This window comes from Canis lupus, chromosome X, assembly GCF_011100685.1.
Source record: "Canis lupus familiaris isolate Mischka breed German Shepherd chromosome X, alternate assembly UU_Cfam_GSD_1.0, whole genome shotgun sequence".
NCBI lineage: Eukaryota > Metazoa > Chordata > Mammalia > Carnivora > Canidae > Canis > Canis lupus.
This window is the reverse complement of record NC_049260.1, coordinates 75943153-76075077: the sequence shown is the minus strand read 5'-3', so window position 1 is coordinate 76075077 and position 131925 is coordinate 75943153. Positions and strand designations below refer to the sequence as shown.

The following is a 131925-nucleotide window of genomic DNA, read 5'->3' as shown; positions in this document are numbered from 1 at the left end:
TTTGAGTTGATCTTTGTGTATGGTGAAAGAGAGTGGTCTAGTTTCATTCTTCTGCATGTGGATGTCCAATTTTCCCAGCACCATTTATTGAACAGACTGTCTTTCTTCCAGTGGATAGTCTTTCCTCCTTTATCGAATATTAGTTGACCATAAAGTTCAGGGTCCACTTCTGGGTTCTTTATTCTGTTCCATTGATCTATGTGTCTGTTTTTGTGCCAGTACCACACTGTCTTGATGACCACAGCTTTGTAGTACAACCTGAAATCTGGCATTGTGATGCCCCCAGATATGGTTTTCTTTTTTAAAAATTCCCCTGGCTATTCGGGGTCTTTTCTGGTTCCACACAAATCTTAAAATAATTTGTTCTAACTCTCTGAAGAAAGTCCATGGTATTTTGATAGGGATTGCATTAAACGTGTAAATTGCCCTGGGTAACATTGACATTTTCACAATATTAATTCTGATAATTGTGAAATATTAATCAAATCTGTCTTTTGATTTTAACTTATCTAGTTTAAATGTCTTATATTCCTTCAATTCATATTAGTTTACAACAGAGGACAAAAATTAATGACCTGAAGGCCACAATTTTTTCCACATAACGTTTAATTATTTAAATAATTGTCAACACTTAAAAAATGGGAGATTTCATATATAAATACAGCTTTCTGGCTTATCTTGAGAAATTGGGTTTGGCCACATGGGGCCTACATTTTTACATTCTCTCAGGAAAACAGCTGGCTGGAGCTGATAGCAGTTCCTTCATCAGACATCCACCATAGTATTTATCACTCTCTAATGTGTGACTCCTCACACTGACACAGAACATTAGTTTCTATTTTGCTCTTATGCTATTGATTTTCTTGCAGTATAGAGAAAACTGAAATATTTCTTGCCTCCATTTAACCAAAAGTAGGGTACCAAAAGACAGTGTTGTTCATTTCAAGAAAACTGGAGGGAGAGTATTCACATGTAGAAGCAAATGTTCTTTCCTTGATTTTTACATATACCAACTTTCATTATTTACATTACCAATGTGGCCACCTTAGGTTTTGAGTTTAGCCTTCCTGGAGTTATAAGTTTTCCATGTCACATCACTAATGTGCTACACAACCTTTCTAAGTAGAATATTATATATATATATGTATATATACACACACATATATATAATATATACACACACATTCTAGAACATTTAAGCACTTAAAGGAGAGGCATATTTGAAGTGACTTTTTAATGACAGACTACAAGAATGTTTGATAGGATATTTTGAACTTTCATTTGCTATATTTAGTAATGTCATCTTTTCTTATCAGAAAAAGGATTGTATTCTTCCTCTTGGCAGGTCACGATGGGGTAATTGAATACAATAAGTATTAAATAAATTCAATTCTGTGTCAAGTTGCCTCTGGCTATGATATTTTCCTCTGACCCAATGAGTGAAGTTATATAAGAATAGCATTCCAACTGTGCCAGCTCACTTTAAGAGATATACAGTAGTCTGAATTAGGAAACTCAAAGACAGGTTTTGCCTGTTTTCAGAGTGGTTTGCTTTATGTCTTTACAAGAATTGTGTTGCAAATATTTAATACAACTTTAAGTGCCTAAAATCAGGGAATGGACTTAGTGAATTTGTATTTTCAGTAACAAAAGTAACTCGGGCTGCTTTCTGTAATTGTAACTTTTATTTGTGAAGTATGGGACAACATTAACTTAACTGCTAACTGCCCTCTCTCAAAATTTCAGATATCCTATTTGTCCATATTCCATGCTGGCTCTTGTTCATATCAGCTATTTGGTAATGCCATGAAAACAGTTCTGTTTATTTACTTGTGCATTCCTTTTGGTCAATTATGCACAAATAATATCTGTTTTGGTTTAAAAATGAAGATGTGGCCTGCAATTCCACTTCTAGTTATATACACAGAAGAATTAAAATAAGCATTCAGGGACACCTGTGTGGCTCAGTGGATGAGCGTCTGTCTTTGGCTCAGGTCGTGATCCCAGGGTCCTGGGATGGAGTCCCACATCAGGCTCCCCGCAGGGAACCTGCTTCTCCTTCTGCCTATGTCTCTGCCTCTCTCTCTGTGTCTCTCATGAATAAATAAAATCTTTAAAAAATAAAATAAGCATTCATACAAAAACTTACACACTAAACTTAATAGCAACAATATTTACAATAGCCAAAATGTGGAAATAACCCAATGCCCATCACTGAATAAATGGATAAATGAAATGTGGTATATCCATATAATAGAATATTATTTGTACATTGATACACACTACATAATACTATTTGTACATGATACACACTATAACATGGATGAACCTTGAAAAAATTATGCTAAGTGAAAGAAGCCAGATGCAAAAGGTCATAAATTGTTGACTATCAATATGGTATGATTCAATTTATATCATGTGTCCAGAATAAGCATGGCCATATAAACAGAAAGTACATTAGTGGTCGCTTAGGACTATGGGAAGAATGAGAGGATAAGAGAATGATAGCTAAAGAGTACAGAATTTCTAGTTATGGTGCTGAAAATGTTCTAAAATTGTGGTTGCATATATCTGTAAATATACTATAAACCATTGAGTTGAATACTATAAATGATAAATTATATGATATGTGAATACTATCTCAATAAACCATCACAAAAAAATATAATTTTTGGGGATCCCTGGGTGGCGCAGCGGTTTGGCTCCTGCCTTTGGTCCAGGGCGCGATCCTGGAGACCCGGGATCGAATCCCACGTCGGGCTCCCGGTGCATGGAGCCTGCTTCTCCCTCTGCCTGTGTCTCTGCCTCTCTCTCTCTCTGTGTGACTATCATAAATAAATAAAAATAAAAAAATTTAAAAAATATATAATTTTTTTAAATAAACATGTGAGCCCACTGGTTTTGGTCAATGAACTTTTAATTCAAAGATGCTTAGGTCCACCATGTTCAAATTATCAGACTGACACCCAAATGGAACTGCAGCAGGAAAGAAATTTTTGTTTTGTTTACCGCTATATCGCTTGCATCTAGAACAGTGCCAATAAATTTCTTTTTGAACACCATAAGTAATTTTCCAATATTTAAAATCAATAACTACCAGAATATAAGCTTCAGGGTGGCAGGAATTTGTAACTGTTTTCTTTACTGCTGATTCTCCTGACCTTGAACAATGCCTGATACAAAGTGGGCACTCCACAAATATTTGTAAAATGAATGTACTACTTCTTCTGTTCCCAGCTCAGTGGAACACTGTCCCTAACATCCAACCAAACAATAAAATGATGGGAGAGGAACATAAAGAAAATGAATTGGCAATGAATAAAAACAAGCCATTCAAGTCAGAAATGGCAATCAAGTATGTGAAAAGTTTTTCAAACCTCCCAAAAATTGAGGGAATTAAAGGAAGGCAAAGTGCAGTCTGATTCTGCTCTTTGCACTTGCTAACACTAAGGCTTCTGTCACCACTGCGCTAAGATATTTTGTATACCTCCTATACAGACACACAAACACAACTGGAGAGACAGACTAGAGAGACAAAAGACTTCAGGCTTGATGAAACTGGAAGTGCATTCAGGGTGGTCCAAACAGCTGACTGTCCTGATGGTGGGACCTGGCTGTCACTCATCTCACACATCTAGGTCCCCTCCTTTCCTTATATTTGACACCCCATTGGTGTGTGTGTGTGTGTGTGTGTGTGTGTGTGTGTGTGTGTCTGCCATGGAACAAAGCAGATCCAGGTCTTGGAAATCCACTTCAATCAGAACCTCTTATCTCACATCTGTTCATCAGCTAAGATTGAGTTTAGAAAAGGTCTGCATCTGATGTTCTTGAGTGAGTGCCTGTACATTGATACCTTAATTGCTAAAATGAGGAAACAGTGAAACATTAAACTGATTTAAAAAATAAGTTAAATAGGACTAGAAGATCCTCCCTAAATCCAGGGCTTTTACATGTAATTCAACTGGGAAATGAGAACTCCAAGGAACTGTCCAAGATGATGCAGTTAACTCATCAGAGAGAAAAGACTGGGACCTGATTATCAAAAATAAAGAATATCCACTACCTTACACAGTAAGTCAGTATATCTGTATCACCTGACTTATAACTATTGGATTTCTAATTGAGGCTCCATGGTATCCTGAAAGGAATATAGGATTGGCAGTTAGGACTTTGGCTCTCATCTCTGATTGATTATTCATTTAGTGGCTGTGTGACCCCAGACAAGATAATTCACTGAATTTTGTCCTAGTCTCTTTACCTAGAAAATGGATGTGATAACTCCCTACACCACAGTAATATAGAGGATAAATCTGACAAGCCAGACAAGGTAGCAGCCACAGTGCCTGGCATACAATAGGCACTGGAGTATCCCTCAGCTCCCAAGCAAGCCGATGTCATGTATTATGTCTTAACACTTCTGCTTCTTCTCTACACCTCAGGCTTCTGTGATCCTAACTGCCTTCCCAAGCACAATGATTAAATGCAGAAAGGGTGATGATGTCCTCCAGGAGGGAAACTCCCAGGGAAAAACTAATGTAAGTATGAATTTCATTCCTCAGTTCTATTGCCAATGCTCTTGCTGACCTTAACATTAACCTCCAGATTTGCCACATCCCTCTGTTCAACCCCCATAGTCTCAGTATCAGCCCTCTGTCTGTGCTAGGCAGTCAAAGCCACAAAAAGCCATTGCTTTAACAATTCTTCTGACAGTTTCCTCAGTTCTCTCACTCCATTCTTTTATCCCAACTACTGCTTTAAAAAACACACACTTATGAAGTATATAGTGGCATTATTTATCAAGCAAAATCCATAATGGCATTATTTATCAAGTGGCATTATCAAGCAAAGTTTATCCAAGATAAATTCCCACAAATATTATAAAGTCAGGGGTCCTGTACATTTTATTTTTTTAAGTCTTTACTTAAGTTCCAGTTAGTTAACATACAGTAGAAAATATTTTAAGGTGTATAATACAGTAATTCATCACTTCCATACAACACCTGGTGCTCATCACAAGTGCATTCTTAAATCCCCATAACCTATTTAACCCATGCCCCCACCGACCTCTCTCATAACCATCAGTTTGTTCTCTATACTTAAGAATCTGTTTCCTGGTTGACATATTTCACTTAGCAGAATACTCTCTAGCTCAATCCATGCCATTGCAAATAGCAAGATTTCATTCTTTTTATGGCTGAGTAATATTCCATTGTAAATATTTACTGTTTCTTGTCCATTCATCAGTCAATGGAAACTTGGGATATTTCCATAATTTGGCTATTATAGATAATGCTGCTATAAATATCCAGGTGCATGTATCCCTTTAGATGATTATTTTTGTATTCCTTGGGTAAATACCTAGCAGAGTAATTGCTGAATCTTAGGGTAGTTCTATTTTTAACTTTTTGAGGAACCCCCATACTGTTTTCCAGAGTGGCTGCACCAGTTAGCATTCCCACCAACAGTGCAAGAGGGTTTCCCTTTCTCCACATCCTTGCCAACATCTGTTGTTTCTTGTCTTGTTGATTTTAGCCATTCTGGCAGGTGTGAAGTGATCATGATCTCGGGGTCATTGTAGTTTTAATTTGTATTTCCCTGATGATGAGTAATATTGAGCATCTCTTCATTATGTCTGCTGGACATCTTGATGTCTTCTTTGGAAAAATGTTCATGTCTACCACACATTTTTTAATTGGATTACGCATTTTGGGAGTGTTGAGTTTTGTAAGTTCTTTATATTTTTGGATATTAATGCTTTTTCATATATGTCATTTGAAAATATCTTCTCCCATTCAGTAGGCTGCCTTTTAGCTGTGTTGTTGATTGTTTCCTTCACTTTGCAGAAGCTTTTTATTTTGATGAAGTCCCAAAAGTTTATTTTTGCTTCTGTTTCCTTGCCTCATGAGACATATCTAGAAAGAAGAAACTATGGTTGATGTCAAATATCCCTGATGAATATGGATGCGATAATTATCAATAAAATACTAGCAAACTGAATCCAACAATACATTAAAAAATAATTACAAAAATAATAATAATTCATCATGATAAAGTGGGATTTACTCCTGGGTTGCCAGAGTGGTTCAATATTCACAAATCAATCAATGTGATACATCAAATTAAAAATAGAAAGGATAAGAAGCATAGGATCATTTCAATAGATGCAGAAAAAGCCTTTGACAAAGTACAATATCCATTCCTGATAAAACCCTCAACAAAGTAGGTGTAGCAGGAATATACCTCCACATCATAAAGGCCATATATGAAAAATCTACAGCTAATATCAGGAAAAACTGAGAGCTTTTTGTCCATAGTCAGGAACAAAACAGGGACATCCACTCTCATCATTGTTATTTGTCATAATACTGGAAGTCCTAACTTCAGCAATCAGGCAACAATAAATAAATAAATAAATAAATAAATAAATAAATAAATAACATACAAATCAGCAAGGAAGAAGTCAAACTTTCATTATTTGCACTATTTGACATAATACTCTATATGGAAAACCCAAAAGACTCCACCAAAAAAATTGCTAGAATTGATATACAAATCCAGTAAAGTCACAGGATACTAAATCAACATACAGAAATCTGTTGCATTTCTATACACCAATAATTAAGCAGCAGAAAGAGAAATGGAGGACTCAATCACACTTAAAATTGCACCAAAACCATAAGATACCTAGGAATAAACCTAACAAAAGAGGGGAAAGAACTGTACTGTGAAAACTATAAAGCACTGATGAAAGAGAACACAAAAAGATGGAAAGACATTCCACGCTCATAGGTTGGAAGAACAAATATTGTTAAAATGCCTATACTAGCGGTGCCTGGGTGGCTCAGTTAGTTAAACATTTGCCTTCGGCTCAGGTCATGATCTCGGGGTCCTGGGATCAAGCCCCATGTTGGCCTCCCTGCACAACAGGGAGTCTACTTCTCCCTTCCCCTCTGCCCCTCCCCCAGCTCATTCTCTCTCTCTCTCTCTCTCTCTCTCTCTCTCCCCCCTCCCTCCCTCCCTCCATCCCTCTCTCAAATAAATAAATAAAATCTTTTTAGGCATGCTTGGGTGGCTCAGCGGTTGAGCATTTGACTTTGGCTCAGGGCGTCATCCCAGAGTCCCGGGATAGAGTCCCACATCGGGGTCCCTGCATGGATCCTGATTCTGCCTCTGCCTGTCTCTGATTCTGTGTGTGTGTGTGTCTCTCATGAATAAATAAAATCTTTAAAAAATAAAATAAAATATTTTAAATGTCTATATTACACAAAGCAATCTATAAATTTGATACAACCCTTATCAAAATATCAATAGCATTTTTTTACAGAACTAGAACAAACAATCTTAAAATTTATATGGAACCACAAAAAAAAAATAGCCAAAGCAATTTTGGGGGGAAAAAAGCTGGGCACATCACAATTATTAACTTCAAGTTATATTACAAAGCCACTGTGATCAAAATAGCATGATACAGGCACACATAAGTCACTGGAACAGAATACAAAACTCAGAAATGAACCCACAATCATGTGGTCAATTAATCTTCAACAAATTAATAAAGAATATCCAATGGGAAAAAAGACAGTCTTTTCAACAAATGGTGTTGGGAAAACTGGACAGCAACATGCAGAAGAATGAAACTGGACCATTTTCTTACACCATACCCAAAGTAAACTCAGAATGGATGGAATACCCAAATATGGATGGAAGATTTTTAAGACAAAAACTATAAAAATCCTAGAGGTTCCGCACTTTTTTAGTTTTAAACAATAGGACATTCTTCACATGTATTTATATTATGTTTGGAAAATATATCCAAATTTTAAAATGTGTAAAATAGAGACAATTATCAGAAAGAAAAAAATCATGATCAATGTCCCTACTCAGCAATAACCACTGTTTTCTTTTTCTTATTATTGTGAGGATTTCTACACATGTGTGTACCTGTATAAATGTATAGGCATTTCTGTATGTATATATACAAATGTCAGTGGCATGCATTGGTTACCTTCTCTGACCCTGTACTAAGAGGTTTGGCAGATGTAAGCATTCTGGCATCAGAATTGAGAAGCCAGAATAGTGTGCAGAAACTGTGGGACCCCACATTAAAGATCAGAGCCACATACTCCAATGTGGAAGATGGCAGAAATAGATAGAGATGGCTTCTCATTTTCTCAAAACCCTTGGATAAGCCACCTTACCATTTAGAAATCACTCTGATTCTCATTTGCAACATATATATATATATATATATATATATATATATATATATATATTCCTTGCCATGGTTATATTTCCAGACATACTCTAGAAGAATTATGGTATCAGGCATCTCTTTTATGGGAGGATGGAAGAGGTGGCTAAGGTCCAGACTAGCATTTTTTGCTATACACCAAACACTTTCTATGGGTTTTCCCAGTTTCTCCTCACCACAATCCTATAAGTAAGATGCTATTAGTCTTACTTTACATATAACCCAACTGAGGCACACAAGGACATCTATCCTGAAAGAGACAGAAGAGGGGCTCTGGATCTTGACTTCCCAGCATCCAGAAACCTCCCAACTGGAAACCTTGTGGTCTTTCAGTCTCAAGAATTGGTCGTCTTAACTTGCTGGATTGACTTCATAGGTTCTATCATGCAGATAAGAGTTAAATGGCCTTAGCATATGGCCTCATGAGTCAGCCAGTTCTTGAGTTACTGAGGTAGTTTTATAAAAGCAGTCTTTTTAATGGGGAAAGAATACCTATGGTAATGGTGATAAACTATTTTAGATTTTCACCTCATGCCAGCATCTTTTAGATCCTTTAATTCTAACTACAATGAATGGAGGCCAGATTGACAATTCCCACTATACAAATGAGGAAAGTAAAGCAGGGACAAAGAGGGTAAGGTCCTTGAAAGCCGAATCAAGCCTAAAACATAAGCTCCTTTCACTTCATCTTAATGCTTTTCCAATCTGAAAAAAATTCTGAATTTTGTAAGCATGTAATTTACAGCTGAGGGATTATGTTATAGCTGAACTGGGTGGTATCCTAGAGGGAATATGGGGTTGGCAGTTTGAAAGGCATTGGTTATCATCTCTGTCTTTTCCTCAAGGAGTTATGTGACCCTAGACAATATCCTTCCTGTTTTCAAACTTCAGTTTCCTTTTCTAGAGAATGGAGATGATAATTACCTTTCTCACAGGAATAAATAATATAACACATGTGGGACAAATGTTCAGAATTCCCTGAGTTCCCTACAAGGCAAGAACCAAGGAACCATCTGCAATGGAACCATGTATCAGTGGACATTTAAATGGCAATTGTAATAGCAGTAAATTGCTGGAGAGTACAATCAAGTATAGAGGTGGTAATAATCAGCAATCCAAATACCTACTGATAAACAAAGTTAATATTTGGATACAGTTTCCTTACGTATATAGATAGGTAGATAGATGTATAATTTATATAACCAAATTAATACATAGCATAGATGGAGGGAAAGGAAAATACAAGATAATAACTTGTTTTGAGCAAACATGAATTTTGTAATTAATGAAAGGAAACAAAATAAAAAATTCTAAATATAGGCTAAATGTGTGAATTAAACCTTAAAAATTATTTTAGAAATTTACTCAATTACTTGGAAAATATGTTGTTATCTGAAAGAGACATGTTGTAAACATATGGTATGATAAGATTGCATTTTCCTTTGAAAATATATTTATCTTGGGGAGGGGGCAAGGTGGTGGAAGAGTAGGATCCCCAAGTCACCTGTCCCCACCAACTTACCTAGATAGCTTTCAAATCATCCTGAAAACCTACAAATTCGGCCCTGAAATTTAAAGAGAGAACAGCTGGAATGCTACAGTGAGAAGAGTTCACGCTTCTATCAAGGTAGGAAGACGGAAAAAAAAATAAATAAATAAGCATTCAGTAGGGGAGGGGGCCACAAGAGGATCTGGGCTAAAGCCAGGGGCGAGAGCCTCCAAGACAGGAAAACCCAGTCCCGGAGAAGCAGGAACTTTACCAATCTTCCCGGAAGAAAGGCACTCACAGGGAACTCAGGGAACTCAGGCAGGATCCCAGGAGGGACAGTGGAGCCCCCAGGATCCCGGTGTCACTAACAGAGAAAGTGCGCCCCGGGGGAGAGTGCACCACACACCACAGGCCGAGCTCCCTAAAGGGCTGGAGCTCGTGCCCAGCGGGGCCCCGGGAGCAGCTCAGGCAGTGGCTCAGGCAGCGGCTCTGCGCAGAGGGAGCTTCGGCCCCAGGAGCGCGATTCCAGCGGTACAGGCCCCGGAGCCCAAGGCTCCAGGGGACACAGCCCAGGATCCGGCGCTCCCCCCAGGACAGGCAGAGGCCAGGAGGGCCCAGGACAGCAAGGACACTCCTGCTGCCAGTAGCCCCGAGCTATGCAGATCAGCACCCCCCGCCCCTGGAGCATCCAGGCCACTGCAGACTAGGAGACTGTTGCAGTTACTGTGGGAGCTGACTCCAGGGCTGGAGAGCTGGCCGCCACCACTGTTGTTCCTCCTGGTGTCACCTTGTGCCTGAGACTGAGCAGGGCCGCCAGGGAGAAGGGGCCTCACAGGATAAACACCTCCCCTCTGAACCATGCACCTGGCAAGGGCGGGGCAGCTCCCCCAGGTGCACACACCTGAGATCAGCACAGCAGGCTGCTCCCCCCAGAAGACCAGCTGGAAGAACAGGGGAAGAGCAAGTTCTTAACCAAGCAGCGCTGGAAAGCTCCAGGGGGAGTCGAGGGACTTACAATATATAGAATCAGAGAATACCCCTCCTCGATTTTTTTGTTTTTTCTTTCTTTTCCCCCTTTATCCCCCCTTTTTCCTTCCTTTTCCCAGTACAATTTTCTTTTAGCCACCCTTCACTAAGCAAAATAACTAGAAGGAAGAACTTACCATAAAAGAAAGAATCAAAAACTCCCACAGAGTTACAGAATTTGGGTTACAATTCAATGTCAGAAAGCCAATTCAGAAGCACAATTATAAAGCTACTGGTGGCTCTGGAAAAAAGCATAAAGGATTCAAAAGACTTCATAACTGCAGAATTTAGATGTAATCAGGTCGAAATTAAAAATCAATTAAATGAGATGCAATCCAAACTGGAGGTCCTAACGATGAGGGTTAATGAGGTAGCAGAACGAGTGAGTGACATAGAAGACAAGTTGATGGCAAGGACGGAAGCTGAGGAAAAAAGAGAAAAACAATTAAAAGATCATGAGGAAAGGTTAAGAAAAATAAATGACAGCCTCAGAAAGAAAAATCTACGTTTAATTGGGGTTCCAGAGGGACAGAGGACCAGAAAGTGTATTTGAAAAAATCACTGAGAACTTTCCTAATGTGGAAAGGGAAACAGGCATTCATATCCAGGAGACAGAGAGATCCCCCCTAAAATCAATAAAAACTATTCAACACCCCGACATTTAATAGTGAAACTTGCAAATTCCAAAGATAAAGAGAAGATCCTTAAAGCAGCAAGAGACAAGAAATCCCTAACCTTTATGGGGAGAAGTATTACGTTAACAGTAGACCACTCCACAGAGACCTGGTAGGCCAGAAACGGCTGGAAGGATATATTCAGGGTCCTAAATGAGAAGAACAAGCAGACAAGAAGACTCTATCCAGCAAGGCTCTCATTCAGAACAGAAGGAGAGATAAAGAGCTTCCAAGATAGGCAGAAACTAAAAGAATATGTGACCACCAAACCAGCTCTGCAAGAAAGGGGACTCTATAAAAGAAAGAGGAAGTCCAAGAAACAATCCATAAAAACAGTTACTGTGTAGGTTTTAAGATGACACTAAATTCATATCTTTGAATAGTAACTCTGAACGTGAATGGGCTTAATGATCCCATCAAAAGGCACAGGGTTTCAGACTGGATAAAAAAGCAAGACCCATCTATATGCTGTCTACGAGAGACTCATTTTAGACATAAAGACACCTACAGCCTGAAAATAAAAAGTTGGAGAACCATTTACCATTCAAATGGTCCTCAAAAGAAAGCAGGGGTAGCCATCCTTATATCAGATAAAGTTTATCCCAAAGACTGTAGTAAGAGATGAAGAGGGACACTATATCCTACTTAAAGGATCTATACAACAAGAGGACCTAACAATCATGAAGATTTATGCCCCGAATGTGGGAGCTGCCAAGTATAGCAATCAATTAATAACCAAAGTTAAGACATACTTAGATAATAATACACTTATACTTGGTGACTTCAATCTAGCTCTTTCTATACTCGATAGGTATTCTAAACACAACATCTCCAAAGAAACGAGAGCTTTACATGATACACTGGACCAGATGGATTTCACAGATATCTACAGAACTTTACATTCAAAAGCAACTGAATACACATCCTTCTCAAGAGCACATGGAACGTTCTACAGAATAGACCACATACTGGGTCACAAATCAGGTCTTAACGGATACCATAAGATTGGGATTGTCCCCTGCATATTTTCAGACCATAATTCTTTGAAACTAGAGCTAAATCAAAAGAAGAAGTTTGGACAAAATTCAAACACGTGCAGGTTAAGGACCATCCTGCTAAAAGATTAAAGGGTCAACCAGGAAATTAGAGAAAAATTAAAAAGATTCATGGAAACTAATGAGAATGAAGATACAACCATTGAAAATCTTTGGGATACAGGAAAAGCAGTTCTGAGGGGGAAATACATTGCAATACAAGCATCCATCCAAAAACTGGAAAGAACCCAAATACAAGAGCTAACCTCGCACCTAAAGGAGCTGGAGAAAAAAGAGTAAATAGATCCTACACCCAGCAGAAGAAGAGAGTTAATAAATATTCGAGCAGAACTCGATGAAATAGAGACCAGAAGAACTGTAGAACAGATCAACAAAACCAGGAGTTGGTTCTTTGAAAGAATTAATAAGATAGAGAAACCATGAGCCAGCCTTATTAAAAAACAAAAGAGAAAAGACTCAATAAAATCAGGAATGAAAAATGAGATATCACCAACAATACCATGGAAATACAAACGATTTTAAAAACGTATTATGAGCAGCTATATGCCAATACATTAGGCAATCTAGAAGAAATGGATGCACTTCTGGAAAACCACAAACACCCAAAACTGAAACAAGAAGAAATAGAAAACCTGAACAGGCCAATAACCAGGGAGGAAATTGAAGCAGTCATCCAAAACCTCCCCAGACACAAATTCCAGGGCCAGATGGCTTTCCAGGGAAATTCTATCAAATGTTTAAAGAGGAAGCAATACCTATTCTACTAAAGCTGTTTGGAAAGATAGAATGACATGGAATACTTCCAAACTCATTCTATGAGGCCAGCATCACTTTAATTCCAAAACCAGACAAAAACCCCACCAAAAAGAATTATAGACCAATATCCCTCATGAACTCAGATGCAAAAATTCTCAACAAGATACTAGCCAATAGGATCCAACAATCCATTAAGAAGATTATTCACCATGACGAAGTGGGATTTATCCCCGGGATGCAAGGCTGGTTCAACACTCGTAAAGCGATCAATGTGATTGATTATATCAACAAGAGAAAAAACAAGAACCATATGATCCTCTCAATAGATGCAGAGAAAGCATTTGAAAAAAGACAGCAACCATTCCTGATCAAAACTCTTGAAGTGTAGGCATAGAGGGAACATTCCTCAGCATCTTAAAAGCCATCTACGAAAAGCCCACAGCAAATATCATTCTCAATGGGGAAAAACTGGGAGCCTTTTCCCTCAGATCAGGAACAAGACAGGGATGTCCCCTCTCACCACTGCTATTCAACATAGTACTAGAAGTCCTAGCCTCAGCAATCAGGCAACAAAAAGAAATAAAAGGCATTCAAATTGGCAAAGAAGAAGTCAAACTCTCCCTCTTCGCAGATGACATGATACTGTACCTAGACAACCCAAAATACTCCATCCCAAGATTGTTAGAACTCATACAGCAATTCAGCAGTGTGGCAGGATAGAAAATCAATGCCTGGAAATCAATGGCATTTCTATACACTAACAATGAGACTGAAGAAAGAGAAATTAAGGAGTCAATTCCATTTACAATTGCACCCAAAAGCAGAAGATACCTAGGAATAAACCTAACCAAAGAGGTAAAGGACGTATACCCTAAAAACTACAGAACACTTCTGAAAGAAATTGAGGAAGACACAAAGAGATGGAAAAACAGTCCATGCTCATGGATTGGAAGAATTAATATTGTGAAAATGTCAATGTTACCCAGGGAAATCTACACATTTAATGCAATCCCTATTAAAATACCATGGACTTTCTTCAGAGAGTTGGAACAAATCATCTTAAGATTTGTGTGGAATCAGAAAAGAACCCAAATATCCAGGGGAATATTGAAAAAGAAAACCAGAGCTGGGGGCATCACCATGCTGGATTTCAAGTTGTACTACAGAGCTGTGATCATCAAGACAGTGTCGTACTGGCACAAAAACAGACACATAGATCAATGGAACAGAATAGAGAATCCAGAAGTGGACCCTCAACTCTATGGTCAACTAATATTCGACAAATCAGGAAATAATACCCACTTGAAAAAAGACAATATCTAATAAATGGTGCTGGGAAAATTGGACAGCCATGTGCAGAAGAATGAAACTAGACCATTCTCTTACACCATACACAAAGATAAACTCAAAATGGATGAAAGATCTAAATATGAGACAAGAATCAATCAGAATCCTAGAGGAAAACACAGGCAACACCCTTTTTGAACTCGGCCACAGTAACTTCTTGCAAGATACATCCATAAAGGCAAGGGAAACAAAAGCAAAAATGAACTATTTTTCATTCATCAAGATAAAATGCTTCTGCAGAGCAAAAGAAAGAGTCAACAAAACTCAAAGACAACCTACAGAATGGGAGAAGATATTTGCAAATGACCTATCAGATAAAGGGCTAGTATCCAAGACCTATAAAGAACTTATTAAACTCAACACCAAAGAAACAAACAATCCAATCATGAAATGGGCAAAAGACATGAACAGAAATCTCACAGAGGAAGACATAGACATGGCCAAGAAGCACATGAGAAAATGCTCCACATCACCGGCCATCAGGGGAATACAAATCAAAACCACAATGAGATACCACCTCACACCAGTGAGAATGGGGAAAATTCACAAGACAGGAAACAACAAATGTTGGAGAGGATGTGGAGAAAGGGGAACCCTCTTGCATTGTTGGTGGGAATGTGAACTGGTGCAGCCACTCTGGAAAACTGTGTGGAGGTTCCTCAAAGAGTTAAAAATAGAACGGCCCTATGACCCAGCAATTGCACTGTTGGGGATTTACCCCAAAGATACAGAGGAAGTGAAACACTGGAACACCTGCACCCCGATGTTTATAGCAGCAATGTCCACAATAGCCAAACTGTGGAAAGAGCCTTGGTGTCCATCGATAGATGAATGTATAAAGAAGATGTGGTATATGTATACAATGGAATATTACTCAGCCATTAGAAACGACAAATACCCACCATTTGCTTTGACGTGGATGGAACTGGAGGGTATTATGCTGAGTGAAATAAGTCAATCTGAGAAGGACAAACATTATATGGTCTCATTCATTTGGGGAATATAAAAATTAGCGAAAGGAATAAAGGGAAAAGGAGAGGAAATGAGTGAAAAGATCAGTGAGGATGACAAAATATGAGAGACACCTAACATTGGGAAATGAACAAGGGGTAGTGGAAAGGGAGGTGGGGTGGGGGTTGGGGTGACTGGGTGATGGGCACTGAGGGGTGCACTTGGCGCGATGAGCACTGGATGTTATGCTATATGTTGGCATATTGAACTCCAATAAAGAAATTAATTAATAAGTTTAAAAAAGAAAATATATCTATCTTTATACTTCTACTATATATAAATATATAAATATCTCACACATGCATGTGTATGTATGTTCACACATATGCAGAGTTCTTTTTTGGTAAGAGTATAGATGAGGGGAGCTTCCTGTCACTTCCTATGGTTTAAGACAGTGTGCATTGTAGAAGAAAGACAGATCCAATAATTGATTATAAAAGCTCACACATTTCCTTGCAAGGCATTCCAGTAAAAATGATTCATTTTATGTTTCACTTTCCTAAATATAGAGATATATATGTGAAATCCATATACTTTTTTCTCACTAACTAAAGAATTCATCTGTATTTCTGTCCTCTATCTCCACTGAAGTAGACAGTCCTTGCTTACACAATTAAATAGCTCCCAAATTCTTTGGGCAAGACATCCAATGGCTCATTTTTTTTCATAATTAAAGGCACAGTATATGTTTCAAATCCAGTAATGGCAGAGTAACTCATATTGGACCAATCCTCCCATAGCTCCCAATTATGAACTCTGGAAAAAAATAGTACTGCCTGTTTTTATGACTTTTTGCCTTGTTACACATGAAGTGTCAGATGGACATCTATATAGTCTTACTAGTTTACGATTCAATGGACAGATTTGGGGACAACCACAGCAGCTGGAAAATGAGGAAGGAATTCACTGAAAAGTGAAAGTCACAAAGAAGGTACCACAAAATCTGCATAAAGTCTTCTGCCCAAACCTCTGGTTGACCCTTGAACTACATACACATGATGAGGAAAATGCTAAGCTTCTGTTCTTTTAGCCTGAGCTGAAATATTTCAGTTAGTGCTATTTGCAAGAGAGATAAAGATTGGATTCAAAATTGAGCCAAGTTAACTGCTTGCTGAAACAAATATAATCCTTAGAGAAACAAAACTCAGAATCTACAAGGTATCATTCATAATATCCATGATACAACCCAAAATTATTTGACATTTGAGAAAAGCAGAAAAGAGTAACCCATACTAAATTGGAAAGGTAATCAATAGAACTGACCCCAAAATGAGCTAGATGTTGGAAACAGCAGAAAATCTATTATAGCAGTGTTCAAAAATATAAAGAAAAATATTCTCATAATGCATGAAAATATAAGAAATTTCAACTGAGAAATGGAAAATATTCATAAATGGAAATGTGAGACCTCAAAAATATATCTAAAAGGAAACAAATTTCTGGATGAGCTTCACAAAAGACTGAAGGTAATGGAGGAAAGAGTCTGTAAACCTAAAGTGAGATCAATAGAAATTATATAGTTTGAATAACAGGAGAAAAATATTAGAAAAAATTGAGTCACAATAACCTAAGGACAATACCAAAGGTCTAACATACGTGTACCCTGAATGCCAGAAGACAAGAAGACAAGGGAGGCAAGGGGGAATAAAAAGTGTTTGAAGAAATAATGAGGGAAATTTCCTCAATTTGGTGAAAGACATACATTTACAGATACAAGAAGCCGAGAAAATCCCAAGCAAGACAATGACAAAGAATACCATACCTAAGCGCATCACAGACAAACTGGTGAATGCCAAAGACAAAGAGAAAAATGGTAAAAGCAGTTGAGGTCAAGATATCCCATTATATACAGAGTAGCAACAATATAGATGATAATAACTGATTTCTCTTCAGAAACAGTGGAGGCCAGAAGATAGTTGGAAAATATCTTTAAAGAACTAAAAGAAGAAAAAAACAACCTGTCAATCTATAAATTTTTATTCAGCAAAAATATTTGTCACTAGTCAAAGCAAAACAAAGTGTCATATAAAGAAAAATTAAAAGGGGCACCTGGGTGGCACAGGCCGTTAAGTGTCTGCCTTCAGCTCAGGTCATGATCCCAGGGTCCTGGGATCCAGCCCGGCATTGGGCTCCCTGATCCACCAGAAGCCTGCTTCCCCTTTGCCCTCTGCTGCTCCCCTGTTTGTGCTCTCTCACTCTCACTCTCTCAAATGGAATTTAGAATGGAATTCTAAAATATATCCATTTAATCTAAAAGAAGATGAAGAAAGAACAGAAAAAAATTAAAGGAGATACATTAAAAATAACAAAGTATTACAATTAAATCTAATTTTATTGATGTTTGGGATCCCTGGGTGGCGCAGTGGTTTAGCGCCTGCCTTTGGCCCAGGGCGCGATCCTGGAGACCTGGGATCGAATCCCATGTCGGGCTCCCGGTGCATGGAGCCTGCTTCTCCCTCTGCCTGTGTCTCTGCCTCTCTCTCTCTCTCTCTCTCTGTGACTATCATAAATAAATAAAAATTAAAAAAATAAAATATTAATTTTATTGATATTTATTTTAAGTGTAAATAGACTAAATACTGCAGTTAAAATATAGGAATGGATTTAAAATGCAATCTAAATATGTGATGTCTATAGGATATGCAGTTTAAATATAAAGGTCAAATAGGCTGAAAATAAAAAGAGAGGAAAAGATATACCACACAAATAGTAAGCATAAGAAAACTGTGGTGGCTATATTAATATCAGATTTTTACATGGTGGCTACAGGACTCTGTGTCTATGCTTTGGTATACAACCATGAACAAAATGAACAAAGTCTTTGCCTTTATGGAGCTCATGATATAGTAGAATTGATAATAGACAGTAAACAAGAAGTAAAATGTAGAATACATGAGATGGCATAGGTGCTTTGGAGATGAGCAAGAAGGTAATAATAGCAGAGACTTTGGAGGTAATATGGTGAGTTTCAGTCACAGCTCTGCACACATAACAATTGTGTGGCCTTAGGGAAGATACTTAAACCTCTCAGTGCCTATCTTTCCTCATCTCATAGATGGATATAATAATAACAATATGTACTGATTAAAATCTAGAGATTTAGGTGAACACAATATATGTGTTCATGTAAACCTACCTATACAGTACTATACACATAGACAAATATCTGGAGAATATAAACTAAATTACCAAGGATGGACATCTTGCTATGTATTAGAATCAAAGAAATATAACAAAAACCTTTTTAACATAAATACACATTTTTCCACTGCATTTAATTTTGAAACAAATGCATATAACTTTGAAATCAGGAAAAAGTGAGATAAGGTTTCATAACATTGTAGTTTATTCTTTATTGGAAATTTGATCATAAAAATAATATTGTCAAAATATATCTTTATATTATATGTACACACATTTAATATACATACACATGTAATTTTTAAAGGGAAATTACAGAAAGTTTTACAAAATATATATCTGTATGCAACCATTTATACATGTGCCTCACTATATATCTATACATTTTTAACATTATCTCTGTCTCTTTCTCTCTCTCTCTCACACACACACACACACACACATACATGCACACACATAAACACAGCTTTTCATATGCTGGAGGAAGATGGAGAAAATTTCTTGTCACATGATTTAATTTGATTTAATGTCTGGGAGCTCCGTCTAGATTATTTCATTTTCCAAGTAAACTTCTAGAAAATTCTTTCTGACAGGGCCCCTCCTTTCCTGGTAAATGATGTCCATGTCACCATTCTGGATTTTATCATTAGATGATATTAGTCTCCAATTTTTAATTTTCTCCAATGAAAACTATTATTTGGAAAAAGTTTCTATTAAAACTATTTTGCATTGTGAGTTGTAAAAGAGTATGTAAAACAAAATCATGACTAAATCTCTTCATTCAGCAGTTTTCTTCTTTTCTATGGTTCCACTGATGAAAATCATAATACAGGCCTGGGATCAGAGCAAAGAAAGAATGGGTTCAGGTACCTCTATAATTGTTCTGTGAAGGTACACAGTTTTCCAGAGATGCCCAACTGCTGGGTAGTGGATTTCCACACAGGATTTCCTCAGGGACAAACCAAGTCATAGAGTATTTCCTGATCATGATACCTGGCTAAGGGCTCAGATTAGCTCTACGCTCCCCTCTTTCACTGATTAGTGCCTCCCTCAGGTTTCAGTTTAAACTTCACTTCCTGTGGGAAGTTTCCTCAGACACAAATAATGGTTTGATTATCTCTAATCATCTAGTAATTCCACCAGCTCACCCTTTCCAGATACATGTTTACATTTGTAAGGAACCTGATGAGAGTGAATTCTCATGGGCTGTGTGGCTTCATACAGTGCACTGAAGACTCTAGAGCTTTCAACTGTCCTATCTGAAGCTTTGTCCTAGGATTCACCTCTTCCACTTTTGAGAGGGATGACCAGGACACGGGCCAGTTGGGCAACGGAACCTCAGAGTTGTTCAATAGGGCGCGTACTCTAAAGAAGCTGTGGAGGCTGTGGATTGAGGTTCCCTCTTCTAAAAGATCCCATGACAGCTCTTAAATGAGTCTCTTCTTTTTACAGACACAGTGTTCTATGGCAAAGAGCATATGAACCTTCTAGAGGTAGAATTTCAGGTCTGAAAGTTTTAAATAATTTACTTTGTGGAATACTGTCGAAAATACATTTCTAAAATATATAAATGAACTTGGAAAAGAGGAAAAATTAAAGAAACAATCAAAATTCTCTATTAAACATTTACGTTCCCTTGACATCCCACTGTCCTGTAATTCCTGTGCTGGGAAAAAACAGTGGTTAGATGTGGACACTTCACCCCCATCAGTGGCCATATCTAAAAGCAGAAACCTCAGACCTGGAGCAGACAAGGTTAGACACTGTCCCCACCCCTCCAAAATAAAATAAAATGGAAAGAAGTGGTGCCTGGCTGTTCTTAGTATCCAAGCCTGCATCAGAAAAAGTGGTGGTGAGATAATGGTAGGAGGACATGCCTCCAACCAAGTATCTCCTAGGTCAGGCAAGGCTTTTATTTCACTCAGACTTCCTAGATCATGTAATTCACAAAGAGGAAAATACATAATAATCCTGCAATTGCTCCTAAACCAAGATGGTCTCACCCCCTGGAGTGTCCAATTAGTTACCTCGGAGCCATGTCTGCTCAACTGGGTGCCCCCACTTTTTAGGAGTCAGGCTGGACTCCCCATCATCTCCTTCCCATTCAGTTCCCATTAGTCCTGCCCACTGAGTCAGGCCCAGCTCATGTTTGGGAAGTCTCTGACGATTCCCTTCCTCCTCTGTATACATTAAGGAGGTACTACAGAGGTTAACATAACTTCCATAAAGTTAACATAACTTCCATAAGGACCTGGACCATGTGAAACTTACCTTAACTTTTGCAGCCCCTGGGCCACCGGGGGTGTGAAGAATGACAGATGCTCAGTGAACACCCATGTGACAGTGTAGGACATGCAGGGGAAGGAACTTACCCTGGGATGAATCAGGTACTGAGACCCAGGAAGAGCTTCTGACCTGCATTCCAGCATCCCTCCCCAGCTCCCCAGTCACCTCTTCCTGGACATAAAGATTTTTCCAGACATCTAGGTCGTGTGCAGTCCTGATGTGAACACAGAGGATACTAACTGAGGACAGGAAAAACAGAATCGTTCCATGGAAAGGGTAAGGACTTTGCCCCAGCATAGCTCCACTACACTGCACATCACAGAGATGGCACTGAAGTAGTTATGTTAAATAAGTGAGTATATGTGGTTCTCTTCTTCCTACATTCACAAATGCTCACTAAAACACGGTAATGCTATTGAGGTTGAGAAATAACATCCTTGTTAAATATCAGAGCAGTTGGGACGGGAAGGAAGCAAACATTGGCATTGTGAATGATGCACCAAATATCATGTTGGGATCTTTACAAAGATTTCTTCTTGAACTATTCACAGTGCTCCCTTGAGGCAGGAGTTAGAATTTCTTATTTTTATTTTATTTTTTTATAAATTTATTTTTTATTGGTGTTCAATTTGCCAACATATAGAATAACACCCAGTGCTCATCCCATCAAGTGCCCCCCTCAGTGCCCGTCACCCAGTCACCCCCACCCCCCGCCCACCTCCCTTTCCACCACCCATAGTTCGTTTCCCAGAGTTAGGTGTGTCTCATGTTCTGTCTCCCTTTCTGATATTTCCCACTCATTTTCTCTCCTTTCCCCTTTATTCCTTTTCACTATTTTTTATTTTCCCCAAATGAATGAGACCATATAATGTTTGTCCTTCTCCAATTGACTTATTTCACTCAGCATAATACCCTCCAGTTCCATCCACATCGAAGCAAATGGTGGGTATTTGTCGTTTCTAATGGCTGAGTAATATTCCATTGAATACATATACCACCTCTTCTTTACCCATTCATCTTTCAATTGACCCCAAGGCTCCTTCCACAGTTTGGCTATTGTGGACATTGCTGCTAGAAACATCGGGGTGCAGGTGTCCCGGCATTTCACTGCATGTGTATCCTTGGGGTAAATCTCCAGCAGTGCAATTGCTGGGTCGTAGGGCAGATCTACTTTTAACTCTTGGAGGAACCTCCACACAGTTTTCCAGAGTGGCTGCACCAGTTCACATTCCCACCAACGGTGCAAGAGGGTTCCCCTTTCTCCACATCCTCTCCAACACTTGTTGTTTCCTACCTTGTTGATTTTCTCCATTCTCACTGGTGTGAGGTGGTATCTCATTGTGGTTTTGATTTGTATTTCCCTGATGGCCAGTGATACGGAGCATTTTCTCATGTGCTTTTTGGCCATGTCTAGTCTTCCTCTGTGAGATCTCTGTTCATGTCTTTTGCCCATTTCATGATTGGATTGTTTGTTCCTTTGGTGTTGAGTTTAATAAATTCTTTATAGATCTTGGAAACTAGCCCTTTATCTGATATGTCATTTGCAAATATCTTCTCCCATTCTGTAGGTTGTCTTTGAGTTTTGTAGACTGTTTCTTTTGCTGTGCAAAAGCTTCTTATCTTGATGAGTCCCAAAAGTTCATTTTTGCTTTTGTTTCTCTTGCCTTCATTGATGTATCTTGCAAGAAATTACTGTGGCCAAGTTCAAAAAGGGTGTTGCCTGTGTACTCCACTAGGATTTTGATGGAATCTTGTCTCACATTTAGATCTTTCATTCATTTTGAGTTTATCTTTGTGTATGGTGAAAGAGAGTGGTCTAGTTTCATTCTTCTGCATGTGGATGTCCAATTTTCCCAGCACCATTTATTGAAGAGACTGTCTTTTTTCCAGTGGATAGTCTTTCCTGCTTTGTCGAATATTAGTTGCCCATAAAGTTGAGGGTCCACTTCTGTGTTCTCTATTCTGTTCCATTGATCTATGTGTCTGTTTTTGTGCCAGTACCACACTGTCTTGATGACCACAGCTTTGTAGTACAACCTGAAATCTGCATTGTGATGCCTCCAGCTATGGTTTTCTATTTTAAAATTCCCCTGGCTATTCGGGGGTCTTTTCTGATTCCACACAAATCTTAAAATAATTAGTTCTAACTCTCTGAAGAAAGTGCATGGTATTTTGATAGGGATTGCATTAAATGTGTACATTGCCCTGGGTAACATTGATGTTTTCAGTATATTAATTCTTCCAATCCATGAGCATGGACTGGGTTTTTGTCGTTTCTAATGGCTGAGAATTTCTTTTTAAACCTCAAGAAGGTGAGGCTGAGAGAAGTTACATAGATTGCTTAGTCTCACTCGGTCACTGAGAGACAAAAGCATTATTATCTCCCCTGTTTACCTAACTGCTGAGCCCATGTTTGGAACCAGAAAGGCAACCTCCCCTTTAGACGCATGATTTGGGCAAATGGAAATGATAGGTTCTACTGGTGAGTGTACAGCTACTCTGGAGAGCAATATGGCAATTCTTACTAAGTATGTAGTAAAGCTGAGTGTGATCCTACATAATAATCCAGCAATTGCACAATCTTGGTACACAATGTGAAAAAGTATTTGACATGTAAGCACAAGGAAAAAAATAACAAGAATATTCTTTGGTACATTGTGATAATAAATCCTTAGGAAAGAAATGCCTATTAGTAGAGCACCAAAAATACACTGTGGTATAATAATTGGAATCATGCATAGTGGTGAAACATCAATGAAATATAACTACAGGAATCAGCATCTCAGAAACTTAAGATGGTGTAATAATAGTAAGGAATACAAGAACACCTACATTGTGAGATCCATTCTGATTAGAAATGCAGTCATTAATAACGAAAGTATAAAGAAAACCAGGAGAATAAAAAAAAATTTCAATATACTGTTCATCTCTGTAGAATGGGAAAGTACAACCAAAGGAGTAGACAGTGGGATTCCAATATAAATGGAGCTACAAATTTCCTTCTTAAGGTATTTTACCTACACTGAATACATCCTCTTGTGCTGTGTTTTTAGTTCTTCATTCCATCTTGCATGGAACATTCTCCAAGATAGACTATATGTTAGGTCATAGTATGAGCCTCAGAAACTTTAACAAGATCAAAAACATACAAAGTATCTTTTCTGACCACAATGGAATGACACTAGAAATGAATAATACAATGAAAACTAGAAAATTCACAAATAGGTAAAAATTAAACAATGCCCTCCTAAACTACCAATGGGTAAAAAAAATTACAAAATAAATTTTAAAATACTTCGAAATAAATGAAAATGAAAGCACAACATCCTACAACAACTTATGGGATGAAGTGAAAACAGTGCTCAGAGGGAAAATTATAGCTATAAATGTTTACAATAAAAAAAGATTTAAAACAGTAATGTACTTTTACACCTTAAGAAAACAAGAAAAAAAGAGCAAACTAAACCCAAACATAGTAGAGGAAAGAAATAGTATATATTAAAAGAGAGATAAGTGAATAGAGGATAGAAAAACAATAAAATTGACAAAATCAAAAATTGGTTCTTTGAAAAGATTGATAAATTGACAAATCTTTAGCTATAATGACCAAAGAGAGAAGCTTTGAACAACTGAAATCAATAATGAAAGTGAGGGCATTACTACTGACCTTCCAGAAATGAAAAAAGTATTATAGGAGAATACTATGAACAATGATATGCCAACAAGTTATGTAACCTAGGTGAAATAGACAAATTCCTAGAAAAAGACAAATGACCACAACTGACTCAAAAAGAAAAGAAAATCTCAATAGCTCTGTAACAAAGAAATAAATTGAATCAGTAATCAAAAACTTCCCAACAAAGAAAAGCCTAGAACAAGATAACTTCATTAGTGATTATTACATTTTTAAAAAAAATCAACACCAATCCTTCTCAAATTCTTCCAAAAAAAAGAAGAAACGGGAATACTTATTCTATAATACCAGTATTCCTCTGATGCCACAAGAAAAATATAGACCAATATCCCTTATTAATAAAGATTCGAAAATCCTTAATGAAACACTAGCAAACTAAACCCAACAGCATGGTAAAAGGATTTTACACCATGACCAAGTGAGATCTATCCCATGAATGAAGGATAGTTCAATATAAGAAGATCTATAAATGTACTATTCCACATTAATAGAAAAAAAGGGGGGAAACCACAATCATCTCAATTGAGGCAGAAAAAGTATTTGACAAAATGGAATACCCATTCAAGACAAAAGCACTCAGAAAACTCGGAATAGAAGGACACTTCCCCCAAAATGATAAAGATCCTTTATAGAAAACTCAAAACTAACATCATACCATACCCAGTGGAGAGCAACTGAAAATTTTCTAAGATCAATGACATGACAAGGATGCCCACTTTCACCACTGCTATTCAACATGGTACTGAAAGTTCTAGTTAGAGCAGTTAGGCAAATAGAGAAATAAAAGATCTAAATTGGAAAGGAACACTTAAAACTATTTCTACTTAGGTGACATGGTCCTATATACAGAGAATCCTTAAGAATCCATAAAAACCTACCATAGCTAATAAACTAATTCAACAAAGTTTCAGAGTATAAGATCAACATGCCAAAATCAGCTATATTTCTATACTTGAGCAATGAGCAATTTGAAGAGGAATTAAGAAAACAATTTCATTTACAATAGTATTCAAAGGAATAGAGTACCTAAAATAAATTTGACCAAAGAGGTGAAAGATATGTCCAATGAAGACTACAAAACATTGCTGAAAAAAATTAAAGAAGATCCAAATAAATGGAAAGACATTCCTTCCTTGTTTGTGGTTAGAATACATAATATTGTTAAGATAGCAATATTGGTCAAAGCAGTCTTCAGATTTGACACAATCCCAAAAGATATAAAAACATTAAGTCCACACAAAAACTTGTACACAAATGTTCATAGCAGCATTATTTATAATACAAGAAAGTGGGGAAAAGGGAAATGAATAAACAAAATGTAGTATATTCATGCAATAGGGTATTATTTGGCAATCAAAAAATGAAGTACTAAAAAAAAAAAAAATGAAGTACTGTTTTAAGCTACAACATGGTGAATTTCAAAATAATTATGCTTAGTAAAAAAGCCAGACCCCTGCCCAAAAAATAATATTTACTATTTGATCCTTTTGTATGACATTCTGGAAAATATTAAACTATGGGCACAAAAATCAGATCAGAGATTGTCAGACACTGGTGGAAGGGGAGAGGATATTGAACTTTACCAGATGATAGAAAATGTTTATAATCTCTCTCCATTGTGGTGGAGAACGCCAACCAACTGCATGCTTTGTCAAGCTTATAGAACTGAACATCTAAAAAGAGTCAGAGTGACTATATGTAAAGTAAACCTCAGTAACTTGAATTGAAAAAAATAGACCATATTTAGGACCAGTTCTGAGTTGAAGAGGCTGGTAGAACACTTAGAGAAGAATACTTGTCAGAAACCACAGGAAACATTTAAAAACAATTAAGACAGCAATTGTTAATATTGAGTTATTTTCTTTCCCATCTATGAAAATTTTCTGATTTTAACGTGAGCAAATTACTTAAAAAATTTAATGATAATGGCTAAAGTAATAGTTAATATATAATTTCCAGAGGAGTAAAATTAAACCAAGGATTTTAAAGGGCAAAAAGCCTAAAAGAATCCATAAGACTCCAAGAAAGTAGAAAAAAGAGGATCATAGAAAAAGCAGGAAAATAGGACAAATTAAATGGCATATATAACTGCAAATACATAACAAATCATACTAAATATAAATAACCAAGCCACTTGTTAAAAGACAATATTTGATTGATTTGCAAGAGATAACTAAAATATAATGGCACAGAAAGTAAAAAATAATTCCAGATATATGGAGTTAATAAGATTTACTATTGAAAAATAACAGCATCAAAATGTGGAAAGTAAAAGGACAGAAAAAGATATGTCAGGCAAATGCTGAACAAAGTAATTTGATGTAGCTATATTATTGCTAGAAAAAATATAGCCTTTAAGGCAAAAAGCATTATTAAGGATAATGAGGATCACTACAGAAAGATGAAAGGTATAATTGTCTCAGAAGGTATCAAAGTTATATGATTTTATGCTTCCTAACAACACAGCCTCAAAACCAACAAAGCAAAAATCGGCAAATTACAAAGAGAAATGGACAAATCTACCATTATAGTAAGAGTTCTTAACATTCCTCTCCCAGTAATTGATAGTAAGAGTTCTTAACATTCCTCTACCTAATTGATAGATCAAGCAGGTAAAAAAAAATCAGTAAGAGTTCTTAGCATTCCTCTCCCAGTAACTGATAGATCAAGCAGGTAAAAAAAATCAGTAAAGATATAGAAGACTTGAAAAATGACATTAACATTTTGATCTAACATAGGATTCTGTGCCAATATTTAGAGAAATCAAATTCTTCTCCAGCATTTTCTAAATGAAACATTTATAAAAATCAATATTATACTAGCCCATAAAATAAATCTCAAAAAATTTAGTGGCACCTGGGTGGCTCAGTCAGTTGGGCTTCTGCCTTCAACTCGAGTCATGGTCCTGGGGTCCTGGGATCAAGCCCCCGCATCTGACTCACTGCTCAGCCTCCCTGGAGTCGGCTTCTCCTTCTGCCCCTCCCCCTTCTTGTACCCTCTCTCTCTCATTCTCTCTCTTGAATAAATAAAATCTTTTAAAAAAATTTACAAGTTGATTCTAAAGTGTATTGAAAAGAGCAAAAGTGCCAGGAATAGCCAAGATAATTCTGAAGCCAGAAACAATGTAGGGAAACTTGCCCTACTAGACACCATGATCCATTAGAAATCTGTAGTAATTAAGACAGCGTGATATAGGTACAGGGACAAACAAATAGGTTTGCCAGATAAAATACAGGAAGCCCAGTTAAATTGGAATTTCAGATAAACAATGGATATGTATTTTATATGCTAAATCTGGCAAAACTTTATAAGCCATAGGAACCCCAGAGAGAGTTTAGAAGCAGAACCATACACATATGGGAACTCAACCTATTACAGAGGTAGCAGATCAGGTCAGCGGGAAGAGAGAAGTTATTCAATATGTGGTATTGGGACAATTGTTTATTTATATGTAAAAAATACAATAAAATTGCTTCTATATCTCACACCAATAAAAATTCAGTCCCAGGTGGATTAAAGACCAAATGTAAAAAAAAATCTTGAAACACATAAAAGTAAAAATATAAGAGTTAACTTTCTGAAACTTTCTAAAACAAGACACAAAAAGAACAAACCATAAATCAAATGACTGATAATTAAATTACAATGGAATATAAAACTTGTGTATCAAAACATGCATTTTATTTTTTTCAAAACATGCATTTTAAAATGCATGAAAAGGCAAGCCTCAAACTAGAAAAATATATTTGCAACAAATATGATGAACAAATGATTAGTATCCAGAATTCATGAAGAATATGTAATCTATTATAGGAATCAATAAGAAAAAGACACCACACAGTCTATGAAAGGTTCTAGAAGATTCAAATATCTTGACAATTTTCAGTTTTAAGTGGTCTCTGCTCTCCATCCTGTAGGTCTGGTCAGGAATGGACTTCTAGAAGCCCCTTAGACTGAAAAGGGATGGAATGTGAAGTAGTGAGAAGCTTCTTTTTCTGAGTAGCTGCAATGAGTAATAGAAATGCCTTCATATGGGTCAGAGGCAACATGATGCCCCACTTTTCTTTTGTAATCAAGAAACGGTTTTTCAGAGTCCTTGTGAAAACAGAATCAGCCAAATGCTTTTGATCTAAAGGCCCACAGAAGCAGATACATAACATTACACAACAAGGTCTTGGTATTTTCAGATTTTACTTTATATGCTCATTTATCTTTTGAATTGTTTAAGGTACATGTGGTGAACAATACACTTTTATAATGCACACAATGTAAACATTAAAATGGTCTTATTTTATATTTTGAAGCTCTCCTACTTGTCTTTGTCCTGGAATATTCTGCTCCCTACTCCTTTCTGAAAGTGTTTTGTGACGTGTCTGACTTTAGCACATTTATCCGTTTGGTCCCTACATTTTTAAAAGGAGGAAAATGGTGTTCCATGTCCATGCACATTGGGAAATTTAACTTTTTATTTACAAACACACAATAACAAATAATCTTATATAAGGGTCATTTCTGTATGGTAGTACTTCGCAATCTAGAGAGATCAGGAAATAAAGACAGGGAAACAATAATCTGTAATTTTACTTTACACATGTCTGTATTGTCAACATTAACAATATAATATTTTATTATTAAAATAATGGCGTTAAAAGGAAATGAAAGTAAAAATTCTTAACTTTTCAATGGCTTTGCTTGCATCCTCCCTCAGCTTTCTCTTTTTTCAACTAGAATTTTAAAGCTCAACCAAAACCACTTATTTTCTACCTTTTAGCAATCTTTCCATGTCTTTTATAGGCAAGCCCTTACCAGGTTTTGCTTGACTTACTTCCAACACCCTGGCACTTTCCACTTGTTTCTGTATGTACGTGTTCTGCATTAAGAAAGCTCCATATATGGTAATGTGGATTCCATTAAGTAGAAGAATGAAGGAGTAAATCCCATTACTTAGCCATGTGACTGCAGGCATTTTTCAAAGAGAACACCCTCCACCCTCCACCTCAAGCAATCCCGGCCCCTAATCAGAAGGTATTAAGTGATTCTTTTTAAATTGTTCTGTAAGGAACAGATTGGAGGGAGGCAGAGTAACGTAAGGCTGAGTGTCAGGAAAGTCAGAATTTTAGATAATAAAATGTGAATGGGTTAAAGTGATCCTGATGACAGAATCCATCTTTTTAATACCTATGGCTGAGGAAAATATGGCACACAGATATACAGTGACTTGTCCAAGATCATAGAACCACTCTGCAGGAGGGAAAGGGCTAGCATCTAGCTATCAGATAGGAATACAAATATTTCTACTGTACCACACAATAAGGCAATAAGAGGAGAAAATAATATTTAATTTGCCTTATTCTTATTATGTCAAGAACACAGAATCTGACTGACATCAGAAACAGATAGCCTCTAATGACAATTTTTCCACAGAATGGATGAACAACCCTACACAGGCTGTTGCATTTCATCATTCTAAAATACACATTTGTTTCACTTTTTAATCACTGGTGACTTAGCATTACTACCGCAAGCATTTTCTCTTTTTTGGTAATATCTAAACTAGCATGTGTCTTAAAAGTGATGGCATCTTATATTCAATGAAATACAGTTCTTCACCTGTTGGAGCCTCAGTTTCTTCATCTGGAACATAGAGCTGAAAAAAGCAAACTGTCATGAGGATTAAGGGAGGTAAAACTGCATAGAGCAACAATCCTAGCTCCAAGCACAGAGCAGGTACCCAGAGTTCCTTGGGTTCCCCAGGGTGCGGGGAGGGGGGTGGTAGGGGTATGGACCATGGAACCCATCATCTCATCCTTCTACTTTCTCCCAGTGATTTAGCTCCTTAAATCTGCACCTTCCTTCCCAATCCAGCTGAGAATGCATGGCCCATCACTTCAACTGTTTCACTTCAGTGTTCTTCCACTCTTTTGTCCCTTGGTCCTTGCACCTCAACCATGGGGTAAACCCCTGCAATATATAACTCTGAAGACTGTCCTACAGGAAAATTTCCTGCAGAATGAATTGCTGGGTCAACATGCATAAACCCCTTCTTAACTTACTGGATGACTGCGGAGAAAGAGAAGCCCTCACCCATTGTTGGTGGGAGTGGAAATAAGTACTGAACATTTTAAATCTGCATTTGACAATGCCATATGCTTTGGTTGAAAATTTTTACTCTGGAATTTATCCTATGGAAAAATCTTACACAAGTTCTAAAAATATACACACAATCACCATGATTGTACCATTGTTTCAAATAGGAAATTCTTGAAACAAGTTTTGCTGTAAGATAAATTCCTCAGGTCAGAATGGCTGGATCAAGGCTTCTCAGATACAAAGTATTTAATTTGGAGCACCTGGGTGGCTCAGTCAATCAAACATCAGACTCTTGATTTCAGCTCAGGTCATGATCTCAGGGTTATGAGATGGAACTCCCAGTTGAGATCCGCTTTCAGTGGAGAGTCCCCTCAGGATTCTCTCTCTCTCTCTCTCTGCCCCTCTCTCCCACATGCACTCTCTCTCATTCTCTCTCAAATAAATAAATCTTTAAAAAATATTTAATTAAAAAGAAGAAAGTAAGAATTACTTGAAAAAATAATAATTACCATTAATTCTTCTGTCACTAGTCAGAAATAACCATCTCTTTATTTTCTATTACTAGTATGTATAATATTCATGGAAATAGTTACTGAGGGAGAGTGCCTACTATGACACTGTTTGACAGCTAACATATAATTTTCAAGATCAATATCATCACTACATTTAAAGATATGCAAACTGAGATTCAGAGGCATGAAAAAACTTGCAGATGTGAGTAACAGAATGGGATGGGATCCCAGGTGTACTTCAGAATAAAACACAGCACATTAACCTATGTTTTGATATTCCATCGAACTACTTCAATAACCCTGTGAAGAAAGGATTACTTTCCTCCTTTTCAGCATGAGGAAACTGAAGCACAGAGGAGTTAAGTATCTTACCTGGGGGTCACTCCTTAGTGAAGTGCAGAACTCAGATAAGAACACAAAGTATGTATAACCACAATGCCTTTTCTCTTTTCAACTCATCACACTGCTTTGTGTTCTTTAAGTATAAAAGCATTCATGAGCTCTTTTTTGACTATGAAAATAATTTATGTTCATTTAGGATATTAATAAAAGCACAGGCAACTATATAAAGATACAAATAACCTCCAATCTCACTCTTATTGAAAAACAGTGTTCATGGTTTGCTGCATCCCCTTGCAGTCAAAAACACCCACATATATGTACATACATGTCAGCTATACATACATTTTATTTGACTGGAGTCACATGGATGAATATATGCCATTGGGTACTAATTTTTTTGCCTTCATATTATATCATATGATGTGAGGATAAGATCTCTATTTCCTCTGTAGGAATTTACCAATGATCCAATACCAATTCTTATTGATTATGAATTCTCAAGCAATTGGCAACACATTTATCAAATACTCAATGTTTCTATGCACTTGGTTCTACTGATTATTTTTCTATTCTGTATCAATATATACGTCAATTCTTGCACCAAGATTTTACTGTTTTAATATTGCATCTTTGTAAAATCTTGTCATCCAAGATAATATTCTACATCCCTTCCTAGGCATAAGCCCTTTATCCTTCCTCAGAAAGGAACATAAAGAAAACATTTATTGAGCACTTAGTACCAGATATTTCACTAAATGTTTTACGTGTGCTTTTTCATTTAATTTTCATCACAATTTAATTGTAGGTTATTGCTGTTATAACAGCCATTTGGAAGATTTTTTTAACAGGGCTCAGACAAGTTACATAATTTGCCAAAGGTCATGCAACCAGCAAATGGTAACACCCAAGACTCAAACCCCTAACCATAGTCATACTGCATGTGACTCCATATTAGTGGTGAGGTCAGCACAGGGGAAATGATTCATCCAAGGTCCTGAGGTTCATTATCTTGCTTGGTTTGCCTGTACTCTCCTCTTTCTAGGGCTTAGGGAAAACTGCTTCTTTGGATGTTCAAATAGAAAGTGAAGTAACAGGGACAGGAAGTCACATGGAATAAAAGGAAATAGTGCAATAGCTGTCTTCCATTTCCCCAAATTCCTCAGCTCATTTCACAGCACAGAAATGGCACTCAACTTCATACATTATGTAAATATCTAAACATTTCATTTATTTTTGCTACATTTCCAAATCATCTCTCTGACAGTTCCGCTCTTTGCTTTATGTCAGTCTCTTCTATGAAACGTCAAGGTGGTCAGGACAAACATTTTTTTTAAGTTGCATACTATATGCCAAGCACTTCTTTAAGTTTTCTCGTTTTCTCCACGCAACTCTATGGGAAAAGTATCAATTTTTTTCCATTTTATAGTAGAGGAATTCAGGTTCACAGACAGTAAAGAAATTTTCCAGAGTCATACATAAATCTTCTAAGAGGCAGGAATGGAGGTTCCAGCTCTTGCCATCTCTCCACAATAGACACAGAGCAGCATCCCTTCTGGAAGATGGGCTTCTAAGGCTGGAGAAAAGGCCGGATCACACTCTCCTGCCATTGTTGCCCCTTTGGGTACCCATTCAACAATCCCTCAGGGTGATTAAGATGACGAAGGAGATGAAATCTCGCCCCTTGTGCCAAGGGACCTGGATATGGGACCGAATCAGGTGGCTGATCCCTGAAACAGTGAGTGGAGCTTGTACAGAAGCTCCAGCTTTTGGGATCCCTGCATGGCTCAGCGGTTTAGTGCCTTCCTTTGGCCCAGGGTGTGATCCTGGGTCCCACGTCAGGCTCCCTGCATGGAATGAAGCCTGCTTCTCCCTCTACTTGTGTCTCTGCCTCTCTATCTCTGTGTCTCTCATGAATAAATAAATAAAAATTTTTAAAAAAAGAAGAAGCAGCTCTGGCTTTTAAACAACTAGGAAAGTGACCTGGGTGATGAAAATAAACATTCATCAAATTCAATATATATCATAGTAATTTCATATCTCATTTCATTTAATCCTGAAAACAAACTTTCAAGAGAGAGATTACTATCCTTTTCATAACCTAGAGCTCAAACTAATAGATTCAGGTTAGTAATATTGTAAATAACAGACCAGGGACTCTAAACCTGGATTTGTTCTAAAACCTGACCTTTAATCTCTGCTTCCTGTGGCCTCATGGGCTTTGAATGCTTTCTGTGTCTAACTTCCCAGTAGATTGGCAATTACTCCACCTCAGTGTATTCTTCAACCATTTATAATTAATCTATTATTTTTAATAATAAAAATCAATAAGATTTTAAAATACTTGCAAGAAAATAAAACAAAATACAAAATGAGAAGGAAAATTATTCACATATATATAGATATTGAGTTAATAATCATGATACATCCGAAGGTGACCATATGGTTTGACATGCTCCCAATTTATGTCTGTTGTTTAACAGTGCAACCTTAATTCTCAAGACTGCCCAATTCAAACCATCAATTATATGGTCATCCTCAACATAAATAATTCTTTTTGACTAGTAAGAAATGGGTAAAGGGTAACTTGTAATTTTCATAAAGTGCATAAAGTGCAACAAATCAGTGAAAAGATAACCCAATCACAATAATGAAAGAAATACAAATAAAAATCCTAAGATTTCATAAGAAAAAAGAAAAGGTGCAGATTAGCATGTTGTTCCTTTTCTTTTTGCTGAATAATAGATATGTATAGCTGCATATTTATTTATGCATCTATAGATTTTGTGCATGTATGTGCACAAAAGTACTTATAAATGCTAGTACCATTATACTAGAATAAAAACATTTGTACAATATATTAACACTATTAAGAACACTTATCTTAGGCGGGCAAACAGCAGTTTCATCTCTATACATTTCTCTATGATTTGATGTCCTTAAGGTACACTTATATCAATTTTGTAATTCAAAAAAGTAACTGAAATACAATTCTCAAAGCATGAGAAACGTTTTGTTATGATCTAGCTCATACAAATGTTATAGAACTACTCACTTAGAACAGCATTCACTATTAAGCATAAAAAGTAGATTATACACTATGTATAATATGATCCTATTTATTCACACTTATGTGTAGGAGTAAGTACATATTATAAAGCAAATGTGTCTAAAATATATGACCCAAAATACGAAATATGCACAAACATGCACATCACACACAAACACACAGATACTCCCTCAGGGACACTCACACTGGCAGCTTACTCTTCATCTGAGACAGGGGTGGAACTTCCTGTCCAGAGCTCAGAGATCTAAACAGTATCTGATACTGCAGGAGGGCCCGCCTGTGCGATTCAAGCCTCCAGCAAGCTCTGTTTGGTGGGTCAGACCAGAGGCCCCTCCCTCCCCAAATCCTTGTATAGCCTCCTTCCAGATATCGAGAGATGTAGTTCTAACTCTGACCAGCAGGTGGCGATTATATCAATATACTACCTTTGCTGCAATAGAAAAGGCTTGATTTCTATAAGAAACACTAGTAAACGTTGTACCTTTTAATAACATTATGAAACAGGATATACACTATTAAACAAAATGTTTGAAAATTTTTATAAAGATATTAAATATTGAAATAGTATATTCTTTTTATCTCCTGATGACGATTCCCAAATCTGTACCTCTTTTGTTCATTCATTCATTCAGAAACTATTTATTCAGAGAAACATTTTTACCTGAGCTGTGTTACGTTTCTATACAAAATTTCCTCATAGATATAGTGGTCTAGTGGACTATCTTAAATTTCATGTTTAGCTACTCCCTCTGCTTTTTGTCTATCTACTTGTCCCATCTTGCCAAGCTGATTTTTCGATTCATGGGTTTGTAGAACTTTGTGCTTACCTTTATTAAAAGTGTTTCAATTGAATATAGCTGACCAAGACCAACAAAACCTTACTGAAGAGTCAGTTAATTGCAACTAAGTTGGACAAATATTTGTTGAGATCTAATCGTGATCTGAGCATAGTGAATTCTCATAAAAGAAAGAAAGAAAGAAGAAAGAAAGAAGAAAGAAAGAAAGAAAGAAAGAAAGAAAGAAAGAAAGAAAGAAAGAAAGAAAGAAAGAAAGAAAGAAAGAAAGAAAGGGTTTCTATGTAGCCCTTTTTGACATAACACAGTGGTAGATTCTGGGAGAGATTTGGGCTTACCTCACCCCTGGAAGGGTGACCTATGTAATTTAGAATTCCTGTTATTCTTCTTGCCCAATGTCCTCTCCTAGAAGATAACTGTTTTTTTCTGCTTCAAGTTAGAGTTCCCTTCCCAAGGGCACAGGAAATTCTAGAGGGGAGTGGAGGGAGGTAAAAATAAATAGCATTATACATGCATTTCTTATGTTCATGTGCTTTCCTGTCTTCTTATTTTACTTTCTAAATATTAACATCAGAGAATCATTCTTCCTTTGTTCCTTAAAAGGCAAGACACTCATGGGGGGAAAAAAGCCTTCCTTGGAGTGGCTTCTGGAGAGTCCAACTAAGTTGGGAGATCTTTCAGGATCTGTACAAACCAAATTCAGTATCTCTGTGACAAGTTTGGGTAAATTCCTTTACCTCTTTTGATCTTACTTATCTGATTCCACTTGCCCTGCTTACCAATCATCCAGGATTGTGAAGGTTAAAAATGAGCTCTATATTATAATCAAGTGTTCCCAAATGTTCCCAAATATATGATATCTTGAAGCTAATTGCTGCAAAAGGTACAAGTTTTAGACTCATTACTATGAATGCCATTCCAGCTTTGGGAGAAGAATGTGGAAAAACTTTAAATCCCCATGAATTAAAGTTTTTGATTACCATTTTACTGCAAAATAGAACAGTTAAGCATTCAGAGTTCACTCAAGTCCTCGTCAAACTGAAGTAGTCCTTTGCTTTAAGAGATATAATCTAGCTGTCGTCTCATCGTATCTATGGTATCCTCCTCTTCGATACTCGAGGCTCACTTTTTCTGTATTCAAGTGATAATGGAATAATGAGGTACACCTCTGTCTCTTCTCACCAATGCCAGAATTTGAACTGCAGACCAGTTTTGTTCTTCAAAATAGACCTCCATTCACATAAAGCCATATGCCTGTGCAATGAAATTATCACTGATCAAGACGTTGGCAACTGAATTCGAAATCAGTTTATAATCCTCAAAAAAAAATACCAATGTAATTCTTTTATTTTATTTTTTTTTAAATATTTTATTTATTTATTCATGAGAGACAGAGAGAGAGAGAGAGGCAGAGGCACAGGCAGAGGGAGAAGCAGGCTCCATGCAGGGAACCTGATGTGGGACTTGATTCCGGGACTCCAGGATCACCCCCTGGGCCGAAGGCAGGCGCCAAACCGCTGAGCCACCCAGGGATCCCCCCCAATGTTATTATTTTATAGTCACAGCCAATACACTCAGGTTTTGCTTTTTTTCTTAACAACTCAAAGCCAAAAAAATATTTTCTATATCCTGAACATTTCCAAATAAATATACCCTGCATTACTCTATATCCTTATGTGTTATTCTGTATATATAAAACATAAGATTTATAGTCTCATTTTTTATATTTTTCTAATAGGGAGTTCTTGACAATGACATCTAACTTACTTTCTTTTACAAGTGACAATATGGAGCCCAGAGAAGTTCAATGACTTGCCCAAAATAAGATAGTTGGTGAATGAAAGAGAAAGGAGTAGGACCTACATATCAGAAAAAGCATATGCATTTCAATATTGTTACACATTAACACAATAAGAAAACACCCTGGTTTACAAATGTGGGATTTACAGCCGAGGCTCTGTTGTATATTGGAAGAAACATGGAGCTGGCAATGAAAAGGACACTTGTTCTCATCTTTACCCATTTAGTGAATGTATGGCCCAAAACAAGGTACTTCATTTTTCTGTGCCTTAGTCTCCTAATCTGTGAAATGGAGGTGACAGTTATTCACATCAGAGTTATGAGTGATGAATAAATTAGGTAAAATACATATGGGAAAAATCACAGTGCCAAACACCCTGCAGTTGCTCAGAGTTCTCTGGATTCCTTACTAGGCAAAAATAGAGCATCCACCTGAAATCCTGCTATGGACTAGGGTAGGGCCTGTCTAAAAGAAGCCCTCCCACTTAAAGAGAAACTCCATATTCTCCATGTGTGGAATCAGCATTTGTACCATCCTGTGAGGGCTCCTTAAATTGTGTGCTCTAGGTGCCTCACTTACCTCACATCCTGGCCTTGGATGAGAAGAACATTAATAGCAATAATGGCTAAAATTACAGCTCTTATGTGCTAGTTATTATGCTAAGACTGTTCCATGTGATATCTACTTAATTCTTCCCTACCACTATGTAGAATAGGTAATACTATTATGCTCCGTTTAGAGATAAAACAAAGGCTTAGATTAAATAACTTGTGCAAGATCACATGATTATTGGGAAACTTATGGTGATGCATTGTGTGTATTCAAAATCCACGTTAACAATTTACAGACAGCATTATTTTGTTATGAAAATGAAGTTGAAAAAAAAAAAAGAAAATGAAGTTGAAAGGAGATAAGTGACTTGAATATAACTGCAACTCAATGACCTGAATCTCAATGCAAATATCTCTCAAACAGACTGGCTGTTATGCTTTGTTCTCCTGTAGCATCTAGTCTTTCCAGGACTCAATGGGAAACTTCTAAAATTAACGTGGAAAGTGAAACAACAGGAAATGGTTTGATTGTTTTCTTATGTGTCATCTATATCACACGTTATGATAACTAATGCAACAATATTTTGTATTGATGATTGTAGGGCTGAAATGTGCACCTTATGCTAAGCAAGGAGTCACATGAATTAGCTGGTTCCTGAGATGGTGTTGGGTTCAGGCAGAAGTATTGGTGTTGCAATTTGGGAAGGTGAAATAAGAAGAATGAATGTAACATTTATATAATTTCTACTATATGGGATAAACATTATATTTCATCTCCTGTATTCTTAATATCACCATTCAATGTAACTAGAATTATTGCCGTTAAACATATGAAGTCGGGATCCCTGGGTGGCGCAGCGGTTTGGCGCCTGCCTTTGGCCCAGGGCGCGATCCTGGAGACCCGGGATCGAATCCCACGTCAGGCTCCCGGTGCATGGAGCCTGCTTCTCCCTCTGCCTGTGTCTCTGCCTCTCTCTCTCTCTCTCTCTCTCTCTCTCTCTCTCTGTGACTATCATAAATAAAATTAAAAAAATTTTTTAAAAAAATAGTAAACATATGAAGTCTATAAGATTCATAGATTAAGTGATTTGCCCCAAGTCTCTAGGCTTATAAGTAACAGAGGCACTAAAAACCTATTTGTCCCTTAGGGCCAAGATCTTTCCAAATTAACCTGCAGCCTCCTAGGCTTTGAATCTAATTATTCAGGGCACTGGAATTTACCTACAGATGATCAGGACAGTGAAGCATGCCCACCAGTGCATTTTCAAACACTTGTTGTATTGCCTTATAAATCAAAAATGTATAAATAATAATGGAGATAAATGGAGATTTATAAATACTTATTAAGAGGCAGAAATCTCACAGAGGAACACTAGCAATAAAATGTGAAAGAATTCAGGATCCCTGGGTGGCTCAGCAGTTTAGGGCCTACCTTTGGCCCAGGGTGTGATCCTGGAGTTCCAGGATTGAGCCCGGCATGGGGCTCCCTGCATGGAGCCTGCTTCTCCCTCTGCCTCTGTCTCTGCCTCTGTGTGTGTGTCTCTCTCTCATGAATAAATAAATAAAATCTTTTTTTAAAAAGTGAAAGAATTCAACTACAATTAATTATAGAAATGAAAATAAAACAGAATATTTCAGAATATTATGGATATAATTTCAGAACATTATGAATAACCCCTTTTCAGCAAAGGAATATAAAATTACATGTATATATAATCTGTTGATATATTTAAGTTAATAAGTAATTAGCAAGGAAAAACATCTGGAAGGACACATAGCCTACTGACAGTAGTGGCTTTATGGATTAAAGCATTGTGAAATAAATATAGAAGTTAAATTTTGCCTTCAAATAATGTATTGCTATACTATTTCATTTTATTTCAATAAGCACATATTGATCTCATAATGTGAAAAATAATTGTATTGATACTTTCAACACATAGGAAACAGCTAGTTTTAAACTGAATTTAAAAAACTGATCATGAAAAATATATGGGTATTTTTTTAAGATTTTATTTATTTATTCATGAGAGACACAGAGAGAGAGGCAGAGACATAGGCAGAGGGAGAAGCAAGGCTCCCTGCAGGGAGCCTGATGTGGGACTCCATCCCAGGATCCCAGAATCACGTCTGAGCCAAAGGCAGACGCTCAACCACTGAGCCACCCAGGTGCCCCAAAATATATGTATTGGTATCGAAAGGTGCTCACAATATACTTTACAATGGGAAAAATCTAGTTATAAACTATAGAGTAATATCTTTTATTTCAAAATAAACCAATATGTGTAAAAGATGTTAAAATATATAACTCCAAATATTTACACACACACACATCTCCTTTTTTGTTTTAATTACAGTTAGTTAACATACAGTGCTATATTAGTTTCAGGTATACAATATAGTGATTCAACAATTCCATACAACACCTGGTACTCATGTCAAGCACACTCCTTAATCTCCATCACCCATTTCACTCACTTCCCCAACCACATCCCCTCTGGTAAGCCTCAGTTTGTTCTCTGTAATTAAGAGTCAGTTTCTTGATTTGCCTTTCTCTTTTTTTCTTTGCTCAGTTGTTCTGTTTCTTAAATGCCAAATATGAATGAAACCATATGGCATTTGTCTCTGACAGATATATTTCACTTAGTATTATACTGTCTAGCTCCATCCATACCCTTACAAATGGCAAGATTTTATTCTTTTTATGGCTGAGTAATAGTCCATCATATTTATATACCATTTTTCTTTATCCCTTCATCTATTGATGGATACTTGGGTTGCTTCAATAATTTGGCTATTGTAAATAATGCTTCAATAAACATCGATGTGCATATATCCTTTTGAATAGTGTTTTTGTATTGGAGGAGGAGGAATACCCAGTAGTGTTATTACTGTATCTTGGTGTAGTTCTATTTTTAACATTTTGAGGAAACTCCATACCATTTACTACAGTAGCTGCACCAGTTTGCATTCCCAAAAAGAATGCAAAAGGGTTTCTTTTTCTTTTCATCCTTGCCAACATCTGTTGTTTCTTGTGTTTTTGTTTGTAGCCATTCTGACAAGTGTGAGGTGAATCTCATTGTATTTTGATTTGCATCTCCGTAATGTTGAGTATCTTTTCATGTGTGTTAGCCATCTGGATGTCTTCCTTAAAGAAATATTTCTTTGTGTCTTCTGGCCATTTTTAAATTGGATTATTTGCTTTTTGGATGTGGAGTTGTAAATATTCTCTATGTATTTTAGATACTAGCCCTTTATCAAATATGTCATTTGCAAATACCTTCTCCCATTCTGTACATTGTCTTTCAGTTTTGTTGATTGTTTCCTTCACTATGCAGAAGGTTTTTATTTGATGTAGTCCAAACAGTTTATTTTTGCTTTTATTTCTCTTGCCTCAAGAGACATAGTTAGAAAAAATGATGCTACAGCTGATATCAAAGACATTACTGCCTATGCTCTTTTCTAAGATGTATATAGTCTCTGTAGGGGGAAAGCCCAGTGAGTCAACTTTTCCCCATTGACTATGAGGTTGTGGGTTTTTCATATATGGCCTTTATTATGTTGAGGTATGTTCCCTTTAGACCTACTTTGTTAAGAGTTCTTATAATGAATGGATGTTATACTTTGTCAGATGCTTTTTCTGCATCTATTGAAATGATCATATGGTTTGACCCTTTCACTTATTGATGTGATGTATCATGCTGATTGATTTGCAAATATTTAACCACTCTTGCATCCCATGAATAAATCCCACTCGATCATGGTGAATGACTTTTTTCATGTATTGTTAGATTTGGTTTGCTAATATTATATTGAGATTATTTTGCATCCATGCTCATCAGAGATATTGTCCTGTAGTTCTCTCTCTCTGTGTTTGTGTGTGTGTGTGTGTGTGTGTGTGTGTGTGTGTGGTATCCTTATCTGGTTGTGGTATCAGGGTGATACTGGCCTCATAGAATGAATTTGGGGGTTTTCTTCCTCTTCTATTTTTTTGGAATAGTTTGAGAAGATTAGGTATTAATTCTTCTTCAAATGCTTGGTAGAACTCACCTGTGAAGTTGTCTGGTCCTGTACTTTGTTTGTTGGGGTTTTTTTTATTATTAAATTGCTAGTAGGCTACCGTGTCTGAGCTGGGTCACATGTGTATAAGTGAGCACTAACACTGGGCAGATCTAGTGGAGTGTAGACTATTATACTTCTGGAACACAGGAAAAATGAGGTCAGGAAGCCAAGATTTAGGCTGGCAGTGGGAGGCACACAGGAGACATTCAAACACTACATGATGAATGGAAGGATGAATGAATAAATGAGAGACTTTGGAGATAGTAGAAAATGAGACTATGTGTTTATCTCTTCAGGAAGTTTCCATCCATATTTATCTTTTGACATGGATTGGGATTATGTTATATATCTGCTTTCTAATCTAATTTTTCAAGTATTGTTGATTTTTATTACTAGAAACTATTTTTTTCAATAAAATTTACAAAAATAACCATTGTCATTAATGTGGGCTGCAGCTTGAATATCACAGAGCAGGAATCTGGGGAATGAGAAAGCTGTTCGTGCTCCATCAACCAGACAGAGCTTTCTGGAAGTATACTAGAGCAAGATATTGCTAATGAACTTAGGAACTGCCTATGACTTGAGAGAGGATAAATAGGCAACCCCAACCCATCTTAGGAGATGTGTGTGTGTGGAACATTCTCCAGAATAGATCACATATTACCATAAAACAAGCTTCAGCAAATTAAAAAAAAAGATAGAAGTCATACCATGCATCTTTCCTGAGTACAATGCTATGAAACTAGAAGTCAATCATAAGAAAAAATCTGGAAAGACCACAAATACATGGAGGTTAAATAACATACTACTAAACAATGAATGTGTCAACCAAGAAATTAAAGAAGAAATAAAAAACTACAAGGACACAAGTGAAAATGAAAACACAATGGTTCAAAACCTTTGGGATGAAGCAAAAGTGGTTTTAAGAGGGAAGTATAGAGCAGTACAAGCCTACCTCAAGAAGCAAGAAAAAATATCAAGTAAAGAAACTAACCGCACACCTAAAGGAGCTGGAAGAAGAACAAACAAAAGCCAAAACCAGAAGAAGGAAGGAAATAATAAAGATTAAGGCAGAAATAAATGATATAGAAACTTAAAAAAAAAACAATTGTGAGAGAATATTATGAAAAGCTATATGCCAGCAAATTATACCCTTTAAAAGGGATGGATAAACTATTAGAAATGTATAACCTTCCAAAACTGAAGCAGGAAGAAATAAAAAATTTGAACAGGCCAATTTCCAGCAAGGAGATTAAATCAGTAATCAAAAAAAAAAAAAAAACAATAGAACAAAGAAACCAGGATCTGGCTCTTTGAAAAGATCAACTAAATTGATAACATCTAGCAAGATTCATCAAAACAAACAAAAAAAAAAAAAAGAAAGAAAGAAAGGACTCAAACAAAATCGCAATTGCAAAAGAAGTAAAAAAAATATATGCCCAGTGTTAGTGTTCACCTATACACATGTGACCCAGCTCAGACACTGTAGCCTACTAGCATAAACCAGAGTCCAGAAATCCTGGAAGACATTCCTAAAGAGAAGGGGGCAGTAGTAGAATAGAATCATCCTGATGTTTTGAGCATTTCAGCTACCTTCTCACTTATACATTCACTTTTTTTTGAGTATAGCTGACACACAATGTTACATTAGTTTCATGTGTACAACATAATATTCAGCAACTCTATTGTTCTGTTTGTTGTGTTGAGCAACTCTCAACAACAATTGTGGCTACTATCTGTGATTTATGTCCTTCTAACTAGAGCTCACTGCCAAGATGGTGTAGAAAGAGACAGATCTTGGGAAGTCTCATTCATGGTTTCTCTCCTGGGCATGAGCTGCAGAGTTCAGGCACTTTCTACAATTGTACTGTTAAGTTTCACGCACCTTTCCGGACATGCCCAACTCCTGGGAGTGGATTTCCACACAGGATTTCCCTGGGGATAAAGCAGGTCATAGAGTATTTCCTGACTTTTATATTTGGCTAGGGTCTCAGATTAGCCCTGCCCTCTCTTTACTAAGCTAAAGTCTTGCTATCCCTCAGGTCCTAGATTAAACATCACTTCCTGTGGGAAGCCTCCCCAACACACCCAAGCCCAGTCGGGTAATTGTGCTATCTACTCTGCTCCCACAGTAAATTGACATCCCCTATCATAGTAGTTACAATCTTCATAATTACTGCTGGATTCACTATTCACCCTTTAGGTTACAAGCTGAAGGAGAGTGAGGGTGATATCTGTGGGGTTTTGTTTACTGCTGTAATGTGTTCCACCTCTAAGTCTTCATGTCTGTATTTTTATTTATGTTCAAAAGTGATATGGATTCTTAGTGCTGATTTTTGCTATACCAAAGAATATCCTCACCCCTTTATAATTTCACTATAATTTAATTTGATTTAGGGCATACCAAATGAGTTTCCACATGCTATTACAATTATAAAAGTGGGATGCCTAGGTGGCTCAGAGGTTGAGCGTCTGCCTTTGGCTCAGGTTGTGATCCTGGGAGTCCTGGGATCAAGTCCCACATCGGGCTTCCTGCATGGAGCCTGCTTCTTCCTCTGCCTGTGTCTCTGCCATTCTCTCTCTCTCTCTCTCTCTCTCTCTGTGTGTGTGTGTGTGTGTCTCATGAATAAATAAATAAAATCTTTTTTAAAAAATTAAAAATAAAATAAAATTACAGGAACTTGTGTACTTATATTAATGTGAAACTCACAATTTTTGACTGATAGATCTTCATTCTGTAATTTATGTTTATCTCATAACACTTCCCCATAAAGGAAAAATTAATACAAAAGATCAAAAGAATATAAATCTTTCATAATCTTACCACACATCTAATGCATTTTTCTTATAGTAAATAATGGTGAGATGAATGACACTGTCAGTTTCTATTGCTAAAGAAGACATTTCACAACTGGGTTTAGAACAGATCTAGCTCATTTATGAGTTTGTCCTCCTTGTGCCCCTGAAACCCATATGGGTACTTTTTACGTTTTTATGAATAGAACTTGATGACTAATTTCATGTGTATATTCATGAGTGCTCATGTGTATTTGTATGTTTCTAGAACAATTATCTATATTTCCATATACCCCTTCATTGGTAGATATCCTTTTTTCTTTTTATCTTTCCATAAATTTACATATGTAGTAAACACCAAAATTAGGTATTTAGGTTGATGAATTTTATTGTTTCCATGCTCCTGTGCACATTCTTAACTATTTCCTTAGGGTACATTTCAAGACATGGAATTGCTGCCTCAAATGGTATACACATGCTTAATTTAATTCCCTACCTGCTACCCAGAAAAGTTGTACCAATTTAAAGTCCATAAACTGGAATTAAATGAAAAAAAGCCTCAGGGAAGTGAGAAGCATGGCTGTACTGATGTCTTGTTAGAAAGTGCAGGCCTTAGATTCCACTAAGCAGCAGCTTTAAGGTCACAATAATAGTAAATATACCTCAGAGTGGTCAGTAGTGAATGGCAATATTAAACATTAGCACATTGTAAAACAGCATGGGGCACAGGATTTGAAGTCAGTCACCTTGGATTACAGTGACGATTTGATGAAGAATATATAAAACTGTTTTTAAAATCCTTGTATTATAGTTAAGAGACAAATTGTACCAGCAGCCCAGCACCACATTTAGCCAGAGTTAATCCAAGTTCTCATTGAACCAATTTGTGGGTCAAATGCTCTCCTACTTTACCTCCTCAGCACAAGGAGACTGTTCTGTCCATTGATCACAAGGATCTTCTGAAAGAAAGATATGTCTCTATTTTATTATCTGAACACTCATTGCCAAAAATTCCTTGATAAAGAGAAAGTGCTTGGAATTTTCAAGACAGTGCAGATGCCTGCTCTGGATGCTTAGCACCTCTTTTGAAACCTAAAAATTGGTACTTTCATTTTTGGTGTCTAAGAGACAGAAGGTTTCAAACAAATGACTGGAGCAGAGATTGTTGATTTTGGTGCTGGATTGAACTGGATTGGTCCCCACGCGAAACTTCTAAATAGTAAAAGGTTTATATAAGGACCAGATGACTGAGGCAGAAAGCAGTTAAGCAATTCCAGACATTCTGCTTCAGACTCTGGAAACAGAGCCATTACTTTTCCTACTTGAACGTAAGCTCTTCTTTCTTTTTCAGCAAATAGTTTGGCACAGAAAAGTCCCTCTGAAAACAGTACTACTCACCCAGATTCTATACAAAGAGGCATGAAAAGTTAGGTTTGTTTCATTATATTATATGAGAATTTTCAAGAAGTAGACACAGACATTACATAATACTGTTTGGTTATGAGAGCTAGACTTTCACATTTTACTTCAGACACTCCTAGAATAATTGAAATTTTTAAAATTACCATCAACATTTTTTTCATGCTTTACCATATATTATTTTTTGTGATTTGGAATTTAAAATAAAGCTTTTAAGTGGCCAAGATACAAAATAAGAAGGAAAATAAGGGAAAAAAGGGATTGCCATGATAAACTCAGTTTTACACTAGTTCCCTCTGACCATTTTTCAAGTCAAATTTCAGTACCCAACAAAATACTATTTTCTAATGAAGGCAAGGAAAACAAAAGCAAAGATGAACTATTGGAACTTCATCAAGAGAAAAAGCTGCTGCATAGCAAAAAAAAAAAAAAAAAACAGTCAACAAAACTAAGAGACAACCTACAGAATGGGAGAAGATATTTGCAAATAACATATCAGATAAAGAGCTAGTATCCGAGAACTATAAAGAACTTATCAAACTCAACACCCAAAAAACAAACAATACAATCATGAAATGGGCAGAAAACATGAACAGACATTTCTCCAAATACCTACACATGGCCAGCAGGCTTATGAAAAAATGCTCCACTTCACTTGCCATCAGGGAAACACAAATCAAAACCACAATGATATACTGCTTTACACCATTGAGAATGGCTTAAGTATTTTTTAAAGATTTTATTTATTTATTCATGAGAGACACAGAGAGAGAGGCAGAGACACAGGCAGAGGAAGAAGCAAGCTCCCCACAGGGAGCCTGATGCGAGACTCAATCCCACAACCCGGTGATCATGCCCTGAACCAAAGGCAGATGCTCAACCATTGAGCCACCCAGGCATCCCAAGAATAGCTAAAATTAACAAGACAGGAAACAACAAGTGTTGGCAAGGATGTGGAGAAAGGGGAACCCTCTCGCATTGTTGGTAGGAATGCAAAGTGGTACAGCCACTCTGGGAAAGCAGTGTGGAGGTTCCTCAAAAAGTTAAAAATAAAGCTACCCTACAACCCAGAAATTGCACTACTGGATATTTACCCCAAAGATACAGATGTAGTGAAATGAAAGGAACACCTGGACCTCAATTTTCATAGGAGCAATGTCCACAATTGCCAAGCTGTGGAAAGAGCCATGATGTACTTCGACAGATGAATGGATAAAGAAGATATGATTTATATATAAATAAAACGGATATATATATATAAATATATATAAATGGATAAAGAAGATGTGAGATATATATATATATATATATATATATATATATATATATATATATCTCATGGAATATTACTCAGACATCAGAAAAGATGAATACCTACCATTTACATTGACATGGATGGAACTGGAAGGTATTATGCTGAGTTAAATAGGTCAATCAGAGAAAAACAATTATCATATGGTTTCACTCATATGTGAAATATAATAGTGAAAGGGACCATAAGGGAAGGGGGGAAACTGAGTGGTGAAAACTTAGAAAGGAAGACAAACCATGAGAGAATCCTGACTCTGGAAAATAAATAAAGGATTATAGAAGGGAGGGGTTGGTGGGGGGATAGGGTAACTAGGTGATGAGCATTAAGGAGGGCCCATGATCAGATGAACACTGGGTGTTATACTATATGTTGGCAAATTGACAATAAATAAATAAATAAATAAATAAATAAATAAATAAATAAACAAACCATTTTCTACTCTCTCATGTTCTATATTTTTCTGTAGTTATACTTTCTATTAAGCTATCTCCATTTACAGCATTCTGAATAAGTGAATTATGAACTGGTCATTCTTATTACATAAAGATCTTACAGTAAAGATTTCTTTGGGGCAGCCAGGTGGCTCAGCGGTTTAGCGCCGCCTTCAGCCAAGGGTGTGATTCTGGAGACCCGGGATCGAGTCTCACTTCGGGCTCCCTTCAGGAGCCTGCTTCTCCCTCTGCCTGTGTCTCTGCCTCTCTCTCTCATTCTCTCTGTCTCTCATGAATAAATATATAAAATCTTTTTTAAAAAGATTTCTTTGAAAGAGAGGCAAACTCCTAATATTTAAACTGCTATTCAAAGTTATTGTCCAATATTCTAATATTAAAAGGGCAAAGGCATGAAAACATAAAGGTATATAGACTATCCATTGAAATAATACATCAGAGGATGTAAAAAGGATAAGACACCTTGATCAATCCGGTTTCCTTATTTTTGGTTGAGAAAACAAGCTAGAAGGGGTTCAGTGACTTGATGATAGAGCTGATTTATGGATGGCAAAGAGGTAGGTATCAGAAACAGAAATCAGCAATGATTCTAAAAGACAGACATGTATTTCCCACTTTACCTGTGATAGACCTCCAACTTGCCTTCAATTTCCCACCACCACAAATATATCCTTATACATATTCCCTTATTTAGCTATATAAAAAATGATTCAGAGATATACATCCAGGAGCGGAATTACTGAGTCATTGAGCATGTGTATCCTTGCTATGATGAAGCACTTCTATATTGAGCTCCAGAATGAATGCACTAATATATACTTCTCCCAGCAGTGTGACAAGTCCCCATAGCTCCCAGTAACACTTGACATTATCCAGCACTCTAATTTTTGCTTGTCTATGAGATGTGAGATATTTCATTTTTGCTTCATTAGAAACCACTAATGAATTTGAGTGCCAAACACATAAAATACATACTGTATACTTTGATTACACTTCTGCGTTTTTAAAAATTCCTTACCATTAAGCTGTATATTAGTTTTTGTATGAGTACTATGGTGGTGTTTTAACTTCATATTTTATGGTGTGAGAAGAGGATCAAATGTTACATTTTTTAATGAGAAAACATTTTTTAATGAAAAATTTACCAACAAACCCAACAGCACTTTGTGAATAGTACATGTTACCTACTGGTTAGAAATATCAAGTTTAGAGATACCTGGCTGGATCAGTTGGTCAAGTGTCTGCCTTCGGCTCAGGTCATGATCCTAGGGCCTTGTGATCAAGCCCCACATAAGGCTCCCTGCTCAGTGGAGAGCCTGCTTCTCCTTCTCCTCCCCAATTGTGCTCCCTCTCATTATCTTTGTCTCTGCCTCTCTGTCTCTGTCTCTCTCTCTCAAATAAATAAATAAAATCTTTAAAAAAAGAAATACCAAGTTTATCACATTTAAGACCTTTTTGGGACTGAGCTTTTATTCTGTTCTACTAAATGGTATCTCAGATTTTTCCATCAGTCTTATCCTGTTTTAATATTGTTGCTTCATAGAATATTTTAATAGCTCAAAAGTAACATTTCCTCCATTATTACTCTCTGGAAAGTCAAGAATAACAACAACAACTACAACAATAAATGTAGCTAATACTTATTGAGCATTTGCAATGTATCTAACATTTAACTTACATTAACATGCTTAATTCTCAACTACACATAGTGGTGTAGATACTGTTCTTATCCCCCATTTGAAAGGTAAGAAACTTGAGGTACAGAAGATTCAATTGGTTTGATGTGGAACCCAGTGTCAAACCCAGGTCTTTTTTTTTTTTTTTTTTCAGGGATTGTTTTTATTTTTTTTTATTTTTATTTTTTATTGGTGTTCAATTTACTAACATACAGAATAACACCCAGTGCCCGTCACCCATTCACTCCCACCCCCCGCCCTCCTCCCCTTCTACCACCCCTAGTTCGTTTCCCAGAGTTAGCAGTCTTTACGTTCTGTCTCCCTTTCTGATATTTCCCACACATTTCTTCTCCCTTCCCTTATATTCCCTTTCACTATTATTTATATTCCCCAAATGAATGAGAACATATAATGTTTGTCCTTCTCCGACTGACTTACTTCACTCAGCATAATACCCTCCAGTTCCATCCACGTTGAAGCAAATGGTGGGTATTTGTCATTTCTAATAGCTGAGTAATATTCCATTGTATCACAGCAAGCCTATACTCCTACCCACTGTTACATTAAAATGAATTGTTTGAAATTATCAATATTGGAGCATTTCTGACCAAAATAATATCAATATCTTATTGCCAATCTAATATGTAGCATTTTGTATTTTAGAAATGAGGCCATCCCAGAGGAAGAAACATGCCCATGATATAAAACTTGGTAATGGATCTGCTGTTTGGACCCCTGATCTATCTCCAGTCTTCTAAGCAGTGGAGTCATGACTGCCATTTATTTCTTGGACTCAGTAGGAAATTATTTTTCTAGTGATCCACTAGAAGGTAATATAAGAGAAAGGATAGCACATGAAATTAAAGGAAACAGCATAATGGTTATTTTTCCCTTCGCCCATATTTATCAGGTAATCCATTCTACATCTCAGAAATAATGCTGAAACTCACAGATTATTAAAAATGTATTTACATTTTCATGTGTTGCTGTCAACGTCTTCAAATATTCTCTATAATAAATTTGTTATTTAATTTATATTAAAATCATATATTTAATGGGAAAGACAAAGCAGGGAGTCAGGAGTAATATTTGTTCACAGTTTATTATGTTCTAGACAATACTAAAAGTGTTACAATTTTTACCTTGCATTAGCTGAGTGTACAATGTATTATATCTACTAAAAATATCATTTTCACAACATAAACAAAAGAAACAAGTTTTCCTATTTTAAAAGGTTTTATTTATTTTAGAGAGAAGGAGAGAGAGAGAGAGCATGAGTGGCGGGAGGGGCAGAGGGAGAGGGAGAGAGCAGACCTCACGCTGAGCAGGATCCCAACACAGAGCTTGATCCTATAATCCTGAGATCATGACCTAAACTGAGACCAAAAGTCAGACGCTCAACCAACTGAACCACTCAGGCGCTCCCATTTCCTTTTATTTATAAAAAGCATTTAATTATATAGCTTGTACAAAATTATCTCAACTCTGTTTTCAATCACATAATTAAAAAATATTCTTTAAGCTTTATTTTCTAACCAATGACTAACAAATATAAACTTCTTTCTTTCTTTCTCTTTTATTTCCTCAACAAATACTTACTGTACACATAGTAAATGTAAGGCACTGACAAACCAAATCATTTCTCTCACAGGCCTTTTCTTCAGAGTTCCAAGCCCTATTATCCAACTACAGCATAATACGTGTTTACATGTATGATCGAGGCATGAATACTTTATCAAGCTAATTCTAATTATACAATCCTCAAACTCTGAAAGCTTACCATCTAAATACAAATCAACGTGGTATTAGCATGGGGAGAGCATAGGGTTTGGAAATAAGCAAACATGAGTTAAAATTCCTGTTCTGCCACTCATTTAAGGCATGTAAACTTGGAAAGTTTACTTAGTATCTCTAAGATCTAACTTCCTGATCTGTACAAAGGAATTGTTGTCCAGGTTTCAAAGGAAAGCATATGGAATGTAATGCATCCAACCATTCTGTCTGAAAATTTAACACATTAATTTTTCCCACTCCATCTCTTCTCTTTTTTAGCAGAAATAACTCTGCCATGAACTCAATAACACGACATATCATAGGGAACTTTTAGAAATGTGACAACAAAAAGAAAATTAAACAATGTTTATGTCATGAATACGATATAATATAATTTCCATATAATGGAACAAGTTGGCTGATAAAGTTCAATCACTGTGCTTTTCCTAACTCATTTGGACCTTTTAGATTGACATGATGAATACATATGGCTTGGGAGGTTCTAGTATTCCTTGAGTCTCAAAATGCTCATATATTGTAGAAATATCACGCATAATGATGAATCTGCAGGAAGGAGACAAGAGTCAAGAATGCTGTCTGGGCCTCAGTTCCTAAGTGATATCCAATGAAAGGACAAAGCACTTCCAAGCATTCGGAAATAGGGAAATCAATGAGATCCCCATTTTTGGCAAGCACTCTGAGTTCTCAGAAGAGAGGGAAGAAACTATTTTATGTGCAAGGGATTAATTTGACAAGAATTCTATATAAGTAAATTAAGCCTTTAGAGAGTAGTCACCTGATATATGTCTTCTATTAGTTATTTTTCTTCTTTAATTATCTTTTAGGGATGCCTAGGTGGCTCAGCAGTTGAGTGTCTGCCTTCAGCTCAGGGCATGATCCCGGAGTCCCAAGATCAAGTCCCACATTGGGCTCTTTGCAGAAAGCCTGCCTCTCCCTCGGTCTGTGTCTCTGCCTCTCTGTGTGTGTCTCTCATGAATAAATAAATAAAATCTTTTTTAAAAAATAATAATTATCTTTTAAAGGTCTTATTTATTTAAGTGATCTCTACACCCTAAGTGGGGCTCAAACTCAAAACTCCAAGATCAAGAGTCACATGATCTACAGACAGGGCCAGCCAGGTGCCCCTAATTTTATCTTTTAAATGCCCAAGATACCTGATAGAATTCAGAGGCCACCAAAAACACCATGAAGACTGCCCATTAGGGAAGATAACTTCTTTATATGGCCAATTCATTTAATTATGCCAGCAAGCCTCTGATACAGATAATATTTTGAAAGAGGAATTGTTCTGAGACAGCAGTGTTCTGTAAATACACACACACAAACATATATGTGCTGTTTGTATCTCTGCTCCTGCCTACAATTTTCTGCATGCATTTCTGCAGGTTCATTGCTGCCCTCTTGTTGGGAATTCTCTTTTATCTCTAAATGTGGGCCTTCATCAAATAATTTAACTCACTTTTATGTGAATATAATAAAATCATATCTGAACTGGGTTCCCTGACATTTCTGGATATGCTGACATCAACATCTTTGCTAACAGGGAAATGAATATACTGAATGTTAATGAATGTTATTTTGACTGTCTGGAACAACTGTATATCCCATTCTAGAGATGTAATCATGACAATAAGGTACCCAATATCCAATAGTCAGAATCTTTTCTCTCTAATAAAATATAGTATGTTATTTTCTTATTCTAAGATTTCTTTCCTTCTCTTCTCCATTACTTCTGCTGTGTAACAAATTGAATTGTAGCAGTAGTGTATACAGTCTTTTTCATTGGATTTGATAGTAAGGATCTATTGGTGATTATAGAATACTGTAGCACTCCCTGGATGTTGATCAAATTCTTCCTTCCAAAATGAAAGAAGTCAGTCCAGGATATGAAATAATCAGAGGGAAAGAGGCCATTTCATTCCTTTCTTTATGTTTCAAAACCATGGGACCATTCTTACCACTCTTAAAAAAAATAGAGTATCCTATGCAGACATTTGGCTCTAAAACTCATTAACTATGTAGTAGCATCTGTAAGCAACTCCATGTCTTTTAGAATTTTGAAATATAATGTGTGTCTTTTTTCTGAAAGGTCCCCATATAAAAGATATCCTTTCATGAGGTAGGCCAGGGTGTCACAGTTCATCAGCTCTTGAGAGCTTTCACAAATATATACATAGTCTTTTCCATATTCTACCAAACCAAATGTAGGCAGTGTTTGGTTACCTACTGCTCCATAACAAATCACCCCAAACATAAAGGCTCAAAACATCAACAGTTTATTATTATTGTTTGTCATGATTCTATGGTTTGGCTAGGTGTTTTTTGTTTCAAATGGTCTCAGCTGGAGTGCTGGGATGGTCAAAAGTGTAAAAATAGCCTCAGTTGTACATACTAAAGGTTGATGCATGCTACTGACTGGGAGCTCAGTTGGAGCTGGCAGCAAGGAGACTCAATTCTCCATGTGGGCCTTTCCATATCACTGCCTGTGCTGCTCACAGCATGTCAACTGAGCTCCAAAAGAGGAGAATTCCAAGAGGTCAAGGTGAAAACTGAAGACTTCCTAGCACACAGCCTTAGAAACTCTGCAACATTACTTCTGCTGCATTTTATTGGCCAAAAATAAATACAAGGACTCTGGATAGATTCAATGAAAGGGAAAATAGACATCTTTTTGATGGGTTAGAGGCAAGGTCACATTCCTGAGGAGCATGTGGAATGACAGACATTCTTGCCACCATCTTAGGAAACATGGCACAGACACCAGTTTGAAGAACCATCTCTCCCACACCTCTACAATGTCCCTTGCTCCATAATCTACTTCAAGCTGCTGCCAAAGATCCCTCTTCTTCTCACCCTCAGCCAGAGAAAGTCGTACTTTCTTCTTTCCTAGACATCTGTATTCTGTTGAGTCCTCAGGCCTCAGCCATCCCTGCCTGTGAATCAAGTACTGCTTAACACAATGATAGAATGTTCAAATTCAATTGTCCTTCACTCAAGTTTTTACTCCTAATTTAAGTGAGGGGGATGTTGTTTGATCACTATTCTATTTAGTTTATATCACAGTCATCTCTGTAATTGAAGGAAGCCATATGAGGTTAGATAGTAACATTCCAGAAGCCTTAACACATGCCAGACACTTTCTTTAGATTGACTCCTTTTCTCTTTGAAAAAATTTCTTTAAGAAAGGCAGTGATAGGGAATCCCCGGGTGGTTCAGTGGTTTAGCCCCTGCCTTTGGCCCAGGGCGTGATCCGGGAGTCCCAGGATCGAGTCCCATGTCGGGCTCCCTGCGTGGAGCTTGCTTCTTCCTCTGTCTGTGTCTCTGCCTCTCTCTCTCTCTCTCTTTCATGAATAAATAAATAAAATCTTTAAAAAAAAGAAAGGCAGTGATAATTTACACTTTTTAAGATTTTATTTATTTATTCATGAGAGAGGCAGAGACTTAGGCAGAGGGAGAAGCAGGCTCCCTCTGGGGAGCCGGATGTAGGACTTGATCCCAGGACCCCAGGATCACGACCTGAGCCAAAGGCAGACACTCGATCACGGAGCCACCCAGGTGCCCCGATAATTTACATTTTTAAGATGATTAACCTTAGGCTTATAGAAGGTAAATAACTTTTCTAAGGATGAGCACATAATAAATGGCAATTGGATGACTCTCATTCTCTCTATATGCTTTTCTGTTAGATGTGTTTCCAGGGTTCAGGGAAGTGTTGTTTTAAATGTGTTAGCTATGTTTCCCAAGATTAAAGAAGAGGGGGAAAAGGAGAAGGAAACAGAGGGGAAGCGGAAAAAGGAGGAAAAATATGACATCAAAAAAAAATATGACATCAACAGAGGATGTGTAATTATGCCCTTTAGCTTAAAAAGCTAGAATAGAGGAACATCATACTGGTAACTTTTTGTCTTGTTTTGTTTTTAGTTTTTACTTTTTTTCATTTAAATTCAATTTGCCAACATATAGTATAACACCCAGTGCTCATCCCATCAAGTGCCCTCCTCATTACCCGTCACCCAGTTACCCCATCCCCCCACCAACCTCCCCTTCTGCAACCCTTTATTCATTTCCCAAAGCTAGGAGTCTCTCATGGTTTGTCTCCTCTCTTAATTTTTCCCATTCCATTCCCCTCCTTTCCCTTATAAACTCTTTCACTATTTCTTATATTCCACTGTGGTAACTTTTTAAATATCCTTTAATAATAGTGAAAATTCTGGAGGCTCAGAAAAGCTACTTATCCCAGATCACCAAATATGTAAGTATGAAACAAGAGATACAAAACTAAGGCTGACGCTGAAAACCCTGTTCCTAAGACTAAGTCCTACATTTCCTTTTGTAAACTTTCAATTTTGTAGACTTCTAATCTGCTTAGCTGACTTTCAGTCTTATATAATTAAGAGAGTGGTTTATACAATTAGCATTCAAGCACTGTTTTGGGTCCAAATTTATTTATCTTGAACTTTGTACATAAGCAAAATATTGACACATTCTATATGGCAAAAATCATCGTGAATACATTTAAAATATAGACAGATTCACCTCATGTATGTCTGTATTATTTAAATTTTGTTATTTCTGTTACATGTCTGAAAATGACTAGGATTCTAGGAACGTTTCATTTATTGAATAAACTTCCAGACGGTCTTCATATAGGGTTAGAGCAATGATCCTGCCCTCACCCCTTATTACCTTCTTTTGTCTGAGATCATTAAATTTCATTTCTGGCTCTGATTAAGAACTGAAATTTTGCTATGTTTTATAAAATGCCTCCAATAAGTAAATGTAATTTTTACAAAGGGGGGAAAATATGACAGATATGAGTTTTCAAGACATAGTAAAGCACACAGGTACACAAGAAGTGTTATTTTGTGTACTTTTCTACATTGTAACTGAATCTAATACCTATTTGAGTCCCAAGTCTGTTATAAATAGGAAGCATACTGTCTCCAATTCAGCAAAAATTCAGTTCTTGTTTTTCTTTGTTAATGTATGATAAACCCAAATAATTGATGTCTCCATTTCTCATCATATTACATCTAAATTCTCAGAGCTCATGTAGTGTCTTGATCTTTACTGTCCTTGGTAACATCCCCTAAGATATTTGAATTCCCATGTATACCTATATGCTTAATGTTGCCATGCTGCAACCTTTCATCTTGACCATGAGGCCATAAGTACTCTTGCTCAGCTAAGTTCCATGCCCTGCTGGGAACACAGAAACACTGGACTGTGTGATACATCTCTGAGAGATATGGTAAACTCAGTGATCTACTTTGGGCCTTCTCTGACTCGCATATGAAAGGAAGCCATTTCTATTATACAATACCCACATTATGGTGACACCTAGAATTCCTGTGAGGTTATAGTTTCTCAGGTATCCAAACAGGGCAAGGGAAATATCACAAGTTAAAAGATGTATGTGAGGGGGCAGGAAATATATCAGCTAATACTTCATCTTGCCACATTTACTTTTTCCCTTACAAAGAAAATATATTTCTTTAGTTATCATCCCTCAAAAAGGGTAAGAATAAGGTTGCTATACAATATTTGTCTACAATAGTAATTCCCATACGCAAACCAACAAGTGGATGTTATCTTCCTCAGGTGGATAAGGATGGATACTGGATATATTTTCCCCCTCCACCTCCGTTTAAGGGTGTTTATTTGTTCTTCCATGCCTAACTGCTGCCAAACAAATTATTCTTACTTACCAATACTCATTCATGATTCAGGGAAGTAATGGAAGTCCCCCAACTCTGGGACTTAAATTCCAACCTTAATTGATTTATGTCACACTGAATTGATTTAAAAAAAAAAAAAACCCTGAGATGACTGAGCTTACCTTCAACTGACAAGACTAGGTTTTTTGCAATAGGTAGAGTGGGGCTCAAAATGCATACTAAAATTATTTATATAAAAACAGAGATTTCTTGAGGCACCTGGGTGGCTCAGTCTGTTAAGTGTCTGCCTTCAGCTCAGGTCAGGACCAGGTCCTGGGATGAAGCCCCACATCTGGCTTCCTGCTCAGTGAGGAGTCCACTTCCCCTCCCCCTGCTCATGCTCTCTCTTCCTCACTGTCACTTTCTCTGTTTCTCAAATAAATAAATAAAATCTTTTAAAAAACAAAATAAAATAAAAACAGATTTCTTTACCAGCTGAGTTTTATATCCTGGAAATTTGTACTCATTAAAAATCAATAAAAGTTAATTAAGTCAATCAGAGAAGGACAAACATATGGTCTCATTCATTTGGGAAATATAAAAAATAATGAAAGGGAGTAAAGGGGAAAGGAGAAAAAATGAGTGGGAAATATCAGAAAGGGCGACAGAACATGAAAGACTCCTAACTCTGGGAAATGAACTAGGGGCGGTGGAAGGGGAGGTGGGCGGGGGGTGGGGGTGACTGGGTGACGGGCACTGAGATGGGCACTTGACAGGATGAGCACTGGGTGTTATTCTATATGTTGGCAAATTGAACACCAATAAAAAATAAATTTATAAAAAAATAAAATAAAATAAAATTGGCTTACAATAGTAAAAAAATAAAAGTTATACTGAAAAAAATCAATAAAAGTTATTTCTAAAGAGATGATGAAATAGTTTGTATAGTATGACCTCAAATACTTTGAAAAATGGATATGCATAGAAAAAAGTTAGACAAACACACATTCAGTTTTACTTGCTGGTGACTCTCAAAAATCTATACTTCATACAATAATTCATTAACACAAGAAATTTTTATTGGGTATTATTATGTGTCAGGCATAGGAAGTCCAATTCCATCACTTCAGCCCATGACTTATTTCTCCTAAATTCCAAACTCATACAGAAAACTCCCTAACACACATTCCCATTTGAAGAAAATAAACATTGCTAACCAACTTAATGTCTATGATGCCACATGGACTGTACTAAACAAGTTTAGATCAACTTTGGCCCTGTATCCTAAATGCTCACCATAAAGGAAAAGCTATATTGCAGTGTGGAGAGAGTTTAGGCCTTTAGGTCAGACACAAATGTGTTAAAACACCTCCTCTGCTTTTTACTGACTGTGTAAACTTGGAAAATGTAATTAACTTATCTGAGCTTCACAAGCACATACTTAGTGAAAAGGTGGATAAATTAAAGAGATTCTGGTGTCTACTGTACTACCTTTTTGAGCATAGAGCAAAAGTGGCTAAAATGCCTAACAGCATTTCTGGCCCATACTAGGCACTCAGCAGAAGTTTACTTCCTATCCCATCCCCTCCATTCTATGGCAGAGATGACATTGCCATAAGTGCAATTGAATAATTATGTGTTAAAAAGCATTTGGAATGGCTACTATAGAAAGAAAAACCACAAACATTTACATTAGGTAGGAAACATAGCACATTATTTGTTATATTTGACTGAACCACATGAAATTGCTGATGTTCAGTCATTTTTGACCTACAAAAATGATTTAATATCTTTCAATCTAACAGAATGATTTTTGTGTTGAGTTCGAAGAGAGGAACAATATTCGCTCTTTTTCCTTTAACTTTTCCACCTCTTCTCTTTCTGTATTTAAAGGTAGACATTGGGAAAGTCCATAGTATGGGTGTCTCTACTATCCTTTTAGCCCCAAAAAGAGCACATGGGAGCATAAAGCTACAGTGATAAATCTGCTGTGCAGAATGCTAGAGGGTCAAAAGAGCTGTCTGGATTCCAGGACTGGAAGTATCCTGATGATAGGACCTTCAGTGAGTCACTTCTCTTTTAGCCTGGACTGATTACCAAAATGAAATTGGGAAGCCTACCCAAACATCCTGGAGTGCTGTGGAAATCCATAAGACCCAAGCCAGGCAAACACTCTGGGTTTTTAGCTGGGAAGACCTGTTAAGGCCAAGGAATTATTTTAACAGAAATTAATTTGCAAGAATAACAGAACATTACATATTAGGCACTCAAATGGCAATTATTTATGAAATGTCAACAAACATTTATAGAACACAAATGAGACTCAGATGGAAAAGGACCCTGCTCTCTACAGAACTAAGAAAACTCTTGTGAACTGTACCTGCTAGTGTGCTATAAGCTTTCCATTGCCATCTTCTTTAATACTTAAAGTAAGCCTATGAGACAACATTTATTATTTCAATTCTTCGGAATAGCATTCTTAGATTTCATTAATTGAATCTTACAGCATGTAAGTGGCAGAGCCTAGAATTCACATCTGATCTTTCTATTTCCCCAATCTGTGCTCTTTCCTCTCCAAGGTATTGGCATGGAGTTAATTCAAGTTCCTAGAGTGTCCAACCCTAGCCTCTTAGCCCAATGACAAGCGTGGCATGTCTATTATCAACACCACCAAGAAATTAAAAACATTGAGTACTTGTAGGTGTATGACACAGCAGGTGGAGGGAACAATGTAAGCAAAGACATGGAATTCAAGAGAAGATTTGGCCTGTTTGAGACCTGGAACTTGGCTGCTGGGGCTAGATACTGCAGAAAGGTCTTTGGACTAAGAAGTTCCTCTCAGTCAAAAGCACAGTTATATATCTCAGACAACAGTTAAGCACAACTGCAAAGCTAAATAGGTTGTAAAAATTATTGGAGGCTTAATGTTCTTCACTATCTGTTCCACAATCATAAATTAGTTCAAATTTTAAAAGCAAATTTTAACAGAAATAGAGCTAAGTATGGGTCAGATATCTCATTGGGTCTTCATAAATCTGCCTAGAAGAACAGATGGGCAAAATTTGGAGGAAATAGATTTCTCTTCATTGCTATCCTCTAGCTCAAATTGCAGATTGAATGTTCTCATTAGAATTGTGGAGCATTTCCTCCTTGTTCCTCTTCAAGCACCCCTTGATTAATAATGGGCTGAGTGATGAAAGTCCCACCAGTGGTAGGGCATGGGGAGTGGCTATCCAGAACAAGTTTTGCTGTTTATTTCTTTTTTTTTTATTTTTTTATTTATTTATGATAGTCACACAGAGAGAGAGAGAGAGAGAGAGGCAGAGACATAGGCAGAGGGAGAAGCAGGCTCCATGCACCGGGAGCCCGACGTGGGATTCGATCCCAGGTCTCCAGGATCGCGCCCTGGGCCAAAGGCAGGCGCCAAACCGCTGCGCCACCCAGGGATCCCTTGCTGTTTATTTCTATGTGTGTACATGTGTGTGTATACTTTTACATGGAGCAGTGCTGTATTTTCCTCTTTTTTTGTTGTTGCCATTCTTGCTAAGTTTCTCTTTTGTTCTTGAATTGAGATCTTTGTCAAAGCAGTTAATCAAATAATACAGCAAATTGTATTTGGCCTGACTTCCTTGGGAGTTCTGTATAATATGTCCTTGATGTCAATCTTGCTAACTGAGGAGTGGACCCCCAAAATATTGATAGATATTATGATGATAAGCTAGGACATCTGTCATATGGCACATAACATTCTAGAGATATAAATCCAGGAATAAAAGGGAAAACTTTTTTTTTTTTTTTAAAGGGAAAGCTTTAAGGTCAAGATAATGGAGTTTCCAGGCAGCCAATGTTTGAATTCTGACTCTCTATTTAAGAAGAATTGAGTGTTTATTTTTTTTTTTTGTTTTTCCTTATCCAGAGTATCCCCCATCATTCATTCATTTATGTATCCAGTCTTACATTATTCCCAACGCTGGTACTACCTGGCATTCAGTCCTTTTCACTGGAGGGTCTGCCTACATTTTGTTGATGAAAATAAGCTGCTACAACATCCCTTGTATACTGGTATCATTTTTCCTTAACAAATTTGAGGAAAGAGTCCTATATTTAAAATGGTCACTGGGAGAAAGAAGCCTTTTCATTTCCTCGTTTCTTTTCCAAACTCACTCTTACAAACAAACAACTCCTCTGAACTATCCTGGCAATCAGAGACATCATTTGCAAACATTAAGCTCCAGACCCACCACCTGTCCCTGCTGTGACTCATAACATAAACACAGACCCTCTGTGTAGCCGGTTTCCTAGAACTTTAAAATATATCTCACAGCTGGTGTCTCCCCTTCTGAGAGGCCCCCGTGTATGAGAGGCCCTTTCATGGAGTGAGCCAGAAAGCTCAAGGTCCATCAAAGCCTTGCATAAATTTTCAATCTCAAGAGCCTTCACAAGCTTATGTTTTTCTCTAAATGTATTACTATAATCTGAAGCACTATCTCTCCCAGACCCCCTACAAAATACTAAGGGACATCCTCCCCATCATTCACTTCAAGCTTCTGCCACAAAGATCCTGCCCCTTCTCACCCTCATCAAGAGGAGTTTTGCTTCTCTGTCTCCTAGATATTTGTATTCCGTTAGAGTCATCAGGCCTCAGTCATCCATATTTGTGAATTAGATGCTGCTTGCTGCCATGACAGAATGACCACATCCAATGCTTCTCATCCAGATTTTATGAGCTCCAGATTTTATACTATGTATTTTTGTTTGCTTACTTTTAAAATATTCTTTAGAGCTCCTTTGCTCAGGCCTGTGGCTCTGACAGAGTGGGCAAATGTCCCAGTATTCCTACTGCCAGGAAGCTCCATAGCTACTGATGAGATCAGAAGTGGCATGATAAATAATACTAGAAAGCTCATTTGAACACAATCTTGAAGGCCAACCCTTTTGAAGGCGCTGTCCGGGCAAAGGGAATTGTCTTGGAAAAAGTAAGGGTTGAAGCCAAAGAGCCAAATTCTGCCATCAGGAAGTGTTTCAGGGTCCACATGACCAAGAATGGCAAAAAAAAATCACAGCCTTTGTACCCAGCGATGGTTGTTCGAATTTTATTGAGGAAAAGGATGAGGTTCTGGTTGCTAGATTTGGTAACAAAGGTCTTGCTATTGGTGGCATTCCTCGAGTACATTTAAGGTTATCAAAGCATCAGAGAAGGACAATCAGTATATGGTTTCATTCATACGGGGAATATAAAAAATAATGAAAGGGATTATAGGAGAAAGGAAAGAAAATGAGTGGGAAAAATCAGAGAGGATGACAAAACATGAGAGACTCCTAACTGTCGAAACCAACAAGGAGTAGTAGAAGGGGAGGTGGGTAGGGGGATGCGGTGACTGGGTGACAAGCACTGAGGAGGGCACTTGATGGGATGAGCACTGGGTGTTATACTATATGTTGGCAAATCAAACTCCAATAAAAAAGTACATTAAAAACGTAGACAATGTCTATCACTTGGCCTTATACAAAGGCAAGAAGGAAAGACCAAGATCATAAGTTTTGGTGGTGAAAACATGACAAAAAATTAATTTTCATATGCCAAAAAATAATAAATAAATAAATAAATAAATAAATAAATAAATATTCTTTTGAAATAAATAAGGGTTATATGAATCTCTCAAACCTATTGCCCTAGGAAGACTGTAATTCATTGACAATGAAGATACTAGTCTCCAACTTTGTGTAAACAATTCAAGAAAAATAGAGGATGGACAAAAAGAACAGAAGATCTAATATAGAATTTGGCAGGCTGACCAAGGAGTGGACCTGCTGGAAGAATTATATTAGTTGGTCGATATCTACTTTAACCATCCAGCCCAGGGAGTGGCAAACTTTTTTTAAGTAAAAGGCCAGATAGTAAACATTTTGGTCTTTGGGGGCTATGTAATTTCGTCTCAACTATGCTGTTGTAGTGGGTGTGTTCTAATAAAATGTTATTTATAAAAGCAGTGGGTGGACTGAATTGGTCCACAGGCCATACTTTACAAAAACCTGATCTAGCAGATGGTATAGTCCATAAGTACATGTACCTGCATATGCAAGCAATCAATATTCAAATCCTAAATGTTAGTTGAGAGACAGGGCTCTTATTCCTCAATTCAGTGCCTATTATCTCACTGATTCGTGTTACAAATGGATCTTTAGTATTCATTAGTGAGTTTATGCTGAGGCTTATAGGTACTTGTAAATCACTACAATATCTCTTAGAAGCAGAAATCATTATCTTTTCACAAGTGAAGGAAAAGATTCAAGATGCTAAAAGCTAACAGGGAAAAACAGAAATTTTCATTTCCTAATGCTTGGCACCACTCCTATAAATAACTCTTCAGTGTAGTAACAACCCTCAGAAGTAATATTCCAGATCAGCCACCTGTTTCTGTTGCTACTGCAAAATTCAAACATAAATAACCTTTAGATTTATTTTCTAGTTGACAGACACTTTTGTCTACTTTTAAACTATAAATGTAGCTAACATTAATGTTAGAAAGAACCTCAAATTTTCAATGTCAAAAGAAGAATGAAATAAAATTAAGAGATAATAATGATGTAATTTTTTTCCTTCATTATTCCAAGATTTATCTAATCACACTACTATAATTTTTGCTCTTGAGTTACGGAATCCTACCTTTAACTTTTAAACTGACTGGCCACTAGTTACATATATATTGCATAGTTTTTAATGGTTTGCCTTTCAGAAGTTGATTTTAATTCAAAGTTGGGGGGGGTTGCTTTCACAGGCTCCCAAAGAGATGTTACTCCTCCTTTATTTTATTCTTAAGCAGACCTTATTTTCATCTTGAGTATCCATTGTCAGTCTGATCACATTGCCCATGTTGGGCCAGATGGATACACAGTTCTCTTAGATCACTTTGCTCTAATTTCCTGGAGCTGTGCCTAAGTTCTGGAATGTGAAGTCCTATATAGTATGAGAACATTGTTAGAGAGAATCTTTTGGTCTCTGAATCTCCTGCCAAGTAGGTATCTGCTGATACATCTCTATCCCATCTGTTGCTTGGTCATCTGTTTGTTATCAGTGACCCCATGAGTATTGGGATTAATCTACTTGAATGTACAGCCCTTTGCAACAAAGTTCTGTCTACTGTCTCTGTGCCAGGCCTCCTCTGAACACCTAGTAGGCTTTCTCACTACAGTCCTGCACTTATCCACAAGGATATTGTATAGTCTGGTGCCTCACTATGGTCATCTTCCCTGTAGACACCCTCTCCGTAAAGGTCAGAAATCCAGCACATCTTAGATATGTTTGGATCATTTTGCCTCTCCTTTCCCTCTTGAATATTTCCAAAGTTCTGCCACCCCATGAGTCATGCCATCCATTCCTTACTTTTCTTCCAAAAATATCTTCCTACATTTTCTGTAGGACTATTGATGTCTGCTTTTATTACTGCTCCTATTTTGTCTCCTGGACACAGTTTGGATTTGGATTTCTCTCAGTAAATGCAAGTGCATTTCAGACCTGCCACCATAGGATTACTGCTGGTTTCTTTTGGTAGTAAGACTGAAACACAGATCCTTCAGTAATACATGTAGTGATTATCTCCACCTTTAGTCCCAGAGTCAGATAATAATCTACATTACTAGTAGATTCTGAGAGAGAGAGAGAGAGAGAGAGAGAGAGAGAGAGCTCATGCAAGCAAGACAGGGAGGGGCAGAGGGAGAGGAAAAGAGAGAAAAGAGAATCTGCAGCAGTCTCTACACTCAGCGTGTTGCACAACACGGGGCTCAGTTTCATGACCCTGAAATCATGACCTGAGCCAAAATCTAAGAGATACTTAACTGACTGAGCACCACAGGTGCCCCAGTAGATTATTATTCTTTTTTTAATTTTTAAAATTTATTTATGATAGTCACACACAGAGAGAGAGAGAGAGGCAGAGACACAAGCAGAAGGAGAAGCAGGCTCCATGCACCAGGAGCCCAACGTGGGATTCGATCCAGGGTCTCCAGGATCACGCCCTGGGCCAAAGGCAGGCGCTAAACCGCTGCGCCACCCAGGGATCCCTAGATTATTATTCTTAAAGTCTCAGGTTGTATGCTTATTTCCAAATTATTTGGGGGGTTGGGAAAGCATTCTCTGTAGCTCCCATGTATTTATATTATTATTCTTATTTTTCATCTTCTTTTAAAAAATAACAGATGACATGCATGTAACCAAGTTCCATCAAACTCGTTAAGGAAATGGTTGTGCATTCCTAGTCACTAGGGGGAGAATTTGGCCATATATTACTCTGACTACCTGGTAGGTTTTCTTATTACAGATCTCTGTTCAATACCAAGTCTCTCAAAGCATGCTAATTGTCATCCTTAATGAGAATTTCCCATACAAAGGCCCTTTCTCTCAGAGGAAAGCAGGACATTATGACAAGGCTGATTTAATGCAGCTGTTATGCCAAGGCTGCTTCAAAATGTCAATGTTGAATGTCAAAAGAATGCTTTTGATTACCAAGCTATGTATGCAAGAGCCATCCCCGACCCTCACCCTATCCTTGACCCCTTCTTCCAGAGAACAGACCAGCTTTTCTCTTAATATTTTCCACTTTCAATGTCTGTGGTCAGTAAGTCTCTGTGGGATCTGGGGCTATTCTCCAAACCCTCTTTATTCAGTCAGCTTCTCACTGGAAAGTCTTACATGATATTTTCCCATCATTCACATCTTAATGAGACTGCTGGAATTTCTTCTGCATCTTATTTACATAGTCTAAGGGATTTATACTTTCCCCCTTTTTACATATTATTATCTAAAATTCATAATTTATTCAGATTTTACCTAATTTTACCTAATGCTTTTCTGTTTCAGGATCCAAGAATCCACATTACATTCAATTGATATATTTCTTTCTAGGCTTCTCTAGACTGTGACAGTTTCTCAGACTTTCCCTGTTTCTGATTATTTTAAAGGTTTTGAGGTGTACTAGAGAGATATTTTGTAGGACATCTCTGAACTGGGATTTCATTTTTTCTTACAATTAAATTGGAGTTATGGTTTTTGGGGAAAGGAACCATGAAGGTAAGATGATATTCTCATCACATCATAGCGAGAGTTCATACTACCAACATGATATCACTATATAAACTGTGATCACCTGGCGGAGTCAGAGTTTTTCAAATTTGTTCACTAAAAACTTACTGCATTCTATAATGTACTGTTGGAGGGAAGTCACTGTACACAGGTCCCACTTAAGGAGAGGAGAATTATGCCCATTCCCCACACCTTGAGGAAGAGTAGCTATATGAATTATTTGGTATTAGTTCTGCAAAGGAAACTTGGCTTTCTTATTTATTTATTTATTCATTCATTCATTTGTTCATTCATTCATTCAGTCATTCACTTATTCCTATTAATATGGGCTTATGGATATTTATTTTATACTTTGTTATAATCCAATACTATATTACTTATTTGGCCCCTCAAATTGTTCCAGGTTTGGCTATAGAAAGCTCTTTCAGTTAGCTTCTGTGCCTTTTGGCATATTCTAATAGTTGTGTATAGCATTTTGTTTTGTTTTGTTTTCAGTTCCTCCTACTTTCTGGCACTACAATATGCTCCAGGCTTATCTTGTATATACCTACTACAGTCCTAGAATTAGGCTTTTTTTCAAAGAGCCTTAGTACCTTTTATTTGGAGAATAGTAGAAAACAAGAGCTTCTATAAGTTCATCTGTGTCATCCACATAATGAAAGATTTTAACTTTAACGAAGTCTAATTTTTTCATCTTTTTTCTTTCATAGGTTGTCCTTTTGATGTTATATCTAAAAGATCATCACCAAACCCAAGATTACATGGATTTTCTCCTATGTTTTCTTGTAGTATTATAGTTTTATATTTTACATTTAGGTATATAACACCCTTTAAATTTTGTAAGGTATAATATCTGTGATTAAGTTCATATTTTTATATGGACTTCTAATTTTTCTATCACCATTGGTTGAAGAAACAAAAAATTGTATTCAATTTATTTAAAAATGAAAGAAACTAAACACAAACAGTTCACCCATTTCTCCTACCCTCTAACCCCTGCCTCTGGCAACCACTGATCTGTTTACTGTATGTATGAGCTCTTTTTTTTTGTATGAGCTTTTAAAAAATAGATATAGATAGATAGATAGATGATAGATAGATAGATAGATAGATAGATAGATAGATAGATAGATGATAGATATAGATGATTATATAGATTCCACATATAAAAGAGATCATAGGGTATTTTTCTATGTCTGATTTATTCCACTTAACATAATGCCCTGAGTTCAAATTATGTAATCATGAATGGCAAGAATTCTTTCTTGTTTATTGCTGAATAGTATTCCATTATATATATTACACAATTTTTTAAAGATTTTATTTATTTATTCATGAGAGACAGAGGGAGAGAGACAGAGACATAGGCAGAGGGAGAATCAGGCTCTATACAGGGAGCCTGATGTGGGACTTGATCCTGGAGTCTCGATCCCAGGACTCCATGATCACGCCCTGAGCCAAAGGCAGACGCTTAACCACTGGGCCACCCAGGAGTCCCATATTACACAATTTCTTTACCTGTTCATTCATTGATGAACACTTAGGTTGTTTCCATGTTTTGGCTATTGTAAATAATGCTACAGTGAACATGAAGGTTCATGTATCCTTTCAAGTTAGTGTGTTTGTTTTCTTCAGATAAATACCCAGAAGTGGAATTGCTGGATCACATGGTAGTTCCATTTTGAATTTTTTTCAAGAATCTCCATACTGTTTTCTGTAGTGGCTACACCAATTTACATTCTCACCAACAGTATACATTTTGGTTGTGTGCAATTAGTTCCCTTTTGACACATCCTTGCCAACATTTTTTATTTCTAATCTTTCTGGTAATAGCCATTCTAATGGATATAAGGTGATAGCTCATTGTGGTTTTGATTTTCATTTTCCAGATGATGAGTAATGTAAAGCATTTTTTCAAATACTGCTGTTCATTTATATGTCTTCCTTAGAAAAGTGTTTATTCAGAGCTTCTATCCATTTTTTGATCAGATTTTTTTTTGCTATTGAGTTGTAGGAGTTTTTTTATGTATGTATGTTGGATATTAGCCCTTTATCAGATATATATGATTAGCAAATATTATTTCCAATTTAGTAGGTTGCTTTTTTGTTTTGTTGATGGTTTCCTTCGCTATGGAGAAGATTTTTAGTTTTATGTAGTCCCACTTGTTTACTTTTGCTTTTGGTGTCAAATAAAAGAAACCATTGCCAAGACCTATGCCAAGCTGCTTATCACCTATTTTCCTTTAGGAGTTTTATGGTTTCAGATGTTATGTTCAAGTCTTTAATCCAATTTGAGCTAATTTTTGTGTATGGTGTAAGACAGTGGTCCAGTTTTATTCTTTCATATATGACTGTGCAGCTTTCCCAACATAATTTATTGAAGAAATGGTTCTTACCCAATTGTATATCCTTAGCTCTTTGTCATAAATTAATTGACCATGTATAAGTGGATTTATTGCTGGGCTCTCTATTCTGTTCCACTGATCAATGTATCTGTGTTCATGACCATACCATACTCTTTTAATTACTATAGCTTTGTAATGTAGTTTGAAATCAGTAAAAGTGATGCATCCAGCTTTGTTCTTTCTCAAGATTGCTTTGGTTATTTGACATCTTTTATGTACTTACATTTTCCTATCTATTTTTTCTTTTATTATCTGAAGTAATATCAATTCCTGAAAATGGCTTTGGCCACCAATGTGTGGCCTCATCCCTTTAAAGTGTCACATATAAATTCTCTGAAACTATACTCTCATCTATAATGCATGAAGCCAAAAAAGAATTTACAACATACTGAATGTATTGGATATTATATAACCTAGACTTCTAATAATAGACCCTAATAGTTTCTGATGAAAATATATTCTCATTCCTTAACTTTTTACACAAATAGTACATATTAATTATAGAAAATTTAGAAATGCATGAAAGGAAAAAGGGGAAAGTCGCTCTCTTCTACTTCCCAGTTAAAATATTATGAATATTTCACTGGGGCAAGATGGCAGAAGAGTAGGGTCCTCAACTCACCTGGTCCCAACAACTAACCTAAATTACTTTCAAATCATCCTGAACACCTACGAATTCGACCTGAGATTTAAAGAGAGAATAGCCGGAACACTACAGAGAGAAGGGTTTTTGCTTCTAGCAATGTAGGAAGGTGGAAAAATAAAAATAAAAAAGAATCAACTGGGGGAAGGGGCACCGCAAGGAGCCAGGCTATGGCCAGGTGGGGAAAGCCTCTGGGACAGGAGAGCCCCATTCTGGAGAAGCAGGAACTTTAAAAATCTACACCGGATTCTTTCCCAACAAAAAAGTGCTTAGCAGGGAAATTGGGCAGAATCGCAGGAGAGGCAGTGAACTTCCAGATTCCCAGAGTCACTAATAGAGGAAGTGAAGTGCGCCCTGGGGAAAGATCACCACAGACTGTGGACCGATCTGGTAAAGTACTGAAGAGCGCAGCCCATGGAGCATTTGGGAGAAGCCAGTCAGTTAGGCGGGTGGCTCCAGACAGAGGTGTCTGCGCCCTGCTGCCTTTGAAAGCCGCATGCCCAGGGAGCACGATTCCTGCAGCACAGGGCCACAGATCCCAGGGCGCCAAGCAGACAAAGCCCATGATCCTGCACTCGCCCTGGGACAGGCGGAAGCCGGGAGGGCACAGGACAGCGAAGACTCTGCTGCTGCTGGGTGCTCCCAAGCTGTACAGATCAGTGTACCCCTGCCGGCCCTGGGAGCATCTAGGCCAGTGCCGACTGGAGACTGCATTAGTTACTATCGGGGAGCTGACTCCAGAGCTGGAAATCTGGCCGCTGCCATTGTTTTTCCTCCTGTTTCACCTTGTGCCTGGGAGGGGCCGGGCTGCCAGGGAACAAAGGCCTCACAGGATAAACAGCTCCCACTGAGCCCTGCACCAGGCAGTGGGCGGAGCAGCTCCGCCAGGCACACACCTGAGAATCAGCACAGCAGACCACTCCCCCAGAAGACTAGCTAGAAGAACAGGGGAGGAGTGAGTTCTTGACCAAGCAGCGCGGGAAAGCTCCAGGGGAAATTGAGAGATTTATAGTTTATAGAACTAGAGGATACTCCTCCTTTTTAACCCCCTTTTTCCAGTAAAACTCCTTTATATATCAGACTAAAAATTTCCAATATTTTTTCTTTTCCCACCTTAACTACAATATTTTACCAGCTCTTCATTTTTAAGTTTCTTCCTTTTTGACTATCATATTTCTACGATACATGTCTTCGATATATTTTCCATCTCTAGATTCCCTTCAACATACTCAATTTAATTTGGGGAGATATACGAGACATGGGTTTTTCTTTTGTGTTTTTTGTTTTCTCTGACTCATTTTGTTCTGCAAAGGTGGAAGTTAATATCTTCTAAAACATGACCAGCTTGCACCCAGAACCAAGTGGTATACTGTGCAGATTCATCCAATGACATTATATTCTCTCTTCATTCCCATTCTCCCCCACTCTTTTATCTCGTTTAGGTTTTGATGGTCAATGTTGGGGCTTTCTACAAGTATTGCTGGTTTATATAAATTTGGGAATGAGCATCTTCTGAAATACAGAACTTAATACACTCAGAACCAAGAGGAACACCCTCTAGAACCCGTCAGGTAACTACATTCTCCCTCCACTACAACTTTTTCACCACAACCATCTCCCAGTCCCCCCTTTTTTCTTCTCTTTTCTTTTTTTCCCTCTTTTGCTTTTTTCTCTTCTTTTTCTCTTTTTTCTTTTTTTCTTTTTCTTTGGGATGCTTGGCCTTTTACTTTTTACTACTTTGTTTTAAAATTTGTTTTTCACTTCAGTGGTCCTTTTGTTTTATTTTGTTCTGATCTTTGTTTTTTGTTTTTGTTGTTGTTGTTGTTGTTTGTTTGTTTTGTTTTTCTGGTCCCTGGTCTCATAAGAATCATCTAGGCTGAAATTTACTTAGGTCGTGGTTGATAAACTTTTTTTTAAAAAAGATTTTATTTATTTATTCACAAGAGACACAAAGGCAGAGACATATGCAGAGAGAGAGAGAAGCAGGCTCCATGCAGGGAGCCTGAATATCAGACTCGATCCTGGGACTCCAGGATCACTCCCTGGGCCAAAGGCAGGTGCTCAACCACTGAGCCACCCAGGCACCCCGATATTCTGGACTCAGCCCACTCATACAGCCACTCTGCACTGAGCAAAATGACTAGAAAGAACTCACCACAAAAGAAAGAATCAGAAACAGTACTCTCTGCCACAGAGTTACAGATTTGGATTACAATTCAAAGTCAGAAAGCCAATTCAGAAGCACAATTATAAAGCTGCTGGTGGCACTGGAAAAAAAGCATAAAGGATCCAAGAGACTTCACGAGTGCAGAATTTAGATCTAATCTGGCCGAAATTAAAAATCAATTAAATGAGATGCAATCCAAACTGGAGGTCCTAACGATGAGGGTTAATGAGGTGGACAAAAGAGTGGGCGACACAGAAGACAAGTTGATGGCAAAGAAGGAAGCTGAGGAAAAAAGAGAAAAACAAAAGACCATAAGCAAAGGTTAAGGGAAATAGATGAAGGCCTCAGAAAAAAGAATCCATGTATAATTGAGGTTCCAGAAAGTCCTGAGAGAGACAGAGGGCCAGAAAGCATATTTGAACAAATCACAGCTGAGAACTTCCCTAATTTGGGGAGGGAAAAAGGCATTCAGATCCAGGAGATAGATTCCCTCCAAAAAAATCAATAAAAACCGTTCAACACCTCGACGTTTAATAGTGAAACTTGCAAATTCCAAAGATAAAGAGAAAATCCTTAAAGCAGTGAGAGACAAGAGATCTTATATGGAGATAAATGTTAGATTAACTGAGGGGGGCACTTGATAGGATGAGCACTGGGTGTTATTCTATATGTTGGCAAATTGAACACCAATAAAAAATTTAAAAACAACAAGAACAAGAACAACAAAAAACCAGCAGACCTCTCCACAGAGACCTGGGAGGCCAGAAAGGGCTGGAAGGATATATTCAGGGTCCTAAATGAGAAGAACATTCAGCCAAGAATACTTTTTCCAGCAAGGCTCTCATTCAAAACAGAAGGAGAGAGAAAGAGCTTCCACGATAGGCAGAAACTGAAAGAATATGTGACCACCAAACCAACTCTGCACGAAATATTAAGGGGGACCATGTAAAAGAAAGAGGAAGCCCAAAGGAATAATCCAAAAAAACAGGGAGTGAATAGGTATTATGATGAAACTAAATTCATACCTTTCAATAGTTATTCTGAATGTGAATGGGCTAAATGATCCCATCAAAAGACACAGGGTTTCAGACTGGATAAAAAAGCAAGACCCATCTATTTGCTATCTACAAGAGACTGATTTTAGACCTAAGGACACCTCCAGCCTGAAAATGAAAGATTGGAGAACCATTTTCTGTTGAAATGGTCTTCAAAAGAAAGCTGGGGTAGCCATCCTCATATCAGATAAATTAAAGTTTATCCCAAAGACTGTAGTGAGAGACGAAGAAGGACACTATATCATATTTAAAGGGTCTATCCAAAAGGAAGACCTAACAATCATGAATATTTATGCCCCTCATGTGGGAGCTGCCAAGTATAGCAATCAATTAATAAACAAAGTAAAGGGATACTTAGATAATAATACACTAATAGTAGGAGACTTCCATACCGCACTTTCTGCAAATGACATATCTTCTAAGCACAACATCACCAAAGAAACAAGAGCTTTAAATGATACACTGGGCCAGATGGATTTCACAGATATATACAGAACTTTACATCTGAACGCAACTGAATATACATTCTTCTCAAGTGCACATGGAACTTTTTCGAGAATAGGCCACATACTGGGTCACAGATCAGGTCTCAACCGATATCAAAATATTGGGATTGTCCCCTGAATATTTTAAGACAACGGTGCTTTGAAACTAGAACTCAATCACAAGAAGAAACTTGGAAGAAACTCAAACACGTGGAGGTAAAAGAGCATCCGACTAAAAGAAGAATGGGTCAATGAAGAAATTAGAGAAGAATAAAAAGATTGATGGAAACTAATGGAAATGATACAACCGTTCAAAATGTTTGGGATACAGCAAAAGCAGTCCTAAGAGGGAAGTACATCACAATAAGAGCATCCCTCAAAAAATTGGAAAAAACACAAATACACAAGCTAACCTCACACCTAAAGGAACTGGAGAAAAAACAGCAAATAAAACCTACACCAAGCAGAAGAAGAGAGTTAATAAAGATTAGAGCAGAACTCTATGAAATAGAGAACAGAAGAACTGTAAAACAGATAAAACCAGGAGTTGGTTCTTTGAATGAATTAATCAGATAGATAAAACATTAGCCACCCTTATTAAAAAGAAAAGAGAAGACTCAAAATAATAAAAACATGAATGAAAGAGGAGAGATCATAACCAATACCAAGGAAATAAAACGATTTTAAAAACATATTACGAGCAGCTATATGCCAAAAAATTAGGCAATTTAGAAGAAATGGATGCATTCCTGAAAAACCACAAACTACCAAAACTGGAACAGGAAGATGTAGAAAACATTAACAGGCCCATAATCAGGGAAGAAACTGAAGCAGTCACCAAAAACCTCCCAAGAAACAAAAGTCCAGGGCCAGATGGCTTCCCAGGGGAATTCTATCAACCGTTTAAAGAAGAAATAATACCTATTCAACTAAAGCTGTTCCAAGGGATAGAAAGGGAAGGAATACTTCCAAACTCTTTTTATGAGGCCAGCATCACCTTAATTCCAAAACCAAAGACCCCACCAAAAAGGAGATTTATAGACTAATACCCCTGATGAACACAAATGCAAATATTCTCAACAAGATACTAGCCAATAGGATCCAACAGTACTTTAAGAAGATTATTCACCATGACCAAGTGGGATCTATCCCCGGGATGGAAAGCTGGTTCAACACTCATAAAGCAATCAACGTGATAGATCATATCAACAAGAGAAAAAACAAGAACCATAGGATCCTCTCAATAGATGCAGAGAAAACAATTGACAAAAGACAGCATCCATTCCTTTTTTAAAAAAAATAAATTAATTTTTTATTGGTGTTCAATTTACCAAGATACAGAATAACACCCAGTGCTCATCCTGTCAAGTGCCCCCTCAGTGCCCGTCACCCATTCACCCCCACCCCCCGCCCTCCTCCCCTTCCACCACCCCTAGTTCGTTTCCCCGACTTAGGAGTCTTTTTCTTCTCCCTTCCCTTATATTCCCTTTCACTGTTACTTATATTCCCCAAATGAATGAGAACACACACCTTTTGTCCTTCTCCGATTGACTTACTTCACTCAGCAGAATACCCTCCAGTTTCATCCACGTTGAAGCAAATGGTGGGTATTTGTCGTTTCTAATGGCTGAGTAATATTCCATTGTATACATAGACCACATCTTCTTTATCCATTCATCTTTCGATGGACACCGAGGCTCCTTCCACAGTTTGGCTATTGTGGACATTGCTGCTAGAAACATCGGGGTGCAGGTGTCCCGGCGTTTCATTGCATCTGAATCTTTGGGGTAAATCCCCAACAGTGCAATTGCTGGGTCCTAGGGCAGGTCTATTTTTAACTGTTTGAGGAACCTCCACACAGTTTTCCAGAGTGGCTGCACCAGTTCACATTCCCATCAACAGTGTAAGAGGGTTCCCTTTTCTCCGCATCCTCTCCAACATTTGTGGTTTCCTGCCTTGTTAATTTTCCCCATTCTCACTGGTGTGAGGTGGTATCTCATTGTGGTTTTGATTTGTATTCCCCTGATAGCAAGTGATGCAGAGCATGTTCTCATGTGCATGTTGGCCATGTCTATCTCTTCCTCTGTGAGATTTCTCTTCATGTCTTTTGCCCATTTCATGATTGGATTGTCTGTTTCTTTGGTGTTGAGTTTAAGATGTTCTTTATAGATCTTGGAAACTAGCCCTTTATCAGATAAGTCATTTGCAAATATCTTCTCCCATTCTGTAGGTTGTCTTTTAGTTTTGTTGACTGTATCCTTTGCTGTGCAAAAGCTTCTTATCTTGATGAAGTCCCAATAGTTCATTTTTGCTTTTGTTTCTTTTGCCTTCGTGGATGTATCTTGCAAGAAGTTACTGTGGCCAAGTTCAAAAAGAGTGTTGCCTGTGTTCTCCTCTAGGATTTTGATGGAATCTTGTCTCACATTTAGATCTTTCATCCATTTTGAGTTTATCTTTCGGTACGGTGAAAGAGAGTGGCCTAGTTTCATTCTTCTGCATGTGGATGTCCAATTTTCCCAGCACCATTTATTGAAGAGACTGTCTTTCTTCCAATGGATAGTCTTTCGTCCTTTATCGAATATTAGTTGACCATAAAGTTCAGGGGCTACTTCTGGATTCTCTATTCTGTTCCATTGATCTATGTGTCTGTTTTTGTGCCAGTACCACACTGTTTTGATGAACACAGCTTTGTAGTACAACCTGAAATCTGGCATTGTCATGCCCCCAGATATGGTTTTCTTTTTTAAAATTCCCCTGGCTATTCGGCGTCTTCTCTGATTCCACACAAATCTTAAAATAATTTGTTCTAACTCTCTGAAGAAAGTCCATGGTATTTTGATAGGGATTGCATTAAACGTGTAAATTGCCCTAGGTAGCATTGACATTTTCACAATATTAATTCTTCCAATCCATGAGCATGGAATATTTTTCCATCTCTTTGTGTCTTCCTCAATTTCTTTCAGAAGTGTTCTGTAGTTTTTAGGGTATAGATCCTTTACCTCTTTGGTTAGGTTTATTCCTAGGTATCTTCTGCTTTTGGGTGCAATTGTAAATGGGATTGGCTCCTTAATTTCTCTTTCTTCAGTCTCATTGTTAGTGTATAGAAATGCCACTGATTTCTGGGCATTGATTTTGTATCCTGCCATGCTACCAAATTGCTGTATGAGTTCTAGCAATCTTGGGGTGGAGGCTTTTGGGTTTTCTATGTAAAGTATCATGTCATCTGCCAACAGGGAGAGTTTGACTTCTTCTTTGCCAATTTGAATGCCTTTAATGTCTTTTTGTTGTCTGATTGCTGAGGCTGGGACTTCCAGTACTATGTTGAATAGCAGTGGTGAGAGTGGACATCCCTGTCTTGTTCCTTATCTTAAGGGAAAGGCTCCCAGTGCTTCCCCATTGAGAATGATATTTGCTGTGGGCTTTTCGTAGATGGCTTTTAAGATGTCGAGGAATGTTCCCTCTATCCCTACACTCTGAAGAGTTTTGATCAGGAATGGATGCTGTCTTTTGTCAAATGATTTCTCTGCATCTAATGAGAGGATCTTATGGTTCTTGGTTTTTCTCTTTCTGATATGATGAATCACATTGATTGTTTTACGAGTGTTGAACCAGCCTTGTGTCCTGGGATAAATCCCACTTGGTCATGGAGAATAATCTTCTTAATGTGCCTTGGATCCTATTGGCTAGTATCTTGTTGAGAATTTTTGCATCCATGTTCATCAGGGATATTGGTCTGTAATACTCCTTTTTGGTGGGTCTTTGTCTGGTTTTGGAATTAAGGTGATGCTGGCCTCATAGAACGAATTTGGAAGTACTCTATCTCTTTCTCTCTTTCCAAAGAGCTTTAGTAGAATAGGTATTATTTCTTCTTTAAAGGTTTGATAGAATTCCCCTGGGAAGCCATCTGGCCCTGGACTCTTGCGTCTTGGGAGGTTTTTGATGACTGCTTCAATTTCCTCCCTAGTTATCGGCCTGTTCAGTTTTCTATTTCTTCCTGTTCCAGTTTTGGTAGTTTGTGGCTTTCCAGGAATGCGTCCATTTCTTCTAGATTGCCTAATTTATTGGCGTATAGCTGCTCATAATATGTTTTTAGAATCATTTGTATTTCCTTGGAGTTGGTAGTGATCTCTCCTTTCTCATTCATGATTTTATTAATTTGAGTCTTCTCTCTCTTCTTTTTAATTAGGTTAGCTAATGGTTTATCTATCTTATTAATTCTTTCAAAGAACCAACTCCTGGTTCTGTTGATCTGTTCCACAGTTCTTCTGGTCTCGATTTCATTGAGTTCTGCTCAAATTTTAATTAACTCTTTTTTTTCTGCTGGTTGTAGGATCTATCTGCTGATTTTCTCTACCTCCTTTATGTGTTATGGTTAGCTTTTGTATTTGAGTTCTTTCCAGTTTTTGAATGGATGCTTGTATTGCGATGTATTCCCCTTAGGACTGCTTTTGCTGCGTCCCAAAGATTTTGAATGGTTGTATCTTCATTCTCATTAGTTTCCATGAATCTTTTTAATTCTTCCTTAATTTCCTGGTTGATGCTTTCATCTTTTAGCAGGATGGTCCTAAACCTCCACGTGTTTGAGGTCCTTCCAAACTTCTTGTTGTGATTTAGTTCTAATTTCAAGGCATTATGGTCTGAGAATATGCAGGGGACGATCCCAATCTTTTGGTATCGGTTCAGACCCGATTTGTGACCCAGTATGTGCTCTATTCTGGAGAAAGTTCCATGTGCGCTTGAGAAGAATGTGTATTCAGTTGAGTTTGGATGTAAAGTTCTGTAGATATCTGTGAAATCCATCTGGTCCAGTGTATCATTTAAAGCTCTCATTTCTTTGGAGATGTTGTGCTTAGAAGACCTATCGAGGGTAGAAAGAGCTAGCTTGAAGTCACCAAGTATAAGTGTATTATTATCTAAGTATATCTTCTCTTGGGTTATTAATTGGTTTAAATATTTTGCAGCTCCCACATTCGGGGCATATATATTGATGATTGTTAAGTCCTCTTGTTGGATAAATCCTTTAAGTATGAGATAGTATCCCTCGTCATCTCTTACTACAGTCTTCGGGGTAAATTTTAGTTTATGTGATATAAGGATGGCTACCCGTGCTTTCTTTCGAGGACCATTTGAATGTTAGATGGTTCTCCAACCTTTTATTTTCAGGCTGTAGATGTCTTTCTGTCTAAAATGAGTCTCTTGTAGACAGCAAATAGATGGGTCCTGTTTTTTTATCCAGTCTGAAACCCTGCACCTTTTGATGGGGTCATTAAGCCCGTTCAGGTTCAGTTACTATTGACAGATATGAGTTTAGTGTCATCATGATATCTATTCAGTCCTTGTTTTTGTGGATTGTTCCACTGAACTTCTTCTTAAAGGGGAATTTTAAGAGTCCCCCTTAAAATTTCTTGCAGAGCTGGTTTGTAGGTCACATATTCCTTCAGTTCCTGCCTTTCTTGGAAGCTCTTTATCTCTCCTTCCATTTTGAATGAGAGCCTTGCTGGATAAAGTATTCTTGGTTGCATGTTCTTCTCATTTAGGACCCTGAATATATCCTGATAGCCCTTTCTGGCCTGCCAGGTCTCTGTGGAGAGGTCTGCTGTAATCCTAATATTCCTCCCCATAAAAGTCAGGGATTTCTTGTCTCTTGCTGCTTTAAGGATCTTCTCTTTATCTTTGCAATTTGCAAGCTTCACTATTAAATGTCGAGGAGTTGAACGGTTTTTATTGATTTTAGGGGGGGATCTCTCAATATCCTGGATCTGAATGCCTGTTTGCCTTCCCATATTAGGAACGTTTTCAGCTATGATTTGCTCAAATACATATTCTGGCCCTTTCGGCGCCCTCGGAAACCCCAATTAAACGTAGGTTTTTCTTCCTCAGGCTGTCGTTTATTTCCCTTAATCTGTCTTCATGGTCTTTTAATTGTCTGTCTCTTTTTTCCTGTTTCCCTCGTTGCCATCAACTTGTCTTCTATGTCACTCACTCGTTCTTCCACCTCGTTAACCCTCGTCATTAGGACTTCTAGTTTGGATTGCATCTCATTCGATTGATTTTTAATTTCTGCCTGATTGGATCTAAATTCTGCAGTCATGAAGTCTCTTGAGTCCTTTATGCTTTTTTCTAGAGCCACCAGTAGCTTTATAATAATGCTTCTGAATTGGCTTCCTGACATTGAATTGTAATCTAAATTTTGTAACTCTGTGGGAGAGAGGACTGTTTCTGATTCTTTCTTTTGAGGTGAGGTTTTCCTTCTAGTCATTTTGCTCAGTGCAGAGTGGCCAAAAACAAGTTGTATTGGTAAAAGGAGCAAAAGAGAGGAGAGACAGAAGGAAAGAAAAGAGAAAAAGAAAAAAGAAAAAAGGAAGAAAAAAAGGAAAAAAGAGAAGAAAAAGGGAAAGAAAAAGAAAGAAAGGGAAAAAAGGGGGTGGGGGAAGCAATCAGAAATAAAAAAAAAAAAAACAGAAAACACGGGGAAGTATCTTCAGATTCTGTATACTTTAAGTCCCTTGACTTCCCCTGGAACTTGTCCGTCTAGCTGGTCTTCTGGGGGAGGGCCCCGTTGTGCTGATTTTCAGGTGTTAGCACTTGGGGGAGCTGCTCTGCCCCCTGCCTGGTGCAGGGCTCTGTGGGGGCTGTTTACTCCGTGAGGCCGCAGGACGAACAACCCCAGTGGCTGCGGCAGTTCTGGAGCCCTGGATTCAGCCCCCGCAGTAACTCCAGAGCTCTCTGTCTGCAGGGCCTGGAGGCTCCGGGGCGGGGCCGCTGATCTGCTCACCTCGGGGCAGGAGCGTCCTTGCTGTCCTGGGCCCTCCTGGCCTCTGCCTGTCCCGGGGGGAGGCCGGATCCTGGGCTGTGTCCCGGCGCCCTGTGCTCCGGGGCCTGCGCTGTTGGATTCGCACTCCCGGCTGTGCTGCTGCCTCTCTGCGAAGCCTCTTCCTCTGCCGGAGCTGCCGCCGCCGAGCTGTTCCCGGGGCGCGCAGCCCCCTCCGCGGAGCCACCGCCCGAGCCCCTCCAAGGTGCTCCCGGGTCCAGCTGTGCGCGCTGCAGCCCTTAGGGAGCTCGGCGCACTCTCCTGGGCGCGCAGTTGCTCTGTTGCTGTCCCAGGGAGCCTGAGGGCATCCCCGCCCTCCTGGGGTCCTGCTCTAACTCCCTGGGAGCCCCTTTCTGTCCGGGAAGATTGGTGAAGCTCCTGCTTCTCCGGGACGGGGCTCTTCTGTCCTGGGGACACTCGCCCCCGCCTTAGCCTGGCTCCTCGCGGGGCCCCTCCCCCTTGGATGCCTTTTATTTCTTTATTTCTTTTTCCCCGTCTTCCTACCTTGATAGAAGCGTGAACTCTTCTCACTATAGCGTTTCAGCTGTTCTCTCTTTAAACCTCAGGCCGAATTCATAGATTTTCAGGATGATTTGAAGGTTATCTAGGTAATTTGGTGAAGACAGGTGATTTGGGGACCCTACTCTTCCGCCATCTTGCCCCTCTTCTGACAGCATCCATTCCTGATCAAAACTCTCCAGAGTGTAGGGATAGAAGAAACATTCCTGAGCATCTTAAAAGCCATCTATGAGAAGCCCAGAACAAATATAATTCTCTTTTTTTAAAAAGCTTTTATTTATTTATTTATACATGAAAGACGCACACAGAGAGCGGGAGAGAGAGAGAGAGAGGCAGAGATACAGGCAGAGGGAGAAGCAGGCACCATGCAGGGAGCCCGACATGGGACTCCATCCCGGGTCTCCAGGATCATGCTGGGGGCCAAAGGCAGGCGCTAAACCACTGAACCACCCAGGGATCCTGCAAATATCATTCTCAATGGGAAAACACTGAGAGCCTTTCCCCTAAGATCAGGAACAAGACAGGGATGTCCACTCTCACCACTGCTATTCAACATAGTACTAGAGTCCTAGCCTCAGAAATCAGGCAACAAAAAGGAATAAAAGGCATTCAAATTGGCAAAGAACAAGTCAAACTCTCCATCTTCGCAGATGACATGATACTGTCCCTAGAAAACTCAAAAGACTCCACCCCAAGATTGCTAGAACTCACACAGCAATTTGGCAGTGTGGCAGGATACAAAATCAATGCCCAGAAATCAGTGGCATTTCTATACACTAACAATGAGACTGAAGAAAGAGAAATTAAGGAGTCAATCCCATTTACAATTGCACCCAAAAGCAGAAGATACCTAGGAATAAACCTAACCAAAGAGGTAAAGGACGTATACCCTAAAAACTACAGAACACTTCTGAAAGAAATTGAGGAAGACACAAAGAGATGGAAAAATATTCCATGCTCATGGATTGGAAGAATTAATATTGTGAAAATGTCAATGCTACCCAGGGCAATTTACACATTTAATGCAATCCGTATCAAAATATCATGGACTTTCTTCAGAGAGTTAGAACAAATTATTTTAAGATTTGTGTGGAATCAGAAAAGACCCCCAATAGCCAGGGGAATATTGAAAAAAAAACAGAGCTGGGGGCATCACCATGCTGGATTTCAAGTTGTACTACAGAGGTGTTATCATCAAGACAGTGTTGTATTGGCACAAAAAGAGACACCTAGATCATTGGAACAGAATAGAAAACCCAGAAATGGGCCCTGAACTCTATGGTCAACTAATATTCGACAAAGCAGAGAAGACTATCCACTGGATAAAGGACAGTCTCTTCAATAAATGCTGCTGGTAAAATTGGATAGCCACATGCAGAAGAATGAAACTGGACCATTCTCTTACACCATACACAAATATAAATTCAAAATGGATGAAAGATCTAAATATGAGACAAGAATCCCTCAAAATCCTAGTGGAGAATACAAGCAACACCCTTTTTAAACTTTGCCACAGCAACTTCTTGCAAGATACATCCATGAAGGCAAGGAAAACAAAAGCAAAAATGAACTATTGGACTTCATTAAGATAAGAAGCTTCTGCACAGCAAAAGAAACAGTCAACAAAGCTCAAAGACAACCTACAGAATGGGAGAAGATATTTGCAAATGACCTATCAGATAAAGGGCTAGTATCCAAGATCTATAAAGAACTTATTCAACTCAACAGCAAAGAATCAAACAATCCAATCATGAAATGGGCAAAAGACATGAACAGAAATCTCACAGAGGAAGACATAGAAATGGCCCACAAGCACATGAGAAAATGCTCCGCTTCACTGGCCATCAGGGAAATACAAATCAAAACCACAATGAGATACCACCTCGCACCAGTGAGAATGGGGAAAATTAACAAGACGGGAAACAACAAATGTTGGAGAGGATATGGAGAAAGGGGACCCCCCCCCTGCACTGTTAGTGGGAATGTGAACTGGTGTAGCCGCTCTGAAAACTGTGTGGAGGTTCCTCATAGAGTTAAAAATAGAGCTACCCATGACCCAACAATTGCACTACTGGGGATTTACCCCAAAGATACAGATGCAGTGAAAGGCCGGAACACCTGCATGCCAATTTTATAGCAGCAATGTCTACAATAGTCAAACTGTGGAAGGAGCCTCGGTGTCCATCGAAAAATGAATGGATAAAGAAGATGTGGTATATATATATATATACACACAATGGAATATTACTCAGCCATTAGAAAAGACGAACACCCACTATTTGCTTCAACATGGAGAGAACTGGAGGGTATTATCCTAAGTGAAGTAAGTCAATCGGAGAAGGACAAACATCATATGATTTCATTCATTCTGGGAATATAAAAAATAGTGAAAGGGATTATAGAAGAAAGGAGAGGAAATGAGTTTGAAATATCAGAGAGAGTGACAGAACATGAGGGACTCCTAACTCTGCGAAAAGAACAAGGAGTAGTGGAAGGGAAGGTGGACGGGAGGATGGGGTGACTGGGTGATGGGCACTGAGGAGGACACTTGACGGGTTGAGCACTGGGTGTTATAGTGTATGTTGGCAAATCGAACTCCAATTAAAAAAATACAAACAAAGAGAAAGGAAAAAGATAATCGTTATATGGTTTCACTCATACGATGGAATATAAAAAATAGTGAAAGGGATCCTGGAGAAAGGAGAGAAAAAGAGTGGGAATAATCAGAGAGGGTGATAAAACATGAGAGACTCCTAACTCTGGGAAAAGAACAAGGGGTAGTAGAAAGGGAAGTGGGGGGGGGGGATATGGGGTGACTTGGTGATGGGCACTGAAGTGAGCACTTGATGGGATGAGCACTGGGTGTTATACTATATGTTGGCAAATCGAACTCCAATAAAAAAATACCAAAAAATATGAATATTTTATGTATATTTTCATTTATTTGAGGGTGCATATATACACTTATATGTATTTTTTACAAAATAATTACAATTTTGTTGCAAGAGATTTTCTCAATGTGTCTTAGACCTATTATTGTCAGTACAAATAAAGCTTATTTACTTTTCTTTAGATCTGTGAAATATTTTACTGTTTCAAAGTACTCTCTATTCAAATATAGCTTTCTTGGGGATGCCTGGGTGGCTCAGCAGTTGAGCGTCTGCCTCAGCTAAGGGCGTGATCCCAGAGTCCTGGGATTGAGTTCCGCTTCGGGCTCCCTGCGTGAGGCCTGCTTCTCCCTCTGCCTATGTCTCTGCCTCTCTCTCTGTCTCTGTCTCTCATGAATAAATAAAATCTTTTATGTGTGTGTGTGTGTGTGTGTGTGTGTGTGTGTGTGTGTGTGTCTTTTCTTCCATTGGTAGAGATGTGGTCGTTTTCAGATTTCCAATATTTTTGGTGTTTCACATTTGTAATTTTTCAGTGTTACGAATATTGCCACAATTAATTTTTAAGCATACATGTTTGTATATTTAGAAGAAAATTTTTGTAGGATGAATTACTAAAAGTGGATTTTCTGAACCAAATGATATGAATACATTTTATTATAGCAGAAAGTGCTGCATGATCTCAAAAATCCAGCAATTTACATGCCTTCCACACAGAATAAAAATACATGTTTTGTCACATCCTGAATAGTTCTGTTATTTACATTTTTCATCTTTGTTATACTGATAGGGTCAAAAAGTATTTTTATTTTTCTTTGCAATTTTTAAATGTTTAATACTATAGAGAATCTCTTTAAATTGATTTTTTTCTCTAAATCTCTTGTTAATTTCCTTTGATAATCTCTGGTGTAAAATGTATGAGAATTTACATTTTGAAAATATATTAACCCTCTGGCACCTGGGTGGCTCAGTGGTTGAGCATCTGCCTTTGGCTCAGGTCCTGATCCTGGGGTCCTGGGATCAAGTTCCACATTGGGCTCCTGGCAGGGAGCCTGCTTCTCCTTCTGCCTGTGTCTCTGCCTCTCTCTGTGTGTCTCTCATGAATAAATAAAATCTTCTAAAAATATATTTTAAATAAATAAATAAACAAACCCTCTGTCTATAATATATGATGTAAATGTTTTGTTACTGCTTTTTATATGCCTTTCAATGATGGTTAGGCAATATAGAAAACATTTTTCATTTATTTATTTATTTTCTGACTATAAAACACACTTTTGTAAGATATTTAATAATACATTGATATAAATTCAAAACCTGTCCTATCAATCTATACATTTTGTAGTGCTTTAACAAGCTTTGTATATTGAGACTGGTTCCAAAACTGGTAGTGACCAGAATGAGGGCTGCACTAAACTTCTGACAGTCTGTGGTGAATATCAGCCCACTGAGCTTCAGGATCTATTTGATATTAATTCCTTCCTCAATCACTTCCTAGCTGGGAGACCTAAATTAAGAAACTTAACTTTTAAAAACTTAGTGTTCTCAGCTACATAATGGAGATAATAATACCTACTTCAAAAAGTTGTGAGATAAAACTTTAAGTACCTCATGCATATTAGCTTTTTTCTCACATGCCATCTTTTCTCCTTCTGAAAGTCATTTATATTTATGACTATGCTGACTATACAATCAGCATGGCCCACAGATCCAGGTTTCTCAGTCTAAGTGGCAAGATTGCTAATCCACCACTGGTAGCAAGAGATGCTTCTTCATTCAACAGATATTTATTGAGCACCTATTATGTGCCAAGCACCTTCTATGTACTAGAGGTACAGCAGTTCACAAGAGGGAAGAACATCTCCCAGTTTATATTCTAACTGGAGAAAATATACAATAAACAAACATATATTCAAAATATTTTACAGAGTGCAGCACTTGAATGTAGTAAAGGGAGCAAATTATGGTTCAGGGGTTCAAGCTTTATAAGCATAGCTCCCAAAAAACATGATTCAATAAGCAAACAGAGTTATGTGGTGTCTGGACAGCTGTACCTATCAGAGAATATCTGTATTCTCTCTTACTTTTGCTCTTGCTCTTTGAGTATTCAACAATTCAGGCATTTAAAATATTTATTGATTGCATACCATGTAGCAGACACTGCTTCAGGCACAAAAGATATACAGAAGAGATCAAGATGTATATAGTCCTCACCCAGCTGTATGCTATTGTCTAGCTTCTGGGATCAGACATAAAATAAAACAAAAATTTTTAAATAAATAAGTAAAAAGCAACAAGTACTATGAAGAATATAAAACAGGGTAAAAAAAAAAAAAACAGGGTAAGGGCTAGAAAGTAACTTTGTACTTCTTTAGGTTGGATGGTCAGGAAAGACTCTCCAAGAAGATGACATTTAAACATAGCCTTGAATGACAAGAAACCAGCCAAGTGAAGTTCTGGAAGAAGAGGGGAAAGAAAACAAACAAATGTGCAAAGGCCATAAGGCAGGAAAGGCATGGCTTGTGTATATAGAAAATAATGGAAGGAAATATACCAAAATAGTATTTGTTAGTGGGCAGTGAGGTGATTTTTTAATGCACATTTTCTTCCACAAAAACTTGATCATGGTTTCTAAAATTTCATAAATGAGAGTAAATCATAAAAAATCCATCAAAATATTAATAGTAGGAAGCCATGGAAAATGTAGTCTAGAGGAAAACACATAGACTTTGAAGTCAGACCCAAGTTGGATACTCAACTTTGCCAATTACTCATTGTTCACCCAGGGCAAGACACCTAAAGTTTCTCAAAGCCTCAGTTTTCCAATCTAGAGAATGGAGATAATAGTTCTATGTATTGCACATGTAGGGACACTAGCACAGTGCCTTAGCCAGAATGGAAACTCTTAAACTTACTAGTCATGTGATTGTCGGTAAATTTCAGTAAATTTCCTCATCCTTTCATAAACTTAGTTTCTTAAGCTATAAAATTGTATATAATAATGCTGTCCCTTCAGGATTGTCATAGATGTTAAATGAGTCAATGTATTACAAAATGACAGCATTATACTACCACAGACCCACACTAAGTTATAAATAAAATTAGTTATCTATAGATAGAAGATTGGTGGTGATTTTTATTTTCTTTGAACTTGGTGTATTACACAAACTTTTAAAATAACCATATATATCTACTAAAATAAAAATTATCCTCATATCATTTACATGTTTAATTCTAGCTCTACAAATTTTTCCCACAGAAACATTTACACAAGTTGCAAGAATGTTTACTGCAGCATTGTCTGTAATTGTAAATATTTGTAAACAAATATCTATCAGTATAGGAGTGTTTCATAAATTACAATCTATTTTTTCCACGGAAAAATGATGAGTCAATTATAAAAAGAATGAGGAGAACTATAATATGGTCTAAGATGGGAAATGGTCCAAGATATATTAGGTTAAAAATGAGGTTGCAAAATAGTTATGAATAATATAAGCCCCTTTTCACCAAAGATTACTATTAAATACAGTATATTAGTTTGTCATAGGAAAAAAAAGCAGGCAGAACAAACACTGATCTGTTAACAATCCTGATTATAGAGCTTTTCCATTTCTTTCTTTAAGATTTTATTTATTTATTCTTGAGATACACAGAGAGAGAGGCAGAGACATAGGCAGAAGGAGAAACAGGCTCCCGGCAGAGAGCCTGATGTGGGACTCAATCCCAGGACCCCAGGATCACCACCTGAGCCAAAGGCAGATGCTCAACCACTGAGACACCCAGGTGCCTGAGCTTTTCCATTTCTGTACCATATATTTTTTAAATGTTTAGATTGTTTAAGAATATATTATAGAGTTTTCTTGTACACAGAAAAATAAAGTGTATAAAGGACAAGGTGACTAAATGCTAGCAAGAGATCACTTAGGTGTAAAGATGGAGTTAACCATTTGATTCTGCAACAATGAAGCTATTTATGACCTTAGTGAGAGCAATTTCATAAGAACCCTAATGATACAAACAGGCTGAGAAAGGAGAAGGTGAGAAATTGGAAACATAAAATGTATACCATTCTTTTCTGGTAGTTTGGCTAAGAAGGACAAGAGACAGGATAATAGTTGGAGATGGGCATAGAGGCAAGGAAAGGCTTTGTTTGATTTTTTTTTTGTCTTTTTATCTGAGAACAATCCGAATATATTTAAGATCGATGGGGACAGAAGGTGGAAGAGGCTGAAACTAGAGAAGAAATTGAGAATAATTGATGGAGTAAGGTCACAGATGAAGCAGTATGGGAAAAGATCCAAAACAATGATGAAAGGCTTATCACTAAACAGAAAGCAGAATGAGATGGTGGAGAGAGTTCAAAGGTTCAAGAACACTGGAGAAAGTCTGACATGGTTACTCTGAAAATTCACTGAGAGACAACAGCAATGAAACACTGAAGAAACACTGGGCACACCCAGACTTTGAGACAAAATCTTGAGGTTATGTGAATTTTTTTCTCAGCAGTACTCACAAATAATATTAAGAACAAAAAAAAAAGGAAAGTGGATTGATTCTTCCATGGATTAAGTTTGTCCAAGTGGTTTTAAATTAGGATAAAGAGGTAAGAGAATTGACGAAATTGGCTTGTTAAAAAAAAAAAGGCAGCATGTGTATAGGGCTTATGGCAGGACAGAACATGGCGCATTTTAGATCTTTTATTATTTTTGCATTTTAGATCTTACAAATGATTCGTGTAGCTTTTGCACAGAGTTTTTAAAAAGTAGTAAGAGATAAGGTTGGAGAAAAAGAGCACAGAGAGCCAAGAAAAAGAATTTGGATTTTATTCTAAGTACAACTGGAATCCACTGGAATGTTTAACAAGGGTAGTGACATGGTATAACTTAACTTTTTACATTATTTCTATGGATGGACAATGAATCAAAAGCAAGATTAGATAAAGACACTAAGATTAAGAACAAGACAAGGCTCCTCGCCTTTGCCATATTTATTCAACATTGTACTACATCTTACCAGGGACTTAGGAAAGAAAAAGAAATAAAAGCCATCCAAATTGGAAAAGAAGTAAATGACCTCTATTTCCAGATGACACGGTCTTGTGTATTGAAAATCCTAAGGAATCCACAAATAAACTATTAGAATTAATAAACAAGTCCAGCAGTGTTCCAGGCTACAAGATCAACATGGAAAAGCCATTTGTATTTTAATATACCAGCTATGAACACTCCACAAATGAAATTTCAAACAATTCTATTTTTTCTTTTTTTTTTACAATAACATAAAAAAGAATACAATATTTATGGATAAATATAACCAGGAAAGTGCAAGAATTGTATACTGAAAAGTACAAAACATTGATTTAAGAAACATTTAAGAATTTAAGAAAATATTTGCAAGTCACATATCTGCAAAGGGTATAGTATTCAGAATATACAAAGAACTCTTACAACTCAACAACAAGAAAAACTCAACAGGAAACAACTCAATGTAAAATGAGGAAAGATTGGGGCGGGGTTGCATATTCCCTGACCATAATAATGCTCTGTTCACATGGTTTATCTCTCCAATTATAATGCATTTTTAAGGGAGAACCAATGAATGGCTGCTGTGAACTTCTTCTGAAAATGAGCTTTCTTCTAAAAGATTTGTGTTAGTGACTTCTATTAGGCATCTGCTATTGCACTTTGAATAGATGCCATTCCCAATATTAATATGTATGGCAGAGCACTTTATATAAGTACATTCAATTGAACAAAGTATCACTTAGTGCTGAAATTCAATGAGTTAAAGATCAAAGAATTTTTGGAATAGATACATCAACAGATTAAAAGCAAAAAATATGGCCATTGGGACACCTGGGTGGCTCAGCGGTTCAGCATCTCCCTTTGGCTCAGGGCGTGATCCTGGAGTCCCAGGATAGAGTCCCATATCGGGCTTCCTGCATGGAGCCTGCTTCTCCTGCCTATGTCTCTGCCTCTCTCTCTTCTATGTCTCTCATGAATAAATAAATAAAATCTTTTAAAAATATATGGCCATCTCAATAGATGCAAAAAAGAAGAAAGACAAAATTTCACAATAATCTTGACTACTAATATTCAATAAACTAAAATCCCCAAATACTAGTAATATAATATTACCGTTTATTATAATAATAAAATCCAACAGAATTTCAGTTTTTTAAAAATGAGAAAAGGACTTGAATAGATATTTCTCCAAAGAAGATATACAAAAGACCAATAAGCACATGAAAAAGATACTCAAAATGATTAGTCATTAGGAAAATGCATATTAAAACCACAATGAGGGATCCCTGGGTGACGCAGCGGTTTGGCGCCTGCCTTTGGCCCAGGGCGCGATCCTGGAGACCCGGGATCGAATCCCACATCGGGCTCCCGGTGCATGGAGCCTGCTTCTCCCTCTGCCTGTGTCCCTGCCTCTCTCTCTCTCTCTCTCTCTCTCTGACTATCATAAATAAATAAAAAATTAAAAAAAATTAAAAAAAACCCACCATGAATCCCCTCAAGGCTCTATGATATCTTAGAACCAGAAGTAACCTCTGTTTGCTCCATTGTGTGCTATGAATGTTACCATTTGTGTACAAGACTGGGAAGCACTCATTTGACACAATTTAAAGCTGTACTGGGGGGATCCCTGGGTGGCTCAGAGGTTTGGCACCTGCCTTCAGCCCAGGGCGTGATCCTGGAGTCCCGGGACTCCCTGCATGGAGCCTGCTTCTCCCTCAGCCTGTGTCTCTGCCTCTGTCTTTCTCTCTGTCACTCATGAATAAATAAATACAAATCTTAAAAATAAACCACAATGAGATATCACTCAACACCCAGTAGGTTGGTTATAATAAAAAAGATGGGCAGTAATAAGTATTGACAAGGATATGGATAAATTGGATCCCTCTTATTATGGATAAATTGGATCCCTCTTATTTTGTTGATGGGAATGTAAAATGGTACAGCCTCTTTGGAAAACAGTTTGGCTGTTCCTCAAAATTTAATCAGAGAGATACCATATGACTAACCAATTCTATTCCTAGCTGTATATACCCCCAAAATTGAAAATACGTGTCCATACCAAAATTTGTATATGAGTGTTTATAAAACTATTCATGATAGTTCAAAAGCGGAAATAACCCAAATGTCCATCAATCAAAAAAATGGATAAACAAAATATGGTGTATCCATACAATGAAATATTATTCAGCTTTAAAAAGAAATGAAGTACTGATATGTGCTACAATATGGATCAATTTCAAAAACATTATGCTGGGGCACCTGAGTAGCTCAGTGGTTGAGCTTTTGGCTCAGGTCATGATCCTGGGGTCCTGGGATTGAGTCCCGCATCAGGCTCCCCACAGGAAGATTGCTTCTCCTTCTGCCTATGTTTCTGCCTCTTTTTCTGTGCCTTTCATGAATAAATATAGAAGTCTTTAAAAAGAACAAAACAAAAACATTATGCTAAGTGAAAGAAACCATATTCAAAGGGCTTCATATTTTACTATTCCATTTATATGAAATGTTCAGTGTAGACAAATCCAAAGAAACAGAAATAGATTGTTTTCCAGGAGATGAGGAAGGGTCCAATGGGGAGTGACTGCTAATGTGTACCGAATTTTTTTGGGGGGGGAGTGATGAAAATATTCTGATATTAGTGATGATAGTTGCAAAACTTTGTAAGTACACTAAAAACCACTCAATTGTGCAACCATGTTTGCTTTATGGTGTGTGAATTATATCTCAAAAAAAAAAGAAAGAAGGACATAAAGGGAAAGGAAAGAAGAAAGGGCGGGAGGGGAAAAGAAAAGGAATATGATAGAAATTGATTAGAACTAGGGATAAAGAAAAGTGGGCATTTGCTGTCTGCAATTTCTCAGTTAAAATTAAAATTCCATATATGAATATATTTTCCATTCACCTTAGACATATTAGGAGAAATTACTGCCTGTTTGTTTCCAAAACTGAAAAAAAAAAAAACATTAATTTTGCAGTCTGAATTCTAGACCTTCCCTAAGTCTATGGTATTATCAGAATAGCTAAGATTTACATGTGACCACGTCTAATAGTATTTCAAAACCCAAAAAGAATTACAAATTGTTTTATCAGTTATTTTGGAAACACCTAATTTTTTTTCGAGAATGGTGATATGGGGCACCTCAGTGGCTCAGTCAGTTAAATGTCTGACCAGCTAAGGTCATGATCCCAGGGTCCTAAGACCAAGCCCCATGTCAGGCTTGTCAGGAACCCTGCTTAGCTGGGAGCCTGCTTCTCCCTTTCCCTTTCCCCCCTCCCTTGCTGGTGCTATCTCTCCCTCTTTCTCAAATAAATAAATAAAATCTTTTTTTAGAAAAGAATAGTCACATTACAATGTTCAAGTATTTTGTTTGTTCATTCTGACACTTTGCTTATTCATTAGGCATCTGGTATCCAAAAGTGAAAGTTAGTGTCTTTTGCATATTTTAATAAAGCAATGCTAAATATTTTAAAAAGTGTGAAATGAGGGAATGTGGTGTTTCTATGTGGATGATGATATAATTTGCCTGATGTTTTATATCCCTGGAAGTTCTTGTAATAAATGCCATTTACTCTGGGGCACCTGGGTGACTCAGTCGGTTAACCATCTGACTCTTGATTTTGGCTCAGGTCATGATCTCAGGGTCTTGAAATGGAGCCCCAAGGTAGGGTCCCCGCTAGCAAGGAGTCTGCTTGAGATTCTCTCTCCCTCTTTCCCTCCCCCAGCTCGCATGCATCCTCTTTCTCAAATAAATCTTTAAAAAATAAAAATAAATGTCATTTACTCTAAAAAAACTTGATAAAGAAAATCAGTTAGGATGACTTTATAGTAGTTTGGCTAAGAAAAGATGTTAATTTGGACTAGTATAGTAGCAATGAAGTTGGAGAGAAACAGATTTAAATATATTTAGGATATAAAATCATTAGGACTTGGGATAAACTGTAAATGAAAGTGACAGAGAGATAAAAGCCAAAGTTTCTGGTTTCTAAATATGAGTGAAGCTACCTGCCATTCATTGAGATTAGGAAAGATAAAAGAGGACAATGCTGGAGAATGGGAGAGAGCAGAAATGATGAGTTTAATTTTGGACATCTTGACTTTAAGATGTTAAGGTGAAAAATAGGTTGCTTATTAACAGGTCTAGAACTCAGAGGAGAGTCTGGACAAGAGATAAACTTGGGAATTACAAGCATATAAATAAAGCCTTTGGCTTTATAATATATTTATCCTTTCATCCAGCAATCCTATGTTGGAGAGTTCATACTAAAAAAATAGTTCAGGGGTGCCTGGGTGGATCAATCGGTTAAGTCACCAACTCTTGATCTCAGCTCAGGTCTTGATTTCAGGGTAGTGAGTTCAAGCCCTGCGTTGGGCTCCACGCCCATGGAGCCTACTTAAAAATGATTGTTCAGAATATGAGTAAGGATAAAGTTACAATAATGCTCATCTCTGTAAATCTCCGGCTTCAGTATTTGGGCATAGACATGAATTTAGAGAAGTGATTAACACACAGGAAGAGCACCAAAGAAAATACAAAAGAAAAAAGAGTTCTAGGGAGGGGGCAAGATGGCAGAAGAGTAGGGTCCCCAAGTCACCTGTCCCCACCAAATTACCTAGATAACTTTCAAATCATCCTGAAAACCTACAAATTCGGCCTGAGATTTAAAGAGAGAACAGTTGGAATGCTACAGTGAGAAGAGTTTGCGCTTCTATCAAGGTAGAAAGACGGAAAAAAATAATAATAAAGAAATAAAAAAGCATCCAAGGGGGAGAGGCCCAGCGAGGAGCCGGGCTAAGGTGGCGGGGCGAGTGCCCCCAGGACAGGAAAGCCCTTTTCCTGAAAAGCTGGAGCTTCACCAATCTTCCCTGATGGAAAGGCGCTCGCAGGGAGTTGGAGCAGGATCCCAGGAGGGGCGGGGATGCCCTCAGGCTCCCAGGGGCACTAACAGAGGAGCTGCGCCCGGGGGAGAGAGCACCACACCCCGCGGCCGAGCTCCCTAAAGGGCTGCAGTGCGCACCTGGGGGGGCCCAGGAGCAGCGCAGGCGACTCAGGAGCAGCTCTGCACAGAGGGGGCTGCGCGGCCGGGAGTGCAATTCCAGCAGCACAGGCCCTGGAGCACAGGGCGCTGGGGGACACAGCCCAAAATCCGGCACTCCCCCCGGGACAGGCAGAGGCCAGGAAGACACAGGACAGCAAGGACGCTCCTGCTGCCCAACGGCCCCAAGCTGTGCAGATCAGCCCCCCGCCCCGGGTGCATCCAGGCACCTGTGGACTGGGAGCTGCGGTAGTTACTGCGGGAGCTGACTCCAGAGCTGGAGAGCTGTCCGCAGCCACTGTTGTCCCTCCTAGGGCCTCACAGGATAAGCAACCCCAACTGAGCCTCACAGTGGCCTCACAGGATAAACAGGATAAACAACTCCCACTGAGCCGTGCACCAGGCAGGGGGCTGAGTAGATCCCCCAGGTGCTCAAACCTGAGAATCAGCACTGCAGCACCCGCCCCTGCAGAAGACCAGCTAGACGGACAGGGGAAAAGTAAGTTATTGACCAAGCAGCTCTGGAAAGTTCCAGGGGAAGTCGAGGGATTTACAGTATATAGAATCAGAGGATACTCCCCCTTGTGTTTTGTTTGCTGTTTGATTCCCCCACCCCCTTTTTTTCTTCTTTTTTTTTTCTTTTTTCTCTTCTCTCTTTTTCTCCTTTTTCCAGTACAACTTGTTTTTGGCCACTCTACACTGAACAAAATGACTAGAAGGAAAAACTCACATCAAAGAAAGAATCAGAAACAGTCCTCTCTCCCGCAGAGTTACAAAAATTGGATTACAACTCAATGTCAGAAACCCAGTTCAGAAGCACAATTATAAACCTATTGGTGGCTCTAGAAAAAAGCATAAAGGATTCAAGAGACTTCATGACTATAGAATTCAGGTCTAATCAGGCTGAAATTAAAAATCAATTAAATGAGATGCAATCCAAACTAGAGGTCCTAACGATGAGGGTTAATGAGTAGAAGAACGAGTGAGTGACATAGAAGACAAGTTGATGGCAAGGAGGGAAACTGAGGAAAAAAGAGAAAAACAATTAAAAGATCATGAGGATAGGTTAAGGGAAATAAATGACAGCCTCAGAAGGAAAAATCTACGTTTAATTGGGGTTCCCAAAGGTGCTAAAAGGGACAGAGGTCCAGAATATGTATTTGAACAAATCATAGCTGAGAACTTTCCTAACTTGGGAAGGGAAACAGGCATTCAGATCCAGGAAATAGAGATATTCCCCCCCCCAAAAAAAAATCGACAAAAACCACTCAACACCTTGACATTTATTTATTTTTTTTTTTAACACCTTGACATTTAATAGTGAAACTTGCAAATTCCAAAGATAAAGAGAAGATCCTTAAGCAGCAAGAGACAAGAAATCTCTAAATTTTATGGGGAGAAGCATTAGGATAACAGCAGACCTCTCCACAGAGACCTGGCAGGCCAGAAAGGGCTGGCAGGATATATTCAGGGTCCTAAATGAGAAGAACATTCAGCCAAGAATACTCTATCCAGCAAGGCCCTCATTCACAACAGAAGGAGAGAGAAAGAGCTTCCAAGATAGGCAGAAAGTGAAAGAATATGTGACCACCAAACCAGCTCTGCAAGAAATACTAAGGGGGGACTCTGTAATAGACAGAGGAAGTCCAAGGGAACAATCCACAAAAACAGGGACTGAATAGATATCATGATGACACTAAATTCATATCTTTCTATAGTAACTCTGAACATGAACAGGCTTAATGACCCCATCAAAAGGCGCAGGGTTTCAGACTGGATAAAAAAGCAAGACCCATCTATTTGCTGTCTACAAGAGACTCATTTTAGACATAAGGACACCAACAGCCTGAAAATTAAAAGTTGGAGAACCATTTACCATTCAAATGGTCCTCAAAAGAAAGCAGGGGCAGCCATCCTTATATCACATAAATTAAAGTTTATCCCAAAGACTGTAGTAAGAGATGAAGAGGGACACTATATCCTATTTAAAGGATCTATCCAACAAGAGTACATAACAATCATGAAGATTCATGCCCCGAATATGGGAGCTGCCAAGTATATCAATCAATTAATAACCAAAGTTAAGACATACTTAGATAATAATACACTTGTACTTGGTGACTTGAACACAGCACTTTCTAAAATCGACAGATCTTCTAAGCACAACATCAACAAAGAAACAAGGGCTTTAAATGATACACTGGACCACATGGATTTCACAGATATTTACAGAACTTTACATCCAAACTCAACTGAATACACATTCTTCTCAAGTGCACATGGAACATTCTCCAGAAAAGACCACATACTGGGTCACAAATCAGGTCTTAACCGATACCAAAAGATTGGGATCGTCCCCTGCATATTCTCAGACCATAATGCTTTGAAACTAGAACTAAATCACAAGAAGTTTGGAAGGATTTCAAACACGTGGAGGTTAAGGACCATCCTGCTAAAAGATGAAAGGGTCAACCAGGAAATTAGAGAGGAACTAAAAAGATTCATGGAAACTAATGAGAACGAAGATATAACCATTGAAAATCTTTGGGATACAGCAAAAGCAGTCCTGAGGGGGAAATACATTGCAATACAAGCATCCATCCAAAAACTGGAAATGACTGAAATACAAAAGCTTACCTTGCAACTAAAGGAGCTGGAGAAGGAACAGCAAATGAAACCTTCACCCAGCAGAAGAAGAGAGGTAATAAAGATTCAAGCAGAACTCAATGAAATAGAGACCAGAAGAACTATGGAACAGATCAACAAAACTAGGAGTTGGTTCTTTGAAAGAATTAATAAGATAGATAAACCGTTAGCCAGTCTTATTTAAAAGAAGAGAGAAAAGACTCAAATTTAAAAAATCATGAATGAGAAAGGAGAGATCACCACCAATACTAAGGAAATACAAACGATTTTAAAAACTTATTATGAGCAGCTTTAAGCCAGTAAATTAGGCAATCTAGAAGAAATGGATGTATTTCTGGAAAATCACAAACTACCAAAACTGGAACAGGAAGATGTAGAAAACCTGAACAGGCCGATAACCAGGAAGGAAATTGAAGCAGTCATCAAAAACCTCCCAAGACACAAAAGTTCAGGGCCAGAGGACTTCTCAGGGGAATTCTATCAAACGTTTAAAGAAGAAACCATACCTATTCAACTAAAGCTGTTTGGAACGATAGAAAGAAATGGAATACTTCCGAACTCATTCTATGAGGCCAGCATCACCTTAATTCCCAAACCGGACAAAGACCCCATGAAAAAGGAGAATTATAGACCAATATCCCTGATGAACATGGATGCAAAATCCTCAATAAGATACTAGCCAATAGGATCCAACAATACATTAAGATTATTCACCATGACCAAGTGGGATTTATCCCTGGGATGGAAAGCTGGTTCAACACCCGTAAAGTAATCAATGTGATTGATCATATCAACAAGAGAAAAAACAAGAACCATATGATCCTCTCAATAGATGCAGAGAAAGCATTTGACAAAATACTTCAAATTCCTGATCAAAACTCTTCAGAGTCTAGGCATAAAGGGAACATTCCTCAGCATCTTAAAAGTCATCTATGAAAAGCCCACAGCAAATATCATTTTCAATGGGGAAACACTGGGAGCCTTTCCCCTAAGATCAGGAACAAGACAGGGATGTCCACTCTCACCACTGCTATTCAACATAGTGCTAGAGATCCTAGCCTCAGAAATCAGGCTACAAAAAGAAAAAAAGGCATTCAAATTGGCAAAGAAGAAGTCAAACTCTCCATCTTCGCAGATGACATGATACTGTCCCTAGAAAACTCAAAAGACTCCACCCCAAGATTGCTAGAACTCATACAGCAATTTGGCAGCATGGCAGGATACAAAGTCAATGCCCAGAAATCAGTGGCATTTCTATACACTAACAATGAGACTGAAGAAAGAGAAATTAAGGAGTCAATCCCATTTACAATTGCACCCAAAAGCAGAAGATACCTAGGAATAAACCTAACCAAAGAGGTAAAGGATCTATACCCTAAAAACTACAGAACACTTCTGAAAGACATTGAGGAAGACACAAAGAGATGGAAAAATATTCCATGCTCATGGATTGGAAGAATTAATATTGTGAAAACGTCAATGCTACCCAGGGCAATTTACACATTTAATGCAATCCCTATAAAAATATCATGGACTTTCTTCAGAGAGTTAGAACAAATTATTTTAAGATTTGTGTGGAATCAGAAAACACCCCGAATAGCCAGGGGAATATTGAAAAAGAAAACCAGAGCCGGGGACATCACAATGCCAGATTTCAGGTTGTACTACAAAGCTGTGGTCATCAAGACACTGTGGTACTGGCACAGAAACAGACACATAGATCAATGGAACAGAATGGAGAATCCAGAAGTGGACCCTCAACTTTATGGTCAACTAATATTCGACAAAGTAGGAAAGACTATCCACTGGAAAAAAAGACAGTCTCTTCAATAAATGGTGCTGGGAAAAATGGACATCCACATGCAGAAGAATGAAACTGGACCATTCTCTTACACCATACACAAAGATCAACTCAAAATGGATGAAAGCTCTAAATGTGAGACAAGATTCCATCAAAATCCTAGGGGAGAACACAGGCAACACCCTTTTTGAACTTGGCCACAGTAACTTCTTGCAAGATACATCCATGAAGGCAAAAGAAACAGAAGCAAAAATGAACTATTGGGACTTCATCAAGATAAGAAGCTTTTGCACCGCGAAAGAAACAGTCAACAAAACTAAAAGACAACCTACAGAATGGGAGAAGATATTTACAAATGACCTATCAGACTAAGGACTATTATCCAATATCCATACAAAACTTATTCAACTCAACAGCAAAGAAACAAACAATCCAATCATGAAATGGGCAAAAGACATGAACAGAAATCTCACAGAGGAACACATAGACATGGCCAACAATCACATGAGAAAATGCTCTGCATCACTGGCCATCAGGGAAATACAAATCAAAACCACAATGAGATACCACCTCACACCAGTGAGAATGGGGAAAATTAACAAGGCAGGAAACCACAAATATTGAAGAGGATGGGGAGAAAAGGGAACCCTCTTCCACTGTTGGTGGGAATGTGAATTGCTGCAGCCCCTCTGGAAAACTGTGTGGAGGTTCCTCAAAGAGTTAAAAATAGAACTGCCCTACGACCCAGCAATTGCACTGCTGGGGATTTACCCCAAAGATACAGATGCAGTGAAACACCGGGACATCTGCACCCTGATGTTTATAGCAGCAATGTCCACAATAACCAAACTGTGGAAGGAGCCTCAGTGTCCATCAAAAGATGAATGGATAAAGAAGATGTGGTCTATGTATACAATGGAATATTACTCAGCCATTAGAAATGACAAATACCCACAATTTGCTTCGACGTGGATGGAACTGGAGGGTATTATGCTGAGTAAAATAAGCCAATTGGAGAAGGACAAACATTATATGGTCTCATTCATTTGGGGAATATAAAAAATAGTGAAAGGGAATAAAGGGGAAAGGAGAGAAAATGAGCGGGAAATATCGGAGAGGGAGACAGAACATGAGAGACTCCTAACTCTGGGAAACGAACTCTGGTGGTGGAAAGGGAGGTAGGCAGGGTGGTGGGGGTGGGGGTGACTGGGTGACGGGCACTGAGGGGGGCGCTTGATGGGATGAGAACTGGGTGTTATGCTATATGTTGGCAAATTGAACTCCAATAAAAAAAAAAGAAAAAAGAGCTCTAGGGAGTTGTAAAAATAAACAGATCACAAATACACCATTAATATCAGCAACGCCACCAATAACAACAGTAGTCAGGTTCTATTCTTTAAACCCTAGGATTTACATGTATGATTTTGATGGGGTGAGGGGACAAACATTTCTTTAAACATCTTAATGAGATATTATGTTGCAAAGGGTGTGGAAAATTGTCATTCTCATACACCCTTGGTGGAATTATAAATTGCTGCAAGCTTTTGAAGGCAAATTAAGAATGTGCATGCTCCTTCTAAAAATGAGGAAAATAAATGGCACAAATATTGACAAATTAGGGGCACCTTGGTGGCTCAGTGTTTGAGCATCTGCCTTAGGCTCAGGATGTCATCCCGGGGTCCTGGGGATCAAGTTCCGCATCAGGCTCCCCACAGAGAGTCTGCTTCTCCTTCTGCCAATTTATCTCTCTCTCTCTCTCTCTCATGAATAAATAAATAAAATCTTTTTTAAAATTGACAAAGTTAAGTAATATATATTAGACATGAGAGTGTTTCTATAGCAGGAGTTCAATTGTTTCTAAAACCAAAAATATAGTTAAAAATAAAGACCTTAAACTGTATTCATATTTTAATCTTAAACTTGGTGAGATCTTTCAGAAAAAAATAAGATATGATATATACCTAAAGTTCAATATAGTTTACAGATTAATTTCTATTAATCTTTAGCTAAATCAGATAAAATTCAAAATTTTACTTAAAAATCCACACATAGTAATGACCAATATATATAAGATTATTACCTACACTATATCTCTCTTCCCTGTGTGTGTGCATATACTGATGAATGGTATATAGTCAGTGTTAATGAGGGTTATTTTTGAATGATAGGGTGAATTATCACTTCCAATTTTGTACTAAAACTGGTTATAATATTTAAGTAAGCATATATGTGTGTGTCTATACAAATAAACAGATTATTCAAAAAATTTGAGAATTTAAGTAATTATTAAAATTATTGATTTTGAAATATTGATAATGAATGAATAAAATATGCATGACCTTTTAGACACCAATTTCATAAAAATTTATCACACAAAAATAATGGGCATACTTAAGTAAAAATATATGTGAGAATATTCACTTAATCACAGTATGTAACAGTGAACAATTTTTTTTTTTTTAGGTCAGCACAAAGTTTATTAGCCGCATCTGCTCAGAAGGACCTCTTTTGAACAGGACTATTCCTCTAACATACCAGCCAGAAAACAGCCCCATGTGCAGGGCCTCACTTCTGTTCATCTCAAGTCATACTAGAAACATATTTTAGAACAAAGGCAGTTGTCCTGGGGTTCCCTGGGAATGACTAATGTGTGAGATTGTCTGGAGCCCCATGAAAAACATTCAAGGTTCTAAGTTCCAGGAACCTGGTTTTTGCCCAGGTCCACACCCAAGGAACAGAAACTCTCCTTTCAGATAAACAATATATTGCACAAAAGAATGAATGATATCTTAACAGAGAAATATCTAAGATGCAGAGCAAGATCTTGCTCTGTAAAAATATCAAATTCTACCTATACTATAAAAAGCGATTCCTAAATGCCCAGCAACCCCACCATCCTTGACCTCCAAGAGTAACAGTTGGTCTCCTAAGCAGTGAGGAAGTGGAGACTAGACAGAGAGAATTATTGTGCAAAGCTTCACAGGCATATTAGATTGGCAGGATCATTTTAGGAGAAGGAATGGGTGTGGCCAGCTTGGGAGGCAGGGGAGGAGACTGTTAAGCAGAAGAGGTTTATCTCCTATTCCCTTCTTTTGAGGGGAGCTTCACATGATGGGCTGAAGCAGAAAGCTCTCAATCTCTGCAGAACAAAGGAATTTAGGACTTGAATCAGGAGTGAGGGGAAGAAGGAAGGAAAAGATTATCCTAGACATGAGGGAACCAGAAGAGAGAAATGGAATCCCATCACATGTCTCTGCTCCCTACCAATGGCCAATGCTGTGGGCACCACCACATTAGCTTTACCAACCATTCGAACGTTGACATTCCTCCCACACTGGAAAGAAGCCACTCCAAGTGCCTGAGCCCTCTAAGTACCTCCTAACTGTCCTGGCCTACCCTCAGAACTCCTGTACCTCCCAAAACAGCAGCTGGCCTAAAATCCTAGTTAGAGCCATCACTAACATCTATTCTGATTCATTGGCGCCTCTTTCATACCTGTAGTATGGTTTTACTTCCCACTCCAAAACCCAGAGTTAACTTAACCAGCTTTGAATGGGTTTTCCATTCTTAGAGAGCAACATCATGATGTAGGGGGTAGCAGGGACAAAAAATACAGGAAGAACAGGAAATGTAGTTCCTAGTAGTCAGAAGGAATCAAAGGTCCATCCGTGTAGAAATGGCTGGAGTGGAAGATGTAAGCCTCATCCATGGTGTTCTGGCCAACCAATAGTGGGTCACCATTTGGCATGATTTCCTCAATCTTCATACTGTTTCTGAAAATTTCCATTTCCTCAGTGTTCAAGTGTCTCAGATCATGGGGCAGATCTGGCTCTGGAACTGCCTGTGATGCAGGGTCTGGGAGAGGCTCCAGCCTCAGCTCTGGTCCCAAGTCTGGCTCTGACACTCCCTGGGGTACCACGTCTAGCGTAGGCTCCAGCATGGGCTCCAGTGGTGGCCCCAGATCCAGCCCAGCCGCGAGCAGTGGCTCTAACTCCAGGCATGGCTCTTACTGTGGCAATGGGGCTAGTCCCATCTCCAGCTCAAAGGACTCTTCTTCTGGCTCTGGCTTAAGCTCCAGCGGTTGTTGCAGCTCATCTACCTGTCTGTTAGAGACCAAAATGAGCCTATGTTTCAGGTATTTCCTCCGTTCTTCGAGATTAACTTTCTCCTGGTAGTAGCACCCAAAAGCCTCATCCCGGGGGATTACGGGGTAGAGGAAGCACAGTGGGTTCTCAGGTATGTTCTCTTCGGTAAGCAGCTGGTAGTGGCGAATGATTTTGGTCAGTGGGAGAGACTGTATGTAGCACTTCCTTGGTGAAGGGTTGCAGAGAGTTGATGAGCACCTTATCATCATCCTGGTGTTCCACCCAGGAGCAGGTGATGCCCCCTTCTGATGTTTCACTGAAGCGCAGGAGAAAGGTGCCGGAGATGGTCTTCTTCAGCAGCCTACGTTCCTTGCTCCAGCTCACAAAGCCCATGATGCATCCATCATTCCAGAGATCCTTCAAGTGGTCATGTACCAGCTCCAGAATTTTGTCTAACCACGTCCAGAATGGTAGCTTGCTGGGAGGGCTCTCTCGCTTAGTGAAGTTGGCCCAGGATAACAATGCGCCCTCAGTCCTAGGGTTCTGACCAAAGAGCTTGTTCCTCAGCATGTTCAGCTGGTCTGGGTCAAGGCCTCGGCCAACATAGGAGAACTGCCAACTGAGAGCAGGGCCCAGCAAGCTCCAGGGTGCCATGGGAGGGCTGGAGAAGAACTGCTGATTCTGGGAATTTGAGCTAAGCAGATTGAACCAAAGAACCGAGGCCCAGGCAATGAAAACTTGGTTCATATTGGAAATAATCACCACAGGGAGGGTGTCCGTTTTCAGCTCCTCCTTCAGACCCTGGTAGGTGTATTTGACTGTAATGCTGATAATGTGCAGTTCCTCTGTCACACCCAGCATGCCCTTATTGCAGCCCTTTCCTGGGCCACCTGAATGTTGTTCCACCAGAGTCAGGTAACCGAAGTCCCAAATTAAGCCCTGACTCTGCCCCTTCTCAGGGGTCAGGGTTTTCTGGTTTGAGGTTAGAATGTTGAACTTCTGGAAGCCTTGTGATTGGGGATTCTTGTCAATGGAGACTTCTGCAGTCAGTGACTCATTGCCTTCCTGGAGTCTCACCAGGAGCCTGTCTTGAGGATGAGGGGTCGGTGGGGAGTTTGGGACATGCAGGGCTGGGTTTCTACCACGAAGGCTCTGTGGAGCAGGCGCTGTAGCAACTCCATGACCTGGGCCTTCCGCAGGTCAACCCCTGCGGTCAGAGGGTCATCCTGATAGCTAACCAGGTGATTTAATCCCTTCAGCTCCTCCAACAGCTGGTGCAGGTGGAACAAGAGCTTGGCTCCAGCTGTGAACCACTTCCCCAGCTGTTCCAATCCTCCTTCCTGAGGGGCTCCAATGCAGGCTTTCTGCTGCTGGGCTTTCCGTTCCTCCAACTTAGGCAGCAGTAGCTCAATAGGGGTAGTTAATCGGCCTAGCAATGCTTTGGTGGCATCCAGTACCTCCTTTCTCCTTCTGTCCAGTTCATTGAGAGTTTCCTGCTGAAGCTGGTGCTGTCTCATCTGATGGGAGTCTAAGGAGAATTTCTTCGCTTGGGCCTAGATCTTATATCAGAAGCAGAAGACATCCTGCTGGTTTTTCAGTTGGGAGATGGATTTCACTAGCCTCTCCATCATAGCCTTTAATTCCAGGATCCAGGACTCAATCTCATCCTACAGGTGTTTTGAGGGCTGGATCTCCTTCCTCCAACTGAGCCCTCTGAGCCTGGGTCAGAATTCTTTTTTCTTCCAGAAGGAGATTGAAGATCATCTCAGCTAACTGGGTAGGGCCCTGGGGAAGGGCCTGAATGTCCCGATAGAATTTTTGCAAGTTGTGCTGTAATAAAAAGCACTTAGAGTCCTGGCTGCAGCGGCCACACTCATACTTCAGTTGGTCCATGAAGTAGAAGAACAGCATGTTCGCCTTGGAATCATCATTGACCAGGGCAGCCTCCTGCCAGTTCTGATCTTCAATCCAGACAGCCAAGTGTTGTCGAATGTCCACTGCAGGCTATCTGAGTAGAGCTGATGCAGCTGATCCTGAAATGTGTTGTCAAGATTCTGTAGCATCTCCCACTGTGCCATTTGGGGTCTGAGTCTGAAGGATGCATGTTCCCAACTGGAAATATTGCTGGACTAAATCATCCAGAGTCTCATGATTGCTTATCACTACTAAGAGGCTCAGGCTCCCTTCCGTCCAGCCAACAGTGAACAATTTTAAAAGGACCTAAAACACATATATAACTGATTGGTTAAATTAAAAGATGTACACATTCATCTGACTAGATTAAAGGAAATTGGGTGGAACTATATGTATTGTCATGGAAAGATATCTAATATATACTGTTAAGAAAAAAGGGGATCCCTGGGTGGCGCAGCGGTTTGGCGCCTGCCTTTGGCCCAGGGCGCGATCCTGGAGACCCGGGACCGAATCCCACGTCGGGCTCCCAGTGCATGGAGCCTGCTTCTCCCTCTGCCTATGTCTCTGACTCTGTGTGTGTGTGTGTGTGTGTGTGACTATCATAAATAAATAAAAATTTTTTTAAAAAGTGAGTTGCTACACCATATACCCTATATGATCCTTTTCTGCACACGTGCTCACACACAGAGAATGAGACAGAATGAGAGGTTGATATTTTGCAAAGAAAATAACAGGAAGAGCTACCTTGAAAAGGGAGGGGAGAGATATACAGGAAAATCTCCCTTCTTAATTTAAATAATTTTGTATCATTTGAATTTTTGCAGCAAGCATATATAGTTTGTAATCAGAAAAAAATCTTAGTTAAAATTTTTAACTAAGGAGGAAATCTTATTGAATAGTGATTCATAAAATGATGTAAAATATATTTATTGACTTGAAATATGTTCACGGTTCATTTCTAAGTAAAAGGAGCAACCTGCACACATTTGTAGGTGTGTGATAGAATTAGAAAGATATGTGTAGAATATGTTTTAGTATGGTCTCATTTTTGCAATAGAAATATGTGTGCTTCCCTAAAGAAGATTCTTCTGAAGGAATGTTCTCTAAGCTATAAATAGAGAATATTTCCACAGATTTGACAGGTGAAGGAGACGCAAAGACAATTTTATTACCTGTGTTATACAGTTCTATTTCATTTGATTTTTTAAAAGATTTTATTATTTATTCATGAGAGACACACACACACACACAGAGAGAGAGAGAGAGAGAGAGAGAGAGAGGCAGAGACAGAGGCAGAGGGAGAAGCAGGCTCCATGCAGGGAGCCCGATGTAGGACTTATTCCTGGGACCGCAGGATCACACCCTGAGCTGAAGGCAGATGCTCAACCGCTGAGCCACCCAGGTGTCACTCATTTGATTTTTACAAGGATGTATTACCTTTGAAATCAGAAAAATAGGGATTAAAATTAGAAGCATGAAAAAATTTTGTTTTACAAAATAAGGTACAAATATATTTGCTCACATTGAAAGATATTTACAACTTATGGCTAAATTTAAAATGTAAATGTAATTTAAAATTAAAATTGTATGTACCTATATATTTGTGCTTAGAAAATTTTAAAGTATGAACAAACCTACAGAAACACAACTGAACATCTAAATTATAGGTTTCTAAGTAAATTGTATTTTCTCCTTTATCTTTTCTGAATCCTATAGATTTTTCTCAATGAGGAAGTATAACATCTATAATCAGAAAGAAGCTGCAAACCTGATCCTATTTTATCTTTAGTAAATCCTACGTTTTTCTCAATGAGCAAGTAGAGCTTTTACAATACAAAAGCTGTCAACAAGATCCTATTTTTTCTTTAAGCCTTGAATGTGCACACACACACACACACACACACACACACATTCTCTTTAGTTGAGAATGGAAGATTCCTTAAGACTGAGATGGCTCCCTGCCTGCTCTGAACAGAGGATGGTAGTTGTTCCTACTCTGCTTTGTGTATATTGTGGGAGGAGTAAGCTGATGAGGAAGAGAGGAGGAGAAGGAAGGGAGAGGAGGGTGGGCAGAGGGAGTGGGGAGAGGGAAGAGGAGGATGGGGAGGAGAAATGGATACCATAGACTAGAGGCCTGGCTGACTTGCCTAGAGAAAATCTCAGCAGATGCTGCCTGTCCCTGATGTATTTCTTAGGCTATGCAAACTTCTGGAAAGCTCTGTCTGGAGGTTAAAGTAGCAGTCTCTCTTTGCTTTACTTCTACCTTCCTACCTTCCCTCTCAGCATTCCCATTCTGTGATATTCAAGCTGCCATTCTGACTTTAAACTCCAAGCAGCATTCATTTGTATTTTCTTTTCTTTTATTTGTATTTTCTAAATATTCTCCAATTCACATGTATCATTAGTACAGGGTGATTTTCTATTTCCTTTAGGGGATGCACATGAGCTAGATGTCAGTGTTGTGATTGAACCTCAGAATATTAAGATACTATAGGGCCACAAAGCACAATCATGACCTGATAGACAAAACATTGGAATGAGAGTCAGATGATAAAACCAGGTACTTGAGTCCTTGGGAATGTCACTACTATCTTATTGTTAAAGTTATCTTATGTTGAAATTTTCCATATAATTCATTTTACTTTTCTCTCTTTATGCAGCATCTTTTTATTGTTAAAAGGCATAATTCAGTGTTTAAAAGAATAAAATGAATTGTACTCATTATAGAAAATCAATTGAATCAATACAGCTGGGGACTAAAGGATTCCCAAGACCCAGGCAATGGCCTGCTTCTCCAGCATTACTTGTTAGCCATGTTAATGACTGGGTAACCATGACAACCATCAGGACTCAGACACCAAACCCAGGCTCTTCACCACTAGATTATGCTGCATCTTAATGAACATGTCTAGGAGGGCCCCACCAGCAGACTCTGGCAGACAGAATTGCACAAACAGCCTGAAAGAGAGAGGAAAAAAGGAAATTGCCTTCCTCAAAAGAGGAGGAACACCAAGAGCCCTCAAAGGCCCCAAGAATACAAGGAGTATAAAAGTATCACACACTCCCAACCCAGCCCACCCCACCTCCAGACACACAGACACACATAGATAGGAAACCAAAGTAGCAAGGAAAGAAATGACATTGATGTGGGATGTCACAAAAGTTCTCTTTTTCCACACCATGTGATATACATTTGGCCTCTGCTGTCTGAGCCTCTGGTTTTCTCCTGCTTCCCATTTCCCTTCTCCATTTCCATAATCTGGCTTCTTCTAGCCAGCTGGTTCACCCTCAGGGTCTGTAGGCTGATGATACCCACATCTTTTATCTTGCACACGAAGTCCAGATCCATGTGATCAACTGGTCAGTGAAGAGCTCCATTTGGACAACTCACTGGCTCCTAAAATTCAGCTTTTCCCAACTTGAGCTCCTCCTCCTCCTCCTCCAACTGTTCCTCTTCTTCCCCTTTCTCCTCCTCTCCTCTTCCAAGGGGTCTCACTCTCAGTGAAGGGCACTAACAACCCACTCCACTGCCCAAGCCAGACTTCCTTCTCCACTGCACCCCCACATCCCATCCATTTACCTCTGAAATGTCTCTCATCAGTCCACATTTCCTGGTTATCACTTCTGCCAACCTAGCCCAATCATCTCTCTCCTGGATGATGGCAACAGGCTCCTAAACTGGTCTACCCACGCTAGAGGGTGGGGCTGAGAGTGGTTCCAACACACTCTGCAGCCAAAGTGATCTCCCTCAAATTTGAGTTCCTTCACATCTGACTTAAAGTATCTCAATGCCTAGCTTGCCACTACACTGGGAATAAGGCCAAACAACTTTATGGGCAGGCAAGGCCTTCCACAGCGCCCTTCCTGCCTACTCCTTCACTGTTTTGGACATACTGAGCTTATTAATGATCTCTGAATGTATCATTCTCTGTGTCACCTCCTAGCTTTGGTACATGTTGTCCCTTCTCCTGGAATGCACTCTTTCTTCCCTTTTATCTGGCTGGTCCCCAGGGCTGGTCCCTCAACCTTGACTAGCATGTTGGATGTGTGCATATTCTGCTGACATACTTGAGCAAGCAAGTCCCTCCTGTCCTATAGTCTATTTTGTCACATCCATTGTGGCTGGCTTTTACTTGTTTAACTTTCAGAAGGAAGCCTTATTTCCAAACTCTTTGATGTGTGTATATGTGTGCGTGTGTCTATATTTCTCTTCTTGAAGAAAATTTGGTTATAGGATGACTTAATCATTTATTGCCAGAGACTGAGTTTAGTCCTTTGTCTATAGTCATGTATTCCATTAATCATCTAGTGTATTTTCTTATTACTGGTCTTTATTCATGTGCAAGAATATTTGTGATCTTATGTTTCTTGTAAGAAGGGCTCTATAGTCAGACTGCATAGGTACAAACCTTGATTTTATTGTTATGTGTATGACTTTGAAGAAGTCACTTAATCTTTCTCTTTTTAAAAAAAAAAGATGCTATTTACTTATTTATTTATTAGAGAGAGAGAGAGAGAGAGAGAGAACACATATGAAAGTGAGGAGTGGGGGAGGACAGAAAGAGAGGGAGAGGGAAAGGATCTTGAGTTAGAAGCCCTAAGGGGCTGGATCCCAGGACCCTGAGATCATCACCTGAGCTGCAAGAGTCTGGTGGCCTGATCAAATGAGCTACCCAGGTGCCCCTGTCTCTTAACTTCTTTATGCATTTTTCTTATGTGAAAAATATAATTTTCATACAGTATTTGTGAAATATATATGATACAGATTGTAGAATGTTTAGAGAAGTGCCTGGCACATAGTAAATACTCAGTGAATTTTAGTCAAAGGTGTCATCCTGAATGCAGTTTTCCTTTGCATATGCCTTTTTCTCTAAAGAACAGAGAAGCTACTGTCTCTGTGTTTGGAGTCTGTAGCCATTGAGTCTCTTCCAGTCATCGTTTTTCAAACATACTTTACTCTCTCAGCTTTCTGCTCAATTGTAAGTTGAGAGTTAAATATATCCAAAGATTATTCCAGCTTCAAAGACCACAAAGGAATTAAAGAGAACTGGTAAGTACTTAATTGAGAAAACATTAATTTGGCAATTGTTCCTGTGATTTTGGACATTATGAATCAAATGTCTGGCTAGAGTGAGAGAAATAGAAATTTAGTCTTCAAATAAAATTAGGTGTGTGATATAATTTTGGTTTATCTTGTTGAAGTATAAATTAATAATCACTATAAGGTCCAAATAATAAGGTCTAAGTATGCAAGCAAAAACTCTCCCACCCACTATCTCCTAATTAGCTGACATTTTAAGGTAGGATGGTTTTGAATGACCAGCCAACTGCAAAATAGATTTCCTTTGTTTCTTTCATTCTCTGCTCATTGAGTTAGAATAAATCACATCATTAAGAAGCTTCTCTGGGCAGGCAGTCTACAGAAGGGGGTGAATGAAGGTGAGCCACATGAAAAGGTATTAGAATCATGGGCATTTAAACTACCCCCTTATCTTGTAACTCAGTGTATCAAGGTGTTAGGATTCTCCAGAAACCAGGAGCCCTCACTGCAGAATGCACATTAGTTCACCAATCATACTGCCTTTTTTAGGTTTATGGATGGCCCAGGGCCATATATATCAAGAACAATCTCTTGATATTAAAAGAGGGAAAGAAAAAGAGTAGAAGGAAAAGAGATAGAGAATAGTTATTAAGTTCATGGTATATACTTTATCCTAAATCTTGGACCTATGCCTGTCAATATCTAGCAAAATGTCCTGATTACTTTTAAAAATTATGAATGAAAATATTTTAAATTTAACACCATTATTTATGTACTTTTAATTCACAAGCACCTTCCCAAAAGCATTAGAAAAACTTTTTTTTCAAATTTTTGTTTAAATTCTAGTTAGTTAACATATAACATAATATTGGTTTCAGGAGTAGAATTTATTGATTCATCACTTACATGTAATACCCAGTGCTCAACACTGTGCCCTCCTTAATACCCATTACCTATTTAGCCCATCCCCCACCCATCTCCCCTCTGGCAACCCTGTTTGTTCACTATAGTTAAGACTCTCTTATGGTTTCCTTGCCTCTCTCTCTTTTTTTCCCCCTTCACCTATGTTCATCTGTTTTGTTTCTTAAATTCCACACGATTGAAGTTATATGGTATTTGCCTTACTCTGATTGACTTATTTTGCTTTGCATAATACAGTCTAGCTCCATTCATGTCATTGCAAATGACAAGATTTCATTCTTTTTGCTGGCTTAGTAATATTCCTGTGTGTGTGTGAGTGTGTGTGTGTAAAACACATCTTTGGGCAGCCCAGGTGGCTCAGCGGTTTAGCGCTGCCTTTGGCCCAGGGCCTGATCCCGGAGTCCCGGAATCGAGTCCCACGTCAGGCACCCTGCATGGAGCCTGCTTCTCCCTCTGACTGTGTCTCTGCCTCTCTCTCTCTCTCTCATGAATAAATAAATAAAATCTTAAAAAAAACCCACATCTTCTTTAATCTGAATGGGAATATTTTATTTTATTTATTTTAAAGATTTTCTTTATTCATGAAAGGCAGAGAGAGAAGTCATTTTATAAAATCTCCTTATAATTTTATAAAATCTCCTTAAAAATATAAATATTCATAAACTTTGAGAAGAGTCTTGGTTCATAGTCCCAGATAGCAGTCCAGCTGTGTACTCAACACTGTTCTCTCCGTCAAGCACGAGGTTTGCTTCTCCATCTGAGGCTCCCCACCACTTTGCCATCTTCCTTTAAGAAAAATCTTACTGATATACTCCTGGACTTAATTTTGTTTTTCTTTTTACCTACAGCTTTGAACTTAAGTTTTAGATTTATTCTGGTTCCCATTTGTTTAGAAACCAGCCTCAATGACTCAACTCAGTGACAAGGCAATAGGATATCAAGGCAATTTAGCAAGCATAACTAAGTATAAATAGGAAGAAATGAATTCTACATCACTCTTTTACAATCTAGAGACCTTTTTATGTAGTCAAAAACATTCTGCATGAATGACCTCAGTTTCTCTTTAACTGAAAACTTCCTGGGCTTCTGTTTGGGAAGAGTGGAGAGCAGATAGTACCCCTCAGCCATTAATAACTTTATCAGTTTGTGTGTATAAGTGCGTGTTTGAACGGGAGAATATAGGAAGAGGAGTTACAAGAGTGGTAATGGTGAGATTAATGAACATTTGAAGACCACTAACCAGAATCAGGAGCTAAGAGTATTGAGGTCACTGTTCAGGGCTGATCCTTTCACTGCTTTTGGCTTTCCATGGAGACTCTATTTTTAGAGACTGCTCTCAGTGAGTTACTTAGAAGGTATACATATAAAAAGTCCCAACTCCAGCCATGTCCATAACGGTTCATTCATCCACAGGCACCAAGGAAAGCTCCTCTTCCATAAGAGACCTATAGCAGATCCTACTGAGGCCTTAGCTACTTCAGGGTTGAGTTCCAATTTGAGGGCATGGAGAGTGAAATCAGAGCTTCCAGAAGGAAGGAAATAAATTTTATTGAGCTTCAACTGCGTGCCAGTTCACCACATCAGGACATATTATTGCCCCAAGAAAATTACTGAGTTTCACATTTTCAGGCAACAGAATGTTAGTGGGCTCCTCAGGAAGTGTAGTAATAGAGCAAAATCTCCTTGCTCTTGATTTCTAGCTAATTTTTACTTAGTCACAGGAAAGCTATTCAGTTTTATACATTAATCTTGTAACTGGCCATTCACTAAAGTGGCTTATAGCTTCTAATGCCTTTCCATTTATTTTTTTGAATTTTCCAAGTATTTTTTTAATTTTTATTTATTTATGATAGTCACAGAGAGAGAGAGAGAGAGAGAGGCGCAGAGACAGAGGCAGAGGGAGAAGCAGGCTCCATGCACCGGGAGCCCGACGTGGGATTCGATCCCGTGTCTCCAGGATCGTGCCCTGGGCCAAAGGCAGGCGCCAAACCGCTGCGCCACCCAGGGATCCCTAATTTTCCAAGTATTAAATCACATAATCTACAAATAAAGATAAAAATTTGCTTCCTCCTTTCCAATATTTATACCTTCTTTTTCTTTCTCATATCTAATTGCACTGGGTTGCAACTTCTAGAACCATGTTAAAATATAATGATGATAGCTCTGTTATTTTGTTCTTCATTTTGCTGAAAATGCTTCTGCAGTGTTTCCTCATTAATGAGTCTGGCTTTGACTTAAGATATATTTATCAATTTTATAAAATCTCCTTAAAAGTCATGATTATGGGATAAATATTAGCAAATTCTTTTTATGTATCTATAAAGATGATGGTATGATTTTCCTTCTTTAAAAACTGTTTTGATTAATTATAGCAGTAGATTTCTTAATATTCCCACATTTTTACATTACTGAAATGAAACCCAACAAAGAGTATTACTTCTAATGTAATGTTGGCTACTATTTGCTATATTTTATTTGATACTTCTGCATTGCTATTCCTAAGGAGGCCAAGTGTTCAGTTTTGGAATATTTATTGGGAAAACATGTTTATAACTTCCATAATTATAACTAGCTTTATAAAAGGGAATCTGGAAGCTTTATTATTTCTTTATGGTCTAGGATAGTTGAAATAACATGGAAATTATCTGTTTATTAAAGAACTATTTAAAATTTTAATCTGAGAAGTGGCAAGATAAAAATCTATACTGGCAGTAATGTGCAGAGGAGAGAGACCAGAAAAGAGTCTGGGAGTTATTGTAATGGTACAAGCAAAAGATGAATAAGGCCTGTTAAAAAGAGAAAGTGAAAAAAAATAAAAAGAGAAAGTGGTGATAATCCTGGGATTGCAGTAGTGGTGATGGAAGCAAAAGACACTGCAATAAAAGGAAGGAGAGAATTTGGTAACCAATAGGATTGCCAAATAAAAGACAGGGTAGCAAACATTAATTGAGTGACCAAGTAGGAAGATTGTATGATCCAATGCACCTTTTGATAGGTAAATGCCCTTTTTCTTGGGCAGCTCCAGTGATTGTATAACTGGAAAAATTACCATTTTGAATAATGAGGATAGAGCAGTGGTGGAAAGAACAGCCTTTAGTGTTCATGCATGATTTGTTTTATGAGGTTAGAAATTTATGTCTGTTTTTTTTTAGAACGGGGACAATGGTAAAACCTTTTATGACACCACTGAGTTTATTTAAGAAAAAGATGCAACTTCCTTTCTTCCTTTCCTGCAGAACTGAAATAATAACAGAATGGTAAGAAAGTAGAATATATGAACACGATTCATAGAAGTTGAAGTAATTTTTTGGAGTGATTTAGGTTACACAAAAGAAGGATTTCTTTGTAGAAGGGGATACTTGATGTGAAAATGTTTAAGTCATTTGTCCTCCCAACTTTGTGACTGAAGAATTATAGAAATGTTAATGAATAGTATATTCTATATTCTGGAACCCAAATACCTTTTTTTTTTCAAAGATGTGTTTTGGGTCACAGATTATTTTTACAGTATTAAATAATTTTTTAAAAATAATTTATTTTGCATTAAAAGGGAAAATGAAAAATACCCTGTAAGCATAATTATAAATTTCTGAAAGAAAAATTATAAGTGTTTGTAAAAGAAATAGTTTAACACTTAAAAATATATTTTATTTAAATTCAACTTGCCAACATATAGTATAACACCCAGTGCTCATCTCAAGTGCTCTCCTAAGTGCCCGTCACCCAGTTACCCCATACCTCCCCACACCTTCCCTTCTGCAACCCTTTGTTTCCCAGAGTTAGGAATCTCTCATGGTTTGTCTTCCTCTCTAATGTTTCCCCTCTCAGTTTCCCTCCTTTCCCTTATAGTCCCTTTCACAAAATAGTTTAATACTTATTAGTAGTTGCATCTTATTGCAGAGTTGGAGATATTTACTTACAACTTCTGACTGATTTTTAGTAGAATTTTTTGTTATTCCTACCAAAGATAAAATGTAGGTTCACATAGACAGTAATGAGTTTCTACTAGTCAGTCTAAGTATATTGAATATTTAGTCCTCTTTGGATTTTATACTCAATTGAGTCACTGAAACCAATGAGCTCAAATGATTTCCGTGTACTTTTTATTATTGTCTCAAGTTTCATCCAGAGAAAGCTAAAATGAGTACTTCTTTTATTCAATTTGGAAATCAATTAAATTTCAAAACCATTTGGAAAGTAAAATCCACATGATAAACAGATATTTAGAAACTCTAATTTGCAGAGAAAAAGAACAATACACCAGAGATGGCACTGCTCTTCATTAAAACACATGCATTTTGCTCTAAGAGTGACTAACTGCCCTCCTAGATTATCTCTAGTGTCCTATGATCAGTTTTGATTTGTTCTGTCCCGTAACTGGCAGCAAGGCATTCTGAATGGAATTCCTCCACTTCCTTCCTGCCACTCCTCTTTACCAGAATAGTCAATACCAAGGGTTTTTTGAAGTGAAATAAGACTTTGGGATCTTCCAAGATGCAGCAGCTATTTTTTGTGTGTGCTGAACTCCTTAGCAGCGAACCAAAACTAGATGCTCTCAGACTGTGGTGTCCGAGGGAGCAGAATACAGACCAATCATCTAGACAGAAACTGTTTCTTTTCCATCAGCTATTCCCCTGCTACAGTCCAGAATTCAGAGAGGTCTCCTAGGTAAAGTTCTGAATAGACTTAAGAAGGAAGAAATACCCAGTATGTTAAGATTAGATTAGGGGAGTGAAGGCTGATAAAGAACACAATCATTAACTTCCAAGTACTCTTCCTTAACTCTTGGAAAGAGATAACAATTTCTTATATTGTTGGAGGATGGACTGTCATTTGCTTGTGAAATGGAAAAGGTTTTTGCAGCCGAGTTAATAAACTCAACTAGTAAAGAATAGTCCATTCAGGTCCCTTACTAAAATACAACTTATTCATAACTCTGCCCTTACATTTTAAGGAACAAAAATATTAATCCTGTTTTGCCAGAACTATAACTGACAGTGAAAATGTGACATGTGATGCTGAAGTCAAGAGACTTTCTTCTTTCACAAACATGAGAACTTAAAATGCAAACAAGTATTGACCTTCAAAATAGTTACCTTTGAAAGAAGCCATTTGCTTCTGTTGTCATTTTTTAAAATACATTGAAAATTGCTTTCAAAACTGGTTCCAAAGTTATACAGGCAGAGAAAACGAATCAAAACAAAAACAAAAACTGGTGTTATGCCTGCTTAGATATTTCTCATACTATAGCCATAAATTATTTTATATTTTACATAAATGACTTCCAAATTTTCTGAGCTGTGAATCTTCTACTTCAAGAGATTATTATAATAGTCTTCATAATAAACAGATAAAAGAGAAAGTACTCTGGAGAAAGCTGTGCTGGGGGATGCCCAAACTCCTGCTAACTTGCTATAATCTCAATCTTTTACCAGGTTTATAAGAAATTTGCTTGGAATTTAGAGCTCTATGGAACAGAGTTCGAAAGCCACAGTTTTATATGGTTGTATGTCTTGTATTAGAAAAGTTAGTAAGAAAGAGGTCTACTAAAAAGTAGTGCTGTCAAATTTCAGTGTGCAAGCCATTTACATGCTCAAGTGTGCAAAGTTACTTTTTCTTTTAAGAATATAATTTAATGAGCAATAAATAAAATCCTTTTTACTAACTCAACTTAATTTCTGTTTTGAGCCTGTCACTCCCCTAGAGCAGCAAAAATTTAATCACAGAGTTTGGGTTCTTTCCTTCTATCAAGATTGTGTTTAAATTTCAGTGGTAAAAGGAGAAAGGAGTGAAGATATCAGTTGGAAGTGGGTGGAAATCTGGTCCTTGAGCCACAGGTCACACAGGTCTGGGTTATTAGTCCTTGGAGATTGCTACTGAAAAGTCCCTTATGCCTGTCTTATGGCCCCTTCAACTCTAAAACCTCTATCAGAAAGGGAGACAGAACATAAAGACTCCTAACTCTGGGAAACGAACTAGGGGTGGTGGAAGGGGAGGAGGGCGGGGGGTGGGGCTGAATGGGTGACGGTCACTGAGGGGGACACCTGACAGGATGAGCACCGGGTGTTATTCTGTATGTTGGTAAATTGAACACCAATAAAAATTAATTTATTAAAATAAATAAATAAATAAATAAATAATTTTAAAAAATAAAACCTCTATCAGATGCTTCCTTTCCATGTTAAAGCACAGGAACTCTGTAAGGTTGTCCAGGGTCCCATCCACCTCAACACAACCTTCATTCATTTCCTCTCTGGAATCTCTGCTCTCATTACTTCCTTTCCTTCTCTCCTCTCCACTGAGCTGGGGGAGGATTTTTCTCTAATCTTGGAAGAATCCTTCTGTTATTCTTGTTGTTTGCTTCAGAGGCTCCCAGAATAATGGGCTCAGGTTTTTATGGAAACACAAAAACCAGGAAACCCTGCTACAAACCTTCACTGAAGCACGGATATCTACATGAATGGCAGGAAAGCACAAGAGTGAAATACCCAGAAAAGCTATAAGAATACAGGTTAATATTTCAAAAATATTATCTTACACATGGCTAAGGTAGAAGAATGGATGTAAAATTATGCACATGTTAACGTCAGTGAAGAGGCATCTAATTCAGTAGCACAGCATTTCGATCAAGTTATGCAAATCATTATGCCAACATAATAGGGAGGGCTTTTTCATTTGTGAAATCCCAAGTGCTTTGTTCTTCCATAGACTACAGTACACAGAAATTATTAGAACAAAGGGAAATGGTTATAGGATGGGATAGAGCCCAGCTGAATGCTGAATGTATAAATGAAGCCCCCAAAACACCCTCTCATCAAGATTTTCTCCAGTGGCAGTAACTGCAGCTATAGTAGAATATGGGAGCCCCTTGGAACAGCATCAAAGGAAACTGATCTAGAGCGGGGAGTGACAGAGGGATGTGAATTAAAATGGCAATCAACTCAGAGATTGAAGGTTCTGCTGACAGGGCCATAATGGATGAGTCCAGACTGAGTCAAGATTAAAGCAAGATAGGAAGTACCTGTCAATCTAAGAGAATAGTCAGGCATGTTAGTTTCATGGCAGAATATATTGGGGAGGAGCACCTGGGTGGATCAGTGGTTGAGCATCTGCCTTGGCTCAGGTCGTGATCCCGGGGTCTTGGGATCAAGTTATGCATCAGGCTCCCTGCGTGGAGCCTGCTTCTCCCTCTGCCTATGTCTCTGCCTCTCTCTCTCTCTCTCTCTCTCTCTCTCTCTCTCACTCTGTGTGTGTGTGTGTGTGTGTGTGTGTGTGTGTCTCATGAATAAACAAATATTTTTTAAAAGAGTATACTGGGGAGAAGGTGTTGAAATTCAAGTGGGAGATGGATTGAAGTATTCTTCCTTAACGAGTAGCTGTGGCTTCTAGGACTTTCAGATAACATAAATTGAGAGAGACTATTGACAGGCAAATTCTCTTTGCTGTTAGTATAGTATGCTTTCATGCTACAGAAGTGAAGTCCACTCCCAATCCAAGTTGCCTCAGAGGAGTTATCATAATTAATGTTAGGCCTGTTTCATCAGTTCCACTGAGAGGAATTCTGCCTTCAGTATAGCCATGCAAGTCATCAAGTGGAGTGAGGATGGGAAGAGTGAATGCACTATTATCAGGAGACACCAAATAAATTAGTAATTACTACAACGTTGCCCTTTTTCCTGGCTGTGTGGGGATGATAGTCTGATCCTTTCTTGCCTAGTGAATGACCACCTTACACTTTTATATTCCATATAAACCATGACCATATAAAATACTCTCTGGTCCCTCTGCCAAATATAAGATACCAGATATTGTCTGTTTAATCACTATAATAGCTGATACTTGTATTGGACTTATTGTGTGCCAGGCCCCGTTTTAAGTGTTCTCCGTATGTTAATTCATGTAACCCTCACAACAAACCCCTGAGGTACATGCCTCCACAATCATCACCATTTCAGTGATGAACAAATTGATGAACATTGAGGTTAGCTGCCTTATCAATGTTACACAAGCTAGTAAATGGTAGTTCTGGAAAAGGTAAGCAAGCAGACAAGCAGTCAGGCAGACAGGCAGGAAGTATGGCTCAAGCATCCATAAACTGAACCACTTCACCTTTGTTACTTATGTACTTGACTAACGGGAGGGTTATAACTGACTCCAAAGCTTGGGGCATGTTTGTATAACAGAAATATTCTAATTCCTTTAACTGGGAAGTAAAGGAACAAAGGAATGCCTTGTGAAGATGACTAACCATTCAGTCTATCCTGCTTTAAATGCCAGCTAATGGGGGAGGCAGTAAAGTTAGAAAAGTTCTCTTCCTCTAAATTTACTGCCAAAACCATCTTATTAGCAGTCTTCCACACAATAATATTCCACTTCAAACTATAACTCAAGTGCTAAGAATATATATTTTGATCAAGATGTTAGAAAGTTTGCCAGAAATAGTTTTATGTGGTTAGGTTAGTGTGAAAATGGTGGGGCTGAGCCAGATGCTGTAAGTAGATGTTAGTAGAGTTTACCTTTTTGAAGCCTTGGCTTACTTTGAACATTGTTTAGAACTCTTATGGAAAGATATGGGGGAAAAGAGCAAGGGAATGAGAATGTGGGAAAGCTCAGCATGAAGTTGGAATTGAGAGAGGCTGGAAAAAAAGAAGAGAAAGGGCAGAAAAAAGAGGAGGGAAGAAATTCACTTTTTACATTATATGCTTTTACACTGTTGAATTCTTACCACAATGACTACTTTTGTAATTTGAAACAATAACAAAGGAAAATTGATAATCAGTATTCTTTTTTAAAGGGAGAATTAAAAAATGCAATACAGATTGTCAGTATAAATTATGTTTCTCTTGGATGTCCCCCTGACTTTTTTCAACTATGATATCAATGTCCAACCAAACACTATGTTTTACATTCTGAATTCAACTTGGGACTTGGTAAGGAAATTCAACTTTACAGTCCTGAGTTTGGTTCCCTGCACCACCTCTACTCCCCAGTCGTATGCTTCTAAGTTTTGGATTGATTGCCTTTTCTGTAATGTCTGTTTTGCTGTGTAGGCCAGCCTGAGAGAAGGAGTCCAAAAATCCAGCACTCTCCAGACAAGCTTGAGAGAGAGGACCAAGAGAAGACTTGAGCCCTTACAGCATCCCAGAGAAACTCTCAGCAATACCTGTCCCTGTGACTCCTCTCATAGGGCATGGACTTATGGATATAGCTCCCCAACAGTTCTGAAGAGGAAAGTGCCAAATCAACAGTCCCCCTAAGTGAAACACCATAAGATTTTGGGTAGATGTAAAACCACAGTGAAACCCCCATTTTAAGAATGAGAAAAAGTGGAAGAAGAAACCTCAGTGATAGAGACAAACAAAAATCATTAAAAACAAAACTGGGCTAAGTTACACTAATTTGCCCAGTAGCCTTTGTAAGAGAATTCTTCCAAAACTTTAAAAAATTAACACCAATTCCAGAAAAATAGAAGAGAAGGGATCACTTTCATCTTATGAAGCTAATATTGCCCTGATACCAGACCAGTACAAAAACCAGTACAAAACCAGTACGAAAAAAAGAAAGAAAGAAAGAAGAAAGAAAGAAAGAAAGAAAGAAAGAAAGAAAGAAAGAAAGAAAGAAAGAAAGAAAGAAAAGGAAAAGAAACAAGAAACTACAGACCGATACCACTATGAATATAAGGACAAAAACCTTTAACAAAATATTAGCAAATAGAATTCAGCAATGTATAAAAAGAATTATATAGCAATCTATAAAAAGAATTAGACATCATGATTGAGTGTGGTTTATTCCAGAGTTGCAAGGCTGGTTCAACAACCTGTACAAAGCCTGTACAAAATGAAATGCTTTTAGGTAAATAATGACAAAAAAACCCCAAACAGTGTAATCTACCATATGGAGAGTCTGAAGGAGAAAAATATTATTTTATCATTGACAGAGATAAGAAAAATTTGGCAAAATCTAATACCCATTCATGACAAAAGCTTTCAATAAGTTAGGAGTAGAGGGAGAAGATCTTCAGCTTGATATAGAACATCTACAAAAGATTACAACTAACATTGTATTCAATGGTGAGAGACTGCTTTTTGCCCTAAAATCAGGAGCAAGGCAAGGTTTTCTGCTCTTTCTACTCTTATTCAACATAACGTTGGAACCATTGAAATAAGGCAAAGAAAAAAAAAGGAAATAAAGGCATACAGATCAGAAAGAACACCGTACCTATTTGCAGATGACACGAGTGCCTATGTAGAAAATCTCAAGGAACTTACATTTTGTTGTCTTTTAAATAACTCCTACATGAACTTGCAAAGGAATATGTTCCAAAGAACATATTAAAAATAAAAAAATGATTAAAATAAAACGTTATTTGCTGATGTGTAAAAGATTCTTTTATACAAGTGTGATGAGGTTACTTATGAAATGCCAAAAAGCTTGGTTGTGCTAACTCTGCACCAGGCTACAGCCTCAAAGGAGTTCTTATTAGGGAAAGTTGAGGTAACCAGGAGAAATTATCCCATGTCCTCAAGTCATACAGCTAAGACTACAGAAGACTGTCACATTCTCTTCTTACCAGGGAATATCCCAGAGGTTGAGAGTGTATTTCTGCGGATTATATGGTCTGGGTATGAGTTCCAGCTTTGCTACTTAAAATTAGCTGGTGCTGTGGACAAACCCCTCCAGCCTCCATTTCCTCTTGGATAAAGCCGGCATAAAAATGGTACCTACCTCATAGGCTTGTGGTGAGGATTAGATGATGCAAGAAGAGCACTTAACACAATCCTTGTCACACAGTAAAGAGTATTTACAGTAAAAGTCACATACAATACCTGTACAAAATGCGAAACATTTAGGTAGATAATGACAAAATATGCAGAGCAGAGACAAAGAAATTTGCTGAATCTTTATGTTTTCTGCTTTTATGTCAATGGAGTGGAGACCCATGGTTTCATGAGCAAAGCCAGAGCCAGCTATTCAATACCAAAAGGCGATGTTGATGAACTACATATTCTGTTCCCTTTTAGCGTGTTCTTTGTTCTTTTCTTCTGAGAGCTGCAGATGACAACTAAGTTTGAGAATCTTTCATCTTAAAGCGGCTGCATCTCCTGGAGTTAAGTTGTCCGAAGTTGTTTCCAAATGTGAAAGGCCATACGTGACACTAATGTGATGAGGAGCAGAAGGGAGAGAATTAGCTGCAACATGAAGCAGTGATAGGGAATCATATCTGACCAACCACCCATTGTGATGGATGGATTTTTCACTCAAAGAGGGTCCTATGTTCACTTTGCCAACATCAGGGAATTCATATTGTATTGGAAGAAGAACCTTCCCATGGCCATGAGACCTTAAGGTTGTTGTCTCCTCCTTCACTCAGTGTAAATTCACAGTGACAGGTGATTTTGGTCAGAGGTTTAAAGGGAGTCTGACCAGAGTTCAATGTCTGTTGGCCTGGCAACAGGGTGGCTTCATTATTACCTGCCTATGGTGTTTACTCTGAAACCTCCATTATTACCCTAGCATTCAGACCTACTCCTCAGACTCTGGGCTTTCAGTTCAGCCTTGGTGGAGGAGCTACTGCTAATTTTCCTAAGAACTTTGTTTGCTGGCTGATTTATTTAGTGTTCCTCATTTTGTACTGAAAAATAGTGATTCTTTTCCGCCAGCACATCAGGAGGCAAGAGAAGTGCTGTAGCTTTCATCAAAAGTGTCCAGCCTCTGCTTTACCACATGTTGTGATCTCCTTCTGGGATTTTCTTTTATCTTTTTTTTTTATTTTTTTTTATTTATGATAGTCAGAGAGAGAGGCAGAGACACAGGCAGAGGGAGAAGCAGGCTCCATGCACCGGGAGCCCGATGTGGGATTCGATCCCGGGTCTCCAGGATCGCGCCCTGGGCCAAAGGCAGGCGCTAAACCGCTGCGTCACCCAGGGATCCCTCCTTCTGGGATTTAGCACAAATCCTTACTCTTGCTTTGGGCATATTGTGCTGAAGGTTCCTCTTGCCTCAGAACCCTTGAGGAGAGACTTCATTCAAGGGCCCCCTTTCCAATCCACTTCCCCAACTGTTGACAGGGAGCAGGAGTAATTTCTCAGAAGCCCTTTTCCCAGCCCTCAATAAAGACAACTCCTCTCACTTTACCAGGAGACCTTAAATTAATTCTTAGAAAAACAATTTATCCCATGAACCACCTTACTTTACAACTAACTCTTTTCAAGTCTAAAACTGCTGGACTGAACAGAACCTGTGATTTCTAGTTCTTGCCCAGAAACCGCCTTCTCCTACAGGTGGATTCTGCCACCTCTCTGCTCTTCTGAATTGATCCACTGAGCTCAGAAAAATGCTCACCAGGAAGCATTTAGTGCCTTCCTATGGTCCAGTGGGGGCAGAGTGGTGGTCACTTCTTGACTTGGGGCTTCGGCCCCTTTTCCTTCCAGCCTCAGTGGGCCTGGGAAGACAGAAGCTGAGTGGTACATTGGAAGGGAAAAAGAAGAGGGACTCATAATTTCTGAGGGTGGATCAGCTGAGTCAAGAATCTGGAGAGCTTTACCCTACTGGCAGCAGAGGAGGCTGGAGACTGTGACCTACAGGTGTGAGTATATTTGAGGGGCAGCATGATCTGGAGAATATGGAGAAAACAAGAAAAATACATGCACGTTTCTATTTTAGCTGTGAATCAGTGTCATTTCTATGAGGTACAATGAATGCCTTGATGGGGTTGGGAGAAGGGAATAAGATGATTTACATTCTCATTCAATTAAGTCCTCTACCCCATACAAGGAGTTTAGGATAAGGGACTGAAGTCACCACCCACCCCATCCCTGTGTTTTCCTTGTCCCTTATCCTACCCTCTTGTTTTACATAAGAATGTTTCCGTTGAGCTTCTGAAGAGTGAGATTCAAGCCCATACCACAAAATAGCCACTGGGGGAAGAAAACAAAAACAAAAAGACAGCAATAGATCCCAAACTTAGAAATGTAAGACTGGGTAGAAGAGGAGATTCGTGGAACCATATCTAAGAATATAATATTGCCACAAAGATAGCTTCTTCCTATCCTAACCAAGTTGTCTAACATCTCCCAAATAGGACAAGCAGGAAGACCTGAACTTCCATGTACACCTGCTTTCAAGAAAAATTCTCACTACCTTCACTCTGTCACATTTTGAGGATGAATGTGTGTAATGTGATTCAGTTAAAATAACTCAAAGAACAAAATCCATAGAAATAGTATAAACAGCAACTTGTTAACTCCAGAGATAAGATCAGGTATTTCAGGGAGACATTTGATTTTTATTATGAAAGTGTTTCAAAACATTTGTTATAACATTAGAGAATTTGATAAATGTCTTTTATGTTGTTCTGCATTGTATGGCATTTTATAATGTATGCAATGAAAAGATATTTCTCCCAGAAAGGGAAAAAAAGATCTAGAATTACAAAAATAAACATCTTATTGCTTAAGTATATGAAAATTTTAAGCTTTATCCTTTTATTTTGTACAATCAATTTTAACCTGATTTTGTTACTGCTTGAAACAGTTTCTTTTACATTTTGTCTAAATGAAAGGATGTTCATTTTTGGTGGCATGCATTTCAAAACAGATTCATATGTGATTTAGAGTACTTCAATAAAAGCATACTAAACATGTCAATGAAAATATACTCAAATTTACCTGTGATCAAAAATACAAATTAAAACAATGTGATATCAGCTTTCTATCTGATAGGCAAAGTAAAAGGCAAAAAGCAGAAAAACCCAACAGGGAAAATATATGTAAAAAAAATCAGAGTTAAAAGAAAAAAAAATCAGAGTTAATATTTTTAGTATTAAACAAACTTATGAAAGGAAAAAAAGACTAATATTCCATGGGAAATTCACAGAAGTGGAAATACAAATAGCCAATAGATATAGGAAAAGATGCTCAATTACACTAATAATCAACAAACAAAATAATATGTTTTTAAAAGATTTTATTTATTTATTTGGGAGAGGGAGTGTGAGCAAGAGAAAGAGCAGAGGGAGATGGAGAAGCAGACTCCCTGCTGAGTGGGGAGCCCTACATGTGGCTTGATCCCAGAACTCCAGGATCACGTCCTAAGCGAAAGGCAGACGCCCAACTGATGCCATCCAGGCATCCCCAAATAATATTTTTTTGCATATGGATTAACCAAGATGAAAAAGAATGATAATACTCCACGTTGATAAAAGTGCGAAAATACTTTTTTCTCAGTTTCTGTTGATTTGAGTGTCAATGCATACAGCATCTATGAAGGTAATTTGATATCATGTATCAAAATTATAAATGTACTTACACATTCATCCAGGAATTCTTTTGCTAGGAAACAGGTGTGTATTTCAATGTATCTACAGGATGCTTATTGAAGAGTTTTTCATAGTAGAGAAAAATAGAAAAAAATCTAAATTATTGTAAATAGTGGTTAGAAATAGGGTATATTCATACATTGGAATGCTATGAAGCCATGTAAAATGATGGTTTTAACATATTCTTATAGACATGAAAGGTGTCTACAATATTAAATTATGTGACAAAGGGAGGATTACAAAACTAGGAATGATATACAGTAATTTTCTTTCAATTAAAAATTTAAATATTAGTAATGCTGAATATGCACAGAAAACATCTTGAAAATTATAGATCAAATTGTTTATCTCTGGTTGTAGGGATTTTGGGGGATCTTTCATTTTATACTTTTGTATTTAAAAACTTTATATTAGTTTAAACAATTTCTGAGCAAAAATAGTAAGCCTATTACCAATGTGAAAAAAAATTTAATTATGTAAATATGAAAAGGTGTTACAAGGTTGTTTATTGCAGCAGAATTTATAAAGACAAAAAGACTGAACACAATCTAGAAGACTAACAAGTGTAGATTGGGTTATTCCAAACAATGGGATACTGCTGACAATAATATTTTTCAAGCATATTGTTGATGTGGCATATTGTTTTTAATCAAGCAAAAATACTTTTTTCAATGTGATCTCAGTTCAGTAAAAAAGGTATGTATCAGAAAGAACACATGAAAAGATGCTCAACATTGCTTATCATCAGGAGAAATGCAAATCAAAACCACAATGAGATATCACTTCACACTGGATGGCTTATATCAAAAAGACAAGGAATAACAAGTATTGACAAAGATGTGAAGAAAAGGGAAACGTTGTGCACTATTGGTGGGGAATATATATTGGTACATCCACTTTGAAAACATTATGGAGGTTTCTCAAAAAAACTAAAAATCGAAGTACCATATGATCCAGTAATTCCACTTCTGAGTATTCACCACCCAAAAATGAAAACACTAATTTGGAAATATACATGCACTCCTATGTTTATTTCAGCTTTATTTATAATAACTAAGATATGGAAGCAATCTAAGTGTCCATTGATAGATTAATGGATAAACAAGTTGTGATCCATCTATCTATAGATATAGATATAAAATTCAGATGTGAAATATTACTCAGCCATAAAAAAGGATGAAATTTTACCATTTGTGACAACCTGGGTGGACCTGGAGACTATTTTACTAAGCGAAATAAGCCAGACAGAGAAAGCCAAATCCCAGATGATATAATTTATATGTGGAAACAAACAAAAAACCACAAACAACAACAACAAAGAGAAAAACAGACTCATAAATATAGAGAACAGACTGATGGGTGCCAAAAGGAATGGAGCTAAGGAGATGGGTGAAATGGATGCAGTAAGAGGTACAAACTTCTGGTTATAAAACGAATAAGTCACATGGATGAAAAGTACAGTGTAGAGAATATGGTTAATAATACTGGAATATACTTATGGTGAGCATTTTGTAATGTAGATAATTGTTGGATCACTTTGTTGTACACCTGAAACTAAGTATTATATGTCAACTATACAACAACTAAAAATTTTAAAAAGGAAAGAAAAGAAAATATAGTATCGAAAGCCAAAGGTAAAAAAACAAAACTTTATTATTTACTTAAAGGAAATGGATATCTCTTTTTTTTTTTTTTTTTTTGCCTTGGCATTTTTTTTTTTATTATTGGTGTTCAATTTACTATCTCAATACATTGTCCTGCCACACATATTTTTCTTTTTTTAACTTTAAAAAATGTTATTTTTAAATGCTTTATAGAGATATAATTAACATACCATACAAGTCACCCATTTATTTAAAGTGTACAATTCAATAGTTTTTAGAATATTCACATTCCTTTTTATTCTTCTCAATTTTTAAATCGATTTGCAAACTTCTAAAAACATTTATCAACTTCTATATGCCATCCTTCAGGAACTTTGGTTAATACTGAGTGAATTCTGCATATCAAATCTTTTTAAACAGCAGGAGCATGGTATAATATTTCATTGATTCATATCTCCTTTTATTTCCAAGAGAAAAATATGTGTAGCAGGAGAATGTATTAAGATATCAATACATTACTTTGTCTTTGGCTCACTGTGTTTTTCTTCTCTTTCAACTCCCATCCCCAATTCCAAAAGGAGAATCAGGTCCATTGTACTCTTTAACCCCTGGGCAAGTTAATGCTATAGGGCTGAAAACAGATGTCTGCCAACAACCTCCCTTCCTGGTTTTTGTTTTCTGAAAGTCTGTGTTCCTAAAGATGATTGTGCTGTGGTGGGGTGGGGTGGACAGACAAGCAGTCAGACAGTTTTCCAAGACTGGGGACAGGGCTCAAAGACGACAGATCTTCTGTTAGGTGGAAGCCCCAATCCCAAGTACTGTCCCAAAGTGATGGATAGGAGGGGCTCAGAAAAGAACATCTCCATGATACACAGTTAAGAGAGTCAGACCCCAAACACCAAAACCTCTGGCCTCAGCAAAGTTCTGAGATCAATCTTGGCACAGCAGCAGTAAAGCTCCCTGCTCTCTAGAAAGAATTCAGGGTTAAACAACGAACATAGCAGTGGCAACCATAGCACCACATTTTCCGGACAATCTTGGATTCTGATAAAGCCTTGAGGAGGGAGAAACCCACCCAACAACAACGACAAATAATCTACTGTGATTGGATTTTCTACCAGTCAAGTGGGATGGAAGCTTGAAGTCAGATTAATTTGATGTTTTTAAAAATAACAATGTGCCATTTCTTACACACGGAAGTTTATGAAGTAAGACTCATACCAGCTACACACGTATATACAAAAGAAACAATTCTGGAAGGTTAAACACCAAAATGTTAATAATGGCTATCTCCAGGTAATGAGCTCATGGATGTTAGTATGCTTTCCAGTTTCCTTATCTTTATTTTTTTTTATTTTTCCATAATGAATAGATAATTAAATACTTTTCAAGTTATATATTCAAAATATGCAGAAAATCATGTTTAGCAAAATCATGCTTATACCTTTCTTTTTAATTATTTTTTTATTTATTCATGAGAGACACACACAGAGAGGCAGAGATATAGGCAGAGGGAGAAGCAGGCTCCATGCAGGAAGCCTGATGTGGGACTCGATCCCAGGACTCCAGGATCATGCCCTGAGCCAAAGGCAGACGCTCAACCACTGAGCCACCCAGGCATCCCTATTCCTTTCTTTAATTTAATCTCTACATGCATACTTATATTAGTCTTGTTTTCTGTATGGTTTAAGGCAGTTAACTATGCAAATTATCCAAGATCATGAACCTAAAAGTGGCATAACCTCGAGTTTTACATAGAACTTCACAATCTAGAACCGATCTCAGTTCATGTTTCCCAGAAGCAGACCTGAGATAAGAATTCATGTGCAAGTGATTTATGAGGGAAAATGTCCCATGGAAGCAAACTAGTAAGGGAGTAGTTGAGTCAGGACAGGGAAGGGAAAGAAGCCAAGCCGGAGTAAGAATTCGGGCAAGTGGAAGGAAGCCTCAACTGAATCTTGAAGGGAGCTCTAAAGTGTATATTGTGCTTCAATTTGCCATGCCTTCAGGCAAGATTGCTGAGCTTTGCTATCTCTAAGCCAGTTAGTCACTGCCTATGGGGCCACCTTGGGGAACATAAATGCCCAGGAATTCCAGCTTTCTGCACAAATAAAGCAACTTCAAGAGCCCAAGGGCAGAAAAGTCACAGGTGTCAGCCTTTAGAGGCAAAATGCACGAAAGTCAGGGGATAGATGCATAGAAACAGTGAAAGGGATAAAAGGAGATCTGGGTGTAATGATACCAATTTCTCCAACACTACCTCGGGGTTTTTGACCTGTTTTGTTGCTTTCTTTCTTTTTTTTTCAGAAGATTTTATTTATTTATTCATGAGAGACACAGAGACATAGGCAGAGGGAGAAGCAGTTTCCACGTGGGGGACTCGATGCAGGACTCGAATCCAGGACCCCGGGATCACGACTGAGCCAAAGGCAGACGCTCAACTACTGAACCACCCAGGTGCCCCTGTTTTGTTGTTTTCACCTGAAACCTTTTCTCACCCAGATATCTGAGTGGCTCAACCCCTCTCTTCCAAATTTTTGCCTAAATGTCACCTTCTCAATGAGGTCTATTTACTTCATTCTTTTAAATTTGCAGTCTCTCTCCTGACCTTCCAATCGCTTTTAACACGTTCCATTTGTATTCCATAGTTCCTATCATCTTCTAACAAACGTATTCTATAGTGTGCTTACTTATGATATTTACTGTTTAATGTCTGCATTCCCCCGATGCAATATAAGCCTCATGAGGGCACAGATTTTTGTCTGTTTTGTTCCCTGTACTTCCTCAGTACCTATAGCAGTGCCTGAAACATAATAGTCACTCATTAATAAATGTTGAATAAATTACTTAATGATTTAGGAATTTATCCTAAAGATAAAATTAACAATTTAGATGAAGCAAAGTACTCAAAAAATACTCAAAATCTGTCACTGGATGAATGTGGTTTTGTTGACATCTATCAACATATAAATCAATATATCTATTATTAACTCCCTATTCTCAATCTCAGAATAATTATTTCATGCAGAATAGGTAATGAGGAAAAAAATAAGCCCATAAAGTAAAGTGATGTTCAAGTCCTCTAAGTCCTTACTAATTTATTTTTTTGTGTTGTACTATCAATTACTAAGAGATATATTAAAATCTTTCACTATTATTATAGATTTTTCTATTTTTCATGTACTTCTGTCATGTTTGGCTTATATTTTTTATGGCTATGTTATTAGGTGCAAACAAATTTAAAATTGTTATGGAGTCCTGGTGATTTGAACTGTTATTCATTTAAATGTCTCTTTTTAATCCCTGGTAATTAATTATTTGTTTGTTGCCTTCGTTTTGTTTTGCTTTTTTCTGCAAAGTCTACTTTTCTGATAGTAATATGAATTTTTTTGATTACTAGGTGTTAGAAATTTGGTTTGCAAATTACATGAAAGCACCACAACAGTCTGCAACATCCTAACAGCCTCTTATTTGGTTAGTGCCAAAGAAACTTTCCTTGTAGTGGGGAACACCACCTTTATACTTTTAGCATTAACAGCTTTAACAGGGGCTGTCTCCTTTTGCTTATTAGAGTAACCATCATAAGCAGATTATTGGACTTTTTTTTCTGTTTCACAAATCCCACTAGCTCATGAAATTTTAGCTCAAGTTCAGTAGCTTGGTAAATGCCCTCAGAATAAAAACAGTCTTGGCATTTTGCTTAAAAATTGAGTTATTGCTTTCACTTAGATTTTGGCCTGGTTATCTTAAGATCTTATCAACTCTTTGATGCCTTTAAGTTTTAAAATATTTTATCCAATATTTTTTCATTGCTTTTGATGAGATTTAGTGGTCTGAAAAGTTGGGAACAGGACTTCATCATTCATCATTTTTTTGACACAAACTTGAATTTATAGAATAGTGGAGAAACCACGAGAGAAATGCAACAGTGAAATTTCAGAAAGAAACAGCAGGAACTTGTCTGAGTAGCAGAGTTTTCTCATCAGTTACAATATCTCCCCAAGAATAATAATAAAATCTGATGTGGAAATACATGCAAATATATGTTAAAAATTTTGCACTTGGTGTTGGAGGCTTTGAACAGCAAGGAGATGGTATATGGTGCTTTAGATATTAGAAAGATTAGTTTATTAGGGAAATGTAGTAAGATTGCTAGGCAATGTTCAATGCTCACATGTCAAAATTTAAAGGGGCAATAGTTGGCAGAGTTGATTTATTTTAGCTGGTCAGGAGCAGAAGAGTAGGAGGTGAAATGCTTTAAAGTTCAGATTTCTTCAGATATGGATGTAAAGAAGTGCAAGGAAATTAAGGGTGTAGGCAAGTGAGTGGTTATGAAATTAAAACATAGTTTGAGCTGGGATAGTAAGAATAGAAGGAAGATGATGAACAGTGAAACATGGTAGGGCCAATTGTTCGGAGATCCCAGTGGAATTGAAGAATTGTTGGAGTAAGGATACTAGAGCAAGTGACCTGGAAATATAGAAGTGAATGTTGGAGAATGGGATGCTTGAAATCAGTATTTTAGAGATGGTATCATTGTTGGTGGTGATAAGGTCCAAAGAATGGCGAATGGGAGTAGTTAGCTGATGGGTGGAGGATAAGATCCATGGAGATGAGAAGTGTTGATGAAGTGTTTACATGGAGTTGAATTCACCAAGAATAACAAGATTTGTAGGGAAGATAAAGGAAGATAATGAACCAGATGCTAAGGAGAGGTAACAACCAGCAGGTTTGTAGATGACTGCAACAAAGAAGATAATGAGTGGTTTCATCTAATAGCTTAGGCTTCAAAAGAACTGGAATGTGTAAAAGATGAGAAGAGACATAGTCTGGAAATGGCAAGGAAGAGCAAAGAAAGAAAAATACCTCACCTTCAGGCTCATTGGTGCCATGGGAATAAGAGAAAAATTAATAGGAGGGAAAACTTGCTAAAATTCATTCATTATTTCATTTGTTTATCTAATAATGTGCTCAACAGCCACTATGTGATAAGTAGTTTGCCAGATCATGAAGTAGTGTGACAAAGACACAGTGAAAATTTGCTAGTAACTTTGTCTAATAGAAGCTAGAATGGATTCTCCTTTCATGAACCAATAATTTGGTCTAGTCCACATACTACCATGCCTGATTGGGTTGTCCCTAGGCCTAAAATGTCGCTGCCTAAGGGTAAAAGAATAATAGATTTGGCATCTGTCCAGTCCTAAAGGATAGAAAGTTATCTTATTTAAATACAGTTGAGGGACGCCTGGGTGGCTCAGTGGTTGAGCGTCTGCCTTTGGCTCAGGGCGTGATCCTGGAGTCCCAGATCCAGTCCCATGTCGGGCTCCCTGCGAGGAGCCTGCTTCTCCCTCTGTCTCTGCCTCTCTGTGTCTCTCATGAATGAATAAATAAAATATTTTTAAAAAAATACAGTTGATGTTAAATTTAACTGTATAGCTACAGTAATCCAGATAGTGTGGTTTTGGTGTAAGTATGGATATATAAACAAATGGAAAAAAATGGAGAATCCAGAGATAGACTTACATTTACACAGTCAACTGAATTGAATTTCCACAAAAATTTTAAAGTAATTCCATGAGGAAAAGACAGTTTTTTTCAGCAAGTGGTGCTGAGACAATGGAATATCCATATGCAAAACGCAAAAACAAAACAAAACCCTTTACCTTCTCTTCACACCATATGAAAAAATTAACTGAAAGTGGACCAAGGACCTAAATGTAAAATATACACTCTAAAATTCTTGAAGAAAATGTAGAAAATATTCTTTGTGACTTTGGGTTAGACAAAACATTCTTACACATGATACCAATCCACTAAAGAATTGATAAGTTGTATCTTATCAAAATTAAAAATTATTGCCCCGAAAGACACACTGTTAAAAGATGAAAAGATAAGACAAATGTTGGTAGAAAATATTGAAAAGCATATATCTAAAACAGCACTTGTATCCAGAATACGTAAAGAATTCTCAAAATTTTATAGTAAGAAAACAAACAGCCCAAAGGTAAAATGGACAAAATATATGAACCAAGTACCTAACCAAATAACATATATAAATGGTAAATAAAAAAATAAATGGCAAATAAACAAATGAAAGATGCTCAATGTCATTGTTATAATGAAAATGCAAGGTAAAGTTGCAAAAAAATCACACTAAGTCTCCCAAGGATGACTATACTTAAAGGGCTCCAATATGAAAGGTTGGAGAGGGTTTATAGCAACCTCAACGCTTACACATTTATGGTAAAAATGTAAAATGGTGCAGTGACTGTAGAAAAACAATTTGGCACTTCCCCAAAATGTTCAACATAGAATTACCATATGATCCAATAATTCTACTCCTACTTATATACCCAAGAGAAATGAAAATATATCTATACAAAAATGTGTATACAAATGTTCATAACAGCATTATTCACAACAACCAAAGGAGAAAC

The 131925-nt window shown here is 37.9% G+C and overlaps 2 pseudogenes; one reads left to right on the top strand and one right to left on the bottom strand.

Annotated features, from left to right (window-relative positions):
* Positions 1-33328: 33328 nt before the first annotated feature.
* On the top strand, positions 33329-62590 carry LOC119868320 (annotated as a pseudogene).
* A 37535-nt stretch (positions 62591-100125) lies between these two features.
* On the bottom strand, positions 100126-103784 carry LOC119868219 (annotated as a pseudogene).
* Positions 103785-131925: the final 28141 nt, after the last annotated feature.